This window comes from Carassius carassius, chromosome 50, assembly GCF_963082965.1.
Source record: "Carassius carassius chromosome 50, fCarCar2.1, whole genome shotgun sequence".
NCBI lineage: Eukaryota > Metazoa > Chordata > Actinopteri > Cypriniformes > Cyprinidae > Carassius > Carassius carassius.
Window position 1 is genome coordinate 9,358,293 of NC_081804.1, and position 139,809 is coordinate 9,498,101.

General features: G+C 35.3%; 14 protein-coding genes and 1 non-coding gene across 20 annotated transcripts; 9 read left to right on the forward strand and 6 right to left on the reverse strand.

The window, feature by feature from the left end:
* Positions 1 to 3,044: 3,044 nt before the first annotated feature.
* On the forward strand, positions 3,045 to 6,716 carry LOC132133132 (armadillo repeat-containing protein 10-like). Its single transcript, XM_059545864.1, is given in 7 exon segments — positions 3,045 to 3,303; positions 3,306 to 3,416; positions 3,608 to 3,753; positions 3,885 to 4,019; positions 4,650 to 4,826; positions 4,900 to 4,971; positions 5,842 to 6,716. Coding segments are annotated over 7 exon segments (1,002 nt in total). The 5' UTR covers positions 3,045 to 3,194; the 3' UTR covers positions 6,094 to 6,716.
* A 281-nt stretch (positions 6,717 to 6,997) lies between these two features.
* cax2 (cation/H+ exchanger protein 2) lies at positions 6,998 to 16,166 on the forward strand. The gene is made up of 20 exons (XM_059545863.1): positions 6,998 to 7,325; positions 9,346 to 9,498; positions 9,600 to 9,700; positions 9,782 to 9,890; positions 10,305 to 10,424; positions 10,504 to 10,565; positions 10,737 to 10,898; positions 11,030 to 11,215; positions 11,322 to 11,421; positions 12,271 to 12,412; positions 12,491 to 12,674; positions 12,760 to 12,859; positions 13,868 to 13,989; positions 14,086 to 14,123; positions 14,293 to 14,405; positions 14,583 to 14,722; positions 14,804 to 14,898; positions 15,037 to 15,115; positions 15,216 to 15,324; positions 15,499 to 16,166. Exons 1-20 carry the CDS (start codon positions 7,274 to 7,276, stop codon positions 15,570 to 15,572), a joined length of 2,241 nt encoding a protein of 746 aa, XP_059401846.1. The 5' UTR covers positions 6,998 to 7,273; the 3' UTR covers positions 15,573 to 16,166.
* A 186-nt stretch (positions 16,167 to 16,352) lies between these two features.
* LOC132133275 (parapinopsin-like) lies at positions 16,353 to 23,698 on the reverse strand. Its single transcript, XM_059546081.1, has 5 exons — positions 22,653 to 23,698; positions 21,436 to 21,764; positions 21,110 to 21,355; positions 20,868 to 20,987; positions 16,353 to 16,809 (listed from the first exon to the last, which is right to left on the reverse strand). The coding sequence occupies exons 1-4, from the start codon at positions 22,969 to 22,971 to the stop codon at positions 20,874 to 20,876; spliced, it is 1,008 nt and encodes a 335-aa protein (XP_059402064.1). The 5' UTR covers positions 22,972 to 23,698; the 3' UTR covers positions 16,353 to 16,809; positions 20,868 to 20,873.
* A 1,172-nt stretch (positions 23,699 to 24,870) lies between these two features.
* Positions 24,871 to 32,002, reverse strand: LOC132133576 (5'-nucleotidase domain-containing protein 3-like). The gene is made up of 14 exons (XM_059546461.1): positions 31,556 to 32,002; positions 30,943 to 31,127; positions 30,724 to 30,798; positions 30,590 to 30,645; positions 30,395 to 30,485; positions 29,930 to 30,067; positions 29,468 to 29,528; positions 28,496 to 28,598; positions 28,245 to 28,346; positions 27,953 to 28,034; positions 27,777 to 27,863; positions 27,327 to 27,467; positions 26,650 to 26,714; positions 24,871 to 25,676 (listed from the first exon to the last, which is right to left on the reverse strand). Exons 1-14 carry the CDS (start codon positions 31,836 to 31,838, stop codon positions 25,409 to 25,411), a joined length of 1,737 nt encoding a protein of 578 aa, XP_059402444.1. The 5' UTR covers positions 31,839 to 32,002; the 3' UTR covers positions 24,871 to 25,408.
* Positions 32,003 to 33,791: 1,789 nt separating this feature from the next.
* On the forward strand, positions 33,792 to 42,243 carry LOC132133441 (G/T mismatch-specific thymine DNA glycosylase-like). 2 transcript variants are annotated; one of them, XM_059546263.1, is made up of 11 exons: positions 33,792 to 33,912; positions 37,411 to 37,483; positions 38,719 to 38,888; positions 38,998 to 39,254; positions 39,365 to 39,434; positions 40,053 to 40,188; positions 40,267 to 40,349; positions 40,423 to 40,517; positions 40,605 to 40,776; positions 40,885 to 41,025; positions 41,146 to 42,243. In XM_059546263.1, the coding sequence occupies exons 1-11, from the start codon at positions 33,807 to 33,809 to the stop codon at positions 41,280 to 41,282; spliced, it is 1,440 nt and encodes a 479-aa protein (XP_059402246.1). In that variant the 5' UTR covers positions 33,792 to 33,806; the 3' UTR covers positions 41,283 to 42,243. The 2 variants fall into 2 exon arrangements, with proteins under 2 accessions (XP_059402246.1, XP_059402247.1); XM_059546264.1 differs by lacking the exon at positions 33,792 to 33,912 and adding an exon at positions 36,670 to 36,821.
* Positions 42,244 to 43,085: 842 nt separating this feature from the next.
* On the forward strand, positions 43,086 to 47,446 carry LOC132133072 (sorting and assembly machinery component 50 homolog A-like). Its single transcript, XM_059545768.1, has 15 exons — positions 43,086 to 43,240; positions 43,512 to 43,622; positions 43,738 to 43,839; positions 44,107 to 44,194; positions 44,285 to 44,391; positions 44,490 to 44,620; positions 45,238 to 45,325; positions 45,444 to 45,572; positions 45,653 to 45,724; positions 45,808 to 45,894; positions 46,541 to 46,611; positions 46,697 to 46,764; positions 46,839 to 46,985; positions 47,068 to 47,209; positions 47,328 to 47,446. Exons 1-15 carry the CDS (start codon positions 43,220 to 43,222, stop codon positions 47,371 to 47,373), a joined length of 1,410 nt encoding a protein of 469 aa, XP_059401751.1. The 5' UTR covers positions 43,086 to 43,219; the 3' UTR covers positions 47,374 to 47,446.
* A 501-nt stretch (positions 47,447 to 47,947) lies between these two features.
* On the reverse strand, positions 47,948 to 76,103 carry LOC132133194 (voltage-dependent calcium channel subunit alpha-2/delta-4-like). 3 transcript variants are annotated; one of them, XM_059545953.1, is made up of 39 exons: positions 75,305 to 76,103; positions 72,781 to 72,862; positions 72,494 to 72,610; positions 72,286 to 72,345; positions 71,996 to 72,158; positions 71,499 to 71,630; positions 71,300 to 71,360; positions 69,643 to 69,793; positions 69,482 to 69,556; positions 65,709 to 65,798; positions 65,508 to 65,621; positions 65,212 to 65,290; positions 64,775 to 64,908; positions 64,561 to 64,578; positions 63,905 to 64,063; positions 63,267 to 63,341; positions 63,072 to 63,158; positions 62,918 to 62,989; positions 62,555 to 62,616; positions 62,351 to 62,418; positions 61,438 to 61,483; positions 61,188 to 61,285; positions 60,873 to 60,966; positions 60,649 to 60,741; positions 60,297 to 60,427; positions 60,132 to 60,200; positions 54,602 to 54,663; positions 54,019 to 54,033; positions 53,709 to 53,753; positions 53,492 to 53,554; positions 50,937 to 51,007; positions 50,771 to 50,846; positions 50,612 to 50,664; positions 50,445 to 50,500; positions 50,144 to 50,164; positions 49,548 to 49,665; positions 49,345 to 49,465; positions 49,176 to 49,253; positions 47,948 to 48,751 (listed from the first exon to the last, which is right to left on the reverse strand). In XM_059545953.1, the coding sequence occupies exons 1-39, from the start codon at positions 75,523 to 75,525 to the stop codon at positions 48,659 to 48,661; spliced, it is 3,423 nt and encodes a 1,140-aa protein (XP_059401936.1). In that variant the 5' UTR covers positions 75,526 to 76,103; the 3' UTR covers positions 47,948 to 48,658. The 3 variants fall into 3 exon arrangements, with proteins under 3 accessions (XP_059401936.1, XP_059401937.1, XP_059401938.1); XM_059545954.1 differs by lacking the exon at positions 64,561 to 64,578 and having other exon boundaries at positions 75,305 to 76,101; XM_059545955.1 differs by lacking the exon at positions 50,144 to 50,164 and having other exon boundaries at positions 75,305 to 76,101.
* Positions 55,410 to 59,081, forward strand: LOC132133195 (leucine-rich repeat and transmembrane domain-containing protein 2-like). Its single transcript, XM_059545956.1, has 4 exons — positions 55,410 to 55,548; positions 56,761 to 56,919; positions 56,999 to 57,745; positions 58,702 to 59,081. Exons 2-4 carry the CDS (start codon positions 56,895 to 56,897, stop codon positions 59,079 to 59,081), a joined length of 1,152 nt encoding a protein of 383 aa, XP_059401939.1. The 5' UTR covers positions 55,410 to 55,548; positions 56,761 to 56,894.
* Positions 76,104 to 77,570: 1,467 nt separating the features above from the next.
* LOC132133431 (apoptosis-enhancing nuclease-like) lies at positions 77,571 to 80,417 on the forward strand. The gene is made up of 4 exons (XM_059546243.1): positions 77,571 to 77,647; positions 78,051 to 78,721; positions 79,507 to 79,707; positions 79,822 to 80,417. The coding sequence occupies exons 2-4, from the start codon at positions 78,074 to 78,076 to the stop codon at positions 80,017 to 80,019; spliced, it is 1,047 nt and encodes a 348-aa protein (XP_059402226.1). The 5' UTR covers positions 77,571 to 77,647; positions 78,051 to 78,073; the 3' UTR covers positions 80,020 to 80,417.
* A 4,185-nt stretch (positions 80,418 to 84,602) lies between these two features.
* Positions 84,603 to 88,599, forward strand: LOC132133432 (retinaldehyde-binding protein 1-like). Its single transcript, XM_059546244.1, has 8 exons — positions 84,603 to 85,087; positions 85,338 to 85,374; positions 85,813 to 85,941; positions 86,324 to 86,528; positions 86,625 to 86,803; positions 87,221 to 87,379; positions 87,722 to 87,832; positions 87,904 to 88,599. Exons 2-8 carry the CDS (start codon positions 85,363 to 85,365, stop codon positions 88,030 to 88,032), a joined length of 924 nt encoding a protein of 307 aa, XP_059402227.1. The 5' UTR covers positions 84,603 to 85,087; positions 85,338 to 85,362; the 3' UTR covers positions 88,033 to 88,599.
* A 971-nt stretch (positions 88,600 to 89,570) lies between these two features.
* LOC132133217 (monoacylglycerol lipase ABHD2-like) lies at positions 89,571 to 95,384 on the reverse strand. 2 transcript variants are annotated; one of them, XM_059545995.1, is made up of 10 exons: positions 95,196 to 95,384; positions 94,063 to 94,295; positions 93,675 to 93,850; positions 93,277 to 93,444; positions 92,691 to 92,874; positions 92,498 to 92,590; positions 91,641 to 91,742; positions 91,487 to 91,556; positions 91,310 to 91,394; positions 89,571 to 90,083 (listed from the first exon to the last, which is right to left on the reverse strand). In XM_059545995.1, exons 1-10 carry the CDS (start codon positions 95,301 to 95,303, stop codon positions 89,917 to 89,919), a joined length of 1,386 nt encoding a protein of 461 aa, XP_059401978.1. In that variant the 5' UTR covers positions 95,304 to 95,384; the 3' UTR covers positions 89,571 to 89,916. The 2 variants fall into 2 exon arrangements, with proteins under 2 accessions (XP_059401978.1, XP_059401977.1); XM_059545994.1 differs by having other exon boundaries at positions 89,571 to 90,166.
* Positions 95,385 to 97,637: 2,253 nt separating this feature from the next.
* Positions 97,638 to 119,410, forward strand: LOC132133130 (lactadherin-like). Of its 2 annotated transcripts, none has more exons than XM_059545861.1 (10): positions 97,638 to 97,817; positions 105,955 to 106,080; positions 106,203 to 106,331; positions 110,995 to 111,108; positions 111,653 to 111,834; positions 111,934 to 112,089; positions 112,415 to 112,559; positions 113,851 to 114,053; positions 115,685 to 115,840; positions 117,750 to 119,410. In XM_059545861.1, the coding sequence occupies exons 1-10, from the start codon at positions 97,736 to 97,738 to the stop codon at positions 117,891 to 117,893; spliced, it is 1,437 nt and encodes a 478-aa protein (XP_059401844.1). In that variant the 5' UTR covers positions 97,638 to 97,735; the 3' UTR covers positions 117,894 to 119,410. The 2 variants fall into 2 exon arrangements, with proteins under 2 accessions (XP_059401844.1, XP_059401845.1); XM_059545862.1 differs by having other exon boundaries at positions 113,869 to 114,053.
* On the reverse strand, positions 113,393 to 113,465 carry trnad-auc (transfer RNA aspartic acid (anticodon AUC)). Its single transcript has one exon. It is a non-coding gene; the product is annotated as a tRNA-Asp (tRNA).
* A 3,555-nt stretch (positions 119,411 to 122,965) lies between the features above and the next one.
* LOC132133264 (hyaluronan and proteoglycan link protein 3-like) lies at positions 122,966 to 125,380 on the forward strand. The gene is made up of 4 exons (XM_059546068.1): positions 122,966 to 123,167; positions 123,606 to 123,977; positions 124,226 to 124,528; positions 124,971 to 125,380. The coding sequence occupies exons 1-4, from the start codon at positions 123,047 to 123,049 to the stop codon at positions 125,255 to 125,257; spliced, it is 1,083 nt and encodes a 360-aa protein (XP_059402051.1). The 5' UTR covers positions 122,966 to 123,046; the 3' UTR covers positions 125,258 to 125,380.
* Positions 125,381 to 128,553: 3,173 nt separating this feature from the next.
* LOC132133337 (aggrecan core protein-like) lies at positions 128,554 to 134,410 on the reverse strand. Its single transcript, XM_059546125.1, has 16 exons — positions 134,335 to 134,410; positions 133,873 to 134,256; positions 133,600 to 133,774; positions 133,139 to 133,266; positions 132,757 to 133,050; positions 132,216 to 132,509; positions 131,892 to 131,987; positions 131,535 to 131,828; positions 131,351 to 131,446; positions 130,252 to 131,253; positions 130,036 to 130,149; positions 129,454 to 129,612; positions 129,286 to 129,368; positions 129,037 to 129,181; positions 128,762 to 128,944; positions 128,554 to 128,639 (listed from the first exon to the last, which is right to left on the reverse strand). The coding sequence occupies exons 1-16, from the start codon at positions 134,408 to 134,410 to the stop codon at positions 128,554 to 128,556; spliced, it is 3,609 nt and encodes a 1,202-aa protein (XP_059402108.1).
* Positions 134,411 to 139,809: the final 5,399 nt, after the last annotated feature.

Here is a 139,809-nt window from a genome sequence, read left to right on the forward strand (position 1 = left end):
AATAAACCATGATATTTTAAAGCACCTTTTAATTTTATTAAAAGTTTCTACACATGTTGCAACATAAAATTTGCAAATTACAGAATACATACACTACTGTTCAAATATTTGGGGTTTTAAAATTTAAAAAAATAAAAATATTTATAGATAGTATATATTTTAAAATGTCATTTTATAATGTTTTTTTAATAATGTTTCATTTTTTATAAAGTAATTTCTCCAGTCTCCAATGTCACATGATCCTTCAGAAATCATTTAAAATGCTTCTCAAGAAACAGTTTTTATTATTATCAGTGCTGAAACCAATTGAGCTACTTAATATTTTTGTGGAAACCATGATTTTATTTTTTCTGTTCAAAAGATCATTTATTTTAATATATAAACATTTTAATAAGAGATGATAGAATACAGATACTTACCTGAGTTAATATAAGATTTTAAATGCATTTAGTGAACCGTACACATCGTATCTATTTCCTATTTTATTTTATGATTCCAAATGAAAATGTAATTTGTATATTTAATTAAAAAAAGGTCCCACCCTATCCAGTATTTCTTTGGCATTGAAAATACCCAAACAATTGTAAGAGAGTACAAAATATCCAATAATACATAATTCAATCCTGATTATAAAGTTTGGCATTTTTCAAACTGATGCCTTATTCTAAAATTTCTTATGACATTGGGTTTGGTAAATATGGACTAGTACCTGTCCATTTCTATATAGAAAGCTTCCTATAATTTGTAGTTTTCTATATGAATTCCCATTCTCATAAGAATTTTCCCCTTTAAATGCCAAAAAGATTTCAATGCCAAAACTTTGGTTTGAAACAGTGATTCCAAACCTTTTTGTCTCATGTACACTGACAGCCCCTTCAGTAACATAAATCCACTTTTCAGTATTTTGTAACTAAAGATTAGTTATTCCAGACAGGGGAGTCATTGTTACTGTATTTCCAGTGTTTCACACAGCGCTGCAGTTTCAGAGCGGCCTGTCTGAGACAAGAGAAAGGTACAAATTAACACTAACATATCTCTGATCAACCATATGAGACTATATCCACAATATCTCCAACATGAATATCAATATGCATTGTGTTAACATATGAGTGTTGGCATTAATTCATTCAGACTAAAGACTCATCATCAGTGAGTATAAGGGAATGAAACATTGAATCATCTTGCTGTAAACATGAAACGTTGAATTTCAACTGCAAATCTTATTTGATTAATGATCTTGTAATATGTCTGATTTAGATCCCAAAATGTTTAAGATTACTGAATGAAAGAATGAAAATGAAAAGGCTTTGATCAGACAGACACACAGTTACACACATCCAAAAGCTCCAGACTATGACATTGTTGGCAAAACATCTGCATAAGATCACCACGTGAATGTGATTAGCTTTTCCACAGAGACTAATCAGATGGCAAATACATTGCAAGTCATACATTTATAAAGTCATAAAAAGGTAAACCAAACCTTTATTCCAATATCTGTTTTCTCAGACTCTGGTTGGTTCCTAAAGCTGCTATTTCCTGTCCAAGAAACAATATAAAACGGTATTGACTACAGCTGTAAAATAATTATAAATATTATATTATGTTTAATACTGTTGTGGCAATTTTCTATTTCATTAAGGGTATGAGACAAAAATCTTGAAGATTTATTTTCTCATAAAAAAAGTTGAACAGTCATACAGTCATCCAAGTTACTGCAGAGTGCGACCAAGAGGAAAACACCTATATTTATGCCCAAATCAAATCAGGATGCTTCTATCTCATCCAATCAGAATGCATCCTCAAGATATGTGTCCATTTAAGGTGTCAAACTGCACCCCCCTAGATGTGTTTCTAAGTATTTCATGCAAATTATTTTCTAATATCTTGCACAGTTTTGTCAGACTTCCTAAAGACTTCAAGCTGGCATCAGTCATGCGAGTGCAGTCAGACATCTGGACCTCACTGAGTTTTAGAGTGCTTCGACTCAGAGCCTTCAAGCTGCTTTCTGTCATTCAGTTATTACCTGAAATTCAGAATGCAAAGTTTCTGTTTTACTAAGTCAGACTTTCTAGCATTGCCACATTATTTAAGCACATTAATACAAACCTTCTATTTTGATCTTGGTGAGGCTGATAACAATAGCAAAAGCATCATAAAAGTATAGTATTTCAGTTAATGTTGTGTACAGTATGAAGAACTGAGAAACATGTAAGAAGTTTGTACCTTGACAGGACTCTTATAGTTGCATTAGTAATATGACTGAAGGCCAGATTAAGATGAAGGAGAGAGTGACAGCCCTCTAAAATCAACTTCATATTTCATCCTGTCAGTGTGTTTACAAAGTACAAAGTGTTTACAGTGTTTCTTTTTTTTTAAGCAGCAAAACCTAAACACAGTGTGTTTGTATTCTATACTTACATTAACATTTGGGCATTCACTGATATAAAGTTCGTGAAAGTTTTTGCATTGACCTATTTAGGGGTGGAAAAACACACAGCAAGATCCTTATAATATCATTGATTAAATAGAAAATAAATGGCTTTCAAAGCTGATTAAAGCAAATTTACTGATGCGTCGAAGACTTCTGCATCAGTGTGCAACCACACAAGTTGACAGAGATCACACAAACACGATGCACACGCAGTATTCTCTCCACAGTCACATCTGTGAAAACACATCTTACAGCTTATACTGTCTATATAGCATAAGTGAGTTTTTACGTGATAGAATATATATATATATATATATATATATATATATAACATTGTATGTAGATAGATAGATAGATAGATAGATAGATAGATAGATAGATAGATAGATAGATAGATAGATAGATAGATAGATAGATAGATAGATGGATGGATGGATGGATGGAAATAATCTTTTAAGTACACAAATGATATTTGTAAATCACATTTTTATTTTTATTTATTAAATAAAAACAGAAGTGTAATTTGTAAAAAAAAAAAAAAAAAAAAAAATCGTTCATGAACGCAACACCCCGAGAAACGTTTTGGTCGTCCCCTGATGCAACATGCAGAGGAAACGGTCAAGTGACTAGTGTGTATCCTTGTGTATTGTGTGTTGAAGACATGTGTATTGCGAACAGTGTGTAATCCTTATTTATTGTGTCGGGCGAGGACCATGTGTTACTGTTAACATGTATCTATGAAATCTGCGCCTTTCGTAGAATGGGAGATGACAATGTCTTATCCAGCCTCGGCAGCTTAAAGGCTCTGTTTGGGATTGTAGCAGGAGCCGGAGCCTCATATGGCATTTATAAACTAGTCTTTGGTCGCACAGGAGTAACTATAGTGTGACTATTCAGCCTGGGTGCCTGATGGCCAAAGTGTCTGGATTTAAAGTTGTCAGTAAAAGTGATCATCTGAATCCTTCTGCGGATACTGAATCTAGTAAGTGACATTCAAATGGTTTTCAGGATGAAAGGTTGTTTTTCAACCCAACCAACCCTCAATTAATATTACAGTGATTAAACCGAGGCAGTGTGTCGACTTCATTTTGTTGTCCAAAGCTCTTAAGTAGATGTCTCCTTCATTCAAACCTTTCTTTTTGTGTGTGTGTGTGTGTTTTGTCTTCTAATAAGGTGATGTTCTCTCAAAATCTGCTGCCAGCCTGGAGCCCCGGCATCTGAGTATGCTTCTCTCTCTTCTGCAGAGCAGCCCAAACCCAGAAGAGAGGAGGAAAGTTCTGGTAACGTTAGGAAACGCTGCTGCCTTCACAGTAAACCAGGTCATCTGATTTTATGTCTTCTAGACATTATGTATTAGACTGTCTGTTTTAAATATGTTGCGATTTGCAGAAGAGTAAGCATATGAAGATTGTGCATCATATACAATATATTTTTCACTTTTCTTCATTAGGATCTTCTGCGTGAATTCGGAGGTCTTCACATTATAGCAGGCTTCCTCTCAGACCCTTCACCTGAGATCCAGGTTCAGACTCTAAACGCTCTGAACAACTTAAGCATGAATATCTGCAATCAAGAGCAGCTGAAGGTATTGTGTCATTTACTTTTTAGAGACGCACAATAAACTGTTATAGATTGTAGAGTGAATATAGTTTTTATTGTAGTTGAGTTTATTATTTTAGTACTAAACGGAAAAATTGAAATGTTGCCTTTGGAACTAGCTTAAAATAAGTTTGTTTATTTTGTTTTTATTTAAGTTAACATTTATATTATATTATATTATATATCTTTTTAATGGTTTTAGTTAATGTTAATACCCTGGTTTCAAATCAGTGTTGTTAATTCAAACTATTCTCAGTGATTAAAATAATGCTGAAATAAAATAACATGTAAATATTAGATAAAAAAAAATTATTAATAAAAAAAGCTTGCCTGCAAATTAGAGATGTTGCCTTTGCAGTTAATCGAAATCAATTAGTATAAGTTAAAGTACTAAAATTACTATAACTAAAATCGAAATAAAAATAAAGCTGTATAGAAATAAAATGACAAGCACATAACAAAATGACTAAAACTAAAATGAAAAGTGAAAATATAAAAAAGCTAAGATGTTAATACTATAGTAATGTATAAATAATAGTAAAATAACACCATTTTGAATGTGTGTTTTTCTTGGATTGGGTGTATGGTTACACATGTTTCTGTTGTTGCTGGTCAGATATATGTCCCGTCAGTGATGCAGATGATTGAGATGTCACCGGTGAACTCTGACCTTCAGCTGGCAGCGCTCAGATTGCTCACTAATCTGTCAGTCACTGATAATCACCAGCATCTGATGAAGAATTCCATCACCCTCCTCCTGTCTCTGCTCATAGTGAGCAATGACGTCCTACAGGTGACTCTGGAGTAACATAGTGAATGATATGTTACGCAATCAGATGCATTGAAGATTTAATCTGTTCCTGCAGATCCAAGTCCTGAAGGTCCTAGTAAATCTATCCTCCAATCCAGATCTGATGGATGATATTGTGCAAGCTCAGGTGAACAAGCATGTCCTTTATGGTTTCTCTGCTGTAATGCTTTCACTTTTTTGTTAGTGAGATCCAGTGCAGTTGGTTTCAGTGACTATTCTGTCATTATAGATTTACTATAAATAGATACATCTATAAATAATCGCCTTGGTTGCTAGGTGTCCTAGTTTTTCTCATTGCCTGCTGTTGAAGCTTATGTCTATTTAAAGACCACTCTGTGGCCATGATTTAGTAGGTTTAGATCTGCACAATTTGGGGAAAGGATATTATTGCATTTTGTTTCTAAAGGAAATGAATTTGCAATTAAAAAATTGTATGTTGAAATGGCAGAAAAATATTTTAAAAAAATTTGTTTTGTCGATATACAACTTTTTGGTCAAGTTGTAAAGCCTTTCATATTCTTAAGAAGTCTTAATTTCTTCATTTTCAAAGGGCTACATGATTGTGAAGGCAGTACCATTTCTGTGCTTGCTTGTAGGACTTAATTTGTCAACATGAAAATGTAATGTCAGCATGAAAATATTTTTATTATTATTTTATTAGATTTATTATTAAATAATGTATTAAACTAAAGTATTATTTAAATTGATACATTGTAATTTTTTGGGAAGAAATATATATTCATGCTGATGTACAAGTTGTGTCCTAATGTCTTAATTTTCAAAGTTAAACTATCGTTAAACTTTTATTTTGGCGGAAAACTGCAGCAAGCACATTACTCTGAAAAACACATATTTACTCAAATCGCAATCTTTGCTATATCATGATTTTAGCTTTATCTTGGTTCATAATTCAGCTATAATTTAGTTCTTCTCTTAGTTTTAAGAGCTTTTATATACTGGCACAAACTCCTCCGTTTACTTATAAATCTGTTCACAGGCTCCAGCCTCTTTGATTTTGTTGTTTGACGGCTGCACAAGCACATCAGTTCTTCTCCGCCTGTTGTTTTTTGTGGGGAACCTGCATGCGTGGAGACCCTCTGCTCAGGTGGCTGAAGCTCTGAGGAGGCGGCAGGACTCTCTGTACTGTGTTCTACTAGACCGCTCCTCTCAGCTGCACCATAAGCTGCCCCTGCTGCTGTCCCATCCAGATGAAGAGGTGAAGATGCAGGTGGCCAGACTCCTCACATAACCTCTTACAGAATATTTTTTACCAAATATGGCCATACTTCAATGTGTAGACACTTGTTTACCTACCTAAACGTTAGGGCTCTGCACTAACAACCTAGCTTTAATTGCTTAGTGGAGCAGTGTTGATATCTCCTGATAGCTGGTGGTCCACTTGGTAGGCCATTTTGTATCTTCTCAAAATGTTAGAAAATAGACAAGAAATCACTGCCTGTGGTGTTTTGAGCAATATTTCTTAATTATAATAGACATTTGTGAACACCACAGACCTCGTTTGAGAACCTTCGAGAACATCTCCACTGCCAAACGTAGATAAAGATTTTTTTTTCTGACCACGCTAAGTGCTTTGGAATTCCAGACTAGTGGTGGGAAAGGACTCTTTTTAACATCTCTGCATGTGTTTAGAAATCTTAATGCCTTGGAAAAACAAAGTGTTACTTCAGTGCTGCATAATGCAGGTGAATTTTCCCATTAAACAAAAGTTATTCAGGTTATGCTTATGTAGTAATGACCCAGGAACCTTCTGTTTACAGAATGTGTGCATTTATTGTACTGTGACTTTTCTGATGCTTGATGATGATATTGACATGGGATGCATTATTTAATAAATATTGTTTCATGTTAAAAGTCAGTTATACAACAGTGTTTACTTCACAGTTCAATATTTGCTATGATTTCATTTTGGAATGCTTTTTGGCTTTTATGTCAGCTTTGTGAAAGTACTTTATAATTAATATTTACATTTTAATAACCTTTGTTTATTGAACTTGTGCACGTGAAGACAAACTTTGCAGCTTCAAACGTTTATACAGTATCAGAACTACATTTCCCTTTAGATTTAGCGATTCGCACGTGGTTGCCATGTCCGCTTATTGTAAGCGACTCAATGCTGCGTTTTTTACGTTTATTTGACGTAAAATAGCATAAAGTATGACGGATTCAGGTCGTAAAAGAGGGTTCAGAAAATCTCTAGAAACGGTAGTGCCTTATTTGACCTGTTTTGGTGGGGAGATATTAGCATATTTTGGGTTTGTTATGTCAGACCTGTTCGCATAATTTGTTTTAGCGAGATCTGGCAACACGGCCGCTCGGCGTCAGTACGCTTGGATCACATGAGGCTGGTTACTGAAGAACTGTCTGTCATTCGCAACTGCGTGGAATGACAGAGAAGAGAAGGTGCTGAAATGACAACGAATGAAGAGACGCGAAGAAGAAAGCTCGACACAGACAAACAAGGTAAACGATAATACGAAAGTTTTGTGAAAACTGAAGGACTAATAAGAATCCAGTGACTGTATTGCACATTGCACTGTATTGTCTACAGTGCGATGCGTTATTTTATTACAGCAGACAGTTACACCTTAGTCCATTTACTTCTGACTTTTGATATGCAACCATGGTTGCCAACTTCAGAAAAGGAAAATAATGGACAATCGTGGTTTACATAGAAAAATAAGAGACACACAGGCTTTTTAATGGAGTCTCTTTTGCTCATCAAGGCTGCATTTATTTGATTAAAAAACAGGTGTGTTTATATATTATATATTTATATAAAAATATTGTGAATATTATTGCAATTTCTAATATTGGTTTCATATCTTATTATACTTTAAAATATAATTTGTTTCTGTGACGCAGCACTGAATTTTCAGCATCATAACGCTAGTTTTCATCGTCACATGATCCTTCAGAGATTCTAATATGCTGATTTATTATTATTATTAAGTGTTGAAACTGTTTGTCATATTTTTTGGAACCTGTGTTCCATAAATACAATTTTAGTTAAAAAGAACTGAATTTATTCAAAATAGAAATCTTTTCTAACAATTTCACCTTTTATCCATTTAAAATCTTAAGCCTTGCTGACTAAAAGTAGTGTACTTGCTGAATAAAAGAAATGTTCTTACCCCAAATTATTGAAAATTATTCTTTTTTAACTTTTTATCAAAGAATCCTGAAAAAAATATCACAGGTGTGTCTGTGTGTGTATATATATATATATATATATATATATATATATATATATATATATATATATATATATATATATACACACATGTGAAGCTAAGCTGAATTTTCAGCTTCATTACTCATTATTAATTCATTATTAGTGTTCCTGTAGCTCAAGTGATAGAGCATTGCATTTGCAAGCGCAAGTTTGGGAGTTCGAATCCTAGGGAACACATGTTGGGAGAAAATTGGTAGCCTGAATGCAATGTAAGTCGCTTTGGATAAAAGTGTCTGCTAAATGCATTAATTTAATTTTAATTTAATTTAATTACTCCAGTCTTCAGTGTCACATGATCCTTCTGAAATCATTCTAATATACTGATTTATTATTATTGCTGGAAACCGTTATGCTGCTCAATATTTTTTGGGACCTGTGATATTTTATATATATGGAACGCTTCTTTGATGCCTAAAATATGGAACGGTTGGCGACCCTATATGCAACACTGGATGGATGTAACATGTTCATTAATTCACGTGACATGAATAATGCTTGACTGTCCATTGTATTTCACATTAATGGATTCTTACAACTTTTGTTGTGATTTATCCTAGACATAAATTAATCAAAGTCTCTCTGAAAATGATTTCTTTTAATGCATTTGCAGCCAGACAGGTTTCTGTTGTGAAATCTGAAACCTTGAGACCGCATCAGTCCACACTTCCCCAATTACTATACAACTGTTTCCTGTCTGCAGATTTCAGCTAGATCTGAGTTAAAACGTCTTGATGTTGACACCCACAATGCATTTAAATTATGTGTGAGCAGTTATTGAAAATACTGTACTTTTCATATGTGATATTTGTCACACATTTTTTTTATATAATTGCATTAAATAAAATATAAAAACAAGTGGAATTTATTTAAAAGAAATAAAGCACAAACACTTTTTAAAGAAAAATATTTCACACACACACAAAAAAATAAAGTTGAGGTTTTAAATTTATAAAGCCTAGTGTTTAAGATGTATGTAATTACATATAAAATGTCCACTTGTTTGGATGACAGTTTTAATTTATATTTAAACTATGTTCATTATTATGTTTTAGGTGCAATTAAAACTTTTGGGTTTTAAAGGTAAATTAACGTTTAGCCTACGTTTTTAACAATTAACAGGTTTATGCTGCCAGTTCTACTGAATTTGAACGAATACATTTTGAAAATATTATTATTTAAATAAAACAGATGCAAATAGGTGCAAATGCTTAATAATAAACCATGCTATGATTTGGTCTCATTTCTCAGATTCTCCAGAGGACCATGTTGGAGGTCAGCAGCCTGGCTCCTGCTGTGACAGGGTTTGTGTAGCTAATGTTCACTCAGAAGCCAACGATGCTAACACTCACTACTGTTTGTTGCAAACAAGCGACTCCTGCACACCGAAACACCCACAGAGAAGTGAGACCCCATACACACTTTGCAAAAGAGCAAGGGTGCTTTTTGCTTTATAACAGGATGCTACTTCCCCTTTTTTGTCCTTCTTTCCAACTTCTTTACAGCATGCAGCTTTGCTGATGAAATACGGGATGAAAACCCGTGCAAGACCACCATAAGTGCTGAAAATGAAGTTGAGGCACAAAAACTCGCGAATAATTATAAGGTAAATGTGCACTGAGCACATAAGTCCAGTTTCATTTTGTGCATTTTTGATGCCGATGTCATTCTGTTCTCTTCATGTAAGTTTGGATTCAGGAAGTGGAAGAGTCATGTGACAGAGCGTCCCTTTGAAAACAGGTCGAACATTGTGAAGGAGCTTTACTCTGAGCTGAATGTTATTAAACCCTACTCAGGTTAGACCAAGCTCTTCTCATTTCCTTCTGTAGTACATGTATAATAACCTGGAAAATGTCTGTACTGTACATCCCTACTCATTTTTTATTATTACTGTTATTTCAAAGTATGGAAAATAAAGCAATTAAACTATGAAATAACATAAATGGAAGTATTATAGTTAATAAAATGTTTGTTTTTTTACTATGAATTATTAAATATTAACAATGTGTAATTTGTTTTTGTGCATTTATTATTTACACATTTATTATTATCAATTTAATAGTTTTTTTTTTATTTAAGAATAAATATAGATACTATTGTACTGCATTATTTTTATTATGTTTTATTGTACAAAAAAGTGGCATTACATTCCACACAATTTGTTCCCCTTCACTGTAATAAGATCAGTCTCTTTTATTCTCGGGTTTCAGTGGGTTCATTGTTCACTTGTGGGAATGTTCTCTACGTGTTTCTGTTTGGCTGGTGGATCTCTCTGGTTTATCTTTTCGTTGGACTCCTAATGTTCCTCACAGTTTTTGGCATCCCCTATGGTAAGAATTTATCTAAATAAGTATTGATACATTTGAGTGTCTCTCTCTGGATCACAAAAATGTCACTTTTTTGTTTTAGCTAAACTTTGCTGGAAGTTGTCCTGCTATTTTCTGTGGCCATTTGGAAAATCTATCGAAAAGGTTGTGTTTCTTTTTCTATCCGAATGCAGTTTGTGCTACTTTTGATCTTTGCTCTACACACGCAATGTCTCTTTGAGCTGTTTTTAATTTCCCTTCTCTGTGTAAATCAGACGAATATTGCTTTCATCACATGCCTGTTCATGGATGGTTTGGAAATGTTGCTGTTTTCAGGCCAGTGTCTCTGGGGCAGCGTACAGTGTGAAGATACTCCAGGATAATTCCACTCTGGAGGCAGAGGAGGAGGGAAAGCCTTCCTCTCCTCTCCTGCTGCCCACACCTGTGGGAGAAACCATTGAAGAGCCCACAGAGAGTCCACAGAATGACCACTACTGGGTGATTTTACCTTGAATTAGTGTTGCACTGTCCTTAATTGAGAATATTACCTCCTGGTACACTATGACTAGCATTTTTGTCTTCTTCCTGTACGTTTTTTGTGCTCAAACAATTAAACCATTTGATTTCAGAGGCATGTGAGCACATATATATGGCTGTTGGTGGGCTACCCTCTCCTGGCCATAACACACTCTGTATTGTGCCTGATCTCCTGGCTGCTGGTTTTCACCATCCCTGTGGCCAAGATGAGCTATAAGACCCTACATACCATCCTGCTCATACCCCCCGAACACGTTCACATCAGCCAAGCCACAGAGGTGAGAGCTCTGTACTGTGATTAGAAAAGGCCATCTGTGAATTAATATCAATTATGACCATGTACGATATTTGCAAAATTCACACCATTTAATGTTGGTATTTTAGGCTCAGGAGCATGAAGGCCAAGTCATTTTATGCTGCTACCATGCAGTGAACCTCTACTACTATAAATACACTGTGGATGGGATCAATGTTTTTGCTGTCAGTATCCTCAACATCAAATTACAAACACAGAAGTTTAAACTTGTAAAGTTCTGATAGTTCTGATATTCAGAAATATGTTGTCAGTTTATGTTTTATACTACTTTATACACCAACATTCAAAAGTTTGTGGTCTGTAAGATTTTCTAATGTTTTTGAAAGAAGTCTCTTAGGCTTACCAAAGCTGCATATATTTGATAAAAATACACCAACAATACTAAAACTGTGAAATTATAACAAATTAAAATAATTGTCTATTGTAATGTATTACAAAATCTCATTTGATTCTGAAGAAAAGAAAAAATGATTTATTTTCAGCATCATCACTCCGGTCTTCAGTGTCACATGATCGTTCAGAAATCATTAAAATATGCTTCTAAAAAAGCATTTCTTATTATTATCTTTTTTGAAAACAATTTTTTTGTGGGGAACACTTCAAGATTGTTTGATGAATAGAAAGTTCAAAAGAGCAGCAGTCATTTGAAATAAAATCATTATAAGTGTCTTTAAGGTCACTTTTGATCATTTTTTATGTATCCTTGCTAAATAAAAGTATTTATTTATTAAGCAATTACTGAGTAATTTCTTAAAGCTTTCAAACCCCAGACTTTTGAATGTGTACATTGTTGATTTTAGTATTTTAATCAAGTTAGATTATTTTAATCTTTTTTTAATAAACTTATTTTTTAACTTTTTAGTAAAAAATCCTATTATCACAAGCGGTCTTTTGTACTTACACATGATTAAGTGCCAAATGTAAAAAAAAGAAGAAAAAAATTATTTTTGACATGTGATTGGTTTAAATGCTGGTTTTAGTTTTTTTTGGCATTTTCCTTACATGGAGTTACTACAGATCTCTTACTATTAGTTATAATATCAATAGTGATTGGGTACGTGGACAAATCAAACGAGTTTGTCAGCTCTGAAGTCAAATTTGCCACAGCAGTCATCTCTATTATTCCACTCTCATATTACATCGGCATGGGCATTGCAAGGTGAGCAGTTACACCAGAAAAACAACTAAACTTCACAAATGCCTTTGACATCAACAATATTATCATCTCTATTCTCAGTATTTCTGCTCAGAGTAACTTTGCCGTCGGGGCTGTGGTGAATGCTACGTTCGGCTCCATCACAGAGTTGACCTTTTACATCACAGCGTTGGTCAGAGGTCATCACCAGGGGAATAAGTGCCTGCAGGAGATAGTGAAGGCGGCTCTTACCGGAACCCTGCTGGGCTGCATCCTCTTCATACCAGTATGTGATCCGTTACCCAACTGAGGCTCTTAAATCTGCAAAGTGTGCAATGCATGACCGTTATATTTGTGTGTGTCTCTCTCAGGGGATCTGTATGATAATCGGAGGGCTCAAGCACAGGGAGCAGAGGTTCAATAGTCGCTCGGCAGGGGTCAGCTCTTCTCTGCTCTTCATATCAATAGGGGGTAAGATGTCATGTGCTATGAGATGGCGAAAATGTGCTTGTTATTGCACTTCTCTCCTGCTGTAGTAATCAAAGACAATGTGAAATACACTGAAATACACTGTAAACACATTTACCTTCCACGGTGTGACATCATTTTTTAATCAAACTCATTATTATGTAGGAAGTAATATAGGGTGGGAACTGATTTTATATAGAGAAGAATAGAATGGAATCAGTTTTAAACGTGAAGTGTGTAATTTGTAGTTTTCAAGCAGGTTTTGTTGGCAAACATTGGTTGGAAAAATTCACAAAATTATCTAAATATTAAAGTGGCATATAAGGAAGCAAAAAGAAAAACATGCATTTATTAATTTATTTAACATTAAATTAGATCATTTACACAATTATATTCATTTATTTATCCATGAAAATTAACTTTTATTGGGAAGCTAAATAGTCAATTTTGTTTACACATTAAAAAAAATTGTGAATTGAAAAAAAAGAAAAATACATTATTTTATGAAACAGATTACCAGATTAATCATCATTATTTATTTTCTATAGAATTAAAATAGTATTCAAAATGAATGGATTTACAATTTATAATTCACAAATCAGCAGATTTATTAATAAGCTAATTAATGTTCACAAATGTTTTGTGAAAATACATTATTTTATGAATCAGATTACCAGATTCCTGATTCCTTTCTTTCATCACTGTCAATCATTATTATTTATTTTCTATGAAGCTAAAATAGTATCAAAATTAATGTTTACAAAACACAATTCACAAATGAGTAAGCTAAGCTTATACATTTGAAAACATAACCTAATTCTTATTTATAAAATATGATTTGCAAGTAAAAACAAAAGATTTATCAATTCAGTTATGCATTTGGAATTTTGCATTTTGTGAAAATTAACTAGGTTATGAGTTTTTTTATTTATTTTGTGAATCATTTTTCGTAAACAAATACATTTTGAGACTGTTTTTAATCTCCATCCTTTTCCCCTGTGGTGTCTGTAGGAGTGTTTGCCCCTACGCTCTTCTCCAAAGCCTATGGGAATCTAGTGTGTGAGAACTGTACCAACTCTACAGGGACCAACAGCAGCGGATCTTTCATGTGTAAAAACTGCCACTACGACCTGGTGAGATTACAATCATGAAATCATGAAGCACGAAAGAGAAACATCAAGCCATTTGGTGCACCATTCTATAGTCATCCTTTCTTTCTGGTTCACTAGAGTGAAAACAACTACAGCCTGTTTCACAGTCACATCGAGTAAGTTCATAGTATTTTGTATACGCAGTACTCAGTTCTTGACTGTCTTTAGATGCTTATTACTAAAAATAGTAAATATAATAATTCATCATTTGAATGTGTTTAGTATTAATAAAATATTATTCATATATTTTTGTTGCGACTGTTGATGTGTTTTTATTTTTTGAAGGCCTCTAGTGTACACCATTTCCATTCTACTGCCCGTATCTTATATCATCGGTCTCATCTTTACTCTTAAAACACATTCCCACATCTACGACATTCAAGTTGGTGATGGAACGGGTGAGTCTGTTAAATTAACTAATTACTAAGCTTTGAACAGACACCTGCTCATCACAATAATAATGCCTTTTTCCATGTCTTTCAGCCCAAAGGTGTCTGTTAGGATTATAATAAGATTCATATAAGAATAATGTATGTCAGTGTGAGGTCTCCAATTGTGTGTGTGTGTGCGTGCAGGTCACCTCGGAGCGTCAGTGCACTGGTCCCGATGGAGAGCTTTGCTTATACTCATCATTGCCACAGTGCTGATGTCTGCATGTGCCGACCTGACCACCGAACACATCCAGCCCATTCTAAGCCACTCATCTATATCTCAGGTTGATAATGCAGTAATGCATCATGCAGATCAATACTAATGCATTTCTGTATGTTTAATCTGACCCTACTCTTCATCTCAGTATTTCATCGGTGTGACTGTTTTGGCCATGGTCCCTGAAATCCCAGAAATTGTCAATGGAGTGCAGTTTGCTCTTCAGAATACAATCAGTTTGAGGTTGGTCTGTTCTGTAACACTTTCAGGCATCAGGAAATAGCAATGGACAAGATTTTTTGTCTCATTAATACAACCCTGAGTTTATTTCATCCCGTGTTTTCTACTAAAAATACATGTTTTTACATGTCCTTTTTACAGTTTCGAGGTTGGAAGCTGCATTGCAGTGCAGGTGTGCATGATTCAGATCCCCATCCTGGTTTTATTCAACATCTTCTATGTGAGTGGTTTTGGATAATGCTGTTTTAATCCAGACATTGATGCTATAGATACTCAGTGACAGATATCAGTATGTTTTCCTTACAATCTTTCTGTGACAGGATGTTGGTTTCGTACTCATCTTCAGCGACCTCCACCTGTGGGCCAGCATCTTCAGTGTCCTCGTTGTGAATTATATTTTTATGGATGGAAAGTCTGATTACTTTCAAGGTAAAAGCTGAATATTATCTAAACCAGGGGTTAGTAACTTTTTTGGCAGTTTATGTCAAAAAGTTGTAGAAAGTCTGTACATAATTAGTAGCACAATCCTGCATTTGTACTTCATTGCCTTTTCTTGGTTCATCAGATCTGAGTGAAGTGTTTTGTGTGTGTTTGTGTGAACAGGCACTGCTCTGGTGGTGGTGTATCTCATCCTGCTGGCCCTGTACTATTTTGCTCCGTCTCCTTCTGGTTGCTAAAAGACATTTCAGCTCAATGAATTCAGTGTGTGAATTACGTCATAAAACATTGTTTACTGTTTCAGATTAATCTTAGACTTACTTTAGACAGTAATAGATAAGACTATTACTATTCAAAACATTTTATCATTTGGTACATCAATAACAACTCTGTTCGACAAGAAGAGGACCTGATTTGGCACTTAATCATGTGTAAGTACAAAAGACCGCTTGTGATAATAGAAGGATTTATTATTTTACTAAAAACAAAAAAGACGCACAATGTATTTTGGATTGTACAGAATTAATAGATAAGTTATTTTATTATGAGACATATCAAGTATTTTGCAAAAAGAGTCCAGTTTTCAAGTGATTCTTGATGTGTTGGTACAGGTTCATCAATACTTTAGCTTTATTTATGTGAAATCATGCAAATGAAGTCTTAATATAGATGTTGTTATTTGAAGTGAACCGTTTCTTATACTGACCTGTTTGTGTTTCTGAATGTCTATGACTTTGTGACTAAACAGCTGTCTGAAAAGTCTTTATGAGATATACATATTTTAATAGATATTAAGTATTTTCAAAATTTTTCTGAATAAATAAATATATGCATATTTATTTATTTATTAAATTTGGGATGAATCTCTAAACCGCTGTGGGCAAAACTTACAATAAAAAATGATTTTATTTTTCATCGCTGCATCACATTTTAAAAATCCTGTCTCACATTTTATGAGTACTAATCATTTAATAATCATATTTTGTTGCATAACCTGAAAATGAAATCAAAGAAGCCAGAATGCTCAATCTTTATTTGATTTTTTCCTCAAAGTTAAAGGCTGAACATTGTCTTCCAAAATATGATGTAATGTAAAACGCTGTATTTTTATAGTTACAAAAATGCGGCTGTTTACAAACATTCATAGCATCTGTTTCACTCTATTAACAGTCTTAGAATTTCTAAAGATTTCAGACTGCATCGTCTAATTCAGTTTGCGGCCAACAGCATGCAACAACACAAAACAACACCAATAAACCGATCGGATTTGACGTTTGGCATAGTGGGATCTCGGCTATGATGTCCCCACAAGTATATAAACTATGAATTTGTAAAAAACACTTTCCATTTTGCTTTCAGATTGTGAAATTCTGTGCGGAACAGAGGATTGACCGCTTCGTAGATGATAGGGTTGGTGAGGGATGTCATGCAGACCAAAGACACTGTTAAAATCTCCAGCTCCTGATAAACCTCCTCCTGAAACACATTAAACATAGATTTCAAGACATCAGTCACTTTAGCTGTTGTTTGCCTACAATTAGACTTGACAATAAAAGACCGATATGACCAATGCACTTATGCACTTAAAAATAATAATAAATGAAATAAAAATACTATTCTTGTAATCAATTATCAGTATTAAGTATATATATGCAATACATAAAGACTTAAATTAAAATCTGTCTTGAGTCAACACTCAGTTTTCAGTTAAAGGCAGTTCATCACTGAATTCAGTGATGTCATCATCCAGCTGAGTTCAGTTTAGATAGTATCTGTGCGATTAAAGGGTTAACTCTTCTTCCATCAGCTACTGAAGAAGATGGTACTGTTGAATCTAGCACTTCACAAGATACTGCTGAAGAAACTTCTCCCAACATCAGAAAATGTAGAAGAAGGTGCTGAAGAGTAAAGGGCTCCTCAAGAAACTGCTTCGGAAACTTCTCCAGCATCAACCGGAGAAGCCACAGCTGCTCCGCAGGAGGAGGAGGCTGGTGCCGTCTGTATGATGCCTTCTCTCGCTCAAAGAGAACGAGGAAATGCCAAGAAGGAGAGCAAACTGGCCAAACGCTCCGGATACATCATCTTCACCTTCCTCATCTTTTGGATCCCGCTGATTGTGACAGTGGTTTTAAATCAGTTCTTTTACCGATATGACAACCTAACAGTAAGTTTCAAACAAATATTTTACTGATTTGTATCACAATTTAACATACTCTTAAAAAAAAAAATAGAAAAGGAGAAAATGCCCCATTCAACCAAATTAGAAATAGCTCTTTGACAACTTAATATACAGCGATATCCACTTAAAGGGTTAGTTCACCCGAGAATGAAAATTCGTCCATCTTCTACTCACCTTCGAAGCATTCTAGATGTATGTGTCTTTCCTCTTTCAGAATAATCCAATCGGAGTTATATTAAAAATTGTCTCTGCTCTTCCAAGCCTTTCAATGGGGTAAAGTGGGTGTTTTTTTGTCAACAGTTCAGAAGACATGAAATAAAAGTGTGCGCATCTGTAATAAAACGTCCCTCACACAGCTCCGGGGGGCTCCTGTAGCGAATCCATGCGTTTTTGTAATAAAAATATCCAGATTTCAAAAGTTATCAATCACCTTTTTTTTCTCACTTCTGCTGACTGTTGGGAACAGGACAGGATCAATCCATATCTGGTCTTCTGCTTTTTAAGAGCTCGTAGTCTTAAACATCTTTATTTTAACCCTTGTCATGTCCATGGTTCTGTCATGATTCTGCCTTCATGTCCTGATTTTCCTCTAGTCTTGAGGCAGGATCATGACAGGCCCGTGTTTTGTGTACAAGCACATGGCCTTGTCCTTGGGCCATGTGCTTGTGTTGTCTCGTTTCCTTGCCCCGCCCCCTTGTTACCCTAGTTTAGTCATTATTGATTTACCTGTGCCACCTGTTGTGTCATTATTAGTCTCCCTATTTATATTCCCTTGTGTTCTCTGTCTTGTGTGGTTCATTGCTACTGTTGATGTTGCATTGCTACACATTGTCTTACCTAGAAGAGTCGTTGTATTTTCCCGTGAGTGTTTACCTATAGTCAGAGTCCTTGTGTTAAGAGTCTTTTGTTTATTGTGTCAATCTAGTCTTGTTTAATTGTCTGTCCTTGCCCTAGCCGTGGTTTTCCCCCTCGTGGGTTTTGTTTTCCCCTTTTGCGTTCAATAAACCCTGTGTGTTGTGCATCCTGTCTGTAATTGAGTTCTTCCCTACCCTCCACATGACAGAATGAACCGCCGAACCAAGAACTCCGCAGACAGGATGTCCTCCGATCGTCAGCGACAAGCGGAGCCTCTTAGGCACTGCTGGATGTCATCCCCTACTGACAAGAAGAGGGTCACCCTCCCATACTCGTCCGAGGGTGAGTGGGTCCTGCAGAATTATGCCCGGCTATGAGAGATTTTCTCCCAGGAGGAGTCGCAGGTTTCCCCCTCGAGGTCCCCACCTTCGGCCAAGCTGCCAGTTATTCCAGAGGGTCGTATCCTGGCCTTTACCGCTCTGGGGGATCAGGTAAATCCCTCCGCGAGTCCTGAGGAACCTCCCACGCCCCTCAGTCTCCACAAGAAGCGTGGGAGGCGGTTTTCGTGGGAATCTGCCTCGGAGTCCTCGGCGTCAGAATCAGCCCTGCCTGAGACCGAACTTCCCCAACCAGTCTCAGACCCAGCTGTGACCTCTGCACCGCGGCCGAGGAGGAAGAAGGGGTCTTCCGGTCCTGCATCTCTATCGAAGCCTGAGTCCGCGATGCCTCTCCAACCCGCAGCCACGGTGAGAGCGGATCCCGAACCAGCAGCAGTGAGTGCTGATTCTGAACCGGCTGCAGAAGGAACTGTGTCAAAGTCAGCAGCCGTGAGCGCTGAGGAGAGAGCCGCGGCCGACACTGCAGCAGAAGTAGTGTTGAAGTCTGTCTTGGCTCGTCAGGAGATGCCTGTAGCCATTGCTGCCAGGACCCTGTCCGATTATTTGTCACGTCTTGTCAAGATCCTTGAGGTCCCCGCCAGCCCTGTCTTGTTCCCAGAGATCTCGAGCCAGCCGCAGTGAGCGCTGATCCCAAGCCAGCCACGGTGAGCGCTATTCCCGAGCCAGTTTCTGTCTACTCCGATGTTGTCGTGTGTCCTGAAGATGTTGTCAAGTGTCCAGAGACCACTCCCCACCCTACACCACCCAGACCTGTCCGGACCCCTCGTCGTCAGCCTTCGTCCCGTCCACCTAAGACTCCTGGAACCTAAGGCGTCTGGAAGCCTGAAGCCTTGATTTACCTGTGCCACCTGTTGTGTCATTAGTCTCCCTATTTATATTCCCTTGTGTTCACTGTCTTGTGTGGTTCATTGCTACTGTTGATGTTGCATTGCTACACATTGTCTTACCTAGAAGAGTCGTTGTATTTTCCCGTGAGTGTTTACCTATAGTCAGAATCCTTGTGTTAAGAGTCTTTTGTTTATCGTGTCAATCTAGTCTTGTTAAATTGTCTGTCCTTGCCCTAGCCGTGGTTTTCCCCCTCGTGGGTTTCGTTTTCCCCTTTTGCGTTCAATAAACCCTGTGTGTTGTGCATCCTGTCTGCAATTGAGTTCTTCCCTACCCTCCACATGACAGGTTCTCCATTTGTGTTTTGAAAGATTTTTTTTTTTTTTTTTACTTTAGGTAATTTGCTAGTTCGTATAATTGTCATCTCTAGACCGGAACAATGCCAATAACAGCACAAGGGGTGATTTTAATGAGTTCCCCGTTATTTCTGCTACTGAGCTTTTATTTATTGAAAAAAATGATTTCTAATTTTAAAAAGGCTTTATTTTGGAATACCATAATAGTCAGAACTGATCTTTGATTATGGTCATAGCGATCACATAATCTTATTTAGAGGAGATTAATTTGGGAAGGGTTTTACTCTCCCTGCAAGATGTCTAAATCTGGGATTAAGATGCCCACTTTTTACTTCCTCGGGTTACTGCTCTGCATTCAGTTTAATATCAATATCATTTTGGCATATGTGTATAATGGTTTTCATTTTGATTTATAACGTGATGGATATTATGTAAATTGATTTTCATTTTGAGATTTTCTAAAGATTACATATTAATAGTGTTAGTAGTGTTTTTAAAGAAAACCTATTGGCTATAAATGAGAATTAATTAAAAAAATCTTTTAATATTGTCTGATAACCAATGATCGGAAACCAACACTCGTGTTCACCAAGGCTGCATTTATGTTCAAAAATTATTACAATTTCAAATTAATATAACTTCTTCCTGTGATTCATGATCCTTTAGAAATCTTTCTAATATGCCAATTTGGTTTTATTTTTATCAGAGTTAAAAATTGTTGTGCTGCTTTATATATATATATATATGAAAACCTTGATACATTAATGAATAGTAAATTCAAAAGAATAACTTGTGTGGAATAAAATTACGAATGTCTTTATGCGGTCATTTTCAGTGAATTTAACATACTTGAAAGGAAAGTATTTATTTTGTAAAACTTATATAAGTAATATAAGCAGGGCATGATTCACATTGACAGACCTCAGATCAGACTGGATTAATCCTGCTTTGGCTCCTCTGGGTCGAGCACATCATTAGTCCACCAGTGTGACGAGGGATGTATCGACCACAGGACAGGATTTCCAGAGAGGACTCTCGAAACTGGACAAACATAGTTCAGAGGATGACTGGAGCGTTTCATTGCACAATGGGAGTACCATATACCATAATGTAAACAAAAATAAATACACTCTTTCAAAGAAGATTCAGACACTATAACAGACCCGTTTGTTAGTAAGGAAGTAGATGATGGGATTGTAGACGGGGCTGGTCTTGGCGAAGTACATCGGCATGGTGGCCACCAGAGGTGGGATGTAGATCTCTGGATCCAGAACTACAACCACAGAGATGGCGGTGTAAGGCAACCAACAGATGAAGAAGGCAATGATCATGGCCAGGACCATCCGGACCATGTGTTCATTGTCCTCCAGGCAGTTCTTCCCCCCTTGAAGTTCAATGCTTTTGTTGATCTGAAATCATGAGGCATCATTTGCACTGACGTAACAAACGAGTCTTTATTATTCCTCAGCACTAAGAACGAGTCGCCTACCTTTGTCATGGACACGAGGACGTTGCTGTAGCAGTACACAATGACAGCGGTGGGCAGTATGAAGCACATGATCGTGTAGAAGATGAGGTAACTGTAGTTGTTCCAGGATCTCACCTCCCAGCCTAATGAGCAGGACGTCTGGACGCCCTCCGGCCCGTACGAGCTCCAGCCCAGCAGAGGAGCGACAGCCCAGAAGAGGCAATAGAGCCAGACGAACAGCAGACCCTGGCAGCTCCTGCGGACGTTCAGCTTGAAGCCTGCCATGGGTTTGCAGACCACGTTGTACCGCTCGTATGCCAGTAACGTGAGAGTGCACAAAGACACCAGGCCTAGGAAGAAAGAGATTATTGTTTGTCTTGAAGATATATTTTATTGCTTTGACCCGCTGTGCAGCAGTTTATAAGAGTTTCAAGATTATAAAGACACAAAAAGTGTGTCCGATTCACACTGGTCACTGTATCGAAATAATATCCTTATTATATATATATATATATATATAGTAGCCTTAATTAAAAAGCCTAGTTTTAAAAAATGTATTTAAATGATATATTAATATTATATATATGCAGTATTTTAGTATTAAACATTTAGTTTTTTTAACATTGCACTTTAAAAAAATGTATACTATAATTTTTTTTTTTTTTTTTTAATTTTTCTCACATTTTAAATGTGATTTCCACATGAAAATATTATAGGCTTAATATAAAAACCATTTTTTATGTTATATACATATATAAATATAAATCTGTAATATTTTTAGCATTAAACATTTTAAATATAAATATATATATATATTATATATATATATATATATATATATGGTTTAAATACTATTTATTCTTCGGATACATTTATTCTATTAAATGGGTCATTTTACATATGAAAATATAACAGCCTCAATATAAAAGCTAATTATTTAATGTTATATTTACCGTAAAATATATAATTTTAGTAACTATTTAATATTTTTAATTATATTTAGAAAAATTATATTTATAGTTCTATTTACTATAAGATTTACATATTTAATGTTTATTTAATTTGAAATAAAATCTAAATATTTAATATTAACATTATTCAGACATTTTTAATGGTTCTTTTTTACACACACACACGCCACTATACTTCGTCCTTCGAATGGGAATCAACATATTTGGGGACACATCCTATCACATAAACAAATAGAATAACCATGATTCCTTTAGCTCTGTACTCACCAAAATAGTTCACAGCAAAACCTTGAAAAACACAGAATGCATCCCCTAAAAAGAAAGATCCTTGGTAATTTGTGATGGTGACGATGGCAGAGCCACAGGTGGCGATCATAAGATCTGACACAGCCAGACTGAGAATGATGACGTTCATGGCATTCAGAAAATGCAGGTTCTTAAGCATCACAGCGATCACCAACAAGTTATTAAACACAGAAAATAGTGTGTTTATAAACATGAGGTATGAGAGTATGCTGTAGCCCACACGTGGAAATATAGTAGGTTGCACCGTCATGGCCGTATCTGTTGTAGTGATGATCTGCATGGTAGAAGATGAAGTCTGGACAGCAGTGTTTTGTTCAGAGCTGATTTTTTTTCTTTATACCAGCAAACAGAAGCATCTGGTCACCATATCCAATTGTTAAAGGCCATTTGTCAAATTACTCTTTGCCGGCTAATTAATAATCTTATTAATCAAAGCAGCCTGCAGGGATTTTGTTGTAAGATTATTATATATGGCTAATACACTTTGAAAAAACATTACAAATACAAAACCATTATCAATTTGATTAACTTTATAATAAATATCCCAAATAAAATACACTTTAAATAAGTTATAGCCAAATAAATTACAAAGGCAAAAAATAGTCACAAAAGTCCTTCCTTCAGTGTGAAAAAAGGAAAAGAAAAGCTAAGCAGACAAAAAAAACTAGTGTTCTCAATTTCAACAAAGAAAAATCCAGCCAATACTGGCGCCTTCAAAACACGATGCAAATGTTCATACAAAACCAAGTTCAGTATACTGAAACAGTAAAAAAAAAAAAAAAAAAAAAAAAAAACTATTTTTACAATGTAGGCAGAAATGCTGACATGGTAGTACAATACGCTCCTTAACTTTAAGAGTCACACAAACTCTCATTGTACAGCAACAATATATGTTCAGCATAATGATGATTTCTAAACGGTTACACAATGTCGATATTCAACAAAACATACAACAGGGACCAAAAATTTGAAACCACAATGAAAAAGTTGAGATTCAAAATCAAATTTAAACCGAATTCCCATTTTCAGTTTTACTGTATATGTGACCCTCGTCCACAAAACTTAAGTGTCTTAAGTGTTAAGTGTCAATTTTTCGAAATTGTGATTGATGCATCAACTGATATCTGAATTAAAAAGCTTTCCATTGATGTATTATTTGTTACGATCTGACAATATTTGGCCGAGATACAACTATTTGAATATCTGGAATCTGAGGGTGCAAAAAAAAAAATCTAAATATTGAGTAAATCGCCTTTGAATGGTCCAAATAAATTCTTAGCAATGCATAATACTAATCAAAAATTAAGTTTATATACATTTACGGTAGGAAATTTACAAAATATCTTCATGGAAGATGATCTTTACTTAATATTCTAATGATCTTTGGCATAAAAGAAAAATCGATAATTTTGACCCGTACAATATATATATATATTTTGGCTATTGCTACAAATATACCCCAGTGACTTAAGACTGGTTTTGTGGTCCAGGGTCACATATGCAATAAAAAGAAAATGATAAATAATAATTTAAAAGATTGGTTTAGTAAGATTTATTTTAGATTTCTAGAAATATATTATGCTCACCAAAGCTGCATTTATTTGATCAAAAATACAGTAAAGCAGTCTTATTATAATATTTTAAAGAACTGTTAAAATGTAATTTATTCCAGTGATGCAAAGCTGAATTTTCAGCATCATTACTCCAGTCTTCAGTGTCACATGATCCTTCAGAAATCATTCTGATTTGCTGCTCAAGAGACATTTCTTATCAGTGTTGAAAACAATTATGATGCTTATATTTTTCTGCAAATGGTGACACGTTTTGTAGGATTCTTTGATTAACAAAAAGGTAAAAAGAACAGCATTTATATGAAATCTTTTGCGACATTATAAATGCCTTTACTGTTACTTTTGATCAATTTAAGGCATCCTTGTGGATTAAAATAATTTAATTTAAAAAAATTTAAATAAAGAATAAAAATAAACCATGAATCTGACTGACCCCAAACTTCTGAACGTAAGTGTAGATCTTTTTCACTAGCAGTCTCAAACTTTTGAAGCCACTTTATATATATATATATATATATATATATATATATATATATATATATATATATATATATTTATATTTAGCAATATTTGATAATATATATATATATATATTTATATATATTATCATCAAATATTGCTAAACACAGTATGAAAGGCTTTTTAAAACATTAAACATTGAAACTGTTTTTATGATCATTTCAAAATGAATATAGTGTCCATCTGCCTTCCTGAGAGTTTCCTTTTTGATTCAAAAAAATCTGTCTGCAACCAGCTTTAGCTCAAAATCAGCTTGATTTTTAACCCTTCCGTATGTACATTCACTTTCTCTCCCTTAGTCTATCAATAAGCATAATGGAGAGTTTTATGAAGGCCAATGAGGAAAGAAAGGCTACAAACTACAAAAATAAAATCTTCCTTACACTGCGAGGCACATTAAAACACCATAAAGTTTCTTAACTACTCTCTTGTCCATGTAGTGTTTTACACGGTATAAAAAAGAAGGTATCCACAGATTGCATGTACCACAGCACAGATCTACGCAGATCTAAGTTATATGAAGTGACTCACCCAAACGTGTCTTTAAACTAGAGTGAATCTGATTAAAGTGATGTAACATGTAACTGCAGCTGCTCTGTGGTACAGCATGCGTCTTGTACAGTCTCTCTATTCGGATCCTGTGGTTGTCCTGTGGCTCTGGAAGGGGATGTTCATGGCTCTGGTGCTGGTCTGCTCGGGCCAGATGGGAGACTCGTGCTGCAGGGGTGTGCGTCTGGGGTAGAAGGTGTGCTGGAGGTCGTAGTTCAGCAGACAGCTGAGGGATGCCATGTAGATGTCGGCGAAGCGGGAAAGACGGCGCGAGAAGTAGGTCGGGTTGTGGTATGTGCGGAAAAGACTCCCGAACTGGGTGTTGAAGATGTCTTTGGTCCGTAACCTGTTAACAACAATTTGTTTTTAAGAATTGGATACAAAAAAGTAACACTTTTTGGATAGGGTTGTAACGGGTTATACGAGTTCAGTACAACAGGAAATTATTTTTTATTATTAATTTCAAACAGACAACAGCTGTTTTTGATTATGGTCTACTGTATACAGTGGTTAGAAGAAAATTATTTTTGATTGATTTTAAATGCCATGTTCCTCTATAATGAACCTAAATGTTTGTCTGTCAGAGTTATAGTTAACTAAAACTTTTTCTTTCTTTTTTTTTATATACCAAACTGGACATACTAAAATAACTAAAGCTAAAACTGAAAGAAAAAGGAATAAAAACTAATAGTATCTCAATTACATTAAAATAACTGGTCTGTGTGTAGACAAAAAATATTAAGATTAAAAAGATAGATAAGTAATCTTAAAGGGATCGTTCACCCAAAAATTTAAATGTTATGTTTATCTGCTTACTCCCAGGGCATCAAAGATGTAAGTGACTTTGTTTCTTCAGTAGAACACAAACGGAGATTTTTAGCTCAAACCGTTGCAATCTATCAGTCTTATATTGTAATAAGTTGATGGGAATCATGGCTAAAACATACAATAAGAAAACAAACAAACAAACAAAATCAAATGAAAGATAAAAAATGAGCTAAAAAGCAATATAAATACCATTCATTTTCTTGCACAGACCGATAGTTTTGTGTCTTTACTATTGTATTGCCACGAGCCGCAGGATTTATTTTGGTTTTGATTGTGTTTTTTTTTTATTGTATGTTTTAGCCTTGATTCCCATCCACTTACATTATAAGACTGACAGACTGCAATGGTTTGAGTTAAAAATCTTTGTTTGTGTTCTACTAAAGAAACAATGTCACCAACATTTTGGATGCCCTGGGATTAAGCAGATAAACATAACATTTTAATTTTTGGATGAACTGTCCCTTTAATAAAAAACTATTAAGGATACTTACCTCATCTCCTCCCTTTCATTGATCCACTGCTGAATGACTGTTTGTGATGCAGGGTCCTGGTGCACCTGCAACATAAAGACAAATACAGCTTTATAACTAGCCCAAAACTAATCCAAAATAATTAGTTCAAGTCAAAATCCCTTTAAGACAAGTCATGTCACTCGTGGACATCTTTGAAACGCCTCTCGGGCATCCAAGTGCAGCTCCTTCTCTTTGAATGGTGAAACATCAAATTCTCCAAAATTGTTCACTAAGCTTATGATTAAATGTCATATTTGAAATCACAGAAGAAATCTGACAACAACTGTGTCATAAATGTTGTTTCCTTCCCACAAATAGTGTTATAAAAAGCTTATTTTTAAAGGCTACGATCAGCAGTCCTGAGCATACATGTCAAAACCCCTACTGTTTCTAATACAACCGGGACGCTTCTAAAGGCAGCTGCAGTGACGGCTGACTTTACTGATTAGCGATTGGCTCTTTCATTCAAAAGGCGGGGCTTACTGTGATTGAGCAGCCATACTGCATATTGCATATTTCCCCATTCAAAACTATACAAGTGACATGTCTTGGGTATTCTATAGTCTTTGTTCAAGTTTCACTCTGAAGCACATCAGATTGCGAAGTAAATTGGGTTGTGGTGTTATGTGATTTAGAGCGCCCCCTGGCGGTCTGACCTGCATTTGTTCCAGCAGTGCGGTCAGGGCCTGCTGCAAGGTCAGGGTGTGGACATACTCCTCAGTATTCATGATTTTGATCTCTTTACGCAGCTCAGGAATGATAGCTCCTGTTCTCCAACCGTGTTTCAGGGTCAAATCCTACATGCATCATGACATCATTTTCATTACATCACACTTTGCATAGTCAAAAAAGCCAAATTACTGCCTTTGATATCAGTACAGGGCATGTTGAGACATGTTTACAGAACTATTGCCAATACCCTGCATACCCAAGAAACCAAAATGACAAATAAAGCAAAAAAACGTTTGATTAAAACTAAAAGGAAAAATAATTTATAACACATAGTTCAATGTGATTAAAAATGGATTATTTTACCTAATGTCACGAGTGTACCAAAAATCAGTATGTTTGTGTACATGCAGAAAACAACAGAATATGATCCTTACGGCAAGATCGCTGTAAATGTGATCTCCAAAGTACAAAACCTTTGAGCCCCTCCAGCCCGTAAGCCGCAAAAACTCATACAGGTTTCCCTGGCAATAGATAAAGTGAACAGATCAGATTCCGACATCTTTACTGAACAGAAACCATTCGCAGCTGAACACCGGGAATTAAATATTACCTGTTTATAGATCTGTCCTTTCTCAAGGTGGTGGATTCTGTCCCATAGCAACACGCCTTTATCAGTAACTCGTCTGAATGGTCTTTAGAAACCAGAAAAACACACACATACTCATACTTTCTGGATTCAAGAAAGGTTGGCATACTTAAATACCTTCTCAAAGGTCATTCAACATGATTTAAATAAAGGAATCTGTTAGGGAGGCTGTAATTATGTCAGAATGACTTTGATTTAGGAGGGATTCAGCGCTGCCAGGTTTAACCAGCGCTTTCTCTTGGTTTTTGGAACTTACTTCCTCCTGTCATTGAAAAAGCCTGGCTTGTCGGCCTGCACTATCACAACATCAAACAGGTCCCGCCAGTCTTTACCAACTATGTAGTTCATCCCTCGATCTCTACAATAAAGACATTTTATTTGAAAAGAGCATTTCATACGAGCAGTTAATAAGAATGGATTTGTAAAAATTCTAAGTAAGGTGTGCATATTTATTATGTGCATTGATGATTATTTTGACTTTCAATTTAGTATCTTGTTTGCACTTACACAAAATCAAAAGGACTGTTTGTAATCAAAAACATCTTCTTCCCGTTCTTAGACAGCTTCCGTAAAACAGCATGCGTCTGTTCACCGTAACAGATGTACTTCTCTGCAGAAAGGAAAGGTGTGATTTTCACTGATAATTACAAAAGAGGGGGAGTGAGAGGTACACATATAACGTCATATTAAATACTATGAAAATAACAATAATAATAATAATAATTGCTATTGTTAATTAATAGATTAATAGATTAAATATAAATTTCATTATTTTACATAAACATATTACATTTTATAGTACACATTTATCATTAATATTATTTAATACTATTTATATTTATAATATAAAAATCATAATTATTATGAATAATAAAATTGATTTAGCATAAATGCAATTATTATTAGAAGTATAATTATTATTATTACTGCAAACCTTTTAAAATGGTATGTTACCATAAAAATAATTATCATTTATTAATCATGATAACAAAAACAATTATTATTATTATTATTATTATTAAGCAATTATATATATATATATATATATATATATATATATATATATATATATATATATATATATATATATATATATATATATATATATATATATATATTATTGATTATTTTATAGGTTATTATTATTATAGATATATATTTATTATTTATCAATTGTTTATGATAATAATACTAATATATAATTAAATTGATTCAATATAAATGCAAATAAAATACAATTATTTGATTACTGAATTTCTATATAATGCTTTATATTGTGTATTACAGTATACTATTATTATTATATTTAATTTTTGCATATTAATATATTATTAATTTTTATACAGTATTTTACAACAAATTTATTTTCATTATTATACAATTCCCATGACTATGTCATGGTATAACTTTGATTTGTTCAGATCTCTCAAGCTTTAATGGGGTCTGCTTGCAGGTCCATGTAAGAACTCTGAATATTACCGATATCAGCCTCTACCGCTCGGTACATAATCCCTCTGACATGGACATCTCCTATGGCCTCCTGGGAATAGAGAAACAGACCAGATGCAGAATATCAAAGCCAGTGTAACATCATTGATCTGCATTAAAACAACACACAAAGCCCTGACTCACTACCAGACACCTCCTCAGTCATTTCATCTGGACAGTCACATGTCCTTTGAGACTTGCTAATTCATCATGATGGACATGACTAAATGTAAGAGCAACGGTGTGTGTCTTTTAGTAATTACACTGATCTTCAGACCCAATAAAAAACATTTGACCATCTGTAACCCTGCTTCTCTCCAGGTACGTAGCACAGATGCCCCATCCAAACAGTTCCTCTAAAATTAGACTGTTCCTTTCCATGTAGAAACTGATATTGGTGAAGGAAATCTTGATTTTTGAAACATAAGGTAACGCTTGGATGAACAACTGTACCTTGACGTCTTTATAAAGATGAACAGGCTCATAGTCGATGTTGTGCTTCATGAAGTAGTCATTAACGCATGATAGCAGCGTCATTTCTGGCAGGGAGAAGATATCCATGAACTGCTTCATGGTGTGACCATGAGAGCTCTATATGGACAGATTGAAAAAGTTGTTTTAAAGGGTGTTCATGGCGAAATCCAGTCATTTCAACAGGAACACATGCAATTGTGAATTTCACATTAAGGCAGATGATTTCTCAGAGCAGATTTCTTAATGCATTCAAGTTAGTCATGTGACTTATCTCCATTGACCAACAGAAAGCTGCTCGATTTGAAAGGGACTTCTGCGTGAGCTGTGCTTCTTACATCGCTACACTATTTTTCATGCTAAATGTTGTCAAAATTTTGCTAATGTGACCACATTTTTAGGATCTGACAAAACTCTTGACAAGCAAAAGACTTCAAGCTTCCAGACCTTGCCATAGAAGTCACTCATGATCTCGAGGGGTACATGGGAGCCCTCGTACATCGCAATGACCTCCTTTTCTGGCACAGGATTAAGACCCCTATAGAAACATTCAAATGACGATTATAAGACAACCTATCCTGATGTTAATAATAATGCATACAATAGTAAAAACATTATTGTAGATTATCTGTTGCACTCTACCTGTACACCGTACCCAGCTGGATATAATGAAAGGCATCAATCTTCATCAGTAAGGCCTAGTAAGCAGAAGAGATGGACAGGTTAGCCATAACATTTAAAAATGCATCTACAGTAGATCAGGACTGGACACTTACCTTCTGTACATCATAGTGCAGACCACGAATCACAAAATTCGGCATATAATCATATGCCTTCAGTCCTTCTGGATACTGTTAAGAGGACAAAAAGAGACAAGATATTCAGACAACATTCATTTGCTGAAACTTAAAATATACTGGTTTGAAGGGTGTAATTTCAGAATTCTTACAAAATAGTATATATACATATAGTAAATGAGGTCTTGGGTCACTCACCCTGTGCTCATCGATGAGGATGTCTCGGGCGATGTTGAATATGAGTGTGTGAAGGTGGCTGGAGTAGAATGCAAGTGTGTAATCATAGTCAAAGCCATAGATCTCAATGTCCTGCAGACTCATCTGATTATTAGCAAAGATGGTGTCTGGGTTCACAAAGTTGCTTGATATGACAGGAATTAAATCTGTGGGGCAAAAACATTTGTGTGTTAAATAATTGACCCTTTAAGTTCACATTTTAATAATTTCTAATAAATTAATTTTAGAGTCCGAGCAGCTCTCTCTTTATAAAATTGTAAATTATGCAGGTACACAAATGTATTACAAACAATAATAGATGTGAATAAAAAAATGTGTTCTCAAATACATAAATGTATTATATTCATACAACAGCCTGATGTCCAATCACAACGTAGAGTAACCAACATATTACTTTAATAACTAAAATCTTGCAGACTATATAGTATAATAAAGCATACTGTAGGTTAATACCAAGACAAAAAATATTTAAACAATTATTAATGCATGGTCAATATAAAACAAGCAAAATTCTTGCCCTTTGACTGATGTCCAGCGTCTTGAGAGGATTTCTATAACATGAATCTGACCTAACCTTGCGTTTGCTGTTTGGTTTCATTGTAGACAGACCAGAGCCAGCTGGTTTTATCCTCACTGGAGCTGGAGCACATGTTCCCTGCTGTCAACTGCCCCGCAGGAACCCGTCTCCGGGACACGAGAGCAGATTTCGGTCCCCGGGAGCTCGAGATCCACGGAGTGCTTGTGTTGATCGTCCATATTCCGCTTCTAGTGTGCAAATACTTAAAGTGCGCGATCAGTCTCTTAAAACTCTCCTTATTTCTAAGCAGGTTTGAAAGCAGCAAGGACAAGGTCGACATATTCACTCGCACTAGAGCTGCTGCCTTCCATTTGACAGACGAGTGCGTTCAAATATTATACACATGCTTACTTCCGTTTGCACGTTGACAGGGATTTTCATAATAAAAGTCCAGAGTAACAAAAATAACAACTATAAAAAATCAAGACATTAAAACCCAGAGAACAGTTAAACCCCCCCCCCCCCCCCCCCCCCCAATTAAGTAATAAAAGATCTGGTTAGAGAAACTACGAATAAAGCTATAATAAGCAAAAACTGAAAGTTTATTCGAGTGTTGAGTTACAAAGTATTTTAGATGACAAATGAAGATACATTACATGTTTGTATAAATAGATTTATTCGCAGAATAAAATACATTTTGTATCATCAGTTAGGCTTTGCATGTTAGTTAAGAAAAACAAATCAAGTCTGTCTGTCTTTCTTTCAAGCTTCTTTTCTGTTTGCAGTTCTCCAGGCTTTGGTGGGACGTCTGGAATGGTCTATAATGTAAGAATAATAATAATAATAGTAAACCTTGTTTATACTGTACTTAATGTTTACTGTCAACAAGACTGTAAATGTGCATTTTGAAAGCAAATTGGTTACATTTACTTATTAAGAACAATTCATGTAATTCAATGGATCTATCAATAAATAAATAAAATAAATCTCTACAGTTAAATTACATAAATAAAATGGGTTGAAAATTGCAATTCACATATAAAGATAAATATCTAGGTTGCACAAACAACTAAACAAATTAAAAAAAAAAAAGCACAAAATCTGATTTGGAAACTTACTAAATCAGGATGGTAATACTGATGGCCAACCTGTGCTCCAGCAAACATTGACAACACACTGGCTGCAAACATCCTTAAATATCTTGGCCACGATACACCTGCCGTCATCCGTAAAACCCAGCTGGCAGACAAATGTTCTGACAATTAGATTAAAATCATTTTTACCTAAACAAAGAAAAAAGTTAGAATTGCCCTTCTCACTGTTCTATTAATACTTAAATAGAAAGGAAATAATGTTGGCTTATGTTAACAAACCATTAAATTATTTAATGACTATTATAAATAACAACAGCAAATATTATTAGATCATTTATAAAATTATATCAAAACGACAACAATAACAACACAAAGTAATTTTTATTTTCATGTTTAAAACAGTACAGCTAATCTAAATATACAGTTTCATATAGGTCAATCAAAACCTATTTAAATGTAACTAAAAAATAAATAATAAATACTTTTAAGCATTTCATGTGACATAGATAAGCTTTATAAGTCAGTTTAATCACTTTTTGTTATTATGGCTAGCTATCTTAAACATAGCGGCAAATTAAGCATATGTGCTACTAATAAAAACAGTATTATAATTCCCACATCAAGCAGGATCAAATCTGGAGAGGCATATACTAACCTTGTTATGTTATAATCTAAATAAAACCAGGTACAACCTTTTCCATCCTCACAGTGCGTCTAACTGGGACGTTTCTGCAACTTATTAAACATCTGGTTTGCACCCCTTCCAAAGACTCCAGCAATAGGAAAGAAAAGGGGAAGGCCTCTAAAAGGTGAAGGAAAGGAAAAGACCGAAGCTGAAGAGTCTGCCAAGAAAGCGAAGAGGACATTAGATCGGTTCAACGGGATGTCAGTGGAGGAAGTCATGGCTAGAAAACTGCCAGACGTCATCACACATAATCTTGACATGCTGATCGTAAGATTCTGTTTTGTATACTTTTTTTCATTTATATATGAATAAATCATATGCATTTTTAAATGAACTCATTGCTGATTTTACAGATCAGCATCAATCCCGGACTGTTGTCAGCCTACAAGGCAAGGCATTATCCAAATCCTGGGAACCATGTTCTAATCAGCTGGTTTCTTTTTTGTCAAGAATTTTTTTATGTTTCTGTTCATCTTATTGTTTGTTGAATGTCTCATAGGGAAGTGCTTATTTCTTTCTGGGCTGACTGATGAACAGCTCAACCACCTACACGATCAGACACTACCTGAACGCTACGGCATTGGTTTCACCAATATGGTGGAGAGGACTACACCTGGGAGTAAAGACCTATCAAAGTAAGAGCTTAACATTAACATTATCCCTGTTAAAGGTGCAGTGTATTTGTGGCATAACAGGTTCAAGCTGCTTCGTCTAAAAGGGATTTTCTGTGTGAACAAAGATTCATTTGTTATACACCACTGACAACAGACAGTAGACATTTTTGGAAAGTTTGAAACAATGGAAATTTTTCAGACATTTGGCTAATGTGTCCTAATTTGAGGTTTAGTCCCAAAATGATGCTTGATGTGAATGCATTTGAATATTTTGAGTGTTGGTTTGCAGCAAAGAGATCTGTGAAGGTGGCCACCAGCTTTTGGAAAAGCTCCAGAAGTACAGACCGTTAATCGCTGTGTTCAATGGAAAATGTAAATCATTGATTTGCTATCGATTTAAGTCTAAACCCTTATTTATGATGTAAGTTAATCCCGTTTGATATTACAGGTATTTATGAAATATTTTGCAAGGAGATTTTTGGAGTAAAGGCTAAGAACTTAGAGTTCGGATTGCAGCCTTACAAAGTGCCAGAAACGGAGACAGTATGAGTTTCTTTGGTTGATAGTATAATGCTTCTGTTTATAGTTGTATATTGATTAGACATGAGCTTTAATTTGTCCAGTTTGCTATCTGATGCCATCATCAAGCCCACGCTGTGCCCAGTTTCCTTGTGATCAGGACAAAGTGCACTTCTTCCTCAAGTTAAAAGAGCTCATGGATCAAATAAAGAGAGTGGTGAGGACTGAGGAGGTCCAAGAGACAAACTACACATTTGATCTGACTCTGGCCAAATGTTAACAATTGAATTCACAATTGAAGACAGTTTTTGTGTTGTTAAAAAATATATATTGTTAACCAATGTACTTTGTCATTGTTTATTCTAGAGGAGAAGCAGCAAAGAAGAGCAGCATGACCCTGTGTATGAGGAGACCTGTGCCCATGCATCACAAAGAGAACCACAGGGGCAATTTTGGGTCCATACTTCTACAAATATGGGTATAGGAATATTGTGTACAGAAAGAATATGAACAGTTGACAGTTTTATGTGTCAGGTGCTTGTAATAATGTTCAATAAACTCTAGACCAGGTATTGGACAACAGGTGGACAATGCAGCCGTTTGCAGACCAGATTCCAGACATCAGATGTAGCAACAACAACTGACCAGCATGAGAAAAGTAGTTATCACAAAAAGACTGATGTCTGCACTGTTTGTACTGTATAGGACCAACTACATTTTTTTAAATCATTTTGTTTACATTTTTATTTTTGCTTTTTCTGAGTGACTGATTCTGAGTTGTTACCCAAATTATTTAATGTATGTGATTTTTGTGTGTGTGTGTGTGTGTGACAAAGATTTGTTAACTTGACTGAACATGAAACATGAGACTTTTTTTAGATTGAGACATCTGTTTATCTTGTGCCTTTTAAGGAAACTTATACTCTACCATTCAAAGGTTTTGGGGTTAGTAAGACTGATTTTTCTTAAAGAAATTAATCCTTTTATTCAGCAAGTATGTAATCATTTGATTTAAAAGTGACAGTAAAGACATGTTTTAAAGATTTCTATTTCAAATAAATGCTGAACACAAATGTTAAGCAGCACAGTTTTTTGTGTACATTGATAATAGGAAATATTGCTTGAGCAGCAAATCAGCACAATAGAATGATTTCTGAAGGATCATGTGATACTGAATACTGGAGTAATGATGTTGAAAATTCAGATTTTCATCACTGGAATAAATTACATTTTAAAATATATTCAAATAAGAAAGAGTTATTTTAAATTGTAATATTTCACAACATAACTGTTTTTACTGTATTTTGAGTCAAATAAATAAAGGCTTACAACATAAGGGACTTTTTTTATCTTCCTCAAACTTTTAAACAGTAATGTATGTAAACTGTTTTTGTTTTGAGTATTTCAGTGCAACACATTCCTAATGCAAACCACAGCTGGACTCTGGCAGAGGTTTATCACTGTGCATGGATTTATAGTAGTACTGCAGATGGCATGCTCAGCCCAACTTTATGGTGCTTATTGAATACAGATCAAATACACTAAATTTACCTAATTTTGAACGCTGTTTTTAGAATTTTTAGAATTGTGTTTTGTTATTTTGCAATCAGTGTGCATAACTGTTTAGTACCATTTATTTATATCCCTTTTTTTTTTACATCATAACAATCCATTTTCATTTTTGCTGTAAAAGTTATGTACAATGTATCTCATTTTGTAAGCTGTATTTTATTTTTTATATGTATGCACGTATGTATTACTAATGGAACGATTTAAGGGCCACATAAAAGCAATATTAAGAAAAGTCATGTGTGCTAGTTATTGTCACAATTACAAGTAAAACACAAAACTTTCCTGTCTGCAATGAAAGCCGCGATAGTCTTCGTTGTTGAAAAATCAAAAAAAGAAAAACTTTTGTGTTAATTTACAGAAATATCAGGTGCAAATGGCCACAGCAGAACTTTATACTTAAAGAGATTTATTTTGACATTTGCTAAACGGGAAACATGCATTTCTTATTTATTGAAGCGCAGCCAATAGAAAGCAAGCTTTGAAGAGTTTAAATGTCACAGGAGACGAAGGTCTTACTATTAACTTAAGAGGGGTGCAGTTTTTCATCGCCACACTGAAATTAAGATAAAACTAATAGCTTTTAATAATTTTAGTTTTTACATTACATAACGGTAAAGTAAAACTTAAATTATGATTCATTTGTTTTGATTTTTACATTTAACGGAAGAAAAAGCCATACTGTGCCCAACACACCCCTAGTATTGGTGCTTTAGTACGCTCCACTGTCAAATTGATTTTTCGCTGTTGGTCTCATCTTTGTTGCTGCTTTCACCGGTTTTGTTCCTAAAACGAGAAAAATAAACATTTCAGTGGACTATCACTGTAAACCCATCACAACGGTATGTATTCACTCAACAAATATGAGCTTGATTTGATTAATAGCTTTATGGAAATGTCTTGTTGATAGAAGCGCACTGCACAGTTAGCTAGCGACCATCATTCATTGTACTCATGGCACACTAGGCCGGTGTTAGCCGAATATGCTAACAATATGATATATATTGTTTTTTGTTTATGAAAAAAAAAAAAGAATCTTAGCCATTTACCTGCATTTGTCCTGCTGAATTTATATGTAATTACTCGGTTTATTTCAATGAGTGTCGCAGTTTAAACTAATGACTGTGGCTAACGTTAAATAGTAACTTAGTATGAGATGTGTTTGATGATTACGTGGAGTGTGTGTTTAAAATCCAGCACACCGAACCTTTTCCGATCTGGTTTATACACTTAACCCAGACCAGGCTGGATTTTTTTCGATATTCACTAAATTTAGGAATGCATTTATGTGTCATTGAACCTATTCATTAAAAAACTATAAAATAGTATACAAGTAAGCTATGAGTAAACGGGTTGGTTATAAATATTCCCCTGTGAGAATACCACTGAAATTGCTGTTGAAATTAACATAAAAATATTGATTTATTTAAGTAAACCCCGTAGAGATGGATGAAAGGCTCTATGGATCTTTGCCTCATGCCCCCTCGGAATACCTCCAACAATGGTGAGTGTCCCCATATGTCGTCAATTGGCGCCAAGATTAATTACGATCCCATTGATTTTATTATGCTGTTATAACATTAAGCATTAAAGTCTGTTTTTGAATGCTATTAAGCAGTCTGTACCGCCATGCACGAAACAAACAACAATAATATGTTTATTGGCCAGTTTACATGAAGAATAAACTGCCCTGGTCTTGCCACTTGTTTGTTTTGAAAACTAATGTTTTCCTGCAATTATTAATGTTCATTTAGCAGAAAAATAAGATCTGGTTTGCATTAATGACTTCTCAAATTAAATAGTTTCACTCAGTATGACTTAACAGAAGTTGCATGTACTTTATATAAGACGATCTCCTATGTAAAGTAGATTGTTATTATGTAGAAGTGTCAGTTAACTGATGTGAAGATGTAATTTCTAGTTATTAAAATATATTTTTAAGGTGTATTTTGTATTGTATACATTTAAAAAAAAGTTTTATAGTCATAGTTTATAAATAACTATAAATAGTACATCATTAATCCAATTATGCTGTTTTATAAGCTTTGCATTATAAATGGTTGCAAATGTATTTTCTTCTGTTTTAATGTTGGCTAACTGTTAAATTATTGTTATTAAATATTGAGTGTTTCTTGTTGAGTACTAAGACTTAAGTTTCTGTTAACGGACATCTAGGAATGTTTTCTAGTTATTAAACTATTATTTTAATTACAAAATATATAAATACAAAAATATATATTTGTAATATTTTTATAATTTTATAAATCAATAATTATAATTTTATAAATAAGTTATGGTTTATTTACTATAATAAATTATTATTATACCATTATGTTTATGCAAATTTATTTTCATCATTGTTTTTTGCTTCTAAACATTTAAGTTTCTTGTAAAATAACTCTTTAGTGTCTGTTAACTTTATATGTTAAAAATTATTTGAATTATTAAACCATATTTTTAGTTTAGTTGTACATTTTCATTTTTGTAAAAAAATATTAGAATGATAAAATATAGTTGTATAATTCTAAATAATCACAAATGCTTTTTGTATTATCTAACTGTTAAATGTTTTTCTTGTTGAGTGAAGGAATAATTTTGTAAACAATACCACAAATAATTTACTTTATCTGTAAACACCATTGTTTCCTGTTAAATATGTGCTTTTAAGATATGTCTTTTTCTACACAATTTTAAGTTGGACTGACAACTCAGTCAGGCCCTGTTTTATTTCTGAACTAGGGTTCAGTCAGCTCAGCAACATCTGCAGACCCTTCAGGCTCAGTATCCTCACATGGCTAATGGCAATGCTGGTTTTATGATGGAGGGACCCAGAGAAGATAAAGGCATGCAGCAGATGCCAGTACACCCAGAGGATGCGGCCCAACTGGAGCCTGCAATAGCACAGAAAGGTAGTTATCCATGACTGTGTGTTTTCAAACATTAGAATTGAGCTCAGCAGGCTGAATATGTTCTTTCATGTAGCTTTTAGTGAGTCAGAGTTTTTTTCCCCTGTTCAAGCACCTGCTAAAGGAAAGCGAGGAAGGCCAGCGAGCAAAGAACCTAAAGCCAAAGGCGAACCTAAAGCCAAACCGGGACCTAAACCCAAGAAAGCTAAAGAGGATAAGGAGGCCCCACCAGCTGAAGGACAGGAGAAGATTGATGGAACATTTAAGAAAGTCAAAAGGAAAGTCGATCGCTTTAAGGGCATGTCAGAGGAGGAAGTCATGAAAAAAACACTGCCTGACATTCTTACCCCAAATCTGGACTATGTCATTGTAAGTGTTTACCATTTTTGCCAAAAGTTGCCTTTGAAAGATGAAGAATGTTAAAGCAAAGATGGCATTGAACTCACATGACTGAAATAAATCTTATTTTTATGATTCAGATTGGAATTAATCCAGGGTTGATGGCAGCCTTCATTGGACGATGGTTCCCTGGACCAGGAAACCATTTTTGTAAGTAGCATTCAATTCTACCAATTTTAAATTTTAACATCACTGTTATGTTTTAATGTAAAATATATTCTACATTAAAACATTTTATTGTTGTCATTTGTATCGTTTATTTATATTATTGATATTATAAATATATTGTAGGGCTGTCAAATCGATTAATCGTGATTAAGAAATATATGTAATATATAAATATTAATATATATGTATTAGAGGTCGACTGATAGTGATACCAATACCGATTGCTGGGTTGGACCACACTGGCCGATACAGATTAATCAACCAATAGTATTAAATGAAAATCGGTACTGAACCATACTTTGTAAATGAATACAAATATTAATATTAAATATAAATTTTATTGTATAATTATATAATGTAAATACAAAAATATTCTAATACTAACATCTATTATAATGAATAATATATATATATAATAATAATAATCTCTGATTAATAATATTTAAAAAATATTTTAATATAAAATAACAATGTAAATAATTATATTGAATAATATATATTTTTATAAAATCTGTAATATATTAATATTGAAAAAAATTAAATGTTTAAAATCTTAATCTTTCCATTTTTAAACTATAATCGTTCTTGTCGATCTTTCAGGGAAGTGTCTGTTCCTGTCTGGATTCACAGAGAAGTTGCTAAATCACATGGATGATCAGAGTTTGCCTGAGAAATACAGCATCGGCTTCACAAATATGGTAGCTAGAGCCACACCGGGAAGCAAAGATCTCTCTAGGTGCAGTAGATAGTCATTCTGCTTTCATTCATTAGCGGTGATGTTCCTCTAACCTGTTTTCCCTGTCACATTCTGCAGCAAGGAACTTCGAGAAGGTGGGAAAATCTTAGTGGAAAAGATCATGAAATTCAAGCCACTCATAGCAGTTTTTAACGGGAAATGTAAGTATTCGAACACGGATACAAAATGCGAACTGATATTAAGGCGTGCATTTAACATTTACATTTGTTTCAGGTATATATGAAATGTTCTGTAGGGAGATATTTGGGAAGAAGCCCAAAACACTTGAATTTGGCCTACAGCCTCATAAGATTCCTGACTCTGAGACGGTAAGAACCATTTTTTGGTTCACTGCATGAAAAAAGCATAACTCTGTCATATTTGAATCATAAGCTGCATATTACTGTTTTCTGTAGGCGTTGTACCTGATGCCGTCCTCTAGTGCCCGCTGTGCTCAGTTTCCTCGTGCTCAGGACAAAGTGCATTTTTACATCAAGCTGAGAGAGCTCCGAGATCAACTGAAGGGTGTGATCAAACCAGTGGAGATAGAAGAAGTTAAATATACGTTTGATCTCGGCCTGGCCAAAGGTACAAGCAGACCATTTATGACTGCCTTCCTTTTCTTAACAAAAATATAAGTTATTATACAATTATGGACTGTATTTGACCACATTTTATTTTCCTTCTGTCTTACAGAGGATGCTAAGAGAATGGCCATCAAGGAAGAGCAGTATGATCCTGGTTATGAGGTAGCTTTCGGAGGAGCTTATGGAGAACCGGCACCTGAAGGAGGCCAAAGCAATGGATATTGTAACTTCTCCACATCTGAGAAAACAGGTTGGTACCATCTTTCTTCGTAGAACACATCAAAGGTATTTTTAATTTTTTATTTAAAAAAAGTCAAAGGTCTTTGGATCCTATAATAGTTTAATATCATTTTTGTTTTCAAACCTTTAGCTGACACAGCTGAGGAGGCGCCTATGAATCCAAATGCGGTTGGCCAGGTTCAGGACGGTCAGTGGATGATGCAGTCTTTTGCCGATCAGATCCCAGACATCGGCAGCTCCTCTCAAGCCCAAAGCTGGGGTGTATGAGGAAGGACAAAGGCTTCAGACGAAGCCTGTCGGTTCCTGTTCTCTTCCAGAGATGCTGTGCCTCTTATCTTCTCAGAATTGAATCCAGGAGTCTTCAGGGGCATTGGTTGCTGTGACAGTCTGTTATGTTATAATTTCAGGAACGATTTGAGGAATCGCTGTATCACACAAGGTGGGCCAACTTGCACAAGAAGAATCCAATGGCTGCTGTGCTTTTAAAGAAACTGTACCTCTGAACTTCAATTTGAGGGCATTTGGGATCTCAAATGCCTCTTTATTAAAGAAAAGAACAGTTTTTACATTGAATTTCAATTAGACCTTTTAGGAATTAGCATTTCTATGGAATTGGAGAATATACTTATCTTTTACTTTAATGGTTTAGAGTCATTGACGTTATTTTCAGTAGTTTAGTGTATGAGGTTCGGAGCACTGGTTTATTGCATTGTGTGATATCAGGGACTGATACTTGATTTTTTTTTCATAAGGAGTGTTCACTATTTTTTCATTTGATTTCATATTTTTAGATGGGATGTATTATGTTTAATTGTGTAGTAATATTTTAAGTGTAACTACCCAAATTTTTCAACTCGTATTTGCAAAATGTGTAAGGATAACTTTTAAGTATTGTTTTGTTACTATCATAATGTGACAAATGCCTCCTTTTTACATGGACGCTACAATGATGGTTTTAGGAACTTGTATGATGCCACTGCAAGACAGTTACAATTCCTGGTACATTTGAAATGTTTCTTATGAGAAAGCATCAGTATCACTGTTCACAACTATCTCTCTGTCTTCAGTACTGTAAAATACAATACAGTATGACTGGTAATACAAATGAACTAATCCTGAACATGATATAATTTATGGTTTTACCCAAATGCTCTCACCTGGTGCTATTTTTACTCATTCTGTAAAACATCATTTTTTTTTTTTGTTCATTAAAATATTATTATGATAATTTTTGCTTGTACATTCATTTCTATATTAGTATTCAATATATTTTTTTATTTTTTTATTCAGAATAATTACAGAGTGTATATAAGAAGAGGAACACAAGGAGTTGGTGCTGGTCAGTGAGTTGGGATTGAAGTTTAAGGGAGTTGGTAAAGAGTTTGATGTTTCTGTGTACATATGCAACTGAAGACAGAAATTCTTATTTCGGTCCATCACACTTAATATATGTAACATCTTTCAAACCTAACTGAATAAGCTTTCTTCCATATTTGTCCAAACATTCTCGTTGTCATCTGCCACATCCACAGCAGATACGTCCACATCTCAAGTGCACTCAATGAGCCTAAAAACAGTGAGGGGTCTTTGCATGAAAACATAAGACTTTATGTCAGTTTTACTCCTTTTTGATGTATATACATTAAAAGCATGATGCACGCCATCTCCACTGGCAAAATGCACCACATTAGACATAAAACCGGCTTCACTGAGAGAGGACATCTTATTTCTTCATTCTACCTCATGCTAGCCTTACAAAACACTAGAGAGAGTGAAAAATAGATCATTTTTTCCTCATATAATCTTCTAGAATATAATAATTTTTTCCTCATATAATCTTGTCAGATGCAAGTTATATGTCATCATACTTTTTTTTATGGACTCTGGAAGGATATTTTAAGAATTCCCAGTCGCTGTTGACTTGTTTTCACTTACATATTTCTTAGGTATTGGAATATTCTCCCATTCATAAATCAGGGTCGACAGCAGCGAAGTGGGCTTCAGGAATTCTGGTAAGCAAAACAATATTATAGAGTTCTGTCCTCCTCCGCCAATCATCATTGCCGAGGGGCGTGGTTACCAAGTGTCATGGCGGCCACCGGGACATTTTAGTGTGCCAGAGATAGACCGCGGGTTGCGCTGTATTAAACTGAACTGTGTTTATCATCATATTGCGGATATTTGAATGTAAAAATCTTTTAAACATGGGGACCGTGCATGCCAGGGTAAGCGAGTTTTTTCCAGAGTTGTCGGAAAAGCTAAAGTAATGACCTCTGAACAGAGTCTTTGAATGACAGGCCGAGTTCAGAGTGACGTTTAGTACTACATTAATCCAGATTAACTGTAGTAAATTAAAATAATAAATCAACTCTGTATCTGTTGTAGTTTTACATATTGTCAATGATGATGATTTATACTAGATATCAGTTTTTTGAGTATGCTTAATCAAATAACATAATAGATCACTCACTCTCTTATAAATATCTGTTGCTCCAGAGTCTGGACCCCCTTCCTATGCAAGGGCCTGAGCTGGGGGTTCAAGCAGATGACATGGACCTGGGAGAACCAGAGCATCAAGAGAAACAGGAAGTTCTGGAAAATAAAGATGTGAGATGGATTTCATGTGATTGATCGACGCACTGCTTGTACATGCAGAAATCAGTTTTTTTATTTATCAGGCGTATTGTTGTTGTTGTTTTTCATATGTATTTTAATTGTTTAGGTTGTAGTACAGCATGTCCACATCGGTGGACTCGGAAGAACAAAGGAAGACATTTTAACATACGAGATTGCAGATGTTTTCCGTGCCAAAAACTTGATTGATGTGAGTATCACTTTATATAGATGCTGCTAAAGGAAAAATTACGCTATTAAGTTATATTACATACTTTCATTTTAAATGAAATTAAATAAAAAATTAAATTTATGCATTTAGCAGACGCTTTTATCCAAAGCAACTTACAGTGCATTAAGGCTATCAATTTTTACTTATCATGTGTTCCCGGGGAATCGAGCCCCCAACCTTGCGCTTGATAGCGCAGTGCTCTACCAGTTGAGCTACAGGAACACTTCCTTAATAATTATGTTACAGGTGATGAAGAAGTCCCATGAGGCCAGACAGAGACTTTTGCGTCTGGGTATATTCAGACATGTGGAAGTTGTCATTGACACCGCTGAAGGTATTACTGCTGAATTATGCAAACAACCAATTGTAAATAACCAATAATCTAAGTGATGCAATCGAAAATTCTGAATTCCTCTCAAAACAGGTGCTGACGCGCTGCCAAATGGACTAGATGTGACATTCGAGGTGAAGGAGCTGAGAAGAATGACAGGAAGTTACAACACCATGGTTGGGAACAACGAGGGAAGCATGGTGAGCTACTGACTCTACGACTGCATCGTCACGGTTGGCTGTGTGTCTACAAGAAACCAAAATTATTTACAAAATTGTTGTTCTGGTTCTTATTTCAGGTGCTGGGTCTGAAATTGCCCAATGTTTTTGGCCGTGCAGAAAAGCTGACCTTCCAGTTCTCTTATGGGACTAAGGAAACCTCATATGGCTTGTCATTCTTCAAGCCCCAGCCTGGACACTTTGAGCGCAAGTATGTTTCTTGGTCTGGTAATGAAGTTTTCTATTTAAAAATGACAATTTGATTTGTTTGAAACGTCATGTTGCCCAAGTTAGTCATTTAAGTTAAGAACATTTCTCATTATTTATGCATTTAGTAGACGCTTTTATCCAAAGCAACTTACAGTGCATTCAGGCTAACATTTTTTTACCTAACACGTGTTCCCTGGGAATAAGTAAACAATTAGTAAGCAATCTTTACATAATATTCATAAAGGATAAAAAACACAATTTACTTTACTTTAGACATTTTAAATGTATCTCGTCTGTGCAAACAAGAAGTATTATAATTTTTTGTCCTGTTAAATTCTAGAATAAACTAGCAAATTATTATTCATGGCTATGACAACTAAAGCTTTTTTGGAAACCTTCGATGTGTCCTACACAAACTCCCTGTTTCAGCAGGAAATTCCTCAACTTAGGAAATAAAACTGTGATTTTATAAAGCCTTTTGAAATAATGACTGAATTTTTGAATATACAGTGTAGCTCTGATTACTAGATTTATAGTAGTTATGTTTCAGTGGTTGTTTTGTGAATTTTGTGAACTGGTTTTCTTAGGTTTGCTGTTGACACTTACTCATTCTTTCAGCTTCTCCGTTAACTTGTATAAAGTCACAGGGCAGTTCCCATGGAGCTCACTCAGAGAAACGGATCGAGGGGTCTCCACAGAGTTCAGTGTAAGAGAACTCTGTTTACCATTTCATTTTAATTTAATTTCAAAAGCTTTAGTATGTGTGTAAGACATTATCTAATTTAAATGAGATGTATCGAATTAGTTTTGTCCATAATCAACAGTTCCCCGTCTGGAGGACGAATCACACTTTGAAGTGGGAGGGTGTGTGGAGAGAGCTGGGTTGTTTGGCCCGGACGTCCTCCTTCGCTGTCAGGGAGGAGAGTGGCCATTCCCTGAAGTCCTCACTTTCTGTATGTTTCTTCTCTGAAACCTCTTATTACACTCATTGTTATCTTTAAGGTTTTAAATATATATAATGTTTTCCTCACAGCACACAATGGTCATCGACACACGCAATTCTACCATTTTTCCAAGAAAAGGTGCCTCACTGAAGATCAACCAGGTTTGTTTGAATCAGTTGCTGTGCTTACAAGAAAAGACTTATCCAATGCTGTCATTATTAACTTGGTTTTTGTGGTCTGTTAGGAACTGGCAGGTTACACTGGAGGAGATGTCAGTTTCCTGAAGGAAGACTTTGAAATTCAGCTCAACAAGACTCTGTTCTGGGACTCGGTGAGATGCTGTGGAAGAAACTAGTGCTTATGTTTGTTCATTGCAGTGTTTTGTTTGGATCATTAATATACTATTATAGTATTTATTACAATTTTTGTAGTTGTAGTACTCCAACTTGAATTAAGCTCAAATTAGAAATGGCAACTAACTGAAGATAATTTTATATATATATATATATAAATCTATATATGTATATATGTGTGTATTTATAAATGTGTATATATGTGTGTGTGTATGTGTATGTGTGTATATATATATATATTTTTATTTATTTATTTTTAGTTAACATTTTTTACAGTTAACGTAAATGTTTTTTAATAGTCATAGTTTAGTTAATGATAACAATTTTTTTGTTATTGTTTTAAACGCTTTCAGGGGGCTCGCTTTAATTTTAGTCATTTTAATCCTTCAACTTAAACAAAATGAAAATTAGAAATGTTACCCTGGCAACTAATTGCTCATAACAAAAGTCAATATATAATTAATACAAAATGTTAAAAAGAAATTTTTATAATGATAAAAAAAAAGAAATACACAAATGAGTTCAAATAAAAATTTGTTCACACTTTCTGCACTGAAAATAAGTTTACTGTAACAAAAATGTTCTTTAATAAGGTTCCACTTGCTTATTTTCCTGGTTTTGTAGGTGCTCTCAACCTCTCTTTGGGGCGGTTTGTTGCTGCCCCTTGGAGACAAACCCTCCTCTATCGCTGACAGGTTAGTGAATTCCCTCTGTCATTGGTAAGAATAACCCACAAACACTCAAAGTAATGTTACTTTTTGTATTTGAACGTGTGTTTAGATTCTATTTGGGTGGTCCGACCAGTGTGAGGGGCTTCAGCATGTACAGTATCGGCCCTCAGAGTGAAGGTAACTGACTCTGACAGTGAAGCTCAGTATCTCAATATTCACAACTAAGGTTTGTTTTCTCACTTTGATGACAGGCGATTACCTCGGTGGGGAGGCGTATTGGGCCGGAGGGCTTCATCTGTACACCCCTCTCCCATTCAGGCCAGGTAGAGGCAGCTTCGGAGAACTTTTCAGGACACATTTCTTCCTCAATGCAGGAAACCTGTGTAACCTCAACTATGGTGAGATAAAGAAGGCTGCAATTGTCATATTTTTCTCCTTCTTTTACTTATAATTGTTGCTGTAATTTAAATCGTCCTCTAGGGGAAGGACCCAGGGCACACCTGAGCAAGCTGGCCGAATGTATCCGCTGGTCTTATGGAGCGGGTATTGTGTTGCGTCTAGGGAACATCGCTCGGCTGGAGCTCAACTACTGCATTCCTATGGGCGTCCAGAGCGGAGACAGGTAGACAATCATAGATACTCACATAATCAATCACAATCACACACGTCCATACATTTTTAGTGTACTAGCATTATCCTACTATTATGAAGTTGTAATATACTGATGTGTTTTCTCTCAGGATATGTGATGGAGTTCAGTTTGGGGCTGGAATCCGGTTCCTGTGATACCACAATTCCTATTTTGGAACAAAGAAGCATTTCTGTCACTTTGTACTTGTGCTAAAGGATTTGCATACGATTCCATTTCCAGTCGCAAAGTAATTCAGTGAATGTTGGCTAATTTTTCAGTGTTGGGAAAGAGTTCCCAACAGCTGGGAAAGAGTTCTAAAACCAAAAAGATTGGTTAGGAATCAGTTGCCCATTTTAAAGTTATTGGTACTTCAGAGGAGAATATTTCGGACATCAGTGCTCTTATTGTCATATTTATTTGTCAGAACTAATGTTTCTGGCCTTAACTGTGGCTTCTTTATGTGTTATATATATATATATATATATATATATATATATATATATGTATATATATATATATGTATATATATATATGTATATATATATATATGTATATATATATATATGTATATATATATATATGTATATATATATATATGTATATGTTTCAAATAATAATTAAAAAATATAACACCGTTTTAGAGTTCTAATTTTACTAGTTCTATTATCCTATAATAATAGTACAAGTTGGTTTTTGTGTATATAAACATAAATTTCAACAAAAAAAAAATAGTTCACACTTTCTGCACTTTTAATCATACAAACACCAAATAAATTCATCATCATTCACTATTTCCTGTACTCCTGTAAAACATTTATCAAACACTGTCAAGTCGTATTTAAAGACTATTGGTCTTGGATCAGTAAGCATACAGGTACTAAAAACACACATATAAGTTAAAAAATTATTAAACCGTATCCATCTTACACAACATATGAAATGTTTTTCATTACAGAGTTTATGAAAATGTGGCTCAATGAAAAACATTAAGTAGTAACCATCATGAAAAGAAAGAGCAGTTTAGCTGCCACTGCTCTTAATTTGCTTTAAAACATTCATCATAATCCTAAACATATAAAAAATTAAGAGAATAGCAAATCTGATGTATAACATCAAGTCACACACGAGACAATCTAAGATTATATCTCTCACTGTAGCTCCCACTGAGAAGAATATCACCTGTGCAGTGTCATATTAAGTCTGGTAGAGGCAGAATTACAATGATGCAAATTTAAAGGGACAGTTCACCAAAAAAATGAATTCTGTCATCATGCACTCACCCTTACGTCTTTCCAAATCGGTATAGGGCTTTCACATTTGGGCAAACTGTCCCTTTAAACCATGTAGTATAAAGCTGTTTTTGGTTGAATTCCTGATGCTAAAGATTCACAGTTGGGCCCACTGTCAGACAGCGGTCATGGCAAAAGGACATATTATTAATCAGCGGAGAGCCAATGAAGTGGCCAAACATATGAAGTAGAGTGTGAGAGATACTGCTATCCCACATGCTCCACCACAATCCTTCGCATTTTCCTGTAAGAACAAATATACAACAAAACAGTCATTTGTACATAGTATTTAGTCATTTAATTTAATTAGAAAATATATACGTGCATTATATATATATTTCTGGTCAAAATTTTATATACACTTTGCAGTATCTGCAAAATGTTAAAACAAGTAATTTTATTTTTATTAAGTTCAAGACCTGAATAAGATATTTCACATATAATACGTAACATAATATTTGAATTTATAAAAATTCCCCGTTCAAAAGTTTACATATGCTTGATTCTTAATACTGTGTTGTTACCTGGATAATTTTCTAACTTATCTAACTATTACTTTCTCTTGTGGACTATATGTAAACATCTTTTATGTGAAAAATCCTATTAAGGTCAGAACGAAATATATATGTTCTGAGTTGTTTATGCACTGTATGATTGTGGTGGCTTACATGAGGATGGTATGCGTGACATGACTCTGGTCGTCTGCGAATCTTCTGAGATTTCATCCTGTTGCACTTAACCGTGGCGTTATGTTCAAAGGAGTTAAGAAAACCTCAGTTTCCAACAAAGTTGAACTAAAACCACATTTCAAAGACAAGAAACTCATCATCATGGAAGGATATATTTGACCTCTCTGGGCGCGAGTGTAATGGGAGCGTACTGTCGGGAGCAGTCACAGTCGGCCTGGACCACCAGCATGACCAGGTTACTGTTAGGAACCTGCTGTAGGACAAACATCCTGAAACATGAAAGAGAGAAATTGACAAATTGTTACTGGAACAAACCCACCAATCTGAGTACAATCTGACTGATGGACTTACTTCTGACAACGGCCACATTTAATGATGCTGTTGGTCTCTCTGATGGACATGTCATACATGAAGCCAGGATACTCGGTGTTACAAGGCTGCATTAATTCCACTTTCTTCTGTCTGTGAGCTGGAGAAAACCAGATTTTCATTGTAACCAATAGATAATGACTTCAAAAACACCACATGTTTTAAATATAATACTGGGGAATATAGATATATATATATACAAAATATATTTGTCTGCCTTAATTATGTTTTACAAATTTAGAGGCCTTTCACATTAAAATGTCTAGGTCAGTAAAGCAGTTACAGTGTTCTAACACAACTGTTTAATAATCTCTGATGACTAATTAGCACTATGTATTGGATGTAACTATTTGAAATTTTTACTTTCCCATTGTCGCAAAATAAATCAGAATCTCCTAAACTTTCAGACTAGACTAATACTGTTTCTAGAAAACCTATTTCCATGCTAAAGGCACTACAGATGACTAAGACATTTCATTAGCCACAAATGACCATCTCAGGCTCTAGTTGGATCCTGGCTAAAGGAAGGCACAAACTAGATGAAGGACATGTGCTCAAGTACACATGTGGATACTTACTTGCATGAAACCCAGCTTTAGCTGAACAATGTCAATGAGAAACAATCACAGCAAATAATGAACAACAACGGAAATGAAGAAAGAAAACGAAGCGAGGCAGACACTACATATGATGACACATTAAATGATACACAAATATTATGGAGATGAATATGCTTGGTTGTTTGAGGATTTCTTAAGTTTGAAAGTGTCTGTGAACTAAAAGCACATCATGCTGCAAGGCCTCTTTTTATTATATTGTGATCTCTGTAGTTTTGTTGAGTCCAGTCTCAACGGTTTTACTGTTCCATTCATAACTTACCATCCACTACATAGTCATTATGCCAAAGTCCGCAGATGTTGAACTCCAACAGAAACCTGTAAGTTTCAAAATGAGGATACATTTTTTTACTGGCAAATCAAATTACATTTCAAATGAATAAAATATTTTATGTTCCCCCTGGTTTCACAACCTCAAACAGCACTTACATCACAAAATGTGAGAAGAACCATTTGATTATTGCCAGCAGACCGTAGAAAGGCTGTGAGATGAGCAGAAGTAGATTTTCAACAGTGTCAGCACGATATAGATTGCATTATGCATTAAAAAGATAGGTTTCTCTCTAATAGATGCCACGGTGTACGTACGCTGAGCAGTGGTCGCGCTCCACTAGCGTGATGATGGGCGTTCTTACACATGGCCTGGTAGTCATACAGCGTCACCCTGCAGAACAATATACAGTAGCATTACTTCATGTTCAAATTTTCCAAGTATCAACAAACTTAAAAAACTGTATCTAAGGAGTCCAGTTACCTTTTAAACAGGCCAGATTTTAGTAACTGGGCCATGACAGATCCATCTATTTCCCCGAAGAATTTACCAACCTGCGTGAAACAACACAGAGTCACGGAGAATAAAGCATACAGTGAAGGATTACTTAGATTTAGCTATACAGTATGACACACTGTGAAATAATTTCTGAATCCCATGATGAATAAACACACACAGACACCTGCGCACTCATAGACAGACAGATGTGCAAACAGATGCCTGAATCTGCCCTGTCTGCCCCACGGCAATCTGGGATTAGACTCCATAAGCATTAATCTCCTGGCTACTGCTCACATAGCCACAGTACATGTGTTGCGGTTATGGTATGAGACCATTGTCATCATAAAGAGATGGATATGCAAACAAATACACATAATTTACATTTTCATACATGATGAAGATAATACAATTGAAAATACAAAACAATTGAAATAAAACATAGTTACCTAAAATATCATAATTTGTATTAACAATGCACTTAACATTGTTTTTGAAGAAGAAAAATATATCAGTATCTGTTCATCCAAAATGTCCCTGAGTTTGTTTCTCCATGGGAACAGGTTTGGAGAAATTTAGGGCCCTGTCCCAAATCGCGCACTTCATGTGGACTTTCGGTCTCGTGGACTTGAAATGCGCGTGCTCGCCGAGTCTACGAGTCCGTAGGCCGTCCCATTCAGCATTTTAACGCTCCGAAGTGTGCTCAGCAGCGCCCCCTTTGTACCCTTGAAGCGGTCTTCCGCGAAGCCCGCATAGAAGCAGGCTCCACGCACTTCAACTACCCAGGAATCCTTGCGAAAGACCAATCAGACAACAGATGGGAGGATATTTCGCTCACGGACTGTAAACATGGCTGAGAAGAGAATATTTAAGTGTAAAAGTATCAATGTTTTTTATGACATAGGCGTACATTTTACCAGTTGTTACTTACAGTTATACAAACATTATCGACCAGTTGATATCTCAAACATAATAATAGCGCGTTAAATAATACGATCGCATTATGATTCATTACATAAATAGAATTTCGTTTTATTATAGAACTGTAAAAGCAGGCTGTGTATTTCACATGGACATATTATTTGGGAAATTAAAATTAATCCTGTTCTCTATGCTAAAGACTGTAATTTGTTTAATGATATTTGTGATATTTTTCTAATAAAGGGACTGATGAGATGACCTTTAAGTTTATTCAGCTCCGTATGGAGAGGGATAAGTCAACCAGACCTTCTTCCTGTTTCCGGCGTGACGATCGAGTCTGTCCCAAAATACCTCTCAATGCACCCTCGCGGACTCGCGCTAAGGGCCCTATAGGTCTGCACTACATGACGTCACCGAAGTGTGGACTCTGAGGAAGTCCACAAGTCCGGAGTGTGCCATTTGGGACAGGGCCTTAGAATTATATCACTTGCTCACCAGTGGATCCTCTGCAGTGAATGGGTGCCGTCAAAATTAGAGTCCAAACAGTTGATCAAAACATAACAATAATCCACAAGTAATACACAAAACTCCAGTCCATCAACTGACATCTTGTGAGGCAAAAAGTAGCATATTCGTGATAACCAAATACATCATTAAAACATTTTAACTCCAAATTATTGCTTCTGGCTGAAATACAAAATAAAGTCCATAATCCATAATAACGCTTCCCCTAGTGAAAAAGTCCATCCCCTGTTGTCTCTCACATTAAAATCCACCAACATATTTGTTTAGAAATGTTTCCACTTTTAAACAAATCAATGCATATTCTTCTCCTGATTCAGACAAGATGACTTTTTCACTGGAGAAACCAATATTATGGACAGAGGACTCATATTTCAGTTAATGGTTTAAAGTTAAAAACTTGATGAATTTAAGAACTGGATACATTTGGATTATTTGTGGATTATTGGGATGTTTTTATCAGATGTTTGGATTCTCATTCTGATGGCACCCATTCACTGCAGAGGATCCACTGGTCTGTTCACATTAGCAACATTTTTATAGTCCACTGTGTATTGTCAATAGTGTAACAGTACAAAGCTCACACTTAATTCACTTTTAAATCCAGCAGCTTTCTGTTGGTCAATGGAGCAAATATTGTCAATTTAAAGGATACTTTTTTCACACAAAATTCAACAACTATGACAAAAAAAGCAAAAAATAAATAAATAATGCTTGTATGCAAGCATCACATTCTCCTGTTTTCTGTATCCACTCTACTATCCTATAAATAAAAGCCCAAATGCTAAAATTAAAAAAGATGTGGTGACCTTTCCAAGCTAAACCAATTTTACCATTCTCATTCTCTCAATCACTGTCTTATTTGAGACTCCATCTATTTGCTCCAAGGACAAACTTGTGGTACATTATCAAGTCCTCACAGGAGAGTATCCGCTTATCTCGTCACCTGCCCTTCACATCAAACCTTCCGGGCAAGGAAACGTGCAGTTAAACCGTCACCTAACACAGGTCACCATCTTTCATTTTATGCTTCTCTTCTGTGACAAAATGCTGTTGGGGCCAATGTCAATGTGTGTTTAAGTGTATGAGGTACTCACATCTTCTTTTTCCTTTGAGACCATTATGAAGCCATTATTGTCAACAAGATAACAGTTCACATCCTGTGAAAAACAGCTGGATTAGAATTGATCTCCCTTGTTGAACTGGATCAAAATGTATTATAGTGAATCGGTTTGTGTAAATGAACTGATTCAGAACAATGATTCACAGATTACATAATGATAACACAAAGAAAAGTCAATTAGATTCACTCACGATGCTCTCACAGCTGAGAGGACATATACCATCCACATCACTGCACTGCAAAGAGGAAGAAGACAACCACAAAGGCTTCAGTAAATAGACAAGAACATTTGATCAAATGCATTATATTGAGTAATCATTACAGTGGTGAAATTACTAAATAAAATGTATAGAGATTACATTACATCACTTTCTCTGTTTCTAAAATTTGGTGCATGTTTAAATTTGTGGGGGTTGTGTGTACATAAAAAATAAAGTAATGGGACACCAAAGTGTATTATATTAGTCGAATGTGCCTTAGAAATAAAATTGCATTACTTACATCCGTGTTGTTTGGCTAACAGAAGGAAATACAGGAAGAAGATGAAGAAAATTAGGAAAAAGGAAAAAAAAAAAAAATTTTAGTTTGTTTGTGTTGCACCAGATTACAAAAACAACAAGAAAAGAGCCTTTGTGAAACAGGGTTGGTGATTACACACCATTAATCGAAGACCTTCAGGACCACAACACTTAATATTACTAGATTTGTTGTCATTTGCAGTTTGCCTCTACACTACACACACTCATACGGCTCAGCGTGCTGTGTTAATATGAAGGAATTTTCTGTAAATATTCTTCACAGGTGTTTGCTTATTCTGAACACATAGCATTGTGAATTGGTTTTGGGTTGAAGATAATGTCTGTAATTAAAAGAAAATGTGAAAATTTTCTTGCAGGACATTATCTTGTTTTTTTTTCTTACAGTGACAGATTCACACCTGTATTCATTTATAATATTAATATTCTAACCTGTTTAATTTAGTATTTGTGAATTAATTAAACATATTAAAATATTTAACATATGTACAAGAAATAATACTAATAATACTAATATCTAATATGAATATTTTTGAGGTCAAACTCACTTGTTTGGCAATAGACATGAACACTCTCTCCAGCAGGACCAGGGATGCCTGCATTCCAATAGCTGCACATGGAAGAAAAATAGAAAGAAATCAAATCAGAAAACTTTTACGATCATTTTATATTCTTATTTCTAGTCAATTAAATATTTTTGTGCTGAGGATTACAAATATGTATATATTCCAGTCAATTCAATATTTTAGAGCATATCATAACAAGACAAATTAACATTTTGATAACAACTTATTAAACAATATTTTATGATTTTATTAATCTATTATGTTCAAGTTGTTTGTGATTACTGGATCATTTTTAAATATAATTTTATAGAGCCTGCATTCGTATTTCTAGTCAATTAAATATTTTAGATCTGATCATAACAAGACAAATAAATATTTTGTTAACAATTTACATAAATAATGTATTAATAATAATAATTATTATTATTATTATTATTATTATAAAGTTACAAGATTTTCAAGCTCTGGAAATCTTCATTTAAAAATTCCCTGATATTTCCAGGTTTTCCATGAGCAAAAGAATCCTTTATTGATGTTTTGCTTGAAAACATCTGTTGATGTTGTATATCACACGATTAATCCTCATATGTTCAAAATCATAAGCTACAACAAAGAGTCATAAAAAAAGCTGAAGAAGCTACCATTTTCTAAGCTGTATCAGCTGATGTTTCATCTCCTCTTTCCCTTCCTCAGTCCATCTCTCTCTCTCTCTCTCTCTCTCTCTCTCTCTGGGCGAGCAGGCAGGCACAGACTGTTCTAATGTTAGTCCCACTTACTGATGTGAGCCGCGCTCATACACACTCTGGACTTTTCAAGCTGTGAACAGCTGCCAGCTCCTCTCGTTTCTTTCATTTTCTGTTGTTTCGCTCACTGTCTTGAGAGCTTGATTGGAGTAATCATGAGGAACCATAGATGAGGACTACTGGAAGGTATGTTTCAGCTGTGATTTGCTTTTAGTGCAATCATATCTCACCAATTAGGTTAAATAAGCAATGGTCGTTGTTTGTGCTCATTCAATATTTAGGACTTCATTAGACAGAATAATTGCAGTACAGTTTTTAGTACAAGATAAGTTCATACCATTTAATTATTTTGATAAATTTTCTTTAGGCTTTTTTTCATTCCTATTCAAGATATATAGACTTAACCCATTTAACCAGATATAAAAATATGTTGTTGTTTTTTTGCTTTGTTTTTACAGATTTAATACAATTTTATGTATTAGGAGAAGTGCACATTCCAGCATGCAACATTTGATCCTCTTTTCACTGATAAAGTGGATGTTGTTCTCAGCTCTGATTTATTATCTAATGGTGTGGACGGTTTAATCCTTGATATTTTAATGCAACAAATGTGACAGGAAGTTTTTTTTATATATACATTTTATATAAACATGTATGGAGCCCCGCACATGACATGCAAGAAAAAATAAATAAATTGTGCGCACGATTTACTAATTCGTTCCCTCAATTTACTAAAACGTGCACACGATTACTACAGCGTTCCCTCGACTTACTATTGCGTTCACTCGATTTAGCAAATCGAGGGAACGAATTAGTAAATCGTGCGCACAATTTATAAATCGAGGGAACGCAATAGTAATCGTGTGCACGTTTTAGTACATTGAGGGAACGAATTAGTAAATCGTGCACATGATTTAGCCTTATATTTTTTCCTGCATGTCATGTGTGGGGCTCCGTACACATGTACATGCATAGCAAATTATCTTTTTAACCTAATAATTTAAATAAAATAAAATGTTCAAAAACAAATATGAGTATAGTGTGGAGCATCTGAAAATATACTCTGTAAGTAACCTTACAATGCCTTTAGTTTTTTTACATGGCTTTTTTCTCTCACAACAAACAGCTGGCCTCTGGGCAGCTTTTATACAAAGTACTCTCTTTCACTCTTTCTTTGCCTTCTGAAGACTCAGATCCATTTCAGGTCTGCGTTGTTTTTTTTGAACTCATGATGTAATATGTTCAGCCTTCACAGGGCATTCATTTAATTTAATAATTAATTTTAATTATAGTCAACTTAATAGTAATGTCAAGCATAAATCTTCACCAGCAGAACATGGATCTTAGGGGTCGTCATTCTTCTAATAGTGTTTGCTTTGTTTGTTACCATTATCTCAGCAATTCCCAGTGAAATTAACCAATTTCCTGCTGGATTCATCATGATGGAGAAGGAAGCCATTCATTTGGCCTAGACCAGTGGATACCCCTCTAAAGGTTTGCTCAGGAACTGTTACAACAGGGTTTGGTGGACAATGCAGACCAGTTTGAACATTATAAGTAAGATCCTCAACTTATTACGCCATCCTCAACCTTCTTAACTCTCACAGTTTCCTAACGCTCTCCATTTTTCTTGTAGTTTCCTCAGGTCTCTTGATGACTCTTCTGAGACCTTGTGGAGCATCTACAAGTTGTCCATCAGGCTGTTCATGTAATGTCAACCACACAGACTGCAGTGACCTTAACCAACTAGCTTCCTTGGACTCCATCCTTGACCAGCTTCCTTTCGACACAAGCTACCTTAACCTCTCAAATAACAACTCCACCACTGTAGAACCTGGAAGTTTTTCCAATTTTAGTGGCCTGCTACATCTAGACCTCTCCAGAAACCTTCTCTCCAGCATCAACCCTGGGTTTTTTTCTAATCTCAGCAGACTGCTTCACCTAGACCTCTCCAGAAACCTTCTCTCCAGCGTTTTCCCTTCGAGCTTCTCCCACTTGAATAACCTGGAGGTCCTGGATCTCTCTGAAAACCTCCTTGTGAGGCTCCCCGTTAACTTGTTCTCTGACCTCGGCAGCCTAACAGAACTGGCTCTGAGAGACAACAGGCTTAAGGAACTGAATCCAGATCAGTTCAAAGGCCTGACTGAGCTTAGGCGTCTAGATCTTTCCTTGAACAGCCTCAGCTCCGTGCCTACACACCTATTGGATGGGCTCCAGAATCTAGTGTGGCTCTCGCTTATGGGCAACAGGCTGAGAACTCTGCAGCAGACTTCACTCGAGCCAGCAACTGCTCTACGGCACCTTCTGCTCGAGGGAAACCCATGGAATTGCAGTTGCAATGTAATTCCACTCAAGCATTGGCTGGAATGGATTATATATACAGGTGAGTTATTTATCACTGCTGGGAGTTAGTGATGTACAATATATCAACATCTCATAGATTATATGTCGATATAGAGAGATTTCAGAGATTTAAAGTCACAAAGTAATGGAAGTATTGACAGATCTTATCCTTGTTTTGAGATGTAAATCTGAGTGAAATTAATTATGAAAAAAATGTATGGTGGGATGTGGTTCAATGCATCGGTTAATGATTGAAAGGAGGAGGACGTGAATGCGAGTTGCAGTTGATTGTGATAAAGGGACTTTAATGTAACGGACTAAATGACTGAAGAAATGTGTCATACACCGAATCTTGCAAGCTCATTTAATCTATTTTTACATTTAGATTACCTTCGCCCATCATTTACCGCTCAAAAAAACACCAATAATTCAGTAACGCTGTCAACTGCAATCTTCAGCAAATCTCAAAATGAGTACCCATTTCCATAGTGTAAATTATAATGCTGTACTCCAACCATAAATGTTCATTGACTAAGATAAAATATATCATAAATTAATTTTTTTACATTTTTATATTAAAAAAAAAAAAAAAAAAAAAAAAAAAAAATATATATATATATATATATATATATATATATATATACATGTATATATACAAGTGTGTTTTTATATATAAATGAATCATAAAATAATAAATTATGAATGAATATTCTAAAAATTAATATTCATTCGTTTATTTATTTTTTTGACCAAAAATTATACAAATTATTTACTGACCATTTTTCTGTAAATGGCGAGAACATGAAATTATAGGCTTATTGGTAGGCCTATTTGTCAGAAATTTCATATATTTAATAAAATCTATTAATCTATAAATGTAAACAAACTCTACATACATATTTAACATATACCAATACATTTAACTTTTTAATTTTTAATTTATATTTTAATATTTTAAATTAATTATCAATTTCTTTGTCTTTTATCATTCCATAGGTGGCAGTGTAGATTCTGCCAACTGCTCCTTTCCTGCTAATTTGCATGGTAAGGATCTTCGCAGTATCCCTATGGAGATGTTCAGACACTGTTACCCCCTCTATCTTGAGACCAGGAGCCCAACTGCTGCTGAAGGCCATCAGGTACCAGCCGGGTCGGCAGGAGACTGCATGCGCCAGCGCTACCGGTCTGTGAGCGTGCGTCGAGCGACTGCCACAGTGGTGGTAGCTGGGGTGGTGTGTGGCGTGGTGTGTGTGATGATGGTGGTAACAGCCACCTACGGCTGCATCTACGCAATTCTGATGGCTCACGGACAGCAGCAGCTGACAGAGGAAAACAGCCAGCAGCAACAGCTGAGCAGGATGAAAAGGAGGATCTGATGCCAACAATCAGAAAGGGAGCACAAGCCACAGACTGTGTAGGGTGGATAGCATTTCCTCCAGAAGTGTGGCAAGAGGGAGCAAGAGTTGGAGAGCAAATGACCCAACGTAGGTCAGGAGCAATTACAGCTCATACAAGCTGGTTCAAAAAGACAAATATAATAAACTAATAGCTGTTAAGCAGATTTAAGGAACATAAAAAGAAAATATTGAAAATGATTTCATGTAAACTTCTATATTTTCCTATGAATTCTCCTAACAAACCATCTCTATGTATGATTTCCTATAGTTGCAATCAATCAATGTGTTCTTGTAGCTCAAGTGGTAGAGCATTGCATTAGCAAGCAAGCAAATGCAAGGTTGGGGGTTTGATTCCCCGGGAACACATGATAGGTAAACATTGATAGCCTGAATGCACTGTAAGTCGCTTTGGATAAAAGCATCTGTTAAATGCATAAATTTAAGTTTTTAATTTAATCAGTTGTTAATTCCCATATTAAATAGTACACTTTTCTAAAATTGAGAAACAGAATAATATTTTAAATGTATATGTATGTTCAATATTTAAGTGACGTATGTCTACATTAAAGGATGCACCAATATTCTGGTCGATATAAATACGTTGGTTATTAATTTCATGTTATTAAAATTCTATATTATTTGGTCAAAATAAATGAAAATTTATACACTAACAATTAAACCAAACATTTTAAATGCAACAAGACATTCTAATGCACAGAATGAAACATGGATGTTCATTTTTATATGTGCAAAAGATTATATTTAACAGTGTTATTAAAATATTAGCTTATTCAAACACAAAAGACTAACTGTGAGCATTAGATGTGACAAAGGTATTATAAATGTAAAAATAGGGGAAATGAGCGTAAAGAATTAAATATTTAATATCAGCCCAAATAATTATAATATGGTCTCAGAAATTTGGACACCACTCCATTTTGTATAATTAGTAATGTGCTGAATGATCACAAAAGGTTATGTTGAATGTAAAATCAGATTTTAGCAGACAATGGCAGAGAGATATCTTACCTCCAGCAACAGCTGTTCTCTTCCCTTCAGTGACTGTCACAGATGTTACCGCCACAAAAGTGTTCTTGCCTGTTGGACAGAGGTCAGAGCATACAGAAGTCGATAAAACACATGGAAACTGTAGCACTGCAACAAATCCATTTAACAATTGATTTTTTTAAGCACCTTTGTTTATATCATCATGCGGGACATAGAAGAAGAATTGACCAGGTTTGTTCTCAGCTGCCATGCGATACCAAATGGGAAAGTGGTCCACCGTGAAGAGGTTCTCTTTGTCCACAGGGGTCAAGAAATTCCTGTAAGGTCAAAGTATTAAGAAATTTAGAGAAAGACCGGAATCTCAGCGTTTTTTGTTTCAATAACATATTTTAAATGAGAAATTAAATCCCACAATGGTATCAAATGACTTCTCTTTATCTCAAACACTTTATTTTAGGTGGTACAAATGATAATAGATGAGAATTAAAAAATATAATTTATATACATGTTGCCTGTTTTTTTAAAACAGTTCACTCACTTTCCAACACGTTTCTCACTTCCTGCATATCTGATCACACGCATGAGCCCAGAGCGGGTTCCTAGGAAAGCCGACTCCATGCCTTCATCTACGCTATACAGAGATAAAAGCAAAGAAAGAATGATTATAAACCATGACTCCTTTTTTTCCCCAAAATGTTCTTTAAAATAAAAAAGAGGCACACAAAAAAGCACAACATACAGAGATTAATTAAAGCCTCTTACCCTGGGGCGGTTAGCGTTAGCGCTGTCCAATAGGCCTCCAGTGGTGCTGTTACCACTGCATCGAAAAGAACTTGCTGAAGAAGTATCTCGTCACCTGATGCAAAAATAAAACCTTTACTTTAAGAAACGTGTATGGTTATTGTTACTGAACATGATTAAATGTGTTAAACAGAGTTGAAAGGACACTCTTATTGTTAGTTCAGTAAATTAGCCACAGTATAATCACAGTATCAGGGGATGAGCATAACTTCCTGTTTAAAGGTTTTTTCATCTGCATCGAAAATACTACAGAAAATAAGAAATAAACAGACTTACACTCCAAGTCTGGCTCTTTCCCAGTCAGGTATCGGACCACAGCCTGGAGCTGAGTGAGCTTACGGTGGTGTGGGTCAATATCTGTCTCACAATACGTCCTGAGTGGGTAAACCAAAGACCATAGTTCAACTTATCAAGATGTAGAACTAAGTTTGAAAGTTTTTAAGGAAGCTGTTGTCCTGACGGTGTTCAAAAGAAAGTGTCAGCCTTTTAGATTTTCATTTGCTCATCTCAAATCAAGAGTACTCACCATTCATCAGCTATAGAGAGGTCTGGCTGCTGAAGGTCATGAAGACCTAAAGAAAGGAGAAAACGAGGAGCAGCTCATTTCTATAATAGTAATAGAATCTTTTCACTGTGTGTGTTGACAATTCCAGGGACTTTTATTTCCCAGGGGTTGAGGTTTATTAAAAAAAATTCTTCTTGGTATATTAAGGAAACTTTTTTAAATCTCTGTAAAAGCATTCATTTTGGCTACTTTTCAGATACCTATTATGAATCAATTTTATTGTTTTACATTTGACGCAGACCCAGACCTTTGGTCTTAAACAGAAAAAAAATCCATCATAAAAATATGAATGACTGAATTTGTGATCTATGGTTATGTAACCAAAGACTGAAAAAATATCAGTATTTATAAGAATAGAAAATGACATACATTTCTCGATAAATTACAGTTGCTCCTCATATATGGGGTCAGTAAGATTTTTTGATGTTTTTAAAAGAGTGATGTCTCTTTACACTCACCAAGGCTGTATTTGTTTGATCAAAAATGCAGTAAAATTGTGAAATATTGTTACAACTTAAAATATCACAGTCTTCAGTGTCACATGATCCTTCATAAATCATTCTAAAATGCTGCTCCAAAAAATTTTCATTATTATTAACATTGAAAATAATTGTGCTGCATATATTTTTGTAAAAACCTTGATACATATTTTTTAGGACGCTTAACTGAATAGAAATTTCAAAAGAACAGCATTTATATAAAATAGAATTTTTGTGTAACATTATAAATCTTTTGAACAATCGAATAAGTCCTTGGTGAATAAAAGTATTAATTTCCTTTTATTTTAAATCATCTGGTACTCAGACTTTTGAAGGGTACTGTATCATTTTCACCACCTATATGACATGAGCTATTAATCATACGGTAAACTCACCCTCCTCCACAGAAACATTCCCAAAGAACATGTACTGTCCATGACCTTTTGTGAGCACCATCCCAAAGCTGAAGCACATTATAAATATGATAGTCAACTGAAGGTACTGAGGGGTAAAATACTTCATAATAAATGTGTTTTTTCATTAATTTCAACATGTAAGTATGAAGGGAATATTTTGAGAATGTGAGAAGCATATCAAACCTAAATGGAGTTTCGTTGATGGTTGTGTAGAAATATTCATTTTTTAGGAACAAAGGCCTTTTCTGGGGATTAAAATAAAATATGCAGTGACAAAGACAGATTAAAAAAGGAAGAATGTCACAAAACCTATCAAAAACATGTCCAGGTCACATTTTACTAAAGAAAAAAACCATAATGATAAGTGTGATGTGGGCAATTAGGCAAAAATGAAACATTTTAGTAATTCTGCATGAGTTGAGAATATGAGGGGAAATGTCTTTAAATGGACACATTCTTGTCGGGACTTGTTCAGTTCACCCAAATGGAGTAGTTCAAGTAATTTAACGTTATAACATAAAAGATGGCTGATGTAAACACACTCACCCCTTTATCCACAGCTGCTCTCACATCTAAACTCAGAGTGCCAGTCTGTCCCTTCACCATGGCTGTTCTCAACTGCACAGACAGGGGAGACATCATTATGATTTTTCTGAGCCGTAAAACAGTGCAGATGCTTACCGGAATGTGGACAACTCACACTGTCCTCAGTGTCCTCCCACTCAGCTTCTGACAGATCCACACTGTTGTAGTTGGGCTTGGGCTTCAACTTCTTCCCATCACTGTACTGTTACAAAAATTGAGAAGATCCAGCAAGAGGGATGGCAAATCAATATCAGTCCGTTCTATTTCAACTCTATCTAGAGGAGCAGATGCTCGAGTGATTGAGACTCACCAGTGGTCTTAGATCAGGATGTGCCAGGATGTATCCATTGTTTGTGATGAGGAAGGCATAACCATGTGCTCCAAGCTAAAAGATTAAACCATTAGCATTCCTCATTTCAATATTTTTGTTGACATTTGCACAGAATTTGTAGCTATGTTCATTCAAATGTCTTGAAATATGTTTGTATTAAAATGTTTATTTTATTATAAATAATTGACTAAGAAAGAAGCTAAAGTGATGTGTAATAATGTTTGTTTATATATTAAATTATATAATAATATATTTAAATTGTAAAATATTTAGAGTTCACGGCAGCATTTGTTGTATTGCCTTTCGTTTAAGCTGGTTTAATTAAATATAAAAAAAAACATAATCAAGAATAATAAGAGTTACAAAATTTGGAATGTAAATGTATTTAATTGTCATGAAAATAATACAAACTTAAATAAATAAATTTTATTATAAATTTTCTAAAATAATTTGGCACACACACACACACACACACACACACACATATATATATATATATATATATATATATATATATATATATATTCACATTTTTATTTTGCCATGAACTACATATTTATATTAATACAAAGTTTGTCTCTGATATAAAGAAATGATAAAAAATGATAAATATATACCTTATATCGCGGGGCAAGTTTCATGACCTCCAGCAGGGGGACGTCAGTTCCCACCACTCCTAGCAGAATGCCATGAGAAAGTGTTTCTTTCTTCTTGCTGAACACTGGCATGGCCACTGACGTCATGAGCAGAAGACTGTGAGCTTTGCTTTTGAACAGCTACGGGAGAGATTTGAGGAATTTTACATCTTATACTTTGATGGCTAAACATTCAGACTGCCGGAGCACACAGTTAAAATCAACATGAAATGAAAATGAACCCTATTTACTTTCAAAATGCATGTTCCTGGTCTCATCATGCCCACTTTTCATGATAAAAACAATTCCAGATGAATAAAATCAATTTGTCTCAACTTTTTTTTCAGAATTCACTCAGAAATACATCAAATTATGGCAGAAAATTGGTTGAAACTACATTTCATGTTGATTTTATTAGTGAAAGCTCTAGGTCATCACATCATGTCCAGCACAAATGAGATAAATGATGACAAACAGTAGAGGGAGCCCTAAACCAAACAGTCCTGCTGGTTTCGGACTGCTTTTATGCTGACCAGGATAACAACTACATTATATTCTGAGCACAGGCTAAATATCTAAAGTCTTCTATTTGTGCACGCTACAGTACAGTGGTGTGTTTTACTGTTTCTAAGAGTTACCTCCTTAGTGTTAGGAAGCTGTGTGATAGAGAAGAATACGGCGATGAATGGAAAAATACCACATTAGTACAGAAACAGTAATATATGAGTAAACAGCACAACAAAATCACATCAAAATACATTGAAATGAGACAAGCGCAGCTGAAAATGAGTGGTGGGAATTTATGAAATGTTGAATCTGTATTTCAGTTGTTCTGAACAGTCATACACTCACCACACTGTCCATATACGCCTCGGTCCAGATTATGTCATGGTCATGGTTGATGACCATCGGTCGACTCAGAACATGAAGATACTCCATGACATTCTCTTGTACGTCAGCCAGTGTAGAGATGTGAGTGTAATAACCTGTGAATATCAAATACGAGTATAAGATTTCTGCATTTTTACCTGTTATTGTTATAAACTGAAAAGCTCAATAAACTGGAGCTTTCAAGCTTCAAAAAAGACACAACAGCACAATAAAAGTATCATATGAGTGGTCCATATTACTTTATTTACTATATTACAAGTCATAAGACACAGACTACAATTTAAGCCATTACTCACTGAAAATCTTCACCTTAGAGAATGAATCAGGAATTAATACGGGTTTAGAAGCACATGAGGGAGAGTAAATGATTCAGTGTTTATTACTGTCTGACTACATACCCTTATTGTTGCAGGCAATCCATTTGACGTTTTCTGAGAAGGTCATATCTCTTCCAATAAGGTAAGTGAAAACCCGTACCTGAAACCATTACATTTTTGTTACTGTACTTTGATCATTGCTCCAGAGGAAATATATCAACACATTTACGTTCAATCTTAAAATCTGTTATCAATTAAAAAAAGGGCAATGAACTCCAGAAGGTTCTCCAACAATTTATCAGAGCAGTATGCAGATTTTATTGTACGTCATATGTTACACCCTCCGTTCCCTGTAGAGCGAGCAGATTGTGTGTTACCTTCCTGTCAGGCCAGTTGAACTCCTCAAACACTGATTGGAAATCTTCCATGGCTCCGTCTGTGATCAGCATAATTGCTTGGTTACATAGGCTGCCCTGACCATTTGCTCTGGCCTAGGAGACAGGAAGAGAAACATGGAGGACCTGCAGAGGCTTGGCACCGAATGTATAGTTTTGTACATTTGTGTGAATGATACTGACGTCTGCGAGGATACGGAACGACTCCTTCATGGCTTTTTTTACTTTAGCCTCTCCCTTCACATGGAGATCTTCAACAAGCAGCTTGAAATGCTGAAAGGGGAGACGGAGAATTTTATGATCTGAGCAGTGACAATACATGGGTTCAAACTTACGTAATGTAATGCTTTTTTTAAGTGTAATTTCACACTGAAAATAACTGGGACAAAACTCTGGATCAAGTTGACCCTCTGAGCAGACGGGGCAGAGATGCAGTCATGGTGCTGCTGTCTTTCAGAGTATTTCTTAGAGGATCTGTGTCAGCACAGTGAGCAGATGCTGAGTGACTTAGACCTGTATTATCATTACAAGCTCTGCTGACCTATCACCCTGTATTAAGTACCAGTCTGTGAGTGCACAGACCTGTCAAAGTGTCCTATAGGTTTTACGTCATCCTTATTTTGTTGTAGACATTTAGAGACATACAATAGTAGCTGTATTATTTGTATTATGTACAAGTTGTATTATAAAACAAACGATGTGGGCTGAAAGGTGGTATTTAATGATTATGTAAAAAAAAGCAGACATTGATATATGTGATTGATTTGATTAATTAATCATCTTATCATGTAAATTACAAAATCTGAATCATTTCACGACATTATAAATAATGTAAATATGTGGCCTACTCCTATTACATGTATAAAACTGTCTGATATTTGAACTAACAAAACAGTATTATGAGAGTGATCTGAAAGATGAAACGTGCTGCTTTGTCATTTCACTATCCGATGGCTCTATAATTCTGTATCTGACTGTAATTCCAGAGATTAGAGTACGTCCCTACTTGCTCTCTGATATACAACAAGCAAAAAAGCTGCACATTAGATCAAATCACCCAGCCGCTAGTCTATCACATGACTAAAAGCAACAGCAGAATGTGGATGGGCCTAATGTCCCTGCCTAGGCTCACGGCTACAGACAAACAAAATTATGTGGTTTTTAGATGATCTTTATTGTATTTTAAATTTGTTATTATGTTTTTATTATATATATATATATATATATATATATATATATATATATATATACAGTGTTGGGGAGTAACTAGTTACATGTAACGGCGTTACGTAATTTAATTACAAAATTATTGTAACTGTAATTAGTTACAGTTACTAAGAAAAAATGAGTAATTAAATTACAGTTACTTATGAAATTTTTAACGATTACAAAGGGGATTACATTTGAATATTTACACACATCCACATACAGATTTAACTGATTTCTTTCCCAAATTGCACTGACTATTCTGAGACATACGCCCTAATAATTTCCGGAATGCGGAAATACAGTCTGGTTCGTAGAATCCAGTCATAAAAACGGAATGCCTAACGCGGACGGAATATGCCACATTTTGGATGACTAAATCAAAAGCAGGTCAGTACACTTGAATCAAAACATGACATGGACTAGTGTCTGTGAATATTAAGCCCCAAAAATGCAATATATGACTTGCACATTCTGCGTGTCTGTGGAAATCAGGCGCGGACTGGACACCGGGAGAACCGGGACAATTCCTGGTGGCCTGGCAGCCGATTTTGCCCCACTATTTAATATCATTATTGTATAATTGCCTGCCGAATGTACTAAAGCGATCATTTGCGAATCCGCCATTTGATAATTAAATCTCTAATCAGTCATGAATTGTTAGTCATGACTCGCGCACTCTCCGCGCCTCCGCCAAACGGTTTGGATCAGACTCAGAGTAATCAATGCGAGAGAGAGAGAGAGAGAGAGAGAGAGAGAGAGACAGAGAGAGAGAGAGAGAGAGAGAGAGAGAGAGAGAGAATAGAGAGAATAGAGAGAGAGAGAATAGAGAGAATAGAGTGGACTGCTGGAGCAGAGAAGCAGAACTCCTGTTCAGGGTTCCAGGTCAGTTTCATCTGTAAAGATGCTTTTTTTGTCTTTGTTTTTTTCATTAATTTAATCAAGCAGCAGCACGTTGCTCATCAGTCATCACTCAAAATACTATATAAAGGACATCATTATTATCTGTTGTAATGTTACAGTAGTAATTTAGCTGAAAAAAAATTCCGGTTTAGGGGGAGCTACGACAGACAGCAACACAACCCTTACGAAAATTAACATTTTAATATTTAACTATAAATCCAGAGAAAATGGTTACTATTGTTTAACTGTGATAACCAAAAATGTACAATTATTTTACAAATGTATTTATTTAAAAATAAATACAAATCCATTTGCAAAAAAAAAAAAAAAAAAAAAAAGCATGGTAATTTTTTGTAAGGGAAAAACATGACTCGTGTACAGTATTAGGATTTTTCTATAAAGATATTGTAGTATTGTAGAGTATTGTATTGTAAAGTATAGTTTTGTTCAATCTTGAGTATTAAAGTCATGAGAGAGATGGATAACAGAGCAAAATAAAGAGACTGAAGAGAAAAATGGAAGTGAAGGTGCAGTTCAGGAGAGAACTTTTAATTATTTTGCATGTCCCCAAATTAAAGATTTAAACCTTTTTTATGTCAGGTCCATACAAAAAATTGTTTTGTCCATGAATTTGTTTGTATGAGTTTGAATTTTCCAGTCTTAATTTTTTTCCCAGTCCGCCCCTCCTGTAAATTAATGGCAAAGACATAGTTTCATTTACTACACATAGGCCTACTGAAGCTCGCAGTGTTTTCAACCTCTGCTGCCTCAATATAGGAGTACACGAGCACATAAACAATTTCTAGAACTGCTCTGTGTCACTTCATGTGCATTTTACTTATTTTGAGAAAACTATCATCATATACAGAGACAGCAGTTTAAAAAAAACACCAATGTTTCAGGAGTTTATTACACAGAATACGTCACATGCTTATTAGATAACTGTATTTAAGTTGATGTATACGCTTTTATTTATTATTCTTTAATTTTCACAAATTTAGAAAAGTAATCAAAAAGTACTCAAAAGTAATAAGTTACATTACTTTAATAAAGTAATTGAAAAAGTTGCACTACTATTACATTTTAAACAGGGTAACTTGTAATCTGTAACCTATTACATTTCCAAAGTAACCTTCCCAACACTGTATATATATATATATATATTTTATTATTCTATTATTATTTCATGTATATTTTCTCTGTAAACAACTATAGCATTCACATAGAAAAGTCTAAAAATCTTTGTTCTGCGGTTCAATCAAAACCAGCCCGACTTTGCAACATTGGCTCAAGAGGTGTATGATTTTTTATTTATTTATTTATTTATTGATGATTTTTTAATTCTATTTGTAAATTTGTTATAACATTTTATTTTTGTTATATTTTCTCACGTTTAATTTTTTTTACTTTATATTTTTTTCTTGTTTTAATGAGGTGAGTTTGGGACTACCTGTTTATCCATCCATATGGAAGAAGTGTTCAGAATATTTACAAATATATTTTGTGAAAAAACACACACTAAACCTATATAATAAATTCAATAAATAAATAAATGCAATTTAAAAAATCAATTCACATGGAATAAAAACATTAAACAATTTAAAATAAATTAGCAGACCTGAATAATAATGGAATCATTTAGAGACATGTAAAAAAGATTATAAATAGTCTTCACGTAAATTTAAAAAAAAGAAATACCAAAAGAAAACCCACGCACCCATATGCACTCACGTACGAGGCATATGTGAGTGCATATGAGGGAATGGTAGAGAGCCGGTATCCTGCAGTGCTGATTGGAGTCATTGGCTTAGTTTCTCAGGCTCAAGTGAAGTGGATAATCGACTTACCTCGCGGTTGTCCAAGTCTGCCTGTACCAACGTTCCCTTAAAACAGGGCTCCACGTAGCGGACATAATCAGTGTACTAAGGAAAGGACGTGCAAAAACATATTTTACCATGTTGAACAAAGAATAAAGTGATGCTAAATGGAAAACAACGTGTGCTCTTACTGCAATAACATTGACAAAGTCATTTTCCCCGAGCGTGTCCAGGATAGTGTTGATGGTGTGTTTGGCAATCGTCATTTTCAGACCCTTCATACTGCCGCTGACATCAACTACAATCACGATGTCCTTAGGAGAAGTGGCAGCCTGGATATACCTGTGACAGAGAGAGAGGATTTTCTTAGAAGAAGGCCCAGGACACTTCCAGATCAGGGTATGGAGGGTAATGCTAAATGCTTATAAATAATAAAACTAACCAATTTAGGTCTGCATTATATCAAACATTCACAATATATTTGTGATCATTTTCCTGTCAAAATTGTATAATGCAATTAATGCAATGCAATTAATTACATTATTATTACATTATTTAACAAAAATAATTAATAAATAACTAATTAAATGAATTAATAAATTACATATTAAATATAATTTTAATCTTGTGTTCATTTAGTGAAAAAAACGATTTCTTGTCAGTTTTAATTATTTTTAACTATTTTTTTTAATACAATGTTTGTTTAACCTGTTAACTGTCACCCCGTCCCGTATACGGGACGCCTACGTTGACTATACTATATTACAATCAAATCTAATCTAATCCTGACAAACTATATATCGTTGGAAAGGTTCAAGACTCCCAAATATATATTTTTCCAATATTATTTGTTAAAAATTATGTAGGAAAAGTAATAGATTAATTTATGACAAGAGTGCACCCTCAGAAATCTACATTACAAAATGAGTTTTGACCTTTGTTTAAAAAAAAGACTTTCTCGTTGCCTTTTTCTCTATCATGTTTTAGAAATCATCAGAAGTTATATATCACTTGAAAACATAAAATCTCAAAATTCATCCTTTAAAACCCATTTTAAAATCAGACATTGCATTACCATGTAAATGGCACATCAAAATCATGTTACAAAATGTTTTCAGTCATGAATTATAAAAATTTAGGTTTGTATCATGCACATTCAAGTCTATCTTCAAAAACACGAGTGACAGTTAAGGGGTTAAAACATCTTACGTTTAACTAAAACAGTATATTCAGTCAATTTTTTTGGTTTGACATTAAACTTGATAAAATGGCTTAGTTAAAATCATGTTTTTTTTTTATCCCCGTTTTACGCCATTTCAGTGCAAACATAAATATCCAATTGTATGGTATATTAAAATATGGCAAAAGAAACAATATGGTTTCTTTTTCTCAGACCTATTTAGGGCTAGATGGTCTACAAAGTAAAAAAACATGACACCAGTGATGTAAATCTAATCCTGTCTTTTTTCAAAATGACAGTGTTTTCATTCTGATTCACTGCAATCACTTGCTTCTGTATAAACAGTCACATATGGAGACTATGTCAGACCTACTAACCTGGCCATTGAGCTGCTAACCACTTAAGAATGAGATTAAAGTCTTTCGGTGGGATCAGGGCCTAACTGGCTGTGCTACCATAGCCACAAGCAGACATTTGGGTGGCATCCACACAGATAATCCTACATTGCACACTGGGTCAGGAAAAGACCTTTCTGAATCCAAGTCCACTGGCATAAATTTTATTTCATATGAATGAATCAACGTACCTCACTACATTGCCAAGCACTTAGACAGGCAGGATAACACATGCTATTTAGGTTTTAGGTCAAATACTTTATTTTGTCTCACCAGTTTCTGTTTCTGCAGTCAAAAGAAACTACGCCGTTAGAATCAGGGGTCCATTTAATTCCTGCAAAGTACAAAGTCAAGCAAAAATAAACATCTACATACATTTACATCAAGAATGCAGATTTAAGACTGTACAGTCCAGTTTTCGTCTGTCAAATTGTATGACTGAGCAATGTTCATAAAACAGAATTGAACAAACCTGGATAGAGTCTGAAGAAGCCAGCTGAGCTGCCAAAATATTGCCAAGTGAGCGTGGGATCCTTCTGGAAGTTATTGATGAAGATATCATTCAATGCTTCTGACATATACACTCCATTTAGAATGTCTGGATCTGCAAATAAAGACACTTGATATTATTTTTTACATTTTAAATGTTGCATTTGCACAAAATGGGGATTGAAAGTGCATTTTTGAAAGTGCATGGCGTGCATTTTTTTTATTTTATTTGTAAGATTTTAATTTAATTTTGAAAATACAACCCTCATTCATTAAGCACTCAAATCAGAAGTAATCATCATCAAGATAAGTTTTATAATACATACTGACTAATAAAGACTGTAATTTTAGTTGTTGAGTCTACAGTTTATCTGATTTAATCAAGAATCAAACTAACAAAGTGTATTTTTGCATTGATTAAACATACTGTTTAAATCGGAATCCAAGCCCATGGAGATCTGCTGATTATTGCTATCATACCTTTGTTGTAGACATTGGTTGGAACTTGAATGTCGCTCATTAAAGTATTCACTGAAAGCTTGTTGAAATGTTCATTCTCCTCCAATGGAAATTCGCCTCCAAGTTCAATGAAATTGCCCTCTTCGTCCATAGTATTCACCAATAATGAATTAAAGTAGTCAAACTGACAGAAAAATATAGTATAAAAAAGCCCATGCAATTAAATTGTTTAATTTATTTGAATTTAATACATGACATTTATTGCATAATTTTGACAAAAAGGTTTAGATACCAAATTCCAGTTTTGTTACCTGTAAAGATGCATTATACTCATGATACAGGTCAGCATCCTCAGCTGTGTCAGCGAGCCTCTGAGGACAAAGAGAACAGCATGATATTGATTCATTTTATAAGTTAAAACCAAAGCTCCTCCTCATAAAATAACACCAGTAACTGTAACCATAGTCTAAAAATTGCGCACTGATCTAGACAATATAAAAAGGAGCACTTTACACTAACCTTCACAGACTTCATCTTGCTGCCAAGCATTCTTTCGATTTCATCTGCAAAGTCCAGCACTAATCGTGCTCCATCCACATCCTCTATTCTGATGATGGGCTCAACATCTTTGAGTTTCTAGACAAACAGAGAGAACTGTTTTAAGCATTTTGCTTTTCTGGAACAATTTTATTAGGAATATGTGTAAACAGTTTTCCTGAGTGAATATCCAAAAAATTCATCATAAAGAAAAGTCATCATAACTAAAAATGACTAGGAAAAAACTTGACATTTTCATTGATATTTACCTTTTGTAATAGCGCAGCTCCTGAATATTTTGATGCAATTGCATTTATTTGCTCGGAAATGGTGATGGCCCATTTTTGAACCCTAGAATTACAAAAAAACAACTGTGTAACTTATATCAAAAGTTAATAAAATTAGTGTACACAGCAAAGATTTTATCTAAATGTTTGAAATTAAACCTGATAAACGTAATAGTACATTATAAATAAGAAATTATTTAAAAAAAAGTTGACATTTACTTTGAATAAACCCCGTCCCTATCCCCTAAATACAGATAGTTGTCTTAGTTTGCAGATGGCCCATAATCACTTCATAGGATTCCATGTAATCTATTGACCTCTGACCACTGACAAAGGAAAGCCAATCCAAACACACACAATCATAAAAAGTATATATGTCACTGTAAATGATATAAAGACCACAAATATACTGTATATAATGAAACATCCCTGGCATCCATGATGAGCAATACACAAAATAACAAATGAAGCATTGTGGTTAGTCATATAAAGAGCCCTTTCAGCACGTTGTCATACAAAGAGGTGAGCTGTTGGTCAGTCTGTCTTAATGCTGAACTGAGTCTGTCATTAGTCTTATGTTGAAGCATCTCTGTTTACCTGAAAGTGTCTGGGATCATCAGGGAGGCTAAGGGATTATGATAAAAGTTTGGCAGTGTTGAGGACGCTGATACTATTACAGCAAGAGAAATCCTTCGGAAGTCAAGAACAAGTCAACAGACAAGGAAGCAGAAAGATAGTTTCCCTGTTCAAGTAAAATTAAAGAATACTTTACTTTAATTAAAGAACACTACCGTTCAAAGATTTGGGATCAGTATGATCTTTATTTTAAAAGAATTTAATACTTTTATTTAGCAAGGACACATTAAATTCATCAAAAATGACAGTAAAAATATTTATAGTGTTTTAAAAGTTTTCTATTTTAAATGCTATTCTTTTGAATTTTCTATTTACCAAAGAACCCTGAAAAACGTATCGCAGTTTCCTTCAAAAAATGAATTAATAAGAAATGTTTCTTGAGCAGAAAATCAGCATTTTTGAAGCATCATGTGACACTGAAGACTGCTGAAAATCTATTGAAATAGAAAACAATTATAATAATATTTCACAATATTACCGTTTTTATTGTGTTTCTAATCAAATGCAGCCTTGGTGAGTTTTGGTGCTGCAAGAGAACAATATGTGCTTGAATTGTTGTAGTTATATAAATCTAAAAATCTAAAAATAAATATAGGGATTAAGGCCAAGATAAAACTGTTTTTAGCAATAAATCCCTAAAACACAGATGTGCCCGCATAGCTATGAAATATGCTTGGTCTTACATGCTGAGCAGAGTCTAGTACCCATAATAAAAGTCAAGTTATGATGCATGAGAATAATGTTAGCTGCACTCTTGGCAAGGTTCAAAGTCTGTGATATTCCTGTGTGCACAGGACCTGGCCTGTATGGCCATCTGTGAACTAGCTTGTGTCTCTGGCTGGTATCCAGAAGGCATTATTAATGGTATAAGTGTATCTGCTCGAACATTAACCTACTAGTTGACAATGTCTGGGAAAATACCCAAAGAAGTTTGTGGTACAAATCTGACATGGTTTTGGTTGGTTTGTTTTTGTAGGGCCATTCAGAATTGTGACAACATTAAAACATTAATATACCCCCCAAAATAATATTCTGTCAGCATTTATTAATGCTGTTTCAAACGTGTGCCTTTCATCTTCTGTGGAACATAAAAGAAGATATTTTGAGAAATGTCTTTGGAGTTTTTTGTCCCTTCAATGGAGGTCAGTGGTCACAATTGCAATGGTTTGGTTACCAACATTCTTCAAAATATCTTCTTGTGTGTTCCAGTATGTTTTGAAACAACATTTAGGTGAGTAAATGATTACATAAAATTTTTGGGTGAACTACCCCTTTTGAAAAAGCATTTGATTTTATAAAATATGCAAAAATCATAATTTATTAAATTATTTTGTATATGGATTATAATTACATAATAATTATATAAATAATATATACATTTTTTTCTGTATTAGTCATTTATGAGAGAATTATCACCAAATTATCTTTCCGTTTCCACCTTAAAATATTTTCACTGCTGCCGAGAAGTGTCTGCCATCTGCTATTGCACCGAATGACTTCCAAGCCTCGTGAGAACTGAATTTTACACCTCAACAAACTCAGGGAATCAGGGAATTACTAAAAATGTTCACACAACTCTCAGAGCAATTTCTCATCCGGTCTTATTTGAAATTCTAATGTCCACGGAACTGAAGACCCACAGAGCAAAGTAGATTCTAAGAAAGTCTGTCTGGTCTAGAATCTAACAAACCATTGGCTGAATAAAACAGAACAGTAACACATAGGGAAAAAAACATCAACAGTAACTTTCACCCAAAAGCACATCAAACAAAGGCAGTTTTTGACTTGATATCTATGGTGTTGAACAGAATATCAAACCAGTGAAACCTGAAAACGAAGGTGCTAAACAACTGAAATGAAGGTGACTTACGTTTCAGGTGGAATCTTCATTTGAGCATGTGTAAAGATAGACAGACAGCCTGTGTAGACCATCAAGAATGTGACCCAAGAAGATCGTCCCATGTGACACATCTTGCTGACTTCTGTCCTCAACGGCCACATCTGTATGGTGAAATCATGAGAAGAAGGTCCTGAGAATCCACTACTCCAGTAGGACGAATGAAACCCAAAGTCCATTCCACTCACTTCCATACATTTTGGCCTAAATGGTTTCAAATGTATCTTATGACCCTTCTGAGCTCCTCATCAACTGAACTGGCACATGCAAAAGTTCTTGGAGGGCTTGGTGATCCACGTCAGTGTACTCCTAATCATGCTGCTCAGATCTTCCAGAAACTTCTCAAACTCTCACTGAGCTGCATGTAGTAATCAATGCTTCTCATATTCAGGATGATACCGATAATCCAAGTAATCCACTTAATGTTGTCATTAGGTCCTTCTTTCTTTGTGTTAAACTCAGGTAAACATAATATCAGTATTTAAACATGCCCTCCATCACATCATCTGCAAAACAACACACCTGAAAGATGTTCTCAAAAGCTCCATGGTTCTTCACACAAAATAATACAAGTTATAATATAGAAATCAAGCAAATCTGTTGTCTCTAAATCTGTAAAGCAAGCACACTGCCACAGCTGAGATTCACTTCCAGTGCATCCAATCCTCCATCACCCAATTTACAGTGTAATCCACTTGGATTACAATCTCTCCACACAGTGGGTTGAGAAGCGTGGGGAGGGGACATGGAAAGAGGAGAAAAGGGTGGGCACACTGGAGAGACACAGCGGATTGGCCGAGTAAGAGTTTTGTTGTCACTAAGAGGATTAATAGTGATTTCGGGAGGTTGGCCCATGTCCATCCAATCAGTGTAAGTGAACAGCTGTGGTTTGTAGAAGGACAAGGCCATCTAGTGGGGACACGGCAGTGACTTGTTTTGCATAATTATATGCAGGCACCCTCATGATGATCCATCCATCATGTGTAACTTTCCTTCTGCAGCTTTTGAAGAATAGTACATGATCATTTTATGTTTTTAAAAATTAAAAGCTCCAGATCCTCTTTATTGTATCTGAAAGAAACTAAAAGTTCCTCAGATGTCCACCAAATGAACTGTATACCATTAAATACTATCTGTTACGTGACTTTTGCTGTGTGACCTTTTGAGCTCTCATTTCTGAAAAAAAAGCTTTTAAAGCAGCAAACAACTCTATAAATCAGAGGTTAACATTTCCTTGAATTGTATAACATCAAATGAGAACCACTGTATATAACTGAGAACACTCTGTGTGTAGTTTCTCCTTCGATGATGAAGCAGGGCTGTCCGAATGACAACATAAAATGAGCAAACAGTATTTTATTTATAATTTATCATTTTGCATCCCATGGAATAAATTAAGTAATACAGGTCATACAGTCATGCTTTTTTGGGTGATCTTTCCATTTAACAAGATTTATTGTTGTCATCAGGGATCTAAAAAGGGAACAAATATGCCTTGATTTCCTGTTGATCAAGAAAAGCTGCATCTGAGAATAAAAGAGAAAAACAAGCACAATGTTACACGATTAAGAGATCACATTAATTAGTCACATAGATCACCAATATCATTTTGAGAAAAAAGGCCAGATACACTTACAAGCACTTCAAATTTGATTTCTCAGCCAGTGGTTTCCAAGGCTCTCCAATAATATGCTCAAGTTCACAGTAATATATAGAAATACAAACTTTTTAAAAAAGAATTTTGGTCAAATATAACGCCTATTGCTTATGTGTCTGAAATTTGTATCTTGCTAGCTGTCAGATTCCTTCAGATTGTACTGCTATTTGGTATTGTTGTCATTTATCAGTTAACGTTTTATTTAGCGTACTAATTCAATTGACTTCCATTCATAACTTCCATAGCAAAACAACAATACATCAATAACTTCAACGAAGGCTGAGACAGGAGCTCTACATTGGCGTTTGTTTTGACCAATCAGAGTACAATACTGTAGAAATGGGCCGACCAATCAAATCGCGGGATTTGGGCCTTGTCTCGGCATATCCTCATCAGTGTTGCCAAGTCCGCTGTTTTCCCTTTTAACACTGTTGCCGAGGGTTGTTTATCATGTCAGCGGGTTGAAGCAACACCAATATTTATCCCCTGAAATGCTAATTTATTCTAATGTATTTTACTCTCTGAAACGCGATTTTTAACTGGGGGGCGTCTCAAAACTGGCTAGTTTTGAGCAGTAATTGGGAGGGTTTTTGTTGTGAAAACCTGGCAACCCTGATTCTCAAAGCCCTGCTTCTTACCAGATCCACGTGTACGCAGAGGTATGTGCTATTGTGTAAAATTATCAAATTATAACAACGCTAATAAGTGTTTTTGTTTTAGTGTTTTATAATGTAACATTATTTAGGGTTTTTATTGTTATTAAACGTAAAATGCAACATTACATAATTTTTTCATTGCTAAATGCTAGGCAGTGCTAGCTATACTGAATTGATAATGGTTACAACTTAAACATAGAGCGTTAAATAATTGCCAATTTCAGACCATCTCCTTTCCTTAGATGGAGTATGTAGTCAAATATAGAGTTAAAGTTGTTTATGTATATTATCTTAGTAACCTGCAAGCTATTTTTTTCATATTGCATCTTAGGTATTATTTGTCACTATAAGGAAGGATACAGATAATTTAACTTGATGTTTGATTGACAACATCTTTTTTTGACAGATGTAAAACTATGTGGTGACACAATGTCCGCTTCACCTTGGAGATACTCCACCAGCAATGGTGTGGACCAAAATATCTTGTCAGCCACCAACGAAGAAACAAACACTACTTCTCATCAAGCTAAAAGACGAAGGAAAAAGAATAAACTGAAAAAATCCACAATTGAATTCCACGAAGTGTCATGTGAACAAAAAAGAGGAAAGAAAAGAAAGTCAGTTGAGCTTCTAGTAAACAAGACTGAGTGTGTTAAACATGGAGATGTTTTGGATTCTGTGTCTGAACAGTCAAATCATGTGCAATTTAAAAGGCCCAGAATAACCTCTCATACACTGTCTGGTGAAGCTGAGTCTGCAGTATCGCTCAGTGACAGCTGGGAGGTGGATAGTGGCTTTTCATCTGAATCCAGCCCTCCCACTAGTGGCAGGAGTTCACCATGTGTGGGAATAGACCACTCTAGGCTTGTAGCTATGGACTGTGAAATGGTCGGGACAGGACCTGGCGGCAAGTGTAATGAAGTGGCACGCTGTAGTATAGTAAATTATTATGGTAGTGTTGTGTACGATAAATATATTTTACCTCGGCATCCAGTCACAGACTACCGCACAAGATGGAGTGGCATTAGGAAACATCATTTACAACAGGCAGTGGCTTTTGAGGATGCTCGGAACGAGGTGAGGCAGCACTATATATAGCTGCACTGTATATACAAGTTTCTGTTCGTGTGGATTTATTTGCTCTGCTTTAGTTTGATATTGCGTAGTAGTTTTGAACAATAAGGATTTTTTCCCCTGCTTGCATAAAGCCAGTAGTACAAATGTTTACATGCCATGCCAATATTTTTTTTTCTTTTTCACACAAAAATATATGTATTTGAAGGTTTATTAATATTGATTTAAATACATGAAATAATTAAGAAATAATAGTAAGTTTAAAAATATATTAAACTTTAAGTATGGTACAATATTTTACTTTAAAAAATATTTTTTTCATTTCTACTTACATAAATGATAGCTGTTTATAAAAATAAATTCTGTAATCTATATTATACTCAATTTTTGATTTAGATATTCTATTTTTATGTCTTTTTTATGTTCTATTTTTATTATATATTGTTAAATGTTATACTGTATAATGTTATTACCTTTTGTGAACAATTTATAGTTAAGACCTTAAATTACTGTTAAAACATTAAACACTGTATAAAAAAAAAGTATTTTGGATAGAAATTATATTGTTTTTGTAAAGTTTTGTGTGTGTGTGTGTGTATATATATATATATATATATATATATATATATATATATATATATATATATATATATGAATGTCTATGTGGAAATACTTAAATTTTTGAAAATGTTGATATCCCCATTGTTGAGCTCTGCTTATAAATGGCTACTGTATTTCATAGAATATTGCTGAAATAACACTGTGCTTTTTGTCATTTTATTTTTTAGATTGTTGACATCCTCACAGGCAAAATAATTGTTGGCCATGCCTTATTTAATGACTTCTTGGTTCTTGACATCTCCATCCCACCACATTTGATTAGAGATACCTGTTCCTGCAGGGTGCTGCGAGGGTTGTATGATGACACCATTGGATCGAACGTCTCTTTGAAGAAACTTTCTTGGAAACTTCTCAATAGGACCATACAGGTAAGACAGCAGAAAAGGATGTTTCATGAGATAAAGTAGGAACATCCAGTTTAGTGTATATACCTTTTCTTTTTACCTGCTCCTTGACGTTTACATACTGGATATTTCTTTTAGTCTGGTAGAATGGGTCATTGCTCTGTAGAGGATGCTCGTGCTGCCATGGACCTGTACAAGCTGGTAGAGGACCAGTGGGAAAAGGACATCCTGTCCTGGGATTCAAACACCGACCATACTTCAAACTCCAGCAACTCCCTCGAGCACTACATGCAGGACCAGTACTGGCCAGAAAGTATAATGGACTGCAGCCCATAAGACCAAGAGTTCTGATAATGATGCCAACCTCAGTGCTGGGAACCGTCTGTTGTTTAATGTTTTTAAACTTCAAACTTGTTTAAACATGTTAACAGTCAGGAAGACAATACATGGAAATTTTGTATAACTTTAGCACAATCTTGGACTTGAAAAGTTTATTTAAATAACTTGAACTTTGACTCTATAAAAGCCGATAATGTTTATTAAGGGATTTCACATGAATTTTGAATTTACACAGACTGTATTTTAGGGAATAACTCCATTGTGAGTTTTCATTTGTATGATCAATGTTATTAAGGTGTAATGTGACACATTATGCTGCTAGTTAGCACTACAGTTCATGCTGTTTATCCAAAAAGAACTGTCACATAAAAGGTTCAAATAGAAAATATAAAAATACGTCACAATAGCACAAAAAAATTATTTTGGGCAAAATTTCTGCAAAAATTCAATCTCAAGCCAAGCAGGAAATTTGATTGACCAATTTGTACATGAGCAATATCTAAGGGAAAACTTGCCCTCATGCAAAATTCCTGATTTTACTGTTTTAATGACTGGGCTCAACCAAGAATATTCACTGAACAAGAGTAAATGTGACTGCACCTCAAAGGGATAGTTCACATCAAAATGTAATTAATGTCAGTTATTTACCCTCATGTTGATCCAAAACTGTTATGTTTTTTTTTTCTTCTCCATAATATGGGGTGAATAAATACTATGGAAGTCAGTGGCTACTGCATCTCGTTGACTCTGATGGCCTTTTTGAAACCGCTTTCTTTCTTTTCTCGTATAATAGTTGTGTTTTCAAGGTGTACATTTTTAAAACTTTGAATATAGTATTTTGGTTTTTAATAAGTGTAAAGACTATAGTGTGATGTGAGCTCACACTTGGCAGCACATGATGGACTGGATTGAAATCGTGATATAATGGGTTACCTTATAATTTGTCCTATAAATGTTGAAACAATTTACCTGCACAATAATGAATCATCAAATGTATTATATGTCAACTATGCTTTTACCCAATAGATGTAAAATAAGTGCTGAGCAGCTCTGGTAGCACAGAGACAACCATTTGCTGCAATCACTGCTTCAGTAATACAGACCCACACATTCAAAGGCTAAATCCTGCTTTAAGGGATTATGGCCACTCCACCAATCAACATATCAGTGGGAAATTTTGCAGTGACGTTTGAGGGTGGATGGCGATAATTCTGGCTGCAAACCACTGGCTGCTTACAACTAAAATTGAATTTGAGTATTGATTTACATTAAGCCATTTAGCAGATGTTTTAATCCAAAGTAATTTACAAATGAGGACAATAAAAGCAGTCTAAACTAACAAAAGAGCAGTAATATTTAAGTGCAAATGACAAGTCTCGGTTAGCCTAACACAGTACACATAGAAGATATATATATATATATATATATATATATATATATATATATATATATCACACACACAAAGAAAAACAAGTCAATAAAATAGAAAAAACAGAAAGCTATTGTTTTTAAATAATAAAAAAAGAAGATAAAGTAGAATTAAAATTGAATAGAAAGTGCTAGAGTTAGTGGTTCTAATAAAGATGGAACAGATGTGTTTTTAGTAATTACTTGAAGATGGCTAAGGACTCAGCTGCTTGGATTGAGTTGTGCGGGTCATTCCACCAGGAGGGAACCTTTAATGAAAAAAATGTGAAAGTGATTTTGTGCCTCTTTGAGATGGCACAGTAATACGTTGTTCACTTGCAGAACGCAAGCTTCTAGAGGGCATATAACTATGAAGTATTTAATTTAGGTAAAGGGGTGCAGAGCCAGAGTGGTTGCTTTGTAGGCAAACATAAATTATTTGAATTTAATGCGAGCAGCTACTAGTAGCCATTGCAAATTGATAAACAGAGGTGAGACATGCATTCTTTTCAGCTCATTAAAGATTAATCTTGCAGCGGCATTTTGGATTAATTGTAGAGGTTTGATAGAAGTTGCTGGAAGACCTGCCAAGAGAGCATTGCAATAGTCCAGCCTGGATAGAACGAGAGCTTGAACAAGGCGTTGTGTTGCATGTTTCTAAAAGTAAGGGCCTGGTCTTTCCGGCTGTTTTTGAAGGAGTTATGGTTGATGAGCTTACTTGGATGGTGAAAGTGATGGGTTTGTTGAAACCACAAGCAGTTCTGTTTTAGCCAGGTTGAGTTGAAGGTGATGATCTGTCATCCAACAAGAAATGTCTGTTAGACAAGCTGAGATGTAAGCAGCTATCATTGGATCATCAGGATGGAATAAGAGGTAGAGTTGAGTGTCATCAGCATAGCAGTGATTTGAAAAGCCATGTTTCTGAATAATAGTACCTAGTGATGCCATGTAGACAGAGAAGAGAAGTGGTCCAAGAACTGAGCCCTGAGGCACCCCAGTAGCTAGATGTTGCAACTAAGACACCTCACCTCTCCAAGATATCTTGAAGGACCTATCTGAGAGGTTAGACTCAAACCACTGGCTGACAAGACAATCTGGTGGTTCACCATATCAAAAGCAGCAGACAGATTCAGCAAAATAAGTACAGAAGATTTGGAAGCCGTTCTTGCCATTCTTAGGGCTTCAACAACTGAAAGCTAGGCAGTCTTGGTCGAATGTCTACTTCTGAAGCCAGACTGGTTGCTGTCCATGAGGTTGTTCTGTGTGAGAAAGACAGAGACTTTATTTGAACACAACTCATTCAAGTGTTTTTGCAATGAAGGGTAGAAGGGAAACCGTCTGTAGTTCTCTGAAAGAGTTGGGTTAAGAGTGGGTTTCTTATGAAGTGGTGTTAAAACGAGCCTGTTTAAATGTTGAAGGAAAAACACCAGTGTGAAATTATGTGTTAACGATGTGAATGAGTGGGCAGGAGAAATGGCTTGAAGAAGATGAGATGGAATAGCATCAAGTGAACAAGTAGTGGGATGATTTGAAAGTATGAGTTTAAGGCCTTCTGCCTCAGAGATTGGAGAGAAGGATGAAAACACGTATTGTTTGCTGGTAAGATGTGTTTAACAGTTTGTGGTGTGGCAAATTGTGTACTGAGGTTTGTAATTTTATTAATGAAGAATGTGGAAGTTGTCAGCTGTTAGAGTTGATGAAGAAGGGGGAGGAGGAGGACAAAGGAGAGAGGAAAATATTTTAAAGAGCATGTGGGAGTTAGGTGAATTGTTAATTTTGTTGTGATAGTATGTCCTTTTAGCAGTGGAGACAAGCAGAGAATGAACAGAGGAGTGATTGATATAGATTAAGGTCAGTAGGATTTTGTGATTTGCGCTATACTCTTTCTGCAGCTCTGAGCTTAGAATGATGCTCGCAGAGAACATAAGATAGCCATGGGGGCAAAAGAGGTGGTACGAGCTGGCCTGGAAGACAAGGGGCAGACATAAGAGTGAAGCAGAAAGTATCAGTAGCACTGTTAACATCAAAAGATGATAACTGTTCAGGGGAAGGAAGCAAATATGAAAACATAGCAAATAGCTGGGAGAGTGTAGGTTACGTCGAAAAGTGACATGACAGTGATTTGAGCTCTTTGTGATATATATGGCCCAAACTCACTATCCATCCTCTACAGCAGGGGTTTCCAAAACCTTTTGATGCCAAGAACCCTCAAATATGATTATAACCTGGCAGGGGACCCTCTTCCCAAAATATAAAGACAGTTATACCTTGAATAAAACTATACAATTAATAAAAGACAAGATGGAAGTACACATTAGCAAATTTGTATTTATGTGATTATTGAAATAAACTCAAAATATGTTATTAAAGTATTCTATGATAACTAATTAGCACCTTAATTAACACCTTTTTTTACCCTAAAAAGGTAAAAGAGCAAGCTTTTTTTAGCATTTTTCTTTAAATGTTAATGAGCTCTGCTGAATCTGCCCCTTTTTCCGAGGCACTCTCACCCTGCGTTCCATTCGTGTGAACATAGACGCATTTAGGTAGATCGGGGCACATTCCCTTCAAAAACAAAGGTAATCCACTGCGTCTTCAGCTGCTCGGATGTTGGGAATAAATGATGACTACTATGTTCAGTATTACATCCAACAACAAAACACCTCAATCGCTTGGGAGTCATTCTCTTGTCTACATCTGCTCCAGCGTTGAAACAAGGGTGGACTGATGACAGTTCCCTCAGGGCAGGTCTAAGGTAAGATGCCAGTCCAGTCTGTGCTGAGACGCTACTGTCAATCAAACTATTGTGGGAGGGGCCTGTATTTGTGACATCACACAGACAGGCATCTGAGATCGGCTCGATTTGAAAAAGGGGTAAAAAAAATTTAGAAGATAAAAAAAAAAAAAAAAAACCCGGGTGGATCTTTATAATTATAGGGTGGTTGTGAACACACACTGCCAACACACATTTCAGTTCAAACGACTTGTAAAAGTACATGTAGCATCCAATGACCCCTTTAAAAAAATTGTAGGCCTACCTATATGTAGCCTACATATACAGAATTTATGGTAAAAAAAAAGATGTAATTTCTGATTCGCTATTTATATGTAGATTTTATAAAAGGTTTGCTGTTTTAAATTGATGCATTGTCATATAATAATTTTCTGATTCTAATAAAAATGCCTAAAAAATATATTTAGGCATGTGTACACAGCTTTGTGTTCAAGGTCTATTTCCAGACATTGTTCACTTTGCCAGCACATACTGTAGTTTTCATGGTGTTGGAATCCAGTCAAATCTTACTGGTCAGTAGATATCCAAACCCTCCCTCACATTTTACCTCTAATAACTGTTAATATGTCTGACACACTCTGTCCCATCATCTCATTTTATTTATGTATTTATTTTTAATCACACAGTGTGTTTGGGGTCAGGGAAGGTTCCTCTTGATTAAAATATGAGAGTCATGATGCTATTGGCTGCAGGCTATTGGTCAATGTTCTCTATGCTCCTTTTCTCAATGTTTTTCACTGATTAACATCAAATCTGCTCTGTATAATCCCATATGACATCACAGGTCACACTACAAATTATTGCAGCCGGCTGTTCTGCACCTCACTCAGTTCTGTTTGCTAGAGCAGCACTGCATTGTGTCAGGTAAGTGTCGTTTCCTAGGACAGAGCATGGGATTTGTTTTGTCATTTTTAATGCAAGTTGCTCATAAAATTAAGAGAATCATTTTTTTTGAAAACCCCTGCTTTCAGTGATTGTTTAATCATGTAATGATACCGAGTTTTACCAAGTCACCCAACTTCCAATGGTTAAAAACCATTATGTCTTTGTCATAAAAATACTTTTTGTTGGAGAGGAAGCATTTTCCTTATAATCAATCGCTCTCTCTCCACAGAACGTTGCACTGAGCATCTGAAGCAATGGCTGTTGTTGTAAGTAATTTTTTTTTTCTTTATAAGCTATAAAACCTCATTCAGCTTTGCATTTGCTTACTGACTAAAATATGGTATCAAAATGAAAGATACATTTTATGTGTAAAATTAGCAAAACACAGTGTTACCCACTCATGTGCAGTTTTAAGACCCTGTTATGTGACAACATGTGATTTCACTCAGCTTCCTCCAAACCATCACTCATTTGGTGAACAAATGTTTTAAGAACAAGGTGGTTCTTAGTGTTTAGGGATAGAGCTACAAACATTAGCAGCTTATCCCCAATCTCAGGCTAGGTTTAGGCCTTTCACAATTCATGTGAGTGAGCTTAGCACTGGCCCACACTAGCTTCCATTGATTACGGCTACTAAACCTAATTGTTTGCTTAAACTCAGGATTAGGATGTTTTCATAAGTCTTTCTCCATAACTTTTTATAGAGTGGAACATTCCGGATGGTGTCCGAGGAGGAGCAGGCCCTCAGGGCTAAACTGGAGCACCTCACGGTCAAAGATCACGGGCCGGTGTTCGGACCTTACGCCCAAATACCTGACCACACGGTGCAGAAGGTTTGAGCAAGTTTTTAGAAAGTACAAAATATGCACAATTACACTGAACACAGCACATGGCTAAATATAAATGTTCTATAGATAACTATAGTGCTGTTTGCTAAGTTTGGCATTGCTGTTGCTAAATTTCTACACAAAACATCCTTATCACCAACCAAACACCCTAGCAACACCCTAGCAACTGTACAGCATCACAGTGGCAAGTTTGGCACAAAATTTTGTTGAGAAAATTAAAACATCCAGTTAATGTTAGAAATTAGCATCTGTTATCAAGTTAGCATGATTCACTACATATTCTGACTGACAAAAACTCACTAAAGATGTTGCTTTACAAACAAATTGTTCTATTTTTTATAATTATTTTAACGTGATGTCTTTGTAGGCTAAAGATGAGCTAAACGAGACAGACGAGAAGCGAGTGTCAGCTGTAAAGGAGCTCAGAGGTATTATCAAAGAGAGGGCGGATTCTGAAGACAACCTTGCCAAAGGTGTTCAGGACACTTTTGGGGACAACCCCGATAGTGTGCTGGTGAGGTTCATCCGTGCTAGGAAATATGAAGTAAACCGGGCCTATGAACTCATGAAGGGTAAATAGTTTTGCCAAAGAGTTTTTATTTGTACATTTGTTGCCACTGGAATGCTTCTCGCCCTGAGATGTTACTATTGGTTTTATTGTCCTGAAGGTTATGTGCGCTTCAGGCGGGATTACCCTGAACTCTTTGAAAACTTGACCCCAGAGGCTGTCCGCAGCACCATTGAGGCCGGTTACCCAGGGATCCTGTCCAGCAGAGATAAATATGGCCGTGTGGTGCTGCTCTTCAACATTGAGAATTGGGATTATGAGGAGATCACTTTTGATGAGGTGATTTTTTATGTTGTCAATGATGAGTGAGTGAAGTGACGTGTGACCAAGGATGGTGACCCATACTCAAATTTGTGCTCTGCATTTAACCCATCCAAGTGAACACACACAGTCATGAAAACACACACAGAGCAGTGAGCAGCCATATTGCTGCAGCGCCCGGGGAGCAGTTGGGGGTTCAGTGCCTTGCTCAAGGGTCTCACTTCCCAATTTACTGAACCGGTAGTAAGTTTGTATATTGATTGGTGTCCTTTTCTCTTTTAAATTTTTTATTGTATGAATAAAAAAATATATTCAATACCGTTCAAAAATGTGCAGGTCTGTAGGTTTTTTTTTTCCGAAAATACTTGTATTCAGTAAGGATACATTAAAAAAACTAAAAGTCTGTTACATGTATTGATATTGTGTTTGTTCCAGATCCTCAGAGCCTACTGCGTGATCCTGGAGAAGCTTCTGGAAAATGAAGAGACTCAAATCAACGGGTTTTGCATCATTGAAAACTTTAAGGGTTTCACAATGCAGCAGGCCTCTGGAATCAAGCCCACAGAGCTGAAGAAAATGGTGGACATGTTGCAGGTGACGTACTGACTTCTATCTTTTAGAAAAATAGCTCTGTGTATTAGTTCTTAAAGGTGCACTTAGTAATACTCACCTACAAAGAAGGTTTTAACACAAAGAAATTAATATGAAATTAATCATGACTAACTGCTAATAGTGCACTTCTACAGTGAAAGCAGTAACTGAAAACTATTTGCTTTTACGTAATGCTGCAACATGACCGGCGGAAACGTACACACTTTTTGCATCTATACCATAATCTAACCATTAGTTATTTGGCTTATCAACCTTCATAGTCTATTAATCTCTTAATAACATAATGTCCACATTTTAATTGTTGCTGCTTCTTGTGTATGGCAGGATTCTTTCCCTGCGCGTTTCAAAGCAGTGCACTTTATCCACCAGCCCTGGTACTTCACCACCACCTACAATGTGGTCAAACCCCTGATGAAGAGCAAACTGTTGGAACGGGTAATTTGTGTTTATTGCAAAGAATATTCATGATGGATGAGAAAGTGATTCTGACTTTTTTGTCTTTGAAGGTGTTTGTCCACGGTGATGAGCTGGAGAACTATTTCAAGGAGTTTGATGCTGAAATCCTGCCTTCAGACTTCAATGGGAAAGGCCCCAAATATGACGGAAAGGCCACAGCAACAAAACTCTTTGACTAAGCACTTTTTATCTGTCGCCGTACAAGGATGCAACAGTATGTTAATTTAGTTGTAATGTACTACAGAATGAATCAAACGTGTTTTTGTTTTTTTCTGACAGTGAACCCAGCAGCATAGAGACATGCCCTTACCAAACCACCAGCCTCACTGGAAAAGTTTCCAGATGTCATTGAAAAGAAATGAAACAGATATGATCAGTGAATTAAAATTCTCTGTGACTACTGGAGTGCTTTACATTCCTCACTAATCATGGGCAGGTCCCCATTTTCAGATTTACCCCAAAATATAGATATTCTTTTGGAACAGATGGCAGATGACAAGAGTCCAGACATTTCTGTTGTTTCTCTTGTTAAGAGAGAATGGAAAATTACTCAACCTGTCAATGTTTAAAACATAATTATAAGAATATATGATGTTTTGAATGGATAACTTTCTATCGAAAGTTAAATTGAGTGCATACATTTCCATTATAACAATTACTGTTTTACTAAATATAGTGCACAATGACAACTTTTCAAAGATTAAAATGATAACTTTGCTACATTGCCATGCATTTCCTGTAAAGGACACAAATAAAAACCTTTTGGAATGTCAAACATTGTGCTCGGGTGCTACATCTATTTATTTCTAGAAAATAATCTGCACAGATTATGGCAATTTCCATTAATTGGGTATACATTTTTTTTAAGTCATTAAAAATAAACAAAAAACATTAAGGCAGTGAAATATGCTTAATCTTAAGACAAAATTGATAATCAGCCTCAGGAGGTCAAACTAAATAATATGATCTGATTTATTTTCTGTTCATTTTATATGGTGTTTGCAAATACGCCAACCTTGTTATCAAAAATGTGGGACATAAAACTTTTATATTAAACAAAAAATTGTATTTCCTTTTTTTTTTTTACATTAAAACAAGAGATATATATATATATATATATATATATATATATATATATATATATATATTAAAATAATTAATATAAATTGAAATAATAAAAGAAATAAAAATATAAAAAATGTATTAAAAATAAACATATTAGGATTAGATATTATCTGATTGCAGTTTGATATTAACTTGTTCCAGTTACTTTTCAAGAAGAGATTTTAACTGATTATTGACGTGAAAAAGCTAAACCACTTCTAGAGTGCAATAAAATACTATGTCAATGTTCTTTGGTTTAATGTTACATTTAAAGGAAATACTTTGACATGTTTATTTATAGTATAACAACAGAGAATGATAGTACAAACCACAGAGAGAGAGTTTAAAAAGACGTCAATAAATCGGAGACAGATAAAAGAATATTGCTACAATTTTTTGCGCTTCCAACTACAGGAAACTATTTATTAAATGCATTTACTGAAAATAATTGTGCCATTGAAGCAGCGATAAAATGATACAATTAAAAGTACCATGTTAGTGTCAAGTGTCAATAAAACATAAGGCAACCTTGACAGACCTTTCAAAAGAAAATGAGAACCATTTCAATTTAAGTGCAAACTTTCAAATTATATTGAACTTCAAAAATCATCAATAAATATTAACAATTTAATCAAAATTTTAACATCTTGTAAAGGTAATTTGATGAGTTTTTATTTGAGATAGGCTGACTTCACAGTTTAGGAAAATCTATGTAAATGACAGCTGGTGAACTTTGGGTTATTTGTCTTAACCTCTTTACCATCTCCTCTAGCCAGATATGTTTTTCCGCAAATAAACTTTCCAAATAGTTTTACGAATCCCTCAGCACACTTTGTCAGGCTTTGTAACTATACACCATTGACATCTGACGCAATTTACGGTAAGTATAATTTATTACCGTATGTGCTTTCTCTGGAATTCCTTCTTGAAGGTCAGAGCAAACTCTAGTGAGTCAGACTTTAGAAACCATCATCTAACCTCAACTCAATCGAGAGAACCCCATAAAGCGTTATGCTTAGTGTTGCACAAAGCATGATTTTTCCTACTGGCATTGCGGCCTGTGTTTCTCCCATTGGCAGATAGCGTTGGCGTAACTGACTATGACTTTGTCCATCCAGGAAAGAGGCTGAGGAAAGAGAAAAGCGCCTTCAAAGAAGCCGAGATGACCCCCATGTAGTGTCAGTGCAAAGATAACATTTTGTTTCTTTTCTGTGGAGAAACAATACAGATTTTTTTTATAGCCATTCATTTTAGACGCATGTTTTTGATTTACTTAAAAGAAGCAACTCATAAGAGTCATTATGATTGGAACTGGACTTGCTGCACTGAATGTTTTTCACTACAAAGATTCATCCAAGAGTCCAACTACACTGGCCGTTTTGTATGTTTTTGATTCAATAAAAAGAACAGACTCATGAAAGTAATTTTTTTTCAGAAACTGGACAATATGCATATTATCATGAATTTGAGAACACTCATTACACAATATGCTTTTGATTTAGTAAAGAAACATATGTTGAGATATCAAGTCTACACTAGTAGCAGGAAATGCTTTTGATTCACTAGAAACAAATTGGCTCACAAGAGGCATTCATTCAGGAATCGACTACCAGGTGTGAAGTATAATTTCGATTCAAAGGCATTTGTTCAGGAATCAGACTACATTGGTTGTTAAATATGCTTTTAATTAACTAAAAAGACCTGATTCATGAGAGGCATTTGTAAAGGAATCGAACTACACTGGTTGAGTTTTTAACTGAACCAGATTGAGAATCGGTTTTCTATCCTATTATAAATGCGCCTTATTATTATTATAAATTAACAGCATTAAATATCAATTAGACATATACTCAGAATGCTCAATAATCCATCCAAATTGATATACGAGACTACAAAGACTTCTCTTGTGGCCTCTTTAAAAATGCATCAACTTTGAAGTTCTGTTGAAGCTCAAGGGAAGGAGCTAAAGATCAGGTGACCTATATTTCCTTAGTGCAAGGCAGTTAGGCTCCTCAATAGGGGTTTGCTGTTGGATCTTTCACCTGAGGCTGAAGGAAGAAGCTGACTGTAGGATCAGATTGCCCTGAAAAATTCAGCACAGGTGTCCAATGCAGGATCTTAGACACACAGCGGTGCTGATAGTCTTAATGGGTGCCTAAAAGCGCTATTAGGCCATACGTGTTGAACACGCGTGCCCTTTTTTTTTTTTACACTCCTTTGGTCTGTACTTTGTTTAATGGCTTCTTTTTTGCCTGTTAAAAGCCACTTGACACATCCATTAACTATTCCCAATAAAGATGGATAAAAATGGAAAGTATTAGATAAAATATTTAAAATCTAATATATAAATACCTGCTAGTGTGCGAGGTATCGTCAGCAGTGACTGGTGGACTAATGGGTCATCTGAAGAGTTCATCAAGAAGAGAGGAACACTGATCTGATATAAGAGAGGTATACAATTTTGGTTATCAAAAAAAAAAAGTCAAACAATATGACTTAATATAACTGGCTTTCAACAATATTACTTACATTGTGAATATAATGCACACAGCTTTCCTTCTCATAGTACTCCTTTATGGAGTTGTGTCCATGAAACTTCCTAATAGAGACATACATTTTGAAAAGAATCATTATGGGAACTTAAGATGCAGTCAGAATTGTCTCATGAAAGCTTTTAAAGTACCTCATAATGTTGTCATCAATCTGCATGAGTGAAGTGGCCGTATACAGCCGGCTGAGGTCGGCGGGCTCCATTTTGCTAGAGCTCATACCAAATAAACTTGCCCTACAATAAAATAATTAAAATAATTTCTGTTCATTTTATTTCTCTCTGAATCGCCTCTGTTTGTGTGCCAGTGGGTCTGTGCAATGAAATGGGCAAAAGTCTCGAAGCTTATAACATGCATTTGAAAAAGCAAAACACTGAATATCTTCCCTTGTAAGAAACCTGTTGTCTAAAAAAAGAGAGCATGGTTTTACTCCACAACATCAGTGGAGTGTTTAAAATAACTTCCTTTTGTGATCTGATCTGGCTTCACAAAATGAGGCAGAACATATATTCTGTACTGTTATAAAGGCTACGTCGATTAGCAATGGATTACAAATATACTTAATAAATAAAATAAAAAAATACTAAATAATTAAGTATACTTGTGGCTACCGGTATGAATTGAACAGACATTACATGTGTCTATAATGCTCAATAATGGCTAATTTTGAATAAAAATATGAAAAATAATACTTCGCTCAAAAGAAATTTGGTGTTGACATATGATAATCCATGTTTTTATCTAGTGTTCAGAAGTGTACAGGACATTTTTTTTGTTCATTTGTTTTAAAAATCGCATTTGAAACTACAAATTGCAAAAAAAAAAAAGCCATCAGAACCTAACTGAATCCCAGAGATATAACTGTATTGTTGCATCCCTAATAGGAATAATAAAAAAAAATTGGTTGCCACTGGTTGTCAATCATACAGTTTAATGGATGCCCCGACTGACCAACTACAATCAGATATGTCACAAAAATAAGGATACTTACCTGTGAGATAGAATTATTTTTTTCATGTTGCCTGCCATGATGAAGTTGTACAGCCTCCTACACTGATCCCACTGTAGAAACGTCTCCTGAGCCCTTAAGACAAGCAATTAAAACAGAAAACCAAGTAGTAAAAAAATCACATAAATTAGTTGTCATTTTACATTAAGTGCATAAGTTAAAAATACTTTCTCACCTCAGAACATTATATCCCTGACAGACACTGACGCAGCACAGCACTCGCTCCTGATTGGCTAGATTCTCACCCAGGTACTTGCAGGCAATGTTCCCTCCAAGACTGAAGCCCACCACAATGAGCTGAGTTTGTGGGAATGTGTGTTTAATGTAGCCCATCATGGCTGAAAACTCCCAGGTACAACCTTTAACACAGTGTTATATAAACCATAGACAAACATAATTAAAATTAGCATTCTGTGGTTCTTTTACTTTTTCTATATTAATATAACATACATTTATTTTAATTATATTAAAATAATTAAATTACATAATAAGAAATTCTAATGAATATAATTATACATCGTAAATTATATATATATATATATATATATACACACACATATATATATATGTGTATATATAAAATATTAAATGTTATATTAAACAAGTATACAGATTTATAATTATAAAATATATATATATATATATATATTTACAAAAAAAAACTCATCTTATTATAAAGAAATTGTAATCAACTGTCTGGTTGTTTTTCACAAGTATACTTGTTTCATAACAAACAAGCATGCATGTCACACATGGCTTACCGTACGTGAACATCCTCGGAGACGTCAGCTCGATGTTTGGTAGTGCTCCAAGATGGTTGAGAACGGCGCACCTGTAGCCTTGTTTCTGTGAATAATCCACAAAGGTCCGTATATAATGCTTCTCACTATGGTTACCGATCCCAGGACAGATCACCATGGTGATTTCATCTGTGATGGGACAGAGACAGAGTGAAAGTACGAGCAACACATCTTAATCATAAAACACCACTAAGTGGATGAAAATGTCAGGCTGTCAAGGTCTAAAAATGCAAGTCAAAAAGATTATTTGTGTTTAATATTTCAGTCTTTTTGAACCATATGATAGCTCGGTGTATATTTTTGGATCAAGATTTCCTTTTTGGGGTCAAATATTCCTTTACTGCAAAACCCAAGCTCACCTCCAGTACAGTGGACGCCTTGTGGCTCAAACAGGTCAAAGGTGGCAGTGGCTCCATCTGACATGGGCAGGTACTTACGCAGCCCACAAGGTTTAGGGCACTTTACCCTTCCCATCTTCCCATAAAGAGCAGTCTGGAGATGTCCACTCTTCCCCCATAACAAGGGAGGGATGTACCTGGATAAATGGGCATGTGGCATAATATTTATAAAGTGTGGCTCAAAAGTAGTATCCAATATTTATTTAACAAAACATTTATTCCTGGATTCTTCTAGTCATTCTACAGCAAATCGCATCATTTTATTGTATTTCACCATCTAAAAAAGATGCCATGTGTGAGAAGACTGCAAGGAGGTTGACAAGAAAGCTTTGTAGGCAGCAGCACTCACTCTTTGGTTAGAATGGGGCAAGACTTGAGCAGGTAGCAATTGAGAGGATTATCTTGACAGGTGATGTCAGGGGCCACCATGGGACACTTCAGGTTCAGGATCCGCACTATGACATACAGCACCGTGGCTACAGCAGCCAGCTTCATGCCATCAAACATGGCAGGCATCTCAGGAGATATGGTCTGGACATCTGCCTCCACTTGGGCACTCATGGTGGAATAGTCTACTAATGGCTGATTTGAGGAAATAATAACAATAATAATAAGAAAAAAGAAAATGTATTCATGTTTAACTTATAATAACTTTTAAAGTGTAAACATGAATATATAAATAAGAAGACAGTAGAATATCAAATATTTTAAATATCACATACATATTTTCAGATAAAATGGAATATGCCTAAGTAAATAAGCATCTCAATATTCATAAAATTGTATGTGTAAAACCTTGCAATTTAATGAATAATGTTGTTTTTTGTAGAAAATATTAGAAATATTTTACAAACATGGATACAAAGATTACATATCTTGAACTTGTCACATGTGTGTTAAACTAAATAATATTCTTTCTTTTTATAATATCAGACATTACTTGTTTTTCCTCTATATATACACACCTTCGCACACATCTAGTAAAATAGAAATAAGTACATTCGCACACAATCTAACTTACAAAAAATATGACAAACACATATAAAGATAAGATAAATTACATATACAGCATAAATAAATATTGCACATAGAATGCTAATAACTTTATACCACACCTTGAACTTGCAAAAGCAGCTTCCGATTGTCAAAGTTCAGTCCAGCAGAAAAACAGAGGCTCTTCACTGATCCAGATGTGTCATCAGCCAGTCAGAGTAAACTATATCATGCAAGAGTTACAGGGGGTTAATCAGTTTACAGTGACCCTATCCACAGAGTTAAGCATTCTTCTGACAAACAAACTTAGAATATTTTTAATACAATTTATTCAATATAAAGTTGCTGTTTTACGTGTATTTCGCACTGGTTATAAGACAGTACAGGACACGTTGAGCAATTAATGCATTTCTTGTACGCTATGCTATAATAGAACTATAAAATAGTGTTCTTAGCATCCACAATATGCAAAAAGAAAACAATGCATACCTTTGGTTCACAGTGGTCTAGTGATTCATCTGTGCCGCTGCTATTGACATCTTCACTGTACTCAAAGATATCAGACGACTTCAAACAACATGCAGCGCGCCTCGTCATTCACTTTATTTTTGTTTTTATACAGTCTATGCACTACACCCAGCAACTGGAGCGCGTCTTCATTCGTGTCCTCTGATTGGAGTAGAGTCACAATGACGTCAGAGTCGGCGCGCCTTTAGTGCCATTGATATTCAGTTGGATCCTGCACTATCACTGTGAGCTAGAATTACAATAGCGTCAACTTCACTGTCATTCATTAACTGTTAACTGAAATGAGTAAAAAGTATAAAGAAATAACACTTAAATTTAAGTATGGATACTGTGCTAAATTTTTACTAGAGAAGAAGTCATAATATTGGGCCAAAAACATACTTAAGTGAAAGTTTTAAAACAAACAAACACACACAAAAAAAGCTTTCAATATGTAAGTTTTATTTTTATAAAACCTTTCCACAAGCTCAAAGTAGCATAAAGCATTATAAAGTCGCTTACTTAAACGTTTAAAGTAAAAGTAAGCTTTAACTTGGAATGCATGAAAAACTTTTAACGTGATCAATCTCCTTTGATTTGCATTGTTCCACAGAACAGAATAAAGGTATTCACCTAACTAAATGACAGATAAATAATGTTATTAATTTTAACGTCTAACTGGATATGTTTGTTTACCTATAATTTAATTTTAACCTAGGCCTCTAAATAATGACCTGCTTATGTTATTCCTTTATAGGCCTTTACTGCACTGTTGCATTTAAATTTATTTGAAAATTAAAATGCTTAAAATAGAGAGGAAAATCCCAGTGTGCTGATTGATAATTTCCACAAGATGGCAGGATACAACTGAAAACACACACCACGCCATATCTGGAGCAAGTTGTTTACAGTTTCCATGTATTACAAGTGCTTTCGTCAAAGTAGTATGTTCTTACAGAAATTCTGAGAATTGGAGAGAGCAGATGCAAAAGTGACAACAGCAGTGAAACCACAATTACACGGCAAATTTCAATAGGGCCAAATGCACTCTGTGTCTGTAATGCACAGCTGATTTGATCCCCCTTATAAATTATTGTATTTTTCCTGTAAGTGCCATAAATGAAACTCCTAATGATCCTAAATGTCTGATTTTTAAAATCCAGCTCCATGATTTTCCCACAGCCGACATCCATTATGTTATTAGAGATTAGAGGCTCCATTGGAGGAAAATCAACCTCACTTTATATTCAATCAAATCAAGTGGGACTGGCTAAAGTGTCTGTAGAAGAGCATTTAGACACAAGCTCTTAAGGTCCCCAGCAACAGAGACATTAATAAGCTATTATTCATTATGCATAAAATGAAATAGTGGTGCATGAACAATTGGTTTTCTCCTTAAACGCTTTGACTTTGTGAAGTCCTTTCAAGTTCGGGGTTAACTAACCTTTTCTCTTTCTATATTTCTGATTTACTGGATCTTCCAGTTTACATTGTCCATTAATTGGCATTTTGCTTGATATACACAAAGCACAAGCTACTTAAAGAGAAGTATAATGCACGAAGATCACCAATTGACCATTACCCACACTTTGCATCGACCAGCATAAATGGATCTTAGAGCAATACACCCACTACCTTTAACTTACAAACAAATTATGCTTTTTTCACGAATGCAGCATGCTTTTGAACGAATGTCACAATCCGCTTTATCACGCAATCAGCATTAAGCTGGTCCTAGCTGATGTTTAAATAAACACTTCTAACAAGCCTTAATCATGCATTCAGAAAAAACAACTCCTTTTAAGATCTTTAAAGAAATACTAATAATTCTGTCATAATTTATTCACCCCACTTTTGATCAGAAATACAGCCTCGTTTACTTTCATTGCGTGAAAAATATATAACAAGAGTGAATGGTAACAAACACATACACAGAATGTTCCCCTAACGTTCTCATTTGGTTCCTCTTTGGAACACCGAAAAAAAAAGGTTTTGGGAACGTTCTGTTTTTTTTTTTTTTTTTTTTTTGTAAACAAAACCTAACCTTCCAAAAACTTACACAAAACGTCCCTTAATGATTAGTTTCAGGTTTTATCTCTTCACCAAAAGCCAATGCTCCCAGAACATTCTGAGAAAAACAGCTGGATGTAGAAGATAGAAAGTTATAGGCCTACAGGTTTGAAACGACATAAGAGTGAGTAAATATTTTTTATTTTTTTCTGAACTATCCCTGTAAACACGGTAAAATGCCTAAAACCACCAAATGTAAACTGAGCTGTGAGTCAATCAAAAGCAGCGACCAGTTATCCGCACTAATAATGACTCCCCAAGGGGCGGTGTCATGGGCGGGGCAACATTTAAAAAACAGGATGTAATTGGCTAAGAGCAGAGATACACGTGGGAGCACATATTGTCCCTTTCTCGCCTCTAATCTTGCCCGTAGTCATAACGGCGCACGGATTCATACCCGAACAGCTCCTGAGACCGACGAGAAGTACACAGAAGAACGACAATTCGGCACCATGATAACTTTCTCAAGGTTGTTTGTTAGTTTACTACTTTTCGCGGCGTGTCTTCTTGCTGTTTCAGTCTCCAATGCGAGCGGTAAGTTTTTTGTTTTCGTCTTGCGCGCTACAAAAAAATAAACGCTTGGCGAACTACATTTATAAACAAAGCAAGTGAAAGTCTATGGTCCTTATTAGTTTGATGTTAAACGTTTTAAATGTCAAGACACCAGACGGCTTCTTTTCTTTCTTTTTTATTTTGTGTGTAATTAATATAGCCTTTATTACACCGGAGTTTTTACTTTCATACATTTAGTAATGAATGAATGATATTTACTCTCCATTCTTACACTATCGTCTTGTAAACAAGTCTTGGAGGCTTCACTTTATGAAAAGTCCCTGTGGTCAGCTAGTTGATGTGTCTGTTCGAACAAAATGTATATTATTCGTGTCTGTACTTGCGTTTAATGCCTTGGGGTCTCTGCTTTATCCTTTTGTTGTCACACTAGTGTATACAAAACACCATGTCCTGATTTCAATCCATTACCAGTGACCTACAGGCTTGGACAGACTTTTATAGCTTCATGGACAGATGTGGAAGACCATTTGAGAACCAATTTCATGCCTTGGCCATTCATGTATGTTAAGATTTTTTGACAGCATGTCCAAAATAATTTCCTTCATAAACTCTGAACAAACAAAGGGAGATGACCATTTTTGTACTGTCACGTGTTGTTTTGTAATGTCTAGATTTCAGTAGGGTTTGTTTGAAATATTTAATTGGCCCTATTACTCATTTTTTGCCTCCACGGGTGTTGTTACTTGTTTAGGAATACACTTCCCCAACTGTGTTTTTTCTCAAGCCATGATCAGGCTCCAGTCTGTAGGTGTGGCTCAAGTGACCATATCACTGAGTCACTTCCAATGAATGTGGCCACTTTAATATGCAGCGGAGCTCACAAGGCCAGGGCACTTCCTGCCTCTACTGACCAGTGCAGCACAAAAGGTTTGCGCAAACCTTTGGGAAATTCATCCTCTTTCCTGCAGAGTTTCATTACTGTAATGTTGACTGCTTCTTGAATGGTTTGTGGTAGTATTCCGGACAGTTTTCCATATCCAAGCATTTTCCTTGAAGTTTTCATATGGTTCAGTTGTCACCTCCTTGATCTTCTTCATTCACACTTTGTGATGAAATTGGTGCTCTATGATGTTTGGATGCAGATAAACAAAAAGTTCATTCAGAAAAGATAATTTTGCTCATATTTGTTTATTTTCTAGTCTATCCAACGTCTGTGGCATTTCTGTATTCAATGGAACTTAAAACCAGATGTTTATCAGTTGCTCTTTCCTTTTCAATGAAAGTGAATGGTGACCAGGACATGCATTTAGGAGCTTGACAGCTGCTGGTCACCATTCAGTGTCAGTGTATGCAAGAGAACAGCGTCAGCAATATACCTAACATATCTTTTTGTGTTAGACAAAAGAAAGAAATCATACGGTTTGAAACAACGTGAAGATTATTAAATGATGACAAAATTTTCCATTTTGAGTGAATTATCCTTTTAAAAGTTAAGAGTTGTTTGCCTTACTTATCGGATTGAGAAGGTAAACCGCTTTGGATCGAAGCTGCTATCTCAAGCTGATCTAAGATCAGCACTCATCCACCAAAATCTTGATGGGTCTCCAAAAAACTGCTTAAAATCAGCAAATAAAGACTTTTATCAACACAACCCAAGCCTCTCAGGTCAGCTGACGGAGAGTATGCTAATTATAGCGACCACACAGCCTCCTGCTTTTCACTCGCTCTCTTTTGCAAGAATGTGTTTGCGAGCCGTTCAAAAGCTGTCGCGTGGCCCGTGCCATCTGGCAGCAGGGTCTTCCCCTCCAGGGATGGACTCATTTGTCCTGACGACTCCACTACTAATAGCAGGCCAATGAGGGCTGCTTCTCCTGTGATTAATTTTCAATAAGCCCTAATCAATGTTTCATTCATAGGCAGCGCAACAAGGCATTTCTCATTTCGCTCCATCTTGGTCTCATGCTCCATTTTCCAATCTGGTGTGTTTAATTTTTTAAAAGAGCATATTCCGACACTTGACAGGAAACTTTTGTTACTATATTTTGGACAAATACGCTACCCTGGATTTATGTCCATTTTGAATCTGTGGCTTGAGTGTAAAACACATACAAATATTATGCTTTACATTATAGCATTTCCAAGTAAGATTAATTATAAGCCTATTTGCGTTGCCTTAGAGAATGGCTTTTTTCTCTGTACGTCAGAGTGTATTTTTAGTCTTTGTGGGTTATATTTAAGAACAGATGGCTGTGGTGTTCTGGAGAAATGCCTTTAGTTTACTGAAATCTTACCTGAAGATGCAAGCTCACTGACAGTTAAAGCAGTTTATTGGTCCAAGGACAGTATGTTTCTTGTGTGCAGTCTCTATCTTTATGGGTCATTTGCTTGGTCATTAAGAGGTGCAAGCTGCATGCCTCAGCGCTTTGAGCTGTTCTGAGTGTTTTAACGTGGGGTTCAGTGATGTAGGAACGTAAGGTTTGGAACACAGAGTTCCCCAGGGCTGTATGAAGGCATCATAAATGATGTGCGGATAACCGCATTGCTGAGAAAACACACTGAACATTAACACACACCTACACGCATGCATGTTCACCTCAGCAGTAATGTGGAGTTATAAATCCAGGACTCCTTTAGACTCCTAAAGTGTGAAGCTACAAGCCATAAAATAAGTTCTAAGGGAGTCTTAAAAGGTAAACTAACACTTTGGGCTTCTAAATATACACAAAGGTTGCAACACAAATCAACACCAAGACACAGATAACCTATTTTTAACAACTTAAAAGGTTCTGTCACAGTACTTGGATGTTGTATGCATATTTTATCAGTGTCAAGGCTCAAAAGTGCACTGCATAATTTTTCTCTTAAATTTTTTTTCTTGAATTTCTAATGTTAAGCCCACTTATAATTTTGGAGAAGTTTATTAGAGTCAAAATGAGCTGTTTGTGCTGCTCTGTCTTGTAGAAGCCTTTGATTAACTATTATTATTATTATATATTCTGCATATACATTTTTTACTTTTTTACATTTAGATTACCCATGCTGCAATCTAATTTGTTTAATCAATTTTTAAAACAGCTGCCAATAATTTAATTACACTGTTTAACCTCAAAACTGATTCCATAAACTTTTTTTCATACAGTAAATTTTAATGTTGTGATTTTCTGATGTTTATGATATACTTGCAGCATTTTAAACCATTAAAATTTTTTAAATTTAAATATTTATTTTTTTATTCATTTAGACAAAATATAGACATGTAATCTTGTCCTTAGAGTTGTGAAAGTAACAGTATTTTTTTGTCTTTCATGTCTTAAAAAAATCTATCAATTTTGTGTCCCAATGTATGATTATTTTAACTTACAGTGTCACTAAATCACCAGTATCAAACCTCTAAAAGTCTTCAGCCTATAAACATTGAGTGCACTGCATAGTACAGTTGCATTTCCTTTCATTAGTGAATCCCCTAGAATCAAACTAGGATTTGGTGTGTAGGTGTGTTGTTGTGTTTGCGTGCTCTCTCAGATACACGTGTGCAATGTTTTGGTTGTCCTCCAGTCTGTTGTTTTTGTTTTGCACCTGTTCCTAATACGACAGTCAAGGGTTCCTTTGTTAGCCAAGTGTGCGTGATCCGCTCAGCAGATTGTAACACGCCAATGACTCATTTCTAAAGTCCTTCCCTATACTTTTTAACTGTTATTATTTTTATATAACTGTTGTACTCGTATACTAAGATTGCAGATCAGGTCATGCTTCTTTTTGAAGTGACTCAAGTGATGTCCCAGATATATGAAATGAAGAAGCGAGTGGTTTTATGGTTTTAAACTGTTCGTTTTGGTTCTTTTAGTAAAAACAAAATCTATTTTTCTGGCAAACCATAACCTTAACAGTAGCACATCAAATGTGTTTGTTGTTGGACTGTTTACTTCAATTTATATAAAAATTAAAGGTGAAGAATGTAATTTCTGTGCCACTAATATCACCAAACTGAATTGCAAAAATATTGTATCAAGCCTGCCTTTGGTTTCAGTGGTGCCCCAAAGACCAAAGTCATTCCAAAATATCCCTTTAAGGCTGCACATTTTCAATATCAGTGCAGTCACAATAAGTTGTTTTGACCATACTGGGATTGGGTCAATAGCACGTTGGTTATTATTACTCATTTTCTGAGTTGGCTCAACACTGCGCGCTTTGTTTTTTCAGGGTCACAGTTGCTTGGCTAAATTCTCTTTCTGCTTTCTTTGTCCCTGTTTGCGTGTCTCATTTGTAATAGAGCAGCAAACAATCCCACAGTTGCCAGCCTTTACATGTTTAACTCAGAGAAAGACCATGTGATAATTCTATAGTGCCTAAAGCCATCTATCCTAAAGCCTGTGGCAGAATAATCAGCCTTCACTCCTATTTCAGAGCTTTTGCTGATCAAAAGGCCAGCTCAGCTGATGAGAAGCTGATCAAATGTTTCAAACAGATTTGTATTCAGCTGATCTGTTCACTTCTTTCTAATGGCCTTCCAGAACATATTGGGCCAACATTGAGTTCTCTGACAGTTAAACTAGGTTAAGTATAGCTGGTAAATATTAGATGATACAGCTTGATGTGGATTACCTGACATGAATAATTATCCATACTTTTTAGTTTCCATGCATATAATCTCAGGAACCTCATGTCATTCCAAACCTGGATGTTTTTGGTCCACTTGATGATGCTCATGCTGCTCTTTTCCTTACAATGAAAGTGAATGGTGGGTAAAGAACCAGGAGTGCTACTTAAAAATAAAATAAATAAATAAATGCTAAATTGAATAATTTAAACACAAATACATCAATAGATAAATCACTTTTCAAACTGACAAATTAAAAGACGGTTAAAATTCATGTTTTATTAAGATGGGTGGAGCATGACTTACAATTTAGACCAGCAAAACTGGATCTGAGATTTAAACAATGGAGTTTAAAAGGTATAACATCCTTCTGCTTAATCTCTTCTGGGAATGGAATAGAGAGCTTTCAACAACTTTCCCAGAAATACTACTTAGATAAACAAGATTTTTTCAGATATCTTCAAGTTAGAGATTACTTCAACAAGAATATAAAGAATGTGGAAGAAGATGGTCCCACAATAGTGCAAATATTTATAGATGCATATAAAATAAAGTTGAATAAGAAAGTAGTATCAAGAATTTATTCCTGTTTAATGTCAGCAAAAAATTACTCTACAACTTATGTGAAACAAAAGTGGGAAAAGGAAGCCAATATGAGTATTACAGGAGAAGAATGGCTAACTATGTGTAAAACGCAGATGAATACAACAAGTTCAGATTCATGGAGGGAATTTGTCTGGAAAAATACCATAAGATTTTTCATAACCCCCAAAGTAAAGTATCAACAAACTGGGAATCCAAAAACTGGTGAATGCTGGAGAAAATGTGGAAATGTACTGGCAGACCATTTTCACATCTTTTGGGACTGTAACAAAATTCATACTTATTGGCAGGATTTAAATAGAGAAATGAATGCAATAATGGGGATGAATCTGGAATGTGACTTTAAAACTATGTACCTGGGCATCATCCCTTTAGATATGACAAAAGAGGATACTTATCTTTCTAATATACTACTAGCAGCCAGTAAGAAGGCCATTACAAGGAAATGGCTCAAAGAAGATCCCCCATCAATGTTTGAATGGCAAGAGATTGTAACGGAGGTGTACAATATGGAATCTCTGACTTTTTCGTTAAGAAAACAAGCTGAAAGTATGGTATCACATTGGCAGAAATGGTTGAAAAGAGATGAAAATCATTTTTGACTTCTAACTAATGGATAGAGTTGGCAGTTTAACCCTTAACAAAACAGTATTGCAGAATTTGAGTGAATCATGTGATCTGGAATATAATATAAGTTCTCTCCTTGGTGACCAGTGTATGTCCATGTATGTGTATATGTGCTCAGAATATACTTTTTGTTTGTACTAGTGTACGCAAAAGTATGTAAGGATGGAGATGTGCACTTGTATTATAAATGTTTGTTGATGTTGTTTTATCTGTTTGAAAACAAAAGTAGAAAAATAAAAAAAATTCATGTTTTAAAATGTAGTTAAATATAACAATAAAACTAAATGAATCATTTTTTATTTGACACATAAATACACATTTAAAACAATTTATTTAAGTCATGTTTTAAATGGTAGTTAAAGCAATAATGAATACATTTAAAATAGATTAAAATAAAAATAATAATTGTTTGTAAATTGTAATTTGTAAATTATAAATATTTGTAAATAATTTTTAAACAGCATTTTAGAAAGAACAATAATAAATAAATTATAAAAAAAAAAATTTAATTGCATTCCAGAAGCATTTGACAAAATAAGTTTTTTTTTTTTTTTGGCCGAAACGTGATTAACTCTACTTATATGGAACAGAGCAGCTTGAACATTCTACAAATCATCTTATTTTGCTTTCCATGGAAGAAAGAAGATCACATGAGTTTAGAATGACACGAAGGTGAGTAAATGATGGCATGATTTTCATTTTTAGTATTTTATCCTGTTAGATACAAGAGTTTTCCAACAAAATGTGCCCATGTCAGCACCTCAAAAAGCGACATTCCATGCAGATGGACAACAACAGTTTCTGTTCAGAGTTACATTTCTACAGAAACAAAAGCAGAATTAAGTTATGTTTGAAGGTAATAAGGCGCAATGAATTACTTTCAGTTCTCAACTGCCCCTGTCAATTTTGTAACTGGTTGCCAAGATAAAAGTAGTCTTTCAAGCTATCCATAGACAGTTTCTGTTCCCCGTGGAGTTTTCTGTGCTTTCTTGTGATGGATGGGTTGATCTGAGCTGCTAAACAGTTTGTTCCTGGCTATGATATGCCAGGAACAAAGGCAATTTCAAGGGAATTAATTTGATTATCTTTTTTATTTTTTTTGCATTTCCAGGACTAAAATTAGTTTCTTTGAGAAGATTGAAAGGAATTGTGCTTTCAGCCTTCTGGTTTTGCATGAAAAGGAGGATGCATTCCATTCCAAAGAGAAGCACTGCAATCGTCTGCATAAGATGGTTTCTGTTTATGCTGGCCAGGGATTTATCATTATCCCAGAATCTTCAACTCTGAGTGTGAAGACCATTGCTTTTATGTCACAATTAAAGGAGATTGTTCGCCAAATGGTGTCTTGGCCCAAAAAAAGTTCACATGGTTGAAACCTGTGGTAGAGCTGCTTGAAACGTGGGCTGATTATCATTTCGAGTGCTGTTCACCTCGAATAAACTCTGCTGAGTGTATGTTGTGGTATTTTGGATCAGTGCCGGGGAGGACACAACGATGTGCAGGAAATCTCTGACGGAGGTGTTATTTACGCAGAGTTGTGGAACTGTGGAAAGTCTCTCGACTCTTGGACTCCGCAAATTTAAGGCCTATATGTGTCAGGCTAAAATTAACATTTAAAGATAGTAACCACTCCAAAAATTGAAGTTGGATGTTTTTGGTTTCCATTTCAGCATATACATAAAAATGTAAGAGGTGCAGTTTTTTTTAAGGATTTGTACAGCAAAAAAACTAAAATTCTGCCATTTTATTTGCTCCCCCTTGTGTTGTTCCAAACCCATATACAGTTTTTTTTTTATTTATTTTTTATTATCTTACATTGATACATTAGAATTTTTTTTTATTCTGTAAAATTTCCATGTGCATTTACATACTTTTTTTTTCTCAGAGCATTGCTGTCCCACGCAAACATTCCTGACCGTTACAAATCATTTTTGGATAAACCACAGGACTGCAAAGAAATTTCTAGAAACTACTTCTATTTTTTCTGTAATGCTGCAACCACTTTAGCAATTTGGGTCATGTCCAAATAAAAACATGACCAAACAGTGAACTCATTGTCTTTTTTACTTCCCTTATGTATAAGAAACAGAAATCTACACCATCAGAAGCGTCCCATTAGAAAATACTGGTGATGTCACGGCACTGCATTAAACCCAAAAGATTGTTATTCATGAAACTCAAGATTAATTATTTCTCCGTAATCCATGGATTTGAATGTGACTAATATATATGTCATTCTTTTCATGTTTAATGAATGAGCCCCACTGAGTTTTATCGGATTTATATCAAAAATGGTCTAATATCAAATCCTCTTTCTTTGTCTCTTCTCAGCTGACATCTGTGAAGTAAATGTGTGCTTGAATGGAGGAACCTGTGTCAATGAAACAGGAAAAGATCCCTTTAAATGCATTTGTGCTGAAGGATTCACCGGACCCACCTGCAACGAGACAGATATTGGTAACAGTCTTATCAGTTATTTATGTTTATGCACACCAAAAAGACTGTTTAGTTTAGGGCAAATGTTACTTGTATCAATTTCAGCTAAAGCTGATCATTTCTCACATGACATTTTTTCTCAGGGCCCTGCAACCCTAACCCTTGTAAAAACGATGGGTTCTGTGAGATCATCAACTCCCGAAGAGGAGACGTCTTTAGTGAATATGTCTGCAAGTGTTCAATAGGCTTCGATGGAATCCACTGCCAGAACAGTGAGTCGCTTTATCCAAGCCGTTGGATCTGTTTCATGCCAAACGTATAAGTGGTTATATGGAGACACCACTGAGAATTATGAAAAACTCAATTGCTGTGAAATCAAATTTACATTAAGATTGAGAACACATTTGCATCCAAGTGTTAATTAATTAACAAATTGTAGCTATAAACTGCTGTGAAAAATGCATTTACATTAGTGAAAATTTAAAGGCAAAAATTTTAATTGTCTAATAGTGTAGCAACATATGAATACATACACAGCTCACACAGAAGTCACTTTCAAACTAAGTAGTTTTCATGTCGTCAACATGGCGTTTTTGCATTAACAACTTGCATCAACCTGTTTCAAAATGTGTATGGCGAACCTTTTTGCCCTCAAGCGAAACTCGCACAGATTCCTAATGAAATGACTGAAACTCGCAAAGACTACTATTGAAATGAATGAAACTGAAATAATAAGTCACTCCAGTATTTTTATTTTGCTTTCAAAAGCCAATATTTTAAAAGACATAGGCTTAACTTGTCTTAAACTTATTTGTTATAGTCTATTTTAGCTTCCTTTATGCCAAATTCAATTCTGTATGCAAAGAAAAAAATACAGTAGTTTCAGCAGGCTTAACAAACTCCAAAAAAAAAAAAAAAAAAAAAAAAGAAGAAATGGATTTGGCCTTTTTTTCTGAAAGTACAATGGAATTTTTAATTTAAAAATTTGCATTAAAAATAATTTATTATTTTTATTTAAATTAATAAAAAAAAGCTGTCTGGTTATCATCATTCTTCAAAATATATTTTTTGTGAATAAATGACAGAAACTTTTCTTCATGAACCTTTCCTTTAAAAAGTAAATAGGGTCACTTTTGATCAGTTGTCATTCTCATATTTCCATTTGCAACAGTATTTTATTAATTACTTTGAGGTGTTCATTTTGATTTTGCAAATTTGACAAAATTCTTTCGCGGGTAAGAAATTAATTAGTGGGAAGTAAAAAAAAAGCCATAAATCCTCCCAAAATTTAATGTTGCTTTTCCATGCTATACATTTAAGACAGCATGTATTATTTAGTTCACCACAGAGACCCCGTCACGTTTTTCTGATTACGGTGGACATCTGGCTTCAGTGCCAGATTCCAGCACTTGATAGCATGTTTATGATGTTTTGACTGGGTTAAATTGAGCATGCGGGCTCATCTTTAGAGTGCGGCTGGGAATGTGGCTGGATTAGAATGTCACTGACGTTGAATTGACTGTTTAGAAGCTTCTTAATCCCTCGGGGAGACGTCTAAATCATGCTCGGATGATGGAAAAGACTGGACACTGTGTAGTGTAGTGCCAAACATAGTGGCAGCATAAATTCAAATATGACTGCACACCCACACTGTTACACACTAGCCCTGTTGCTGGGTAAAATGCAAGTGGAGGAAGCAAAGTAATTGAAGTCTGCACTTGTCCTCGGCTCTTAGCTGGCAGAAATGTTTCAGTGACAGCATGAAATTGGTCTGAAAGCCCTGCAAGAGGCTGTGAAGTCTGTGTCAAAAGCTTTTACGAAGTGGAGCACTGGTTACATTAGCTGCTCAGATTAAAACAGAAACCTGCTGTAGGGTTTAAATGCAGAGTCAGTGCCTCTTTTGTGTGTCTGCAGAGTTAACAAAGCGCTTGATTCCTGGATCTAATGCTAGCTAAATAAAAATTGATGCTGACCTTCTGCCACTACTTTGTAATTTCCCTATTTTCCACTGAATAAAAGCTAGTTTTCTCACATGAATTTCTCACCTCTAATTGCTGTATATTACTTTATTATCCTTTTTTCTCACTAATCTTTCTTAACATTGCGTAAAGCATAAAGCATTTCTTACCAATCTGTGCTCCACAGCAGTGTAATATGTATATACTATTATAGTATTTATTAACATTTTAAATTATCTTTTTTTATAACCTTTATATTATTTTTATTAAAAAAATGTAAATTTTTAATTGAGTATTTACATTTAATAATGGAGATTTGTGTTATATTTTTATTCCCTTTTTTATACATTTAATTATTTACCTTTTATTTTTATTTCAGTTTAATATTTGTATTTATTTTATTTAGACTAATTAAATCTTATAATAGTAATAGTTTTGATTTACATTAACAACACTGGCCCTATAAAAATAAAATATAATTGACCAAAAGCACTAACATTAGATTTTGTGACTAAATCATCTTATCAATGTTTATATCGTCTCACTTCCCTGACTTACAGTACTTTTCTGAACAACTTTGTAGTTAGAAAACTAGTTGTTTAGCAAAATGTCCAAACTGCAGCTTATTTTGGTCTAGAACCATACACTTAGACAGGAAGTGGCCATATAATGGACACAGAAAACAAACAATAACAACTAGTTTTGTTTTTACTTGTTGTTTGGTGACAAGTAAGCATCGATTATAGATGAGAGTATTAACATAATGATATAATATCTATATAATAGATATAATAGATATAATATAAATAGTGCAGAAATCTTCAGGAACAGTTGTACAAAAACACAAGAAAAAGTGGAAAATGTGCATAGTCTCTTTTGACACAGTCTTGTGTCTTGAGAATATACTCACTGTGTAGCTACTGTGTTGTAAGGGAGGCTGTTTCAAGACAAAATTATGGAAAAAAAGCTTTCATTTGTTCCTTCTTAGCATGATTCAGTCTTTTCTCTGGGATTTCACTGTCATACATGGAAGTGGAGACCTGCTGACCTTGCATTTTGTTGATTTGGATAAAGTTGCAACTGACATAAAATTGCATTTCACATTATTTAGCTAGATATTGATGTTCTCAGAGTAATACAATGCACTACTGTGTTGAACTGCTTCTCAGTGGGTAGCAATGATTTGCTTCTTCACATTAACATTAAGAAGAAAAAAAGGCTTAAAATGGGAACTTGAACTATAAGAGGCTTGTGAAAAAGAAATGTGCTTAATTGTATTGAATAGGCATTTGTAGTGCACTTCAAATCTGAAAATTATATTTTTAAAAAAACTGTACAAGCAGATAATATATTATTCATGAAATAAAAGGCCATTTAAATGTACTTGAAGAGAGTATACTTTCATGACCGTTTCTTAACACACTTTTTAAGATCTATGTGGACTTTGTAATGTTTAAAGTACATTTTAATTCATTATTTTTAATAATCTTTTGATGTGCTTTGAAGAAGTGCATTTATTTGTGTTGACTAACATACTAATGCAGTACTTGATTATAAATTAACTGCAGTTTGTTATTTGATATTACGTTTGTAAATTTTAAATGTACTGAATTGCAACTTCATCATTACAAATGAAAAATGTGAGACCTCATATCTTAATGATAGTTTTTGGTTCAGTGCTGAACCCCATGGCCACCTATAGTTATCAATAGGCTAATTATTTAAAACCGACTCAGCTATTTAAAACTGCTTAGAAAAGGTGCTAATTAGCTTGTTAGTGTAAACACTTGAAGTGTTAAAAATTATGTAGTTAGCTTTTAGGTAGTTGACAAATGTTTTTGGAAAGTTGACTCTGAAAAGTTGCTAATTAGCTTGTTTGTGTAATGCTTAATGCATTGTAGGGTTGATAATATTAGCATTAGCAGTTAGCATTTGGGAGCATTTTGACATTTAATGCATTTGGAAAGTTGTCTAAAAACCTAATTAGCTTTTAAGCAGTTTAACCCATTGTAGAGTTGATAGAGTTTGCAACATGTGGGTAGTTGACAATAATATCGGGAAGTTGATTTTCTGTTGTAAAACCCAAAAATGCATTTTGCTAATTTTTGTGAGTTTTTATGACTACATATTTATTTGGAGGTTACACAGATTAGGCAAAAAATGCAGCCTAAAATGAATGTAGATACCTAACTTTAGGTCAGTCGAGCACATAGTAATGCTCTTAACACTTACAGGAAACAGGGAAGTGCTACACACTGACCTCTGGAGGTTTGGAGGTGTTTCAGTATGCCTGAGCGCTATGTTGGCACTGGACCACTGTGACCGGTCACATCCAGTCACGCTCCATATGCACACACCAGATAATCCCACTGATTTCCTTTCCAATTTTGCTGGAATGTTCTATTTCACAGTGTCTTTCTATTGACTGGTGCCATTTTAAATCTGAAATCCATGGCAGTTTTTTCCCCCACAACATATATCGGACTTCAGGTACATGAGGACCATTATACACCCTTGCTCTTCATCATCATGTTGACCTTTTAATAATTCTGACACACTGGTGTTTGAAGCATGTTGGTGATCTGATGCGGACCTATATCGTCATTTTTTTATATCAGATATTTTTTAGTTTTTGTGCTTTAATAGATTTTTGTTGTAAATTACATTGTTGAGGGAATCAGAACAACAACAACAAAAAAAACTGTTCAAGCAATAAGAATGTGTTTATATGTTTAATAAATATAGGCGACTTTAAAGGATTTTTCATTTTACAAACTTCATTTGGAAAAAGTATTGCAGAAAAAATACATATATTACATTATTTTATCTTTTGAAGCAAATAATTTTATCTTTATATTTTATCTTTATGTAACTTGCGAGTGAGCGCTACCTAGAGGTCACAAAGAAAATTGCTTTAATTTTGACGACTGTTTTGCTTGTCCAGACCAGTTTTTCAGAAACCTTTTGATTCTTGCAGATGTGAATGACTGTGCTGGCCAGCCCTGTCAGAACGGAGGCACCTGTCGAGATCTTGATGGTGATTTCACCTGTAAATGTCACTCACCCTTTGTGGGAAAGCACTGCCATCTGCGTAAGTAGGACACTGCCAGTACACACATGCTCCTATACTCACTTTATTTCCTCCACATATGTGACCCTGGACCACAAAACCAGTCTTAAGTCTCTGGGGTATATTTTTAGCAATAGCCACAAAAACATTGTATGGGTCAAAATTATTGATTTTTCTTTTATGGCAAAAATCATTAGGATATTGAGTAAAGATCATGTTCCATGAAGATATTTTGTACATTTCCTACTGTAAATATCTAAAAACTTAATTTTGGATTAGTAATATGCATTGCTAAGAACTTCAATTGGACAACTTTAAAGGCGATTTTTTTCAGTATTTAGATTTTTTTGCACCCTCAATTTCGAAAAATTGACACTTCAAAATGGTTTTGTGATCCAGGGTCACATATTTGGCTTTTAAATTTGTGACTTCCTTCAATACACAGTGGCTATTTCTCTGCCCTGTGAATGTGGTCATCTCACTGTTTATGCATCTGTCTGTCGGACAGTAAGCCTGTGTGTCTCCTGAGCACTTATATCTGCTAATGTCTGCCTTTGGTTCCCAGGATGCATCTCTCTGCTGGGAATGGAAGGAGGAGGAATCGCAGAGTCTCAGATTTCTGCCTCTTCTGTGTACTACGCTATTCTGGGACTGCAGCGCTGGGGGCCCGAATTGGCACGACTGAATAACAAGGGACTCGTTAATGCTTGGACCTCTGCGACACATGACAAGAACCCCTGGATCGAGGTAAACAAGTCCAGTTTATTGGTTATATACATATTTGGAGTTCAAATATTATCTGTATTCACCCAAAAAGGACTAATTCTATGGCTTATTCTATAACAGATCAACCTGCAGAGGAAGATGCGTTTCACTGGCATCATTACCCAGGGTGCCAGTCGCATGGGCACAGCCGAGTTCATCAAAGCCTTCAAGGTAGCGTCCAGTTTGGATGGGCGAACCTACACCATGTACAGAGCTGAGGGCCAGAGCAACGACATGGTGATAATTCACTCGTTTTTCTGTTCTGTTTTATTTTTAGTGCCTGTTTTGGTTTGGAATTTTTGGGTGTTTAACTGTGGAAACTTTTGGCCAGATGAAGTTGCAAAAATATGTACATAAATAATTCTCACTCTGAAATATTGAAAGAGTTTCTGATTATTTCCCTGTTTGTTTGGATCATCACAATTTCTTTTAATTAAAATCAAATCCCTGGAACATAAAAACGCCCAGATATGATTCAGTAGCATTTGTCATATGTTTCATAACCTGTGATTATATTAAAAGTTTTAAATACCTAATGAATGTATACATTTCTGTTCTTTAGATCTTTGTTGGTAATATGGACAATGATGGGACAAAGACCAATTTGTTCGACCCTCCGATCATAGCTCAGTACATACGAATCGTTCCCGTTGTGTGCCGTAAAGCGTGTACACTGAGAATGGAGCTGGTGGGCTGTGAACTCAACGGTATAGTCCCAATTATATTTTTGCATGTTTATACATTCTTATGAAAAGAATTATGGAAGCCAAAAGACAAAACATCTCAACTAGAATATGGATATATTGCTGTGGTTTAATGGAAGAAAAAGTGTGTAAGCAGCAGCATCACAATTTACACAATTTCCTGCTCGTCTTTGTTTGTGGTGAAGTTAAAGACCACAGCCAGCTTGCTTGAAGGAACAATCTTTCCATACTGGGATTCTAGCCTGAAACATTCTGAGCACAAACCTCTCAGGCATTTGACTTATTTGACACAGTTTTGAGCTGCATATAGTGATAATGAATGACACTGATTCATTTGTGTGGTATCTGTTCTTGTTTTCTGCTAGAGTTTAAGTCTTTTTAAATATTGTATTATATTATTATATCTGGCCACTGCTCCGGGTGTGTGTGTGTGTGTGTGTGTGTGTGTGTGTGTGTGTGTGTGTGTATGTGTTTGTTCACTACTAACTGCTGTGTGTGTGCACTTGGATTGGTTAAATGCAGAGCACAAATTCTGAGTATGGGACAACATACTTGACTAAATGTCACATCACTTTATAAAAGTAGGGATGCACTGGTACATTAGAACATTTTGGCCGATAAACCAATAATTATTTTCAAGTTTTGGCATTTACAGTGATAAATCAACATTCTAAAGTGGTGATCATACAATTTATTTTAAAATTATGATATTTATATTATATTTATAATATAGGCTGATTTAAAATTAAAAATTTAATTAACTTTATGCATTTAGCAGACGCTTTTATCCAAAGCGACTTACAGTGCATTCACGCTATCAATTTTTACCTATCATGTGTTCCCGGGGGGAATCGAACCCCCAACCTTGCGCTTGATAGCACAATGCTCTACCAATTGAGCTACAGGAACACTAATTTTTTTTTTTAATGGCTGATATTAAAATACACTATTATAATATTATGTTATATATATATATGGTACATTATATCATGCATCCCTACATGAAAGTCTTAATTTCTAATCAGTGGACCGGTGCAGATGTCAATGTTTCATTCACATTATTGGCCACTTCACTTTTCCATCTGTGTCTCTCAGGCTGTCCATCACAAGCGCCAGCTCTCGCCCGAATGCGCTTCACACACACCCCATCACACACAGCATCTTGCCGCTCACCTGCATGAAACTTGCTCAGCGCTGATGTGGTTTGTGCCGCTTGTGCTGACACGCTTCCCATCCATCTCTCTGCCACTTCCTGTCCCCATCCCCTCTCTCTTTCTGTTGTCTCACTTCACAGTGTATTTGAACACGACAGGTTGCTCCGAGCCGCTAGGTATCAAGTCACGGCTAATTGATGATGGGCAGATGACAGCCTCCAGCTCGTTCCGCACCTGGGGGATCGAGGCGTTCACCTGGCACCCGCATTACGCTCGTCTGGACAAGCAGGGCAAGACCAACGCCTGGACAGCAGCCATTAATAACCGCTCCGAGTGGCTGCAGGTGAGATGACAAACTTTTAATGCTGTGAAGTGACAGTCACTTCAAATATTTACATGTGTAAAATCTGGAGTATGTATTTAACTGAATAAAGTCACATTTTTAAGATTTTTGTAGTTTTATATTTTGTAAAGAGGCAATGTGAAGGCACAATGCTGGATGTATAAAAACATTATTTTTTTGTATGGTTTTGTACACACACACACACAAACACACACCATTAAAAGGTATTTATTGTTTTTCAAGGAGGTCTCTTATGCTCACCAAAGCTGAATTTACTTGAATACAAATACAATAAAAACAGTAATATTGTGAAATATTATTACTATTTAAAATAACTTTTTCTATATGATTATATTTTAAAATGTAATTTATTCCTTTGATGCAAAGCTGAATATTCAGCATCATTACTTCAGTCTTCACTGTCACATGATCCTTCAGAAATCATTCTAATATGCTGATTGGTGATCAAAAGTTTTATTTTTATTCATATCAGGGTTATCAGTCATACTGCTTAATATTTTTGTGGAAATTGTGATACATTTAAAAAACATGATACAAAAAATGGCATATTTTTTATATAGAAATCTTTTGTAACATTATAAGTGTCCTTAATGTCACTTTTGATCAGTTAAATGAAATTCATTTCTTTGACTTTTTTTTCTTTTACTAATCTCAGTCTTTTGAACAATAGTGCATATATCACTCCAACTTTAAACAAACTCATTTTTTATTAAGAGGGAGTATTGTCTGGATACTGTCCTGTGTCCATGTCGAGTTTGAGTGTCTTCCCTTCTGTTAAAGGGACAATAAGTAACTGTTTAGGTATTTTATTATCTAAAATCAATATTTTTATTCATAAATATGCCCTCAATGGTGTACAAATACCAATGCCAATGTTTAAACTAATCCTCGTAAATGAAGAATTTATTATTTTTATATACATGGGACGGGTAGGTCGACGGAGGCTTCCATGTAGTTCCGCCATCTTGCACAACTATAATAGCAGAGAGGGACAAAAAGTACTAAGCCAACGTGTTTCCACAACGCGTTTTCGGTCAGAGCCAGAAACGCAGGTGCAGAGCAGTGAGAGGCGCTTGAAACTGCACCGGCAAGTTTAAAAGTCTGGATTGCATTCTTATTATGGACCATACATATGCCGCGCAACAGGAGAAGAAAACATCGTCGCCAAAACGAAGTGCTATTAGAAGACATCCTGTCAAAGCTTTTTGGTACATATCGCCTACCGTAGATGCAACGCGCATTTGAAAAAGCGAGGCGCTGGAGAGCAAAATTAGTTTGAATGCAAAATACAATTTCACCACTAGATGGGAGTAATTCCTACTTAGAGTCCCTTTAACATCTGGCAGTGTTTGCCTAGGAGTTGAATTCATTCTTGATCCTTGGTGCTTTGGGATCTTAGCCCATTTACACATTGGATGACCTTTCAGAGGCTGAACACAGTGGGATTGCCCTGATTTTCAATCAGCACTGTCCTGAGAGGCTATAATTTACAAACAACAAACCTTTAACAATTATGTAGTGAATCACTTATAATATAGATCATTATAACTCAATGCCAGTTTTTTTATGTAAGACCACTTGCTGAGTTGTTCTTATCTTTTTGTTTTTAGGTGGACCTGCTCAGACCAAAGCGCATCACAGGGATCATCACGCAAGGGGCCAAAGACTTTGGAAATGTGCAATTTGTGTCCGCCTTTAAAGTGGCTCACAGTGATGATGGCAAGTACTGGACCATTCTCAAAGACGACAAGACAAAAACAGATAAGGTTGGTTTTCAAACATGATTTGATGCCCCAGTTTAACCCCTAATTACCCAGTTCCTTTTGGTTCAAGTCTTTTCCTGACCTACACATTAAATGTTTCACTCTTGTTTCATGTTGTTCCATGTGTGTTTATGTTTTAGTGGTTGTGATCAGTGTTGTTATTAAATAAATAAATAAAAATTGTTAATTGAATTAAAACAAAAATATAAAACTTAATAATGTTACCTTAGCAACTAACTTAAATATAATAAGTTTAAGTTAAAGGGATAGTTCACCCAAGAATGAAAATTATGTCATTAATGACTCACCCTCATGTTGTTCCAAACCAGTAAGACCTCCGTTCATCTTCAGTCAATCTTTTGTTCGTTATCTGGCTCGGCTCGGTGTTCATCTTCAGTTCTCTCTTCACAGCAGTTCAGTCAGTGTACTGTTTGAGTAAATGAATTACTCTGGGATATTGGTTTGTTTGAACTCAGAGGGAGTGTCAGCCACATTAAAAAAGTTAACAGCTTAAGTCATTTGTGGATTAATGCGTATTGGAGACGTGAACGGTTTCAAACGATTCAGTTCGATTTGGTGAACTGGTTCAAAAAGATCCAGTTACATCGAATGATTCGTTCGCGAACCGGATATCCAGACTGCTTTGTTTTGAACTCTCTCACAACAGACACTGAAGAGAAAACAATGCTGAATAAAGTCGTAGTTTTTGCTAGTTTTGGACCAAAATGTATTTTCGATGCTTCAAAAAATTCTAACTGACCCTCTGATGTCACATGGACTACTTTGATGATGTTTTTCTTACCTTTCTGGACATGGACAGTATACCGTACACACAGTTTCAATGGAGGGACTGAGAGCTCTCTGACTAAATCTAAAATATCTTTAACTGTGTTCCAAAGATAAACGGAGGTCTTACGGGTTTGGAACAACATGAGGGTAAGTTATTAATTACATAATTTTCATTTTTCGGTGAACTAACCCTTTAAGGTACTAAAAACACCAAAAGTAAAACTGTTAATATTTAACATAATTAGGTAATACATAACGTTATTAAATATTATGTTTCATATTACATTTGTTTTTATGTTTTAGTGCCAGTTATCAGTGTTGGTATAAACGTGAACTATTCATAGTTTGTTTTGTTAATTATAATAAAACTTAAAAAATTTAATTAACTGAAATGAAATATGTTTAAGTTGAAGGACTAAAATTACTAAAAGTAAATAAAAAATAAATGAAATAGAAAAAACAAATAAATTTTAAAATAGAAACAATATATAATAAAAATGTCAAAATTACTTATTAAAAACTGAAAATATTAAAATGAAATACTATAATAGCATATAACTAATAAAACAACTGATCTTATGATGTTTATGTTCTCAGCGTTGGTCTATTTTTTGGATCTGTGAATTCAATATGTCAACATGGATCGCTGATTTCAGTTTGTTGATATGGATGTGTGAAATCAATATGTCAATATAACAATAAGTCTAAAACTTAAAGGGATAGTTTACATGAAAATGAAACGCCCTCAGGTCATTCCAAACCTGTATGCCTTTCTTCTATAAAACAAAAGAAGATGTTTTGAGGAAATGTAGGGTTTTCTGTCCATATTTGAAAGTCTGCAGGGACCAATATGCTGTCTTGTCATTCATAAATGGACAAAAAAAGTTGAAACATTAAAAAAAAAAACATCTACCGTGTTCCACAGAATAAAGTAAGTCTTTCAGGTATGGAACGACATGACAATGATAAAATGTTCGTTTAACAGATTCCGAACTTCCACCACATCTTTTCATCTGGCCACAGTATTGGCCGCTCATCTTGTGTATATTCTGCTTTTTTTCCTCTATCCATCTGTCACGTCCTTGTCTCACCCTATCTTTATTTCCTTCTGCTTCACCTGCAGATTTTCCCCGGCAACAGTGACAACAACGTGCACAAAAATAACGTGTTCGAGCCCCCCTTCTACGCACGATTCGTCCGCATCCTGCCGTGGGCGTGGCATGAACGCATCACCCTGCGAATGGAGCTGCTGGGCTGCGAAGAGTAGAACTCCTCTTTCTCTTTCTCTCTCCTTCTCTTTTATACTTCCCACCATTCCTTCTTCCCTCAACCACGCCTGCACTGCCTCACTCTTAGCAACAGAGGGCACCATCATCACACCACCCTACACAGCTGGGGACCCGGCAGCAAATGAAGCCAAACCCACAGCATGATGCGTTTAGCATTTCATATTTTGTACTAACACATGTCTGATGCGGTTTCCCTTTGAAGATGAACTCAATGATTATTTACACTAGATGACCATATTAGGAAATAACTTTATTGTTACAATTGAGTTGTAACAATTCGATTTCTTTCCTTTTTTTGTCAAGTAAAACTCAAACTCCGTTTTTCTTGGAAAAAAGAAACCGTACATACCAAATAAGTCACAATTTATTTATTTTCACAAGAATCAGTGTGTTGGTTTGGTTTTAAATGCAGTTAAGCTGTTTTATATCTTATCTTATGAAGGAGTTTAAATTAGAAAGTGACAAAGGTCACAAAATATGGTTGTGTTTTATGCTAATTTGTATATTATGTAATAAAAGTAGCCATTTGATCATTTGTTTATTCTATCAAATAATATTTGGTTTAAATCAATTACAATTTTTAACTAGGCTAATGCATTTTTTTACAGCCTCATCAAACCTAAATATAAAATGTGACGTCTATTATTATTTGATCACATTTGTTTAATTTGAATGGCCACGGATCTCAGGTGCAGTTCAATTATTTGCAGTGTGCTACTGAATTTTCTTTTGTTCAATTTTATTCCAGCATAATTCTGAAATAAACCACTTTGTTTTTTTGATACAGCCAAAGCCAAGCCAAAGTGGTCTAATGTTTTTCCTATTATGGTAGCAAATGTGTGTATATGTTTTATTTTAATTTTTTTTATATGGGGCCACACTTAGATTATAAGCTTTGAAGTACACTAGCTTGGTCGCATAATGAGATGCAGGACGGGTGCAAATCTAATTTAGAATAATTTTTACGGTGGCACTGAACCTCTAATGTGATCGTCCAATCTACATAATGTTTTCAAAATGATGCATTGTGACCCCTCACCCCAACCCATCCACTCGAATAAATGTACAATTTTGGGCTTGTGCAATATGATATGAGTATTATTAATTAATATACATAGAGCTTTAGGAGAAGATATATGGGCAGTATTTCTCTGAGATATTTTCTGAGAAGATGTAAAGTGGTATTCAAACACTGAAGAATATTCTAATAATCCAGCATGATTTCTGCATTTAGGCTGCATGCGTTTTGATTTTCTGTATTGATGTTAGCATTTGATTTTTCTCACAGTTGTTTTCATTGCAGTAAATACACATTGGTATTTCTATTCAATGTGCTCTTAAACTTTTGTCTATTTTTGTAATTTTTTAAATGCCTCCTACTGTAGCACTCTTCTTGTGTTCAGATTGTTTAGACTAGATGCATTTCCTTATTATCTCTTGAAATATTTTCCTCTTGTTTTCAACTGTAGAAACAAATAAACACTATTAATAGATACTTATGGCCTATCAGGCATGCTGTCTTGTTATAAATCCTCCACAGTATGCTGTTATTGATAAGGAAAGTTATTTCCCCAACTAATCAAATAGGAAATCCTCAGCATTCTTTTCCAATAACCACAAAATAAACATCTAACAAACTAAATCATAAATATTCATATTTTTATATTGAATAATCTTATTTATTTATAATAATATAATTATTATTACGCATAATATAATGAAATGTATGTAAATAATTTATAATAGTTATTTATTTTAATTATTTTATTTTATGTGTGTATAATGAAGGTATGATTTTATTATATTATGTGTGTCTGTTTAAGTATTTATTGTACCTTAATTTAAAATAACTAAATATATTTAAAATATTATTATTATTTATTTATTTTAATAATACATTTAATATTTTATTATTTGTGTATATTGAATTTTTTTATTGTATTATTATTATTTATGTATTTATTTATTTGAACCTTTGACAAATAATAACTCCCTTCAGTTCAGATAGACTGGAACACATTCATATACAGGCTCTATAGAGATTCAAAGCAGGAAGGCAGGAGAGAATCAAGTGATAGTCGAAAGAATGGCAGGAAGACAGCAGCACCCGACGGGCAAAGCCAGGAAGGATTCTTTTCTGGGAAAAACAAGGCTATTTTGGATGAGGTATTGTGGCAAATATTTTGTCAGAAGCAAACATTCTTTGCTTTCTAATGACATCTCTACAAAGGAAATCTTGCTTCATTCGCCTCATTGCTTGACAAGTTTATGAAGGGTCAAAATCTTCAGTACAAACCGAAGTATTACTAGAGTTTCACTGGAAGCTTGTTTGATGGAAACTGGCTAAATAAATAAATCAAAAACTCACAAAACTGTGTGGCTGAATTCCATTCATTCACGCACATTTAGTCATTCAGTAGATGATGTTTGGAAGCACTTACATGTATTGTTCAAAGCCTTTCAGTGCAGTTATTCATAGGGAACACAATCTCAAAGAAACGCCCTTTTTAAAATGTAAAAAAAAAAATGTTCAGAAGTTTGGGGTAAGTACTTTTTTATTTATTTAATTTTTATTTAAAGAAATTAATACTTTTATTCAGCAAGGATGGATTAAATTCAACAAAAATGAATATTTCTTATTAATAATAATGATAATATATATATATTTATATAAATTATATTTCAATTAAATGCTGACTTTTTGAACTTTCTCTTCACCAAAGAGTCCTGAAAGACACTGCTCGATTTCCACAAACCTTTTACATTTTGATAATAAACGTTTCTTGAGCAGCAAATCGGCATATTAACTTATGAATGATCGTGTGACACTGAAGCCTGGAGTAATGTTGAAAATTCAGCTTTGCCATAATAGGAATAAATTACATTTCAAAATATATAAAAAATATTTCACAATGTTGCTGTTTTACTCTATTTTTGAATAAAAACAGTAATGAGGCAGAGGAGACATCTTTCAAAAACATTAAAATATCTTACTGACCCCAAACTCTTAAATGGTACATTTCATGGTAGGAGATTTTGTAAATATTGCATTAATTTACCTTTCTGAATGTATAATTATTAAAATGTATTTTTTTATTTATTTATTCTTGAGAATGCACAGTGCAGCTAATTAACATTTAAACACTTTAATTTTATCATATAATATTTTCTTGGGCAGGCTGCAGTACTGCGTCAGGAGAATTTAAAACATTTACAGCCAGCCATTTTGGGCTAACAGTACAATGTTCTCCCAAATGATAGCTGCCAAAATCATGCTTCTGTGAAGCCCACAGCTATTCAAAGGGCCTATAGGCGTTCCTTGCCTAAGGCGACGGCTTTCATCTTGGCTGTGGGGACTAATTGATGGGGATCTTCAAATGCATCACCAATGTTGTGAGCATCTGTGAGAGCCGATGTACATCTGCTCACCCTCATCTTTTAAAGTGTGCATAATGTAGTGATGTATGAAGAACAGCTCACGCAGGAGTTACTTTCATAGCAAGCAGCGTGCTGCTCGTTCATGTGAACAACACGATGTGGAATCCATGGGGGAAATCTATTGCCTTCAAGTGTCGATTTCTATTGAAATGACTGGATTTCGCCTGAGAAGATTCACTGAACAAAAGTAAATGTGACTGTGAAAGAGAAAGGGGCAAAGACGGTGTTGCAGTGTGGCACATTTTGGGGTCATAATACTGAGTGATGCTGTCAGTACAACGTCCTGGTCCCTCCAAAGGCCACCTAACAGTCTTTTCCTCCTTAAATATTGCGATTTAGATCTCACATCACCTGTAGTACTAAACAAGGAGAAAAGGTCCGAAATTTGGAGAAGAGATAAAAGACAGCTACTGGCTGCTGACAGAGAACATCAAACTTTTGAATCCCTGCTGGTCATGAGTAAGAGGAAATTTTCACATCTGCAAGGCTATGGATACTTTCCTCTGCTACTGACTTTGGAAAATTAGCACACTTTGTGGGTTTTCGCTGAGGAGAAGAGGAATTTCAACCACTGACTTTCCCATAGTAATCTTTTTTAATACTTCGGTCAAAGGTGGACAGTTATGTTTCTGGTGTGTAATTTCATAAGCAGTGATAATTTTTTGGTCATATTATTTACACATTATTACTTTACAATATATTTTTATTGTACAGATTTTAGAGTTTGTTTTCCACCTAAAAGGGCATCATTTATAACACTCTGTGCATTCGGAATGTAAAAGAAAAATCGTTATGTGACAATCTATTATTACCAACTGTGTTATTAGGCCAGGCAGCCTGTGAGGCCATTAAGAACTGTTGTTGTTTTTTTGTGACATACCCGCGTAACAAGAGACCTGGGTGGAATATATTCTCGCTGGCACCATAAACAGAGCTCCAGTTTCAGTTTTGGGAAATTATCAACACACCTTATGCTGTAAAATTATACCGTGATGATGGACGGCAGCCCTCGACTGCTTTGTAGACCCCAGAATTATTATTGTTCGCGAGCTGGAGAACTTCAAAGGGATGCCTAAGTGACGTCACCTCACGGACCCACAATCTTATTACAGAGAGAGAGAGAGAGAGAGAGAGAGAGAGAGAGAGAGAGAGAGAGAGATCTAGCTATTATACAGCAATTCGGACGATGAACAGTAGTTGTAGCAAAAGGAGCCTGAAAAAGTATTTTATATTGGTAAGTTGCGAAATGCTTTTATTATTTATTTAATGAATGTGCAAGTTAGCAGATTCTTTTGAATGCTACAAGTAATGCAACAACATCAAACGCTATCGGTTGTGACTTTAAATCTTTTTTTTGTAGCAATTTGATAACTTTTTTTTACTATTGAAGTAAAACTACTTTTTATGTTGCCTAATTCAATTGTATATAGCTAGTTGATCTTTGTTTCTTCAGTCGTTTAACCAGCAACTTCCTGCAGTTCTTGAAGTAAATATCTGATTACTATCTCGTTTATGGCGAGCAAATCAAACATTTTTTTTTAATAAATCAGATTTTAAAAGTGCTGAAGTTAAATATAGGCTATGTTGCGTTCAATTTGTTTGCTGAACTCCTTGCTTATCTTTACAGGTCTTGGGTTGTCTTAAAATTCAAGGACTGTTGGAAAGCAGTGGGAAAACGGGAAACACCGTGAATATGAGGATTCTCCGCCATCTGCTGGTGCTTTTAACGCTCCTGGTCCTCGGAAGCGGTGCACAGCGATTCTCCAATGGCTATTATTATCAGGATATAATTAATGGAAATGGCAATGGGGAGAGTATGTTTTATTTATGAGTTACTCATGTGTGCAAAATAACAAACCAGCAACCAAAAACTAGCATGCTTATAGGCTATTTGACATGTAGAATTTAACAAAATTCGATCTTGTGTCACCTTTCATTGACTATTTGGTTTTATATTTAAATTTATTTATATTTTAGTTGTTTAAAATTCCTGAACAAGGATATTTGTTATAAACTCAGTGGGAATTATATAGTTATATAGTATAAGTTTTATAGCCTAGCAATAATATAATAATATAGTTCAAATATAGCCTACATTTAGGATGGTTAAGACTTCACCAAAATCTGCTATTTCAAAGATATTTTACTTTTGCATAGTTCAACAAATAAACAAACAGTAAATCAAATAATAGTTTCTTTCTCTTTTTAAATATATTATTTATTTATTTACTTGCTTATTGGTCTTTTTTTAGTATATTTCCACAAGATCCGTCTTCACGTTGAGTCTCCTGAAACGTTAGTGTCGGCTGTTCAGGGGAGTAACGTCACACTGCCGTGTCATTACCGCTACGAGCCGGCGCTCAGCGAGCCCCGCAAAACAAGGGTCAAGTGGTTCCTGCAACCCCTGAGCGGCGAGGAACGGGAGCGTGACGTCATGGTTGCCATCGGCACGCGTCACCGGAGTTACGGAGACTTTAAAGGACGCGTGCGGCTCCGCCGAAGCGCCCCTGGCGATGTGTCCCTCGTCATCAACCCGCTACAGTCCGACGATATCGGCCGTTACCGGTGTGAAATTATCGATGGTCTCGAGGACGAGAGCGTGACAGTGCATCTTAAGATTCGAGGTGCTTATTGTATTAATATTGTATTTTATATAGTATCTACTGTATATAAAAAATAATATTATCAATTAATTTTCTAACTGCTATTACCAATTCCAAATTTTATGTATAGCTATTTGTACTGTATTTATTTATTATGTAATTTATTCCCAAACATATTGGCAAACCCTAATTATATGTAATCTTTTATCTTTAACAAATTTTGTTGATCTTACGTGTATTCAGTGGTGTTTTGTGCTCGTTCTCCACAGGTGTGGTGTTCCCCTATCACTCCTCTAGGGGGCGCTATCTGATGAACTTTCATGAGGCTAAGGAGGCATGTGAGAAACAGGATGCACACCTGGCTACCTTTGAGCAGCTCTACGCTGCATGGGAGGAAGGGCTGGACTGGTGTAACGCTGGGTGGCTCATGGATGGGACGGCCCAATATCCCGTCGTAGTGCCGCGAGAGGCTTGTGGTGGCACCGACCTGGCACCTGGTGTACGGAGCTACGGCGTTCGAGACAGAAGTCTGGACCGGTTTGATGCATTCTGCTTCACTTCGTCCATTAGAGGTAATAATGTTTGTATATATTTAGTGGTTTTATTATACCCTCATATAACTCCATCCAGTCCTGGTTTACGCTGGTTTGTTTACATGAAATTTTGTCAGACAAATATTTACAATTTTCCATAGTTTCCATTTTTAAATCAAACAAAGATAGGATACAGTACATGTGGCTGCAATTGCTGGTAAATTCTGCAAAATTTTCTTATTTTAAAAATATAAGTTGAGGATGACAAGTGGGATGAACCTGCCAACGAGGATTAAAAATGGCCTTCTTCCTTGTTTTAATCAGTCATGCATATGTTTTAAAGCTGTTTGCCTTGATGTGCCAGTTGTATTTTGTTACCTTGGATCAATTATTGGCATTCATTTCTGAGATTAAGTCACATTTATATTTAAGTCACCAAATTTGATGTGACAAGTTACCTTATGTCTTTCTTCAATGTCAGGAGAGGTCTACTTCTTGCAACATCCCATCAAACTAAATTTCACAAAGGCAGCAGAGGCCTGTCAGAATGATGGAGGCCGGATTGCTAAAGTTGGCCAGTTATACGCAGCCTGGACGTTTGTGGGATTGGACCAATGTGATGCGGGCTGGTTGGCTGATGGTAGTGTACGTTACCCAATCATCCAACCCAGGATGAACTGTGGTACATCAGAACCAGGGGTGCGCAGCTTTGGCTTTCCTCCGAAACATTTAAAACATGGCGTATATTGCTACAAAGTCCACTGGTAAAATGTACAATTTATTTCAAATTTATAAACACTTCTGTGGAAACCACAGTGAACAATACTTTTTTTTCTATACTACTGATATTCAATTTGTAATAACATGTCTTTTATTATGTCTTGATTTGATATGTCTTGGAATTCCTACCAAATTTACACGACAAAGGCGGCACAGAGGCGCTTCTGAAGTGGCATTTAGGTTTCTTTACACAAACTGTTTAATGCTACTCAGAGGTAGCATGAATGCATTTACACAGCAAATACAACTATGTTTTCATATTAGAGGCAGTGGTGGGTCAGAACTGGCTTAATTTAGTCTGGTTTTTATGCAACATTATGTCTTCAAACTAAATTTTGAGTAGGCACAGAGCAGCCTTAACTCAGCTGTGTAAAGTTGCCTTAAAATTTTCTATTGTGTTGTAAAACTAAAATGTCAAGTGCTAATTTAGATATTTACACTTAAAATTCAAAAAAAAAAAAAAAGGTTTAAACTAACTGTGTGGTCATTACATTTTATACAGCATGTACAGTTCTACAATGTGTTTTTTTAGGGCTAAAGCCTGAAATTGGTGGTGGGTCATATTTTAAAGTCTTTTATAATCTGATTGCTTGTATTATGTAGCATTTTAATGCAAATAATCAGTTAGTCTTATTATAGGTATCTTATTTGTATGCATGACTTCTTACTATTATCTGAGACGTCAACGTCATCTAAAAAGCCAGATTTCCTGTCAATAAATAGTTTTTCCCAACAACATTTCTGAATATGTTTACCAAAGTCAGACTGCCCACTGAATCACCTAGACAGTGCCTGTTTGTCTTTATGAAACAAGTCAGCCTTGCCTTGCGTGAGTTTCTTATCCTGACCAGCAGGGGGCGCGCCTAATTGAGTCAGCGGGATCCCGCGTCAAAGAAGTGAACAGCAACAACACTCGGTTCAAAAAGCAATCCAACATCCTTTATGCCTGTGTCACCGAGTTTATCTTTAGTGTTAAGCCAAATATGGGGGGAGGTGGGGTATGATTAACCCACCTTTTCCCACAGCATTTAATGATCATTTGTCGACAAAGATGTACCGTATTTATTTACACATAGACTGTAGTATTTACACCTGCTTCCTAAACATGGATTTTAGGCGGGGGAGGAATAGTAGCGCATGAAAAGACAGCAGTGTTTCTCAGCCTGGCTTTTCCCCCCAGCTAATTGCACATAAAGATACACAAGTGTTAGGTAAGAGAGGTATATTTATGAGCTTTTGGGTTTTTCTTTTCCCTTGAGAAAATGTCATGAAGTAGGCACTGTTTTGTTTGCCGTGTAATTGAGTTCGTGGATGTTGAGTAAAGTTGGGTCATGTTCACATGAACTGTCCTTTTTTTGACCTGTCTCTGGACAATATACGCTTGATACTATGTATGTAGGACATTAAAGACTCCGTATACAGTGTAAATACATACAGTGGCCCCAAAACGTATTGCATCGTTTGTTGCAGATGCCACATGATTAGATTATTTTCTATCTTAAGCAGTGATGCACTTGTCCAAACACTATTTGGGTGCACAATGTACATCATGAAAATATAATAGAATCTCTAAATTTATGATTTTTTTTTTCAGCCCTGGAAGCAATAAAAAAAAAAAAAGTAAATTTTTTTGAAAAAAAAAATGGAAATTTGTGTTGATTTTGCTATTGTCTCCACAGAATCTCCGACTAGTTTGTTTATCACAATTTACAAATAATTGAAAATCTCATGGACATGTGATGGAAATGTATTGGTCAGGTTGTGGGAACCCTGGACAGAGTAAACATTTAACAATCGGGTGAAATTACTGTTTGTTCTGTATATTGACTTAATAGAGTTCTAAGCATAAGTTTCTCTTAACATTTCTTCTCTTTCTCTCACATAAACTCACCATACATCCACTTAAATGTGAAGAGTGTGGTTTTTTTTTTATGTAAAAATGCTTTCCATCCCAGTTAAACATGGAGAAAGAACTACAAGTAAGTCATTTTTATGTTTGTTTCCCAGAACAGTGAACACAGTAGGTTATATTATAGCTTAAGTATGTTATGGAGGCCAAGCCAAATCATATGAGCTAGTGAATTAACAAATCATTCTAATCCGAGTAAACAATTTTTATGCTACGCCAGTTGACCTAGAATCGGAAGTAAAAAGCTGGGGAATATATCTTTCACAGTTTCACAGAGATACAACTAGACTTTTAAAATACAACAAACAACAAAACAATTAAAAAAAGATACATCTTAATTAAATTATTTGAAAGACTAATGTACTTAAATGTAATTGTGTCCAGCTGTGGTCATTAAAGCCTTTTGTCTTGTTCTGAATTTTAGTGTTACCCAGAGCTACACAGACAATATTACCTTTGTGCTATCTAATGTACAGTTGTTTCTGGACATTGTCCCACTTCGCATACTGTCTGCCCTAAATAGTAAGCCAGATAATTATTTTTTTACATCCCAAAACATAATATGGAACAGGAAAAATGGCCCAATAGTGTTATTGTGTTTCTACATATTCAAAAATGTGCATTTTCCAATCATCAGTAAAGTACATTAAGTATGAAATAAGGTGTGCAAATTGGGAGGGTGGCATTGGGGGATTCTAGAAGCTATGTTCGTATAATTATATACAACCTATACTGTTGCTGCAGTATGTATACTGTGCAGAATATGCAAATTTTATTGGCGACACTCATATACAGACTAATAGGTAATGTGATGGTCATGTCAATACCTACCATTGCACAATTTTTTCTTTACAAAAGTAAATGAAGTTCTAAAGTATTAAGTTAGTATTCCATTCCGAACATAGCCACAGATCATAGTTTGTATTGTGCAAATTGTTAGTGGGAAAGTGGAAAAATGTTCACACAAGTAAGCATTAGCATCGCCTTGTGGCCTGGAGGAAACATTTAAATACTTTCATGTATGGTAAAGTAGATTCCTGTGCTTTGCTTTTATTTTAGGGAGTAAGTGGTGCTTTTGTAATTATTAAAGTGAAAACTCAAGGGGCGCTCTGTGCAATTTAGTCTATTCATTTTAGATTGTAATATCTCTTGTGGCCCAGAAGTTATGTACTAAAAAGTGGGAGGAATAAAATCCTATTTAAATAAACCCAGATATCTTTCTTTACTCCAAAACTTAGCTCTGAGTAGCACTTGTAAACCAATCAGCCAGATGGACTAAGTAAAATTTGTCATTACATAAGTTCTTCCCTTGTCTTTTTTTTGTCTTAATTAATAACAGTCCTCTGGATGTTTTGAAGTGTGTTTTTTGTCTTGTTTAGAGCCCCTTTATCCACATCCGACTGTTGACTGCTTTAGGATGTGTCTTGATGGATCTTTTCCAGAGCCTGTCAATTGTTTTGCCTGTTGAGGGAGTTAATAACATTGACACAAAATGTTTGTTGACTTTGAAGTTGGAACTTTACTTTACTCTATGAAGCATAACATAGTAACTTTGTCCTCTAGTGTGAGTGGCATATGCTTACCTTCTATACATTCCACTTTAGGCTTCTGCCACTGACCGTCAGGTAAGCAACGCACCACTGAAAGGTGGCGCTGTGTGAATCCACTGTCACACTGGTATCGAATGATGGAATTAACAGGGTAGCGATCTTTGCTGTTGCCTAACATCCGGGCATTCTTCACTTCAGGAGGTGATGAACATGTGACTACAATAAAAAGAGTCAAAATGGCAAAAAAAACATTTATCTTCATTAAAACTGACTTGGTTCTGAAGTTAATGTCTGTCACCTCTTCTTACCAGGTCCACTCTTGCAAGTAAAAGGAAGATGATAGTTGCAGGGTACATCATTCCACCGGCCATCCTCGTGCCATATCATAACAACACAGTCTTCTCCGGTGCTAAAGTTATTGTCTGGCTGATTGGGTCTCCAGTTTTCATATTCCTGTAGAGAAAGTAGCACTGGTTGAAATAATGACATATTACTGATGCCTCACAACACAGTCATCACTCAATTTGGAAAAAAATCTCAGAGGAAGGTGGTCTCACCAAAGGGCTTCCATCTGTCCAGCGAAACTGATTTTGCACATCGATGTCATTTAGTCCAATCCACTGATAGTCATGAACTTGAGCTAGGTGGTTTAGAAATGTATAAGCACTTTTATTTAGATAAACAAGCAGGTATATGTATTTTATTAGAAATCAGATTAAACGCACTTTTTACAAACTCTTGTTCTTCTTGGGAGGATATGCTAACCAAGTGAGAGTTTAGCTTTTGACAGTGCTGCTCAGCACTGGTCCAGGTCTCACGCTCATCAAAATGGATATAACAGCTACCCATGAACTCCATCCACCCCTCAGCACATCCCTGTACCGCTGATTAAACAGAAGAGACAAGGAATTTTACTAGATTTTATTATGTGTTCTTTAAGGGGTGGCTAGTTACAGAAGACTAACAAGACAGACAGACTGCATTCTAATTCACAGGGTCCCTATGCAGTTTGCTTTCCTACACACTGAGCAGGGTATATCTGTGTACTTTACTTGGCAAAATTAGTTCCTTTCAAATGACCTAGTAAATCGTTATTTGTATGTGCGCCCTATTTTTACGGTTTCATATAAGAATATCAAAAACCCTGTGAAGTGCAGTTTGATTATACCCTTACTTGCCGATAGGAAGTAACAAGGCAGTAAGACAAAGGTGGGTAAAACTGTCCTTCAGTCACAATAAATACATTGCATGATGGTATGTTTGTGGTCAGTAATTTTTTAATGCTCATTCTTTGCCTTTTCACTTACGTGTTGAGCAGTTTTCCCCACTGAATCCTGAATGACACTGACATACTGCAATGCCCTCTTGTAGAGAGCATAAACCTTGACCACAGGGGTTTGGATCACAGGGATTAGCAGAAGCTGCCAAAGACAGACATGTTCATCTTAATTAAAAATTGTAAAATGTATGTTGTTGTACCCCAGTTGAATAACATCAAAATGAAAGTTTTGTTCAGTTATTACCATGAGTAACAGATTGCTCTTCCATAGCTTTTGGTGTCTGTAGAGAAGCTGAAGAAGTAGTGAATATAGAGGTGGTGGGTGGTGTTGTGTTTAGTGGTGACTGATCAGTCACATCAAATGCCTCTGTGATGACATTAAGTTGCTCATATCTTTCTGGTATGAGATCAATGGTTTCATTGGCACTCCAATTATCTTTATATAAAGTACTATTAGAAAGGGATATGGAGAGGTCTTTTTCTTGACTACTGCCCTCTCCACTGATCTCCACTGATCCACGACCCTGTTCTGTTCCGATTGTAGGCCTAAATGTCAACTCGACCTCATCGTCCGTTAGAATGAAAATCTTTTCATCTTGACTATGAATGAGGCCAGATACCTCACCTGAAGGATGACTGAGATAAACTGAATCTCCAGAAGCAGAGCCATATCCAAAGTCAGAAGTAGAGCCAGATCCAAAGATGATGGTACCAGATCCAAATCCAGAGGTAGAGCCAGATCCAAGAGCAGAGCCGAAACCACTAACATCAGTCAAGTCAAATGGAGAAATGCCAGACAATTCCTGTTCTCCAGAAGGTATTGAAGTCAGATCAATAATTTCTGTGTTTATAAAAGACACGCCAAAGAAGCCACTAATTCCACTGCCAAGTCCTAATGGAAGGCCACTAGCTCCACTTTGTTCATGAAAGTGTCCAGACTCCTCTACAGATTTTTGGTCTCCTGATTCTATTCCTGAAGTAATGATAACACCACTGCCACTACCTTCTCTTACCTCCAAAGCACTGCCTGAGGCAGAAGTCTGCCACATGATTGGATCTGCACCTTCTTGGTACTTCAGAAGGTGACTTGATTCATCGCCACTTTGGCCAGAACCGGATATGCTCCCACTGGGTATGCCACTCCCTGACATGTAACCGGAACTGGAATCATGATTGCCTGAGCCTGAGCCTGATCCTGATCCAGATCCAGACAGGTCCTCAAACCAGCAAGTGACAATTGGATGAACTGTAACACGAATTACAGAAAGTTGGCATGCTTAAATAAGACAGTTATGCTATAAAGATTAGCAGTAGCAAGTGGCAATATCCAACATATCTCATACCAGGTCTAAGCAGCTCTGTTATGTCCGTCATGTTAAGATCCATCCCCATCCTTGTAGCATTCAACATATCTTCATCAAGCAGTATAGACAGATTGGCTGAAAAATAAACAATAATCTCTAAAATCTACATCCATTTTTCCCTTTCATTGCAAACTCATAAATACAGGCTTAAAAGTTTCTATACCTTTGATGCAATATGCATCATATCTGGAATATGGGTTCGGGAAGCCTGTTTGATTTGGTTGTGCATAAATAGTGTGCACTCCTGTCTCGTTTTCACCACAACCAAAGCCTTGTTTGCGGACAGGATAGCGGACACTGCGATCAGAGAGCCAGCCGGGACTGCACTTGTGGAAACCCTGATTCCATGCGGCGTAGAGTTCTCTAGTTGAAGCAAGCGTAGAACCCAGTTTTCTGCAATGGTCAACAGCTTCATAATATGTGAAGCCTGCTAATGAACTCACATGGAATATCTCCCCTAAGGGATAGAGACCAAACAGTGAGATCATAGATGATTAAATAAAAGTGTTCATCATTATGCCATGAACTATTTCCTCAAAATTTGAATTAATGTCCTCAAAGGTGTAACCATAGCGTCTGGAGTTAGCAGGATAGTGGAATATCACTCCCTTAGTTTCTAGGGTAAAGAAAGATTTGGCCATATTTAAACTGTACTGTTTGCACATGGGATTAATATCTGCTTTGAAAATTAGTTGAGACACCTTTTATTTTGTCCCTGTAACTCTTGCAGATCCTTGTTTTGGTTTAACTACTTTGGCTCAGTTACCTTCAATGGTGTGTGGGCTTTTACACTGCTAATTTCATGTGGCTATGTTGTACACTGGATCCAGTTTAGTTTACTTACTTGCAGTGACATTGTCCATGGGAATCTCATATCCCAGGTAAGGCAGAGCTGTGGCCACATTGATGATGTCCTCCTCAACCTCAGTTATGTTGGGAGGTAGAGGTAGAGGACTTTCCGTGCTTGTGGTGTTAAGAAGCTCTGTCACTAGCTGGCCACGGACCTCCATTTCTGTGGTCATCTCTTCAGTATAGTCTGAAGGGCTTGAGGTGACTGTAGCCACAGTGAACATGGAATCCGTTGTAGTGTCTAATTCAGGAAATGGTGAGGTCTTTGTTAAAACCTTATCTTCTTTTTCTGAAAAATAATTAATAGAAAGCTTGTGAGAATTGACAGTCTTTTGAATCATAAGAGGATACAGACTTTGTTGAATGTCAAAGTTTGGAACAACAAAATGGTGAATAAATAAGTTTTTCCTTTTTGAGTTTCTGTTTTTTAGTTACATTATGATATGATTGTTGAGGTTGTTGTCTTGAGGTGTGTAAATGTGAAGTGATTTAGTAAACAAAGTACAAAAAATATGATTTAGATTCTCTGTGCTTACCTACATAACAGATTGCATCATAGTGGGAGTCTGGGTATGGATAACCAGTCTGATTAGGAAACAGGTAAACTGTTCGCACTCCCAAAAGCCCCCCACCACACTGGGGACGAGCAATGTTAATGGGGTACCGCACACTCCTGTCTGCTAGCCAACCAGCATTGCACACATCCATCCCAGCCTTCCATGCTAGGTAGAGTTGCCCTGTGGTGGCCAACTGGGCTCCCAACTTTGCACACTGGTCTTCAGCCTCTGCAAAGGTAAACTTCTCCACAGACATAGAGTAGAACACACTGCCTGGGTGATGAGGAGAATCCATAAAGTAAAACACAGCAAAAATGCACCAGTTGGTTACATTACAATTTGAAAACAATGCCTGAAGTACCTGACATTTTCTCTGCAAAACAGTACACGTCATAGGTCTCACTGATGTCTCTTACTCCATATGTTCGTACCCCTGGGAAATTTTCTTTGTCTCCGTAGCAGAGCTCCCTTGGCTCATGAATGGGATACCTATGGAGAATTGTATAGAATTTACTTGAGTAATTTACTAAATGTTTATTAACAACATTACTATATAAATACATACATAAATAAATAAATAAATTAATATATATATAATATATATATATATATATATATATATATATATATATATATAAATATATATATATATAAAATGATATATATATCATTACTAAATGTTTATAAATGTTTATAAATATATTTATATTGTTTCCATTGTATTTACTTTATTCCATTGTTCTCTACACCTGCTTGTAACCACCCATGTTTGTGAGTGGCATTTATTTATATTGTGATTAGACATTGACCTTTTCACATTACCTCACAGTTTGATCTGAAAGCCAACCAGCATCACACTGATGGTATCCATCATCATAGGCAGCTTGCAACTGTGCAGGAGTTGCAATAACAGCACTGTTCTGGATGCAGGCTGCCTTTGCCATCTCAAATGTCAAGGTATATCGGGTAGATATTGCTCGGTAATGAAACACAATGCCTGTGAATATTTGAACATTTTATTTAATTCTCACTTTCAGTTATTTATATGTTTAATGATTGTGATTTTGAATTTTGTCCAAACAGATTGTGCATTACCTTGAACTTGCATTTCTACAGAATCATAGTTATCTTCAATCCCCTTCATGACCTCACAGCGGTAGGTACCAGAGTCACTGGAGTGGAGTTCTGAGATCTCAATGGTAGCGTCAGTCGGCACCATGGGGTAGTTTGTCATATGAACCCGGTCCATGTAGTCTGTCTCAACCTGCACCAGGCCCCCGCTTGCAATGAGAATATGAGATATACTGCCCTTGTAGATGTAGCTCCACTTAATATGGTGGGACAGTGGGGCAATAGTTGGGGCGCGAGGGTCCTGGACAGTGTTGTCCTGAAAGTAGCAAGGTATGACCATGCTTTCTCCTAATAGGGGACGCAGTGGCTGTTTCACAGGGATGCTCACACTGAGGGTGCTGTCCTGATCTGTAAAACATAATGTTATTTTGAAATTCTTTATCACTTAAAAGCAGTAAAACTTGGCAATCTAAAAAGTTCACCTACCAGCCATGTCTCCGAAAAAGATCATGCCAGAAATAGCATGGATGCATGCGTACAGCAGGAGCCAAATCAAAGACATGTTTCACCTTAGAAAATATAGAATAACAGTGGATGGTTTATATTATTATATATATATAGTACCACACACATTTGACTAATATTCGACAGTGATGCATCGAACTAAATCCTAAGCTGCTAAAACAATATAGACTGTCAGAAAAAAATGTGCAACTGTACTTTTAGGGGTTGTCACTGAGATAGTGCAAGGTAGGGTGGGCAATTTTGGGAAGGCTAGCAATAGCAAGCTAGCTTTGAAAGCAAGATCCCACTCTTTTTCTGCATAATCACTCTGCAAAGCCGCACCTCCTCCAAAACACTTGAAAGAGCATCTAACCTGCCTTTAAAGGCTCCACTTGGTTTCTAATACCCCTAAAAAGTGCATATTAGAAAATTAGAGAAGGTGTTAAATAAGGTACACAGATGTCCCTTTAAGAGTACTACTCTAGTACCAAGCTTTTGTACCTGTAGTGGAATAGAATATAGGGCACGCTGGACTGAGAAAATCACTCAAGCCATTCCAGAGGGACTTTCTTCCTGTTACCAAGGCTATACACAGCCTGGCTGAGTTACTGTACTCCTGGTGGAAATTTGGAATAGATTGGAAACATGACGTCATTAATTCACTCTTTTTCTCTCTGTCTGTCTCTAAAGAAGAATAGTTCACAGTTTGAGCCACAGGAAATGTTCTGGGCATGGTAAGTTGAATGTTAAGTAGTGTTTACTGTGAAATCTGCTGGGGGGAAAATTATATATTTCCCTCTATGATTTATACTGTAATTGCTAAAGTTCAGTTTGATAATGAACACAGTGCATCATTCACTACTTTGCTTAAATTTTTCCCTCTTGGCTATTGCTCAGGTTTTCTGAATCAAGCTGTTTTAAATGCACTGAGTGACTGTAGGAGACCTCCATCTTGGCACAGCTCTGAAGTAGCTTTTTATCTCCCACCTCTAATGCCTTGCTTACTTCTGTTTTACTGGTTTATATGCCAGTAGGATCTGAAGTAAGAACAAAAGACCACTTCCTATACAAGGAAATGAGAGCTTAAACATGCTTTAGCTGCAAAAAAATAAAAAATAAATAAAAATTAGGCCTATATGTCATACTTTTATTTCTATTTTCAATAGATTCTTTGCAGAAAATATGTTTTCCACATCACACACACCATCTCACATGCAAATAGGTAGTGTTAGGTGAAAAGTGCCTCATTCAACATATGCTTGATAGATGGAAATATGTTAACTCAACTGTCTGAGGCTAGTCATGGAGGATCTCCTCTGTCATGAAGTCCAGAAGAATAAATATCTGACAGTGTATAAATCGTGACAATTTTTTTTAAAACCAAAATGAACGACTGCATTTTATAAAAAGGGAAGACAAATGATTTCTTTATAAAGTATATCTGCCTACTAGTTTCAGTTCTAGTCTTATAACTTTAAAATGACCAGTCACATGTGCCTTTCAAATGCTGTTTAAAAAATGCAACTTGATGTCTATGGTTATATTCTGGTCTTGTCAAGAAAGGGTGGAGAGAGAGAGGACTTCCACAGTATCTCCATTCTGCCAGTGTGGTATGTTGTCTTCCCATCAGGCACAGGCCAGTAAACAGAGTTCTGTTTCTGCTGTGGTCTGTGCTCATGGACGCAGACCTGCATTAAAGCCAATGTAAACACTCTGCTGTATTCCACTGGACGCCCTAAATCACCAAAAACCCAAGAGAGTCACAGGACAAGAACACTGTCCACATTCAACACACAGAGTGGCAGGTAACTTAGTCTAGTACTGTGATATGGTATGGTGAAAGTATATATGTTAATACATGGACAAACTACTTGTAATCTGTAGGCATGCATTTGGTCATAGTTCATGACCAGTAGGCACACTTGCAATCATTTTAGTAAGGTAGCTTTATCTATAATACAACTAGCCCAGCCATATCAGGAGAATTTTACATCCAAGATGAAAAGTAAAAAAAAAAAAAGCTATTTAAACTTAATTAACTGCAACATTATATTGCATTGAAATTGTATACAAAAAGAAGCAAAGGCTTTTACATTCACTTACTCATTCACCCAAATTTCCACACTTCAGTGTAATTACATTCCCCCAAATTAGAAGAGTAGATGCCAACTCAAATTAAAAAGCAAGTATGCCAGTATAATACTAGTTAAATAATAATACATTAATAAAACATATCCATTCCATCTGTGCATCCAGTTTTAATTTGATTGTTGAATTATTTCATGATTCTAATGAATATTCTTTATGAATACTGAATATTAATATTAATAAAATAATAGATTTTATAGAAAATAATAATATTAAAATAACAGAATATTAGAGTTGCTACTGTATAGTCATGTAACCAATAAAATTAAATATTATATTTCTAAACTTAATAGACAAATAAATAAAAAATATGATGTGCATAGATATACCTAATAATGCATTTGGTAGCATTCAAGCCATATTATAACAACAATAAATAATTTTATTATTATAAAAAAAAAAAAAACTTACCAAACTTTTAATGCTTGCTTGTCTTGTTTTTTTGCAATGTCCTTGTGTCTTGCATTAATCTGTCGATTGGGAAATGTCTAAAATCCACTGTTTTTGGACTGCTTGCCTCTTCCCTCAGTCAGGAGCAGAAAGGGATCTAATTCAAATTGGGCACAAGTTTAGCAAAGTGAGCAGGAGAGAGAAACAGAAAAGGGGAGGCAGAGAGCTATTGAGTGCCACTGAGTGGCATTTTGAATGTTCAAATCACAATGTTAGACTGGGGTTGATCGGGGTTGATTGACACATGATTTAGTTCTGGGCTGTAATAAGGTGCTGTCACAAAAAAGAAAAAAAATGTCCTCTTTGATTGGAAAGCATTGATTCTATAAATACATTAAAAGCTCGAAAAGTGAGTATAAACTTCTTCTCAGTTAAAAATGTTAATAAAAGGATTCAAAGAGATATTTATATCAATGATAGTTAATAGATATGGGAGTCTGTTATATTTTGATATATATTTGCATATAATATATGCATATTGAAAAAATGTATTGGCATTGAATCTGTCTTTGTTTTTAATTTTCATATAATTTCATTTTTTTATATGCAACTAGTTGGTTTATCTTAATGTTTGTTTAATCTGAGATATTCAACAAAAAATGTAAATTGTACCAACCAACCCCAGTTTTCCCTATAATACATTTTTCATTCCGGTATTTTAGATCCCTAATATTTTCTAATTATGTCCTTTTAATTCGCTTTTTAATTTAACTCCACTAGAAACCAGAAGAGGTCATAGGGGTCATTGCTTTCTTGCTTCATGTTTGTTTACAGTTAGAGTAGTGAATATCATAAGATGTGCATTGTTTATTCGTCTTCATCGGTGGTGTGTAAATATCGGTCTGTGCTTCAGTTTCCTGTTCAGTACAGGTTTTATAACTCTATTGTGGCCCTTTAGTGTGGTAGAGACACTGGTGAATCTTGCAAGAATCTCTCAACCAAATATCAGTCTACAGTACGTCTGATGGTGCTGGAATTTCACAGTTCAAGCCTTAAAGTGATGACCCTCCAACAGAAGCTGCTTTTCCGCACATTTTCCTTTCCTTATACAGTAAGTGAAGAAACTTTGCACAATAGGTACATATCCTTTACCCAAACAAGTTGATTATCTTGACTACGCAACTGAACTTGCTCGCTATGGGAGCATTTACTAAAACAATGTAATGAAATCCATCACTCATACTTAGGTTTATATATGGTCAAGAAATGTGAAATGATATTGTTTTAAACCCATGAGCCTAGCCCCTCCTGTGCAAGAAATTTGATAAAGACGAAGTGTGATAAGTCTGGTTAATTAGGTAAGAGAAAACTGCAACAGCCAGCATTTCAGACATTTAATTGAGCAGAGATTCAGTACAAGTTACATAAAATTGCATGGTTACAATTTAAATGTTTTTCCCCTCCTTTTCTGAAGACTTATCTATTTTTCTTCTTCAAATTGTGCTATAAATATTTCCCACGAGTACAGCCATATCTAAAATGTCTTGAGTAGGGACTTCCAAAGAGACGCTACACCTCATTACACATGCAACAGAAACAAAACCTGCAATATATTCACATAAAAACAGTAATTACTGTGTAAAAAAGTCATTTAATTACCAGGAAAACCAAAACATAGTGTCTAGTCACACAAGCTGTACTTGTTGTTTCTCATACTAGCACATTGTTTCTCTGCGTACATTATGAATCAAACTAATAACCTTCGAGGTCTCATGAGTGACCATTCAGGTTTATTTCAAAATATACTGGGAAGTCAGTGAATTGCAGGTATTGTCTGCACTTAACGGCAAAAAGCAAAGTTGTAGTTCAATGAGAAGTTTAAATAATTAAGATTTTAAATGTAAAGCAGTCTTTACTGACCAAGGCTAATTTGATCAAAAATACAGTAAAAACTGTAATATTGTAGAATATTAAAATTTTCGTTGAAACTGTGGTACACTACCATTCAAAAGTAAGAAAATGAATCATTTCATTCAGCAAGGATTAAATTAAATTGGTCGAAAGTGACAGTAAATACATCAATAATGTTACAAAAGATTTGTATTTCAAATAAAAGCAAACTTTCTATTTTTCAAAAAAATATTGAAAAAAACTGATCATGATTTACACAAAAATATTGAGATGCAAAAACTGTTTTTAACATTGATAATATTAAGACATGTGTAAGGTATTATCATGTGAAATAAATAATAATGTAATATGCAATTATAAAATATATAATGTAAATGTTATCCAGGAATTGCTCAGGACTGTGATAATTTGTCTCAGAGCAAAATTTGAAGATAAACTGACCTTTAAATCTAAAAGAGATGTCACTCAGACTGTCATGACACAGTATCTCATTGTTCACAACAGGAACCCTGCAAATCACAATGTTTGCTCAAGTTCCCCTCTAAAATGAAAACGAGAAACACATTCATCAGAGTGAACATGCTGGATTGCTTATTTTTCAGAGCAGTCCATTATTTATTTTTATAGTAGCATACTATTGTAAAGCCACTAAAATAAATGTAGATATACAGAGACATATACTTCCTTATTATATTTCAATTTTTCACAGTACAAGTAGTTAAATATTATACTTTTGTTTGGTGCATTTTTTTTAATTACTTAAAGATCAAACAATAATCAGTCCCTTTCTATTTTCTCTATCTGCTGATATCATTTTGAAACAAAATCTATTGTGAAAAGACTTGTTTCTTTCTCACGAGTCCACATTTCAATGCCAAATTTCACTCCATATTTTTACATTAGAGAACATACCGTACAATCTCTGGACTCTGGGGAGACTTCAGACTCTCTCCGGGCATCTTTGAATAATCACAAGCAGGTTTGTAGAAGTTTCTCTATTAATCTGAA

Excerpts from the sequence above, each read along its gene's own strand:
- cax2 (XM_059545863.1), top strand. The coding sequence starts at position 7,274 with ATGACAACGAATGAAGAGACGCGAAGAAGAAAGCTCGACACAGACAAA. Across the intron at positions 9,701-9,781 it reads AACTCGCGAATAATTATAAG|TTTGGATTCAGGAAGTGGAA; the intron begins GTAAATGTGCAC and ends TCTTCATGTAAG. Across the intron at positions 10,899-11,029 it reads CACAGAATGACCACTACTGG|AGGCATGTGAGCACATATAT; the intron begins GTGATTTTACCT and ends ATTTGATTTCAG.
- LOC132133275 (XM_059546081.1), bottom strand. The coding sequence starts at position 22,971 with ATGCAGATCATCACTACAACAGATACGGCCATGACGGTGCAACCTACT. Across the intron at positions 21,765-22,652 it reads TTTTGCTGTGAACTATTTTG|GCCTGGTGTCTTTGTGCACT; the intron begins GTGAGTACAGAG and ends CTTTCTTCCTAG. Across the intron at positions 21,356-21,435 it reads TCCTCGTGTCCATGACAAAG|ATCAACAAAAGCATTGAACT; the intron begins GTAGGCGACTCG and ends TCATGATTTCAG.
- LOC132133576 (XM_059546461.1), bottom strand. The coding sequence starts at position 31,838 with ATGTCGACCTTGTCCTTGCTGCTTTCAAACCTGCTTAGAAATAAGGAG. Across the intron at positions 28,599-29,467 it reads AGCGGTAGAGGCTGATATCG|AGAAGTACATCTGTTACGGT; the intron begins GTAATATTCAGA and ends TCCTTTCTGCAG. Across the intron at positions 28,347-28,495 it reads AACAGTCCTTTTGATTTTGT|AGATCGAGGGATGAACTACA; the intron begins GTAAGTGCAAAC and ends TCTTTATTGTAG.
- LOC132133441 (XM_059546263.1), top strand. The coding sequence starts at position 33,807 with ATGAACAGCTCAACCACCTACACGATCAGACACTACCTGAACGCTACG. Across the intron at positions 40,189-40,266 it reads GGAAGCAAAGATCTCTCTAG|CAAGGAACTTCGAGAAGGTG; the intron begins GTGCAGTAGATA and ends CACATTCTGCAG. Across the intron at positions 41,026-41,145 it reads CTCCACATCTGAGAAAACAG|CTGACACAGCTGAGGAGGCG; the intron begins GTTGGTACCATC and ends TCAAACCTTTAG.
- LOC132133072 (XM_059545768.1), top strand. The coding sequence starts at position 43,220 with ATGGGGACCGTGCATGCCAGG. Across the intron at positions 44,621-45,237 it reads CCTGGACACTTTGAGCGCAA|CTTCTCCGTTAACTTGTATA; the intron begins GTATGTTTCTTG and ends TCATTCTTTCAG. Across the intron at positions 46,612-46,696 it reads CCCTCCTCTATCGCTGACAG|ATTCTATTTGGGTGGTCCGA; the intron begins GTTAGTGAATTC and ends ACGTGTGTTTAG.
- LOC132133195 (XM_059545956.1), top strand. The coding sequence starts at position 56,895 with ATGCAGACCAGTTTGAACATTATAA. Across the intron at positions 56,920-56,998 it reads GACCAGTTTGAACATTATAA|TTTCCTCAGGTCTCTTGATG; the intron begins GTAAGATCCTCA and ends TTTTTCTTGTAG. Across the intron at positions 57,746-58,701 it reads GGAATGGATTATATATACAG|GTGGCAGTGTAGATTCTGCC; the intron begins GTGAGTTATTTA and ends ATCATTCCATAG.
- LOC132133194 (XM_059545953.1), bottom strand. The coding sequence starts at position 75,525 with ATGGAAGTGAGTGGAATGGACTTTGGGTTTCATTCGTCCTACTGGAGT. Across the intron at positions 69,557-69,642 it reads ACTTTGTCAATGTTATTGCA|TACACTGATTATGTCCGCTA; the intron begins GTAAGAGCACAC and ends TCCTTTCCTTAG. Across the intron at positions 62,419-62,554 it reads ATCAACGAAACTCCATTTAG|CTTTGGGATGGTGCTCACAA; the intron begins GTTTGATATGCT and ends AATGTGCTTCAG.
- LOC132133431 (XM_059546243.1), top strand. The coding sequence starts at position 78,074 with ATGTCCGCTTCACCTTGGAGATACTCCACCAGCAATGGTGTGGACCAA. Across the intron at positions 78,722-79,506 it reads TTGAGGATGCTCGGAACGAG|ATTGTTGACATCCTCACAGG; the intron begins GTGAGGCAGCAC and ends TTTATTTTTTAG. Across the intron at positions 79,708-79,821 it reads TTCTCAATAGGACCATACAG|TCTGGTAGAATGGGTCATTG; the intron begins GTAAGACAGCAG and ends TATTTCTTTTAG.
- LOC132133432 (XM_059546244.1), top strand. Across the intron at positions 86,804-87,220 it reads AGGAGATCACTTTTGATGAG|ATCCTCAGAGCCTACTGCGT; the intron begins GTGATTTTTTAT and ends TGTTTGTTCCAG. Across the intron at positions 87,380-87,721 it reads AAATGGTGGACATGTTGCAG|GATTCTTTCCCTGCGCGTTT; the intron begins GTGACGTACTGA and ends TGTGTATGGCAG.
- LOC132133217 (XM_059545995.1), bottom strand. The coding sequence starts at position 95,303 with ATGACGAGGCGCGCTGCATGTTGTTTGAAGTCGTCTGATATCTTTGAG. Across the intron at positions 92,875-93,276 it reads TCCGAGGATGTTCACGTACG|GTTGTACCTGGGAGTTTTCA; the intron begins GTAAGCCATGTG and ends ACTGTGTTAAAG. Across the intron at positions 92,591-92,690 it reads CAGGGATATAATGTTCTGAG|GGCTCAGGAGACGTTTCTAC; the intron begins GTGAGAAAGTAT and ends GCTTGTCTTAAG.
- LOC132133130 (XM_059545861.1), top strand. The coding sequence starts at position 97,736 with ATGATAACTTTCTCAAGGTTGTTTGTTAGTTTACTACTTTTCGCGGCG. Across the intron at positions 97,818-105,954 it reads TTCAGTCTCCAATGCGAGCG|CTGACATCTGTGAAGTAAAT; the intron begins GTAAGTTTTTTG and ends GTCTCTTCTCAG. Across the intron at positions 114,054-115,684 it reads ACCGCTCCGAGTGGCTGCAG|GTGGACCTGCTCAGACCAAA; the intron begins GTGAGATGACAA and ends TTTTGTTTTTAG.
- LOC132133264 (XM_059546068.1), top strand. The coding sequence starts at position 123,047 with ATGAGGATTCTCCGCCATCTGCTGGTGCTTTTAACGCTCCTGGTCCTC. Across the intron at positions 123,978-124,225 it reads AGTGCATCTTAAGATTCGAG|GTGTGGTGTTCCCCTATCAC; the intron begins GTGCTTATTGTA and ends CGTTCTCCACAG. Across the intron at positions 124,529-124,970 it reads CTTCACTTCGTCCATTAGAG|GAGAGGTCTACTTCTTGCAA; the intron begins GTAATAATGTTT and ends CTTCAATGTCAG.
- LOC132133337 (XM_059546125.1), bottom strand. The coding sequence starts at position 134,410 with ATGTCTTTGATTTGGCTCCTGCTGTACGCATGCATCCATGCTATTTCT. Across the intron at positions 131,988-132,215 it reads CATGGACAATGTCACTGCAA|AAACTAAGGGAGTGATATTC; the intron begins GTAAGTAAACTA and ends TCTTTACCCTAG. Across the intron at positions 130,150-130,251 it reads AGAGCAATCTGTTACTCATG|CTTCTGCTAATCCCTGTGAT; the intron begins GTAATAACTGAA and ends TGTCTTTGGCAG.